The 130,047-nt window shown below is 42.2% G+C and overlaps 3 protein-coding genes across 7 annotated transcripts; 1 reads left to right on the top strand and 2 right to left on the bottom strand.

Moving 5' to 3' along the window:
* The first annotated feature begins 49,202 nt into the window (after window positions 1-49,202).
* Window positions 49,203-52,300, top strand: f9a (coagulation factor IXa). The gene is made up of 8 exons (XM_034544262.1): window positions 49,203-49,266; window positions 49,398-49,585; window positions 49,670-49,694; window positions 49,927-50,040; window positions 50,444-50,578; window positions 50,673-50,986; window positions 51,118-51,235; window positions 51,708-52,300. Exons 1-8 carry the CDS (start codon window positions 49,203-49,205, stop codon window positions 52,298-52,300), a joined length of 1,551 nt encoding a protein of 516 aa, XP_034400153.1.
* A 207-nt stretch (window positions 52,301-52,507) lies between these two features.
* On the bottom strand, window positions 52,508-74,729 carry mcf2a (MCF.2 cell line derived transforming sequence a). The gene is made up of 30 exons (XM_034543907.1): window positions 74,538-74,729; window positions 70,040-70,108; window positions 69,821-69,935; window positions 69,289-69,379; window positions 67,862-67,981; window positions 67,310-67,426; window positions 66,828-66,977; window positions 66,586-66,701; window positions 66,391-66,505; window positions 66,118-66,237; window positions 65,780-65,971; window positions 65,483-65,674; window positions 64,692-64,863; window positions 63,411-63,487; window positions 62,824-62,909; window positions 62,618-62,684; window positions 62,325-62,440; window positions 61,638-61,707; window positions 61,442-61,534; window positions 61,149-61,241; window positions 60,465-60,590; window positions 60,150-60,371; window positions 58,673-58,765; window positions 58,231-58,309; window positions 57,089-57,152; window positions 55,874-55,974; window positions 55,350-55,465; window positions 54,729-54,841; window positions 54,416-54,519; window positions 52,508-54,319 (listed from the first exon to the last, which is right to left on the bottom strand). The coding sequence occupies exons 1-30, from the start codon at window positions 74,650-74,652 to the stop codon at window positions 54,279-54,281; spliced, it is 3,345 nt and encodes a 1,114-aa protein (XP_034399798.1). The 5' UTR covers window positions 74,653-74,729; the 3' UTR covers window positions 52,508-54,278.
* A 1,334-nt stretch (window positions 74,730-76,063) lies between these two features.
* atp11c (ATPase phospholipid transporting 11C) lies at window positions 76,064-114,543 on the bottom strand. 5 transcript variants are annotated; one of them, XR_004610018.1, is made up of 31 exons: window positions 113,947-114,496; window positions 101,500-101,619; window positions 99,997-100,086; window positions 95,382-95,462; window positions 93,628-93,735; window positions 92,676-92,804; window positions 92,121-92,209; window positions 91,573-91,623; window positions 91,108-91,172; window positions 90,935-91,016; window positions 90,703-90,853; window positions 89,883-90,080; window positions 89,057-89,227; window positions 87,794-87,993; window positions 87,553-87,624; window positions 87,380-87,453; window positions 87,145-87,248; window positions 86,795-86,976; window positions 85,674-85,940; window positions 85,367-85,544; window positions 85,164-85,266; window positions 84,783-84,928; window positions 84,452-84,511; window positions 83,737-83,864; window positions 82,991-83,126; window positions 82,844-82,909; window positions 82,593-82,696; window positions 82,308-82,458; window positions 79,999-80,107; window positions 78,818-79,601; window positions 76,064-78,542 (listed from the first exon to the last, which is right to left on the bottom strand). XR_004610018.1 is itself a non-coding variant. In XM_034542829.1 (31 exons), exons 1-29 carry the CDS (start codon window positions 113,971-113,973, stop codon window positions 80,003-80,005), a joined length of 3,438 nt encoding a protein of 1,145 aa, XP_034398720.1. In that variant the 5' UTR covers window positions 113,974-114,515; the 3' UTR covers window positions 76,064-78,542; window positions 78,818-78,849; window positions 79,999-80,002. The 5 variants fall into 5 exon arrangements, 4 of the variants coding, with proteins under 4 accessions (XP_034398720.1, XP_034398721.1, XP_034398722.1 ...); XM_034542829.1 differs by having other exon boundaries at window positions 78,818-78,849; window positions 113,947-114,515; XM_034542830.1 differs by having other exon boundaries at window positions 78,818-78,849; window positions 79,999-80,104.
* Window positions 114,544-130,047: the final 15,504 nt, after the last annotated feature.

Below are 130,047 nucleotides of genomic sequence, written 5' to 3'. Positions count from 1 at the left end.
TCTGCACTGTGTTTTCTCACAGTGTCTTATTCACAAAAATAAGATCAAGAAGCACACATTTCTCTCCTGTTGTGTCTCAAACACAAACCAAAACACATACAGGAAATACAAAAGCAAGTCCACATGTATTAGAGGCGCATTGGTCCAATTTAATATTGTTTTAAATAGGATAGGATAGGATTGTTTTAAATAGGAATTCAAAGTTACTGAACACTGTGGACACACGACAAATGTACAGAAAAGCTGTGATGAAAAGTACTAATTTGAATTTAAGGGGACAGTGATTGAAAACAACATTATCATAATAATATGCAGTCTGCCTCACGAGAATGTAAAGTGAAGGTTTATGTACATTATTTAAATTGAGTTTTATGAATTAATCCTGAAACAATTTGACTGTACTGCTCTATCGGTTAATGATCAGACGTGTAGATGCAATGTTACCAGCAGTAAACTACAGAGAATTTCTGCTCGGTATTCATAAACCCTGGAAATAAAAAGCCCAAACACCTGGTTGTTGGTTGTAGGTTTGCTTTCATTCATAAAACCCCTTTACACACATGAACATTTAGTGTATTTCATTTAAGTTTGAACGGTTCTCCATTTGAGTATAGTAGTATGCCAAGTAGATCTTGATTAAAGTAAAGTTACAGCAGAATAATAACAGCAGAATAAAATTATGATTTAAAGCACTTCATTGTAAGAATATCATACATAACCCAACATAAGCTCTGCCTTAACAAAACAGTGGCAATATCTGGATTTGACAAGAATTTGAACCTTGAACTGACAATATAAATAAATAGCTGTCCCAAGAGTAATTGTATTCTGGTTTCGCAGAGCCGCGGATATATCAACTTGAGAAAGATGGTTGTTCACAAAGATGTCAAGTAAGCCTTTACGAAAGATGATTGAAAGTTAACTCCCTACCCCAGATAGACAAACTGAACTGAACTGTCATTGATCTTATGAGTGTTTCATACAAAAACTGACACGAATGAAAAACACGGATGGCTGTTCAGACCTCCATACATATATGTATATATATATATATACACACACATGCCTTTTGTCCTTCGGTGCCTCCTTCAGGCTCCTGGTGACCTGCTGCACTGACAGAAGTTTCTGAATGCGGCCCCTCGCCATGAAAACCACAGCACTACTAACACTTTAATGTTCCTTTGGAATGACTGGAGAGGAGGTCTAAGTTTCCTTCCAGGAATATGAGCCCATTATCTGCCCTTGAGGCCCAGAGGTGCTGCTACTGTACTTGATCGAGGAGAAATTGAACAAAACTGAGCAAATCTCCCCTTTTTATAATACCTGTAAACTGCACACAGTTCATACCGTGCAGTCTATACCTGCACAGCTGCTGTGACATTTCCTCCCTGGGGATGAATAACATATCCATCTAGAAAATATTGTTGATGAGTAGAAAAAAGTAAAATATACAAAACTAATTTTAAAGCAGTGTTATTCTGACTACGTCCCGGTTGCTTGAGCAGTTTATTTTCCTCCCCAAACAAACTACACAAATACAGAAGGCTTTGTTTCATCTGCACAACACAGGTGTTAAAGTGCACTGAGACAAATCCACAGGTTAGTTGGCAAAGGGTCAAACTTCAAACTGCTAACTGGGACAAACATTAATGCACTCCGCACTTGTTTTCTATCTTTCATCCTTTCAATCCTATCTACTCACGTTTAAGTATCTCTCACTGAGCTGAGGTAGAAAATGTGTGTTTGAGAGATGAGGAGGAGAGACTCTCTAGGACTTCAGCCAATGTCCAATTCCAGCCGGCGTTCATTAATGAGCGCGCTAACTGCCGGCTCGCCCTGGTTAATAAAAATGAGTGACAGTGAGGCTAAGGTGACGATCAGAGGAGTGGTGTGCACCATCTTTTACAGCACGTCTCCTTCATCCCTGCCCCAGCCTTGATGAAGAGCACATATTGAGATTGAAGGATGCATGATGATCTCACTCTCAGACTAGCCACTCAGAGTGAGCTGTCACCCGGGTTCATAATAGTTTGTGATCTACCGGCACCTGTGTTGCCACATTGGACCTTCACCACACTGTAATAGATGTCTTTGCCCCTCTGACGGGAATAAATCTCTCATGGTGAAGAGAAATTCATACAAATAGAAGGAGGGGAGGAGATGTGTCTTGATTCGGTTAGTTGCTCATCTGTTTTAGTTCAGGTCGTATGGCAATAGTGTGGTAGCACGTCTCGCCATGGCCATGCTGTGCTTATGTTTAAGTGTGAGAACAGAAGAGCAGGCTTAATGTGACCAAACGTCATCAGGCTCATAACCTGCCTCGTGTTCAGATGGGGTTCAAGGACGTGTGTATTCAACTGAAGCACCGTCAGGCCCAGAGTACTACTGCATTTACTCAAGTCGTGGCTTACATCCATCAGGAAGGGGGCATACATTCATCATGACTCGACACATAATACACTCACTGAATCGGAATTAAGCACAGAAACGGGTCTGAAGCCTGAGGTTTGCGTTTCGAAAATAGCCTGGCCTTAATGTGGTTTTACAATGAGCAGAATCTAGCACAATGTCTTCTGGGATGCCTTTGGTACAGTGTGGCTCCGTCTCAAGGAAGAATAGTTTTATTTTGGTTGTAAGTCACCTTGTAGGCAGCAGAGCAAAGTGAGTTGATTTGAACTTGTTTTCTTTGAAACTCAGAATATGCTTGCATTTTTATTCTTTCATCCCTCTGAGGTGGATGTTTGTTTATCTCTCTGTTTCTCTCTCTCTCTTTTTCTTCGTTGAATTGCAGTTTTTGTTATAAACAAAGGCTCTATATTGTGACAAATATTGTAGCCTTTTGTAATCAACACAATAAACGCTGGAGAACCAGAGTGACGATGATTCAAACAAAGGTGAAACTGAACATTAGTTAGGTCTCGCCGTATCCATGGCTACATGGCTACATCCACACCAGGTCCAGTCATCCTCCATAACTCACCTCACCTTCGATGGTCAGGTCATACCCCTCTCCTCCACAGTCACTAATCTGGGAGTTAGGTGTGATCCTCACCTGACCTTTAATGACCATATAAAACACCTGTGCAAAACCTCCTTTTATCATCTCAAAAACATCTCCAAACTCCGCCCCACTTTAACCCTGTCAGATGCAGAGAAGCTCGTCCACGCATTCATCTCTAGACTGGACTACTGTAATTCACTCTTCACTAGGATCACTGGCAAGAACATCCAGAAACTACAATACATTCAAAACAGCGCTGCCAGGATCCTGATGAGTCCGGAAATATAAGCACATAACACCCGTTCTCCACTAACTCCACTGGCTCCCTGTCTCAACCCGGATTGACTACAAAGTCCTACTCCTCACCCATAAATGCATAAATGGACATGCACCTCCCTACCTACAAGAACTCATTACTCCCCAAACCTCTACCCGCACCCTCAGATCTACAAACAGCTCGCTCCTCCGGGTCCCCAACACCAAGCTCCGCACCATGGGCGACCGGGCATTTTGCTCAGCAGCGCCGCGCTTATGGAACAGTCTCCCTGACCACCTGAGGGCAACAAAGACACTAGACTCTTTTAAGACTGGCCTAAAAACCTTTTTATTCAGGAAGGCGTTTTTGAGTTGAGTTTATGACTTGTCAACTATTCCTTTTTTATTTTTTATTATTGTTAGTTTTAACTATGTACTGGCTCTGTGGCACTCTGAGATTCTTGGATGAAGAGTGCCTTTCAAATATAATGCATTATTATTATTATTACATCTTAGTCATGACTTTATTAAACCTTCATAACGACCACAAGTACCATTAAAGCGGCAAACATTTTAAATAACGTATATATTTTTGGCCATTCCGTACTTGGAGACAAATTCCATTAATATAAAGAGGGTGCGATTCAAAAAGAGCGCAGGAAAACAATTTCCACGAAGTTACTCAAATGCAATATAATATGGTCATGGCCCTCTAGCTCTGTGGCCATGACTGCATTGTATTGCATTTGCAATAGCAATCCATTTACACAGTAATAAAGAAACTAAGAAGGAACCCTAAGAGGAAAGTTTGTCATCTAATTATATTTATTTATCTGGAAAGAAAACCCCTGTGTGGTGTTGTTATGTGCAGCTTGGAACACAGGACCCGAGAGACAAGGACTTCAAAATAAGACAGGAAACACGAAACAACACTACAGATCCTGACATAACCCCCCCCTCAAGGGGCGGATTCCAGACGACCCAACACAGTCCCCCAGGGTGGGTGGAGGGGAGCCGGAGGCGGGACCAAAAGCAAGGCAGAAGAAGTCCGGGGGACGGGCCGGAGGACGACCTCCAGGCGGACGGAAGGGCTCTGGGGGACGGGCTGAAGGACGGCCACCAGGCGGACGGAAGGGCTCCGGGGGACGGACAGGAGGATGGCCACCAGGCACATAGACCTGCTCCGGGGGACGGGCAGAAGGACGGTCACCAGACGGACTGACCTGCTCCGGAGGACGGGCAGGAGGACGGCCACCAGGAGGACTGACCTGCTCCGGGGGACGGGCAGAAGGGCGACCACCAGGCGGACGGAAGGGCTCTGGGGGACGGGCAGAAGGACGGTCACCAGACGGACAGACGGACTCCGGAAAACCGGGCTCAGGGGAACCGGGCTCTGGAGCCGTAGGTCGTGTCAAAGGAAGCGGCCAGGGTGGCGACCGAACACAGGGAGCCTGAGTCGGCCGGGGCGGCGACGTGACCCGGGGAACTGGGGTCTGCCGGGGCGGCGACGTGACCCGGGGAATCGGGGTCTGCCGGGGCGGCGACAGGACAAGGGGAGCCGGGGACGGCCGGGGCGGCGACGGGACACGAGGAGCCGGGGTCGGCCGGGGCGCCGACGGGACACGAGGAGCTGGGATCGGCCGAGGCGCCGACGGGACACGAGGAGCTGGGGTCGGCCGAGGCGCCGACGGGACACGAGGAGCTGGGGTCGGCCGGGGCGCCGACGGGACACAGGGAGCTGGGGTCGGCCGGGGCGCCGACAGGACACGGGGAGCTGGAGTCGGCCGGGGCGCCGACAGGACACGAGGAGCTGGGATCGGGCGGGGCGCCGACGGGACACGAGGAGCTGGGGTCGGCCGGGGCGCCGACGGGACACGAGGAGCTGGGATCGGCCGGGGCGCCGACAGGACACGAGGAGCGGGGGTCGGCCGGGGCGCCGACAGGACACGGGGAGCTGGAGTCGGCCGGGGCGCCGACAGGACACGAGGAGCTGGGATCGGCCGGGGCGCCGACGGGACACGAGGAGCTGGGGTCGGCCGGGGCGCCGACAGGACACGGGGAGCTGGAGTCGGCCGGGGCGCCGACGGGACACGAGGAGCTGGGATCGGCCGGGGCGCCGATGGGACACGAGGAGCTGGGGTCGGCCGGGGCGCCGACAGGACACGGGGAGCTGGAGTCGGCCGGGGCGCCGACAGGACACGAGGAGCTGGGGTCGGCCGGGGCGCCGACAGGACACGGGGAGCTGGAGTCGGCCGGGGCGCCGACAGGACACGAGGAGCTGGGATCGGCTGAGGCGCCGACGGGACACGGGGAGCTGGAGTCGGCCGGGGCGACGACGGGACAGCATCGGCAGGAACCGGCGGGGACTGCGGCCGAAGCAGGACCCTGTCTAACGCCTGGAGGGACTCCATCATGTCCCGGAAAGCGTCCTGGGACAAGACAAAGGAAGCAAGGGCCGGCCGGAAGTCCAATAGGTCCCAGGAGGTTGGGGTTGGCCGGAACACGGAGGCGGCAACAGGAACAGGCGAGGGCTGCAGCACGGAGGCGACTGCGGGAACCGGAGTAGTCTGCGGCACAGAGGCGGCAGCCGGAACCCTCCACCGACGCGGTCCGGAGGTTTGTGCCCCCCACTCCGGGGCTGGGCCTGGGTGACCTCTGCCCCTGGGGCTACGAGGCCCCCCATAAGCCAAACGGGTCCCGTTGAAGGGGTCTGGTGCCGAGACCCTATGGGGGTTGTAGTTCCCCTTCTGGAGGCTACGAGGGCCCCCATAGGCCAAGCGGGTCCCTTCGAAGGGGTTTGGTGCCGAGACCCTATGGGGGTTGTAGTTCCCTTTCTGGAGGCTACGAGGGCCCCCATAGGCCAAGCGGGTCCCTTCGAAGGGGTTGTAGGCTGGGTCCATTCTTGGTCGGTTCGTTCTGTTATGTGCAGCTTGGAACACAGGACCCGAGAGACAAGGACTTCAAAATAAGACAGGAAACACGAAACAACACTACAGATCCTGACAGGTGTAGTATCATCCTCCTCTCATCTCCCACCCAACTTGCATCATGACCACACACACACACAAGGGGAGACCCAATTAATTCAAAAGTGTCACTAGCTTAAATCTATGAGCTGGCTCATATGGGGTCAACCCAGACAGGCTTTAAAATCGTTAAATCAATTCCAAAACTAACATTGAGCCCATGGGGTGAAGCAAGGGTTGAGGTGAAGTGATGTATGCTTTTGAAACCAGTGTGATTGGATGCAATTTCTAGAACATGAGTTATATTCAGACGCATGGAGATGACCCTTGAGGCACCTGCAGACTGTATAATGAGGGGAAATTGTGGGAATAACACACAGAACCATATTGAGTAGACCACCTCTACTCTGGCAGACTGTCAGTACAGTGGTTGGTGTGTGTGTGTGATGCTCTTGCAGAAGAGGGGGAGAGCAAGTGTATTACAACTGCATGCCAATACAGCTTGTCTGCAGAGATAGATGTGGTGAAAGTGTTGGCGAAGGCCCAATGATCCTTTAAAAAAAAGCATTGTTCCAGCAAGTGGCCTTGCAAAGAGCCCATTTTACCTCATTCTTACAGCTTGCACCGCCTCAGGCTTAATAGTTCATGCACACAGTCATGCGACTCCCACTTGATGCGTCAGAGATATACTGTGCGTAGTAAGCCATGTGTTCATGGGCATGTTTGTGTGTTGCGGTAGGGTAGAAATGTGTAATGTCACTCTGGTGTTGAAAGTACAATCCGGGTGAAACGATTCTTAATCAAAAGGAAACGTATCACGGAATTGGGTTCCTGTTTAATCTGTGCTTTCAAAAAGTGAGTCTAGAGGGCAACTTTCAGTTCTGAAATGATGAGAGTGGGTTAAAAATAGAGCACACGTAGTCTGTTAAGCACTCAAAATGGCATTATAATTACTATAGCACATCTAAAATCAATTGTCAGTTAAAATCCTCCAAAGGCTAAGTCCTCTCACGCTGTACAAGAACTGAACAAAAAGTGATGTTTTCACTGGATTCCAACCTTTTTGGCCTGTGAGCTGTTAAAATGCAGCAGTGTCTACGTTAAACACCTGGTTTCCTTTGAATAACCCAAGGCTTTCAGAGGTTAAACTACCGTACAAGCAAAGATTAAAGAACTAAAGAAAAAAATAAACTGATTGAAGCAGAACAAGTTTTTTTTCTTCTTCACTATCCGATCAATATTCTTACAACCCATCAGATTTATATTGCGACCCGACTGAGGGATCCCAAATCTATCCCTTTAGGACAGTCAAAGTGTCATTGTAGAAATTGTATACCTCGCTGTTTTATAATCAAATATAAGATGCTGCACTTCTTTCACTCACATGATGCAATGACATTAGAAAATGCACCTCCTTTAATCTTTAAGTCACATTTAAGAGACAGAACCAAAAGATGTGCTTGTTTCACCTTTTCACCCTGAAAACTATTTTACGCACCCAATAGATTTGTTATGGAGGTTCAAATCCCTGGAATGCATCTGTTAGCTTGAAAATAAGCCAAGTTGAGAAAAATCGATGTCGACAGCCTCACTCGCTCTTTTTGCTTCTCTGCCATGCACACGCATTTATATTTCCACTGTTTTTCTAACCTTTTTACTATTCAAATGCTTCAATATGCTGCTTTGGATGGCAGAGTGACAGCAGATAAAGTACAACACACATTAGTTTGCAAACTCATGAACATAAACAGTGAAAATCACAACTCATTTCTGGCATATTATACAGTCAAACATTATGCTTGGACACACACTTTTTACTCCGAAGCAGAGTGTGTTCATGCCGGCTGCTGCAGGAGAATTAAATATTGTCTCACTCTTCTCTAAAAACCGTCCAGAAATTCTGTAATGTACTGTTCCTCTTGCTGATAATACATCATACAAAAAGAAAAATATAGCTTCCCCATAGAATATTGTCAGTCACACAACCTGATGATGGATGTCGTGTCAAGAGACGGGGATCAAACACACACACTCCTCCGCAGGCGGATTAATGCTAAGGATCCCTTTCACGGCAATTACTGGGTGACAAGAGCAAATAGGATTGTAAAGTATCATAACATCATATGCCGATTGTTAGGCTTTTGAGTTTAGACTGAAACATTGTGGGAGGAGGTTCAAGTTTAATAGGATCAACAAAGCCTGAGCATAAGTAATACCAAGTAGCTTATGATATATGTCATACCCATATGTATATATAAAAGTGTTCTGTTCAGGTCGACTGCGCTCGCTGTCAAATGTCACACCAACAGATTGAGAGGATGGAAGGACGCGTCACCCGTCGGTCTCGCTATGGTTTCCCAGCAGCTGACATTGTGTTTTATGAGGTGCGGTTCATCTCCAGTCAAGGATTTTAATAGGAAACATCTGTCTTCTTTAATGCATAAGACGATTAGCACAATGTCGACTGCCTCCCCCACAGGAAACTACGCGCACCAGTGCTCAGTCCATTGGTGTCTTTCACAGTGTGCCTTCAGTTAAGTTCCAAATAAGTCACATGACCTGACTCACGCACATCTGTTAACATACTGTGGACAAATATACACAGTAGACGCAGTATGCTTATACAGTATATTACCTCACACATTACAATACTCTTAACTATTACGTCTTTATTTTACCAACAGGTATCAAGTTTACCAAAACACTGACGCAGTGACAGCGGATATAATAATCAGTATACTTTTAAACTGTATCTGTGGAAAGTAATGAAGTACTCATCACAGGCCTATAAGACCGAAAGTTTGCTTTTTAAAAGATGCTCTGTTTTATAGAAGGTGCAATTAGAGTGTCTCTGTTCTGTATTTGGCTCCAAGCAGCACATTTGTTGCATAGAGTGATGCAAACACTGAGTCACTGAGGGATATGGTATTAGACTATACACACTTGAAATATGTTGATCTAATTATTGAATCAAACCATCCATTATGAATGTATACCAATAAATAGGCTCACAGCCTATGACTCTAGTCAACACCGGGAGAGCAGCATTATTGACCTTTTACAGTTTCCATTAAAACGGCACTGCAGAAATGTATAAACCGCTTTTAAAGTTATCAAAAGTTACAAACGTGTCCTTCATTGACCCAGTGGCCATACATTCTCAACACAGAAAAATAAAACTGAAAAATGTTCTCCGGCAACAGGCCGCTTCCGTCTAGCGAGTTGCGTAACAGGAGGCAATCTCAGAGTGAGACCTGCAGCTCAGAGCAAGAGAGGCGGAGAGGCCGAGCTGCTGGATCAGGAAGCCAGTATATCTGTCCACTGCCATCTGAACACTGAGGTTCTAATCAGAAACCAATCCGTTGACTATTTACTAGTGACAAGCATCAGGTACTGTCAAATCAACAATTTTAACCCACTGATAATAAATAGCATTATATGATAGGACAAATGGAGCTATAGCGCAACTGCAGACAGGAAGACCAGACCCCTCAGCCCGCCATGTATTCCTCACATGTCTGCCAATCATTCCTCACGCATGCTCATTCATTGTTTACTTGTCGTCATTGTTCTGCGCCGTCAATCATGACACCAGCTGCACAGATCAGCTGATCCCCTCTATCCAATAAGCACACGGAAACAATGACACGGCTAGCCAATCATCTTGCTGCTGTCTCATTTAAACACGACTGTCTCCCTACCTTCAGTTCTTTCATGCTGCTGTTACGCACCCCTCCACCTCCCCATCTCCGCCCAGTCTCCACGGATCCATCAGCCTCATCAACTCATCATTCCATCAGCTCATCAGCCACCACCAGCTCTGGACTCCACGGGGGGATGTATCTCGTTGCTGATCGGGGCAGTCGGCCCTCAATTGCAAATCTCCCCGCAGAGTCCAAGCGCCAAAGACTCTGAGACTTCATCATTTCATATCATCTGTTAACAATAAACATGCATCCTTTCTTTATCTAACTGATCTCTCCCTGATTGAAGTATATTTAGAAGGGAATAGTGACCGTCCTCAACCTTCTGCTCTGTCACAACACTCAGTGCACTTCCTGGTGTCTCAATGCACGGCTGTCCACGTCCATCCGTTGCTATGCGTTGATGCGGGGTCGACGGTTCCTGGCTCAAAACTTGAACTATCTACCTGCATCCCTCTTTCTCAATTTCCTCTACATGCAGGTCTCTGTCTCGTCTGACAAAACACTCTTGGACTCAAACCACACGGACGTGAAGAACAATGGAGTAATGATTGCGAGCACCATTTGATCATATCACCATTAAACCATCACAAGTTGCGACAAGACTCTTTATTTATTACTCTACCCAATAAACCTCCGAGATCCAAGCGTCTCTGCTGAATGAGCACAGTCCTTGGCAGAGCAGACGTGGACCCAGCCTCTTCCTCTGCCCTCGACCAGCCAGATCAGATCCCAGATGGGTAGCGAAACCACACACACTTCTTATCAATGCACATATACAGCTTTTCCTGTTAGTTGAGGAGGATAGGTAGCAGAGGGAGAGGTGCGGAGAAGGAAATAGGAGGAGTGAAGTTATGTGGACAGTTTTGAAGAGCAGGAGAACGAGGTGGAGCGGAGAAAAGGAGAGTGACCTTAAAACGGCTTTAGTTTGAGTCTCAGCACTGCAGAGTTTTTATAATCTGTAATGTTTTACAGGAAAGAGGGAAATGGTTGCCATGATGCCACCTATATCAGATTTGTGAACACGTTTTAAAACCATCAGATTATTTTACTTTGGATTCGTAAAAGTTCCCTTGACATTAAGATGAATATTATTATTTGTAATTGATTCCAAACACTATTTTGTGTTGGTTTCATTTCAAAATGGACCATTGAGACCTGAAGTCATCATAATTGTGGTCACCACTTAATTCATTATGAAATATGTTGTAAATCTTTTGCACATTTCTATAAATAGCAATTTTACTGTCTTGTCTAAGCCTTGTGGAAACGTTTAACTTGATGTACTTAATACTTGAGTTGTAAGAAAAAGATTGTAATGTTCCTTTGCTGCCAGATGAAGATGAATTCCAATGAAAAATACAATCCCTGATGAACAACTAATAACCACCAATAAAACAATTGATAACACTATAGTGATGAGGCTAAATGGTTTCCAGAAGGTTTTAAGTGTTCCCACAGCCCTCATAATGACTTCATCTGTAAAAGTTGATTTGTTCCCGTTTGTGTCTCACTGATGGGCTGTGAAGGTGAAACTAAATTAGGTGAAAATTGCCAGAAGAGAAGAACAAAAAGCCTAAAATGAGAAACAAAGCGAGATGATTCAATAACAACTCCTTACATTACTGCATAAGTGAATAACATATAAACTACACTATCAGAGAAAAGGATTACGCTGGTATTATGGCTCACCCTTCTGCTATTAAACAAGTGAAGAACACACTGTCAACTCCAATTGACCCAAGAGTCCCAACTAGGCTGTGATGCAGCATTACATAAAGGATTCAAATCCAGGCATTCAGAGAGAGGAGATTTGGGAACAGCTAACACCAACACTATCTGAATCATCAGAAATATGGGATTAGTGTTTGATGGCTCAGTTTCCTGATGATGCATTTTAAAAGGGACAACATCCAAACACGCACACACCCCTTAGTTGTTTTGCTGGGAAAACATCCAGGCTCTTGTTATGCTTTGTGTTGGGTACCACAGCCAGAGAGGAGTTGAGCTGGAACAAACAGCGTTATTCCAGAACAGTAGTCTTTGTTGGAGAAGGTGGTCCCTCTGACCGTAAGTGACAGGACGGCTCACCAATCAGACACACATTTTCTTGTTCCATTCTCATGTGCTTCTTGCATATGCAGTAATTGTTTTTCTATTCCTATTTTAATTCCACCACTCGTACCGCGTATTTCTCCAAACTCTTCATACTGTAAATGTAAATGTTAATCATACATTTTACAATATTGCATTTACTGTAACATGGGACATTTGTTGATTTTAAGCAAGGACTTGAAAACAACCCAGAAATGCAGTTAATCTGATCCAGAAAGCTGTATTAATAGATTCATGCTGTACTTTGGAAAGTTTGCCTGAACTAGAAATCGAGATTAGGGATTTTAATTTTTGCAGATTTATGGAAAGACCCTGTCTGCAGCAGTGGCCAAGTTATACAGCTAACATGGGTTAAATGTGTCGTAGATGTCCCTCCTTCTAATAGAACAAACCAAAGTACAGTAGGTGCATCACTGGCATCGTGGCCCACTGTTTAGAATATGAATTTAACAATATTTTTCAAGTCTTGTGGTCTGAGCTCGAGGGGGATCCTATTCACTCGCAGCTGTTCCCTAGCCTGAACATTTCCTTGTACATCAGCCAAGTCATCGCACCTGTTAACCTATCATGTGCTCAGCACACTCCGAAGACCACGCACACACATACTCACATGGGGGACCAGAGGAAAGCGGGTTCACTCGCACAATGAATGAAGGCAGTCATCAGTCATGCCAGGAGTTGTGCAACAGTGACTCTGTCTGTTGTCGTCTGTTGATCTGCTGACACGTTCTGCTACACACAGAAGCTTCTTTATGGTTGCTGTGTTTGGTTTGGACTCTCTGAGGAGATCGATAGTTAGACACACAATGTTCTGCTGCTTGACCGTTCTGTGTTGAAACGTCAGGGAGCCAGTTGGATTTTTTGCCTTTTTTAATGTTTTTCTCAGTGGTGGTTTCTATCAATCTCTCTTTTTTTGTGTTTGTGCATGAATGAATGCCCAATAGAAAAAGTTATAAAGAAGGTCACATTTTGTCACCCTGTCCAAATACTACACACCCTCTGATGACGGTCTGCCAGCACTGTGAAAACAACAGCCTGCTCTGTGTGCTCCGTCACTGTGAAGAAATCAAACCACAGTTGTAGCACGTACCGCCACCGTCACAGCGAGACAGCAATGACTACAATATCCGCCGCGCTGCTTAAGGGGAGGTCTCCGATCATCTTGCTTTTCATGTTTCTCAGAACAGACTCACACAGATGTGCGTGTGTGTGTGCACGTGCACGGCCAATATGCTAGCATAACAAACATCACAGTGCACACGACAATGTGTGTAGGCTGGCTTGTCTGGGGAGTCCATCTGCACAAGGAGCCCCAGTGTGTGTATGTGTGTGTGTGTGTGTGTGTAAATACACTTATACAGTGTATATAAAGGCCATGACCTGTGGCTTTAAATCATCACTTCTAAACATCAACCATGATGTTTAGCTGGATTACATGTTGAAGGGACTGACCCCATTTGTGATATTGGAGTAGCAGAGATTTATGAAAACCCACTAAAAAAACTACAGTATATGGTACGCTATTCGTAATGCTGCCTTTACTTCCTCATGCTGGCTACTCACGTGTCTATACACTGTAAGCACAAATAATATCAAATGTTGTTGCGGAGATGTAATTCTAAACAAACTCAATGATTTGATGTTTGATACATTGCACCCATTTGATGATATTATTTGTTTTTAGACTCCTAAAGAAACATAGATTACCAAAGGTATAGTCTCCCTGTTTCTGTCTTCAGAGATTTAGCCTGTGTTACAAGTCTCTTTAACTGCCTGTTAACCCTGTTTTCTTCAAACTGAACACTCGCGGTTAGGATGCAAACCATAATGTTATCATTTTGATTTTGCAGAGAAAAAAACAACATTAAGCACAAACTGAGTTCCTTGTGGGATATACAGTATTTAATTTGTTTAGAGGCACACATATTTGCCTGTCTGTGTAAGGCTTGTGGATAGTCGTCTCTGGGTAACGTGTCTGTGTGTGTTTCAGCTGTCTCACCCCATGAGGCCCTGTGCGACATCTAGGCTGCGCTGGTCTTATTTAAAGTGGCACCCTCCCCATCTTAACACTAACTCACTCCAGCAAACGATGTCCAAATACATGTGGAGACAAGACTGTACGACATCCAGCTTCAAGGCACGGATCTCACTTCTTCACTTATTTCTCGGCTCTAGATGTAAATTGATTACTTGCCACCGTAGAATTCATGTAGAACAACAGGCGAATAAATTCAATAACGACAAAGCAGAAAAAATAGAGCTTCATGAATTCACGCAGACGGTGGAGCAAATACAAATGGGCCGGGCATTAGTTGATTCTACCGAAAAAAGGAAGGGAGGGTATCTCCGCAGAAGCTTCTGGCACCACCCGTAATAGAAAACAAATTAAAACTTGACATCCCAGAGCGATGCAACAAAAAGAGTTCATTCTGTGTGGAACTTGAAGGATTTAAAAATGATACTTGGTGAAGAGTTCTCCCCCCTCTCACTTTAATCCTGAGTGAGCGTTTGTACAAGTATCATATTTGGTCATGATATAAATGGCATTTATAAATAGGACGAGGGGTACCATCTGTGCGAATTAGCAGTGGATAAGGGGGTTATCATGTTAAGCCCTGCAGATGGTGACCAATCAAAAGCACAAGTGCTGTAAGTGGCCACTCGTTTTTTTTTTAGCATGATACCCTGTGATTTTAAGGACAATTCACATGTAAGAGCCCCCATGAAGGACCAAGAGGCTTCTGTGTGCACGCATCTATAAGTCCAGGTGTGTTTCCACTGGCGTGTGAGTGAGTGTACGTGTAAAAGAGAGGACGAGAGAAACAGTGTGTGTGTGTGTGTGTGTGTGTACGTGCGAGAGAGAGAGAGAGAGTGTATGAAGAATCGAGTCGAGCCGCAGGCTGGGTTTACTATCTGGTGTTTACAGAGCGCCTGATCAAAGGGATTACAATTACACAGGAACTGCTTAAGCCAGCAACTTTACTCAGCGTTATCAAGCCACCCATGCTTGCCATGCACTGACACCCGACAACACTGACACAACAAGTGGTAAATGGAAATCTACACCCCGCCTGGTATTTACAAGCACTTGCGGTAGCAACAGGTGACTAACCACTGGTAGTTTGTTATTGACATTTCTCCAGGGATTACTGGCATCCAGACATTTCCAACAATAGGCAATTTAAACGGTGTCTGAAAAGAGCATTATGTTTCAGTCTGCATGGAGTCTCTGAAGTTTCCTGTAACTCTTCAACCTTTAGGCCCGAGTAGTATTCCATATGACGAAGCCCGTCAGTAAGTTACACACTGGATGTATAATAATGATGCAAGAGTATAATAATGATGCAAGAGATTGACAGGAATAGATTCGATTGAACAGTCAACCCCCTGATTGAAAGACGGACCTGCTAACCACTGACCCACAGTCGCCCCGACACCGCTCTCATGCAATCACTTTCTTTACGTTCTTTCATTCACCTTGATGTGCAGCTTCCAACGAGGTGAGGAGAAGGTTTGCAGTGCAAATGGCTTTAACCTACTTATTAACATCACTACCAACAATCTCTTCTGGCAGAGGAAAGGAGGAAGCACAGGCTCAATCGGATCAATCACAGTTCTTGCAATCTCCAGTCGCAATAGTCTTCATGTATAGTTTTTTAGGAGGCGCACATCACGTGAAGCGTAGCTCTGGCAGCTCTGTGCATACTGTTACCCCTTAAGTCACAACAAAAAATCCAACTTCAGTACATCTGGGTTAAAGCGAACTATGAAAAATATGTTTAAATGAAAGTTTCACGGTGCACTTTGATTTCTAAAAATATGTAATCGTTCTTTGGCAGCATTGTCTTGGCTCTATGCCTCATTGATTGGCTGATGTACTTAAGCAGCCCCCTTTTGAAATTGAGTCATGCTAATTGCCAAAATGTACCAATACAATGAAAAAACATCAAACAACATTTTGACAAGGTTTTCAACTAACAAGTAAGTCAAGCGTGACACTTCTGATCTGGATCTGGATGAGGAGCATGTGCTCAAAGCTTTGCTCACACCACTGGAGAGGAGCTGGCATAAACTACATGAGTGGGGTTTCAGGTTGTCCCAGCAACTATCTTTACCACAACACAACTTAATCCTCAACACCGGGAAAGAGAGCGGCCAAACTATGTATTAATGTGAGATGAAGGAAAGGGGATAGTTGTTGATGATCCTTATGTGAAATGTTTCTGTAACCGAAAACCACTTGTTAGCCTGCCGCACTATTCCAGAACAGTCTACACTGCGAGGCCCGGGGAGCAGCTGGTGAAACACACAGAAATACTCCATCTCAAGTTTAGCTGCACTTAAATGTTTAGTGTGACAACTTTCATTGCAGTCATGTATTCACTCATTGATTGATTGCAGATGGACGAATGAATGAATAGCTGAAATACTTATCCAGCACCTGGATGCGTGATTATTGTGTGTCTTCCCTCATTAATGGTGCCACAGCTTTTTGGGGTGTTTGTGTTTATGTGAACAGCCAACACTGACATCCAGGAGCCAAGGCCACAAAACACTTCACAGTGTTGCAGATAATTACCATGACAACGTCCACGGCTTCAGGAGAAATCAGACAGAATGGCTGGCGTAGAAAAATGCCGCACTGTTACAGAAATGTATCAAATGAGGCAGTGTTTCTCATGGGATATGGGCAATTAGTGTGGTTGATACCTGTTTAATGAGGAACAATTGTAACAATTAGGCATTAATGGCTACATCACACTCATCTGCCCTGATGCCTACGTTGAGTAAATTGTGAGTGGGCTTCACCTCCTGATTCGTGTCGGAGTCGATTCTCTTCAAAACAAGCAGCGGGGAATCAGTATGCGCGTCAGGATCCGTATGCCATCAACATGAGAAACGTGTGTATGTCGTCGTCTATACATGTTACGCTAACGTGTAACTGTTGTTCCTGGCGAAACACATCGCAGGCGTCACTTCGGCGATCACTCCTGAAAATAGAGACGCGTTGGTCCGTTTCTCCTCTGCAGTAGAAATCCTTGTCAACTACATCATGCCCTGTTAAATATTTGATGGCACATATATGCAGCAAATGGTTATTTACAGTAAGCAAAGCTGGCTCTGGCTCAATCACTGCAGCGTGATTTTTGTTCTGTATGTTATTTGCCGAAAGTGTATTACTGCCGTTCATAAAAAATACCGATAAGCATTCAAAGGCCTACCAGTTAATGCTTAAACTAACAATATTGAAAAGATCGTACTGCTTCTATGTTCTTTTTTTAGAAACAGATGAGAAGTACTGCCCAGTCTTAATCGCTGTATTATAAATGGATGGCACTGATCTTATGTATCTTTTGGTGGAGATAATGAGCTTTCCCTCGGTCCGTTTGTACGAACGGTGCTGCCCTTTTGTTTTAACACAAAACCAATTGGCACGCTGGGAACAAATGTCGCGATGAAAATGGCACCGAGAGAGCATCTTGATACAGCATCTATTTCCTGTTATTATGGTTGCATTGCCACAGGGCCAGATGTCCTATTCAACTGAGATGAAGAGATACTAAGAATGAACCCAATATCCTTCGTGCTTCATAACATTACAGCATGCGAGCGCATAAAGGAGTGCAGCGTTTGAAATCATGCAGCGTGGCTCACATCACATGTGATGATCAAGAGCAGCAGCTCTTTTCTTCAATCGCAGCCAGCATTTCAACTCATCCATGACGCATTATGCTGATCAGTGAACGCAAATCATCTCCTTGACCATCGTGATCAGGATATGCGTCTTTTTTTGTCGAGGTTCCAAGAGCAACCTCCATGTTCTTACAGACCTTGTATTTTATATAGATACAGATAGACGTATACAAATACCCATGTTTTCACGGGCCGAGTCGTAGCCTACTCCTCGCCCGGAGTAAACTAAAACTAAGTATAAGATGACACATTAGAAACCTCAAAGATCAAATTTGCCTTGTGTAGACTTGAGTTGTTTGAGACAGGAAGTCCTTATCACTGTAGGCACATACTGTTTCATCATTGCATTGTAATGATGGTTGCGGCCCACCGATCTCCGAAATGACGTTTTAGATTTAAAAATAAAAATCAATAAAAACATTTACGCTAGCTGACTGATATAATTAAATAGAAGTGAAAGAAAGGCCAGGCATTCACATCACAGCTGTTTGCTGGCAATCTGGGGTCATGGATCCATTAAATTGTCTTGTTGGAGGTTGTTGTTTTTTTTCCTGCCACTCCTTATGTTGATGCTTTACATCACAGGCCTTAATAATGTCAGAGCAGTAGACCTTAGCCAGCAAACATGAACAAACCACTGGCTACATACAGTATATGGAGGAGCTGCCACGAGTACACATCATGCTCAGATACTTACACCCGGTGCTCTCGCCACAGTCTATCAGGTTTAAATCTAATGCAGACTGGACTAGCCTTTGTCCTTCATGTGCCCTTACCTTACACTCTATTATGGCTTGAGGCCTTAAAACCCAGAGGGATTGTAGTTCAGGACATAAAGCACCTCTAGTCCAGCGCAATTCCCTGAACTGAACTTTTCCAGCGTGTCAAAAAGCCATTAGGGTCAAGTGGCTAATTCTACACAGTGAGCTTTTTGTGCGTTTTTCATTCTGTCTAGTTTACAGTGTCAGTCACCGGGTTTTTTTACGAAAGGTAAAGAAGGGGAAATGTTGTGAAAAATGGGTTGTTACTATGTATTACGACATAACATGTACCACAAAGCAGGGTAAGCTTAGCAGCAAGGTTTAATAATGTACGGTAGGAAAACTAATCAACAAAGGGAGCAGCAGTGGTTTTCTATGACCTTTGCTGCTGCTGGCCTGTAGTTTCACTATCCACAGGGGATTGTGGGTGAAAGCAGCTAGAGATGATGGGAGTTGTCTGTCAGGATAGCACCATTCTGAAAATGAAGAGGAAGAGACAGATATAGACAAAGAGAAAGATGAGGAGACCTGTAGGAGGAGTGAGAGACTAATAGGCCGAGATTGCTGTCTAATAGTAAACACAGTCATCCAGGTAATACAAATTACCCTAAAGTTACACCATATGACTCTAAAAGTATCATCCCTCAATCTGCTCTACCAATAACAAATTCAGATTTGAAGAGCCTGTTGTTCAAAAAGATTCAAAGAGGTCACATCTTTTACATACAAATGACCTTTGGCTGTAAAGAGGGCTAAGTATAGGGCTATGCAACCGCAACGACCAGATTCCTTTCCTGATCAGTCGTAGATTTGCGCTTCTTTATCTCTCCACCTGTCACACCCGGCACCTCAGGGGTCACCCTAAAGAATAAAAAGCACCATAACCACGAGATAAGGAAAGCAATCAACTGGGAGCAATCAACACCACATCCCTCCATCCATCATCATCCTCCTCATCCTCGGCATGCCTTCTCTGTGTCCTGCCCCCTGACCTGTGCCATAAACAGGTGAAATGACACCCTGTGAAAATGGCACTCTCGGGCTGAGTGCATGATGACCGCTAAGCGACCAATTCATTATTTAAATAAACCTGGTTCTGCAAAACAACAACTGACCACAACCTTGGGTTTGACAACTAAAATGGATGGTGCACTTTGACTGTTTGCTGAGCTGATGAGATTGCTGCAATTAGGCTTCTGACCTTGGGAAAGTGTTAATGTATAGAGACAAGAATAGACATAGTGTACGTGGTACTGATGATCAAACTGTGAAAATCAAAGCTCTATGCATATATTTCTTATTCAAGTTTTTACAATTTGTAATAACTAAATCCCCCTGAACTGCAGTTATTGTCCCACTACTAGACCAGGGTCAAATGTTGACTGCTATGTATTGTAATTGTGTTTGATAGGGTGCCTGACGAAGCTAGAAACTAACCTAATGTGAATTGAAGCTCCACCAGAGGGCTGTTTAAAAAAATATAAAAATATTTATTTTAATTAATTGTGACTATTTTCCACTTCTTTCATTTTTTTATTCTATAAATGCAGTCCTCATCTGAATCACTATATGAAAGTATGACACAGTAGGTATTTTTCACTGTATACAGCCAACATTGGAAAGAGATGTGCAAGTTAGCTCTGAACACCAGGGAATAGATTCCCTAACAGAGGCAACAAGGGCTGCAATAAAAACAAGTCAATTACTTCCCCCGAACCCTTGAAATGTCTTGTCCTCCTGCGAACAACATATATGTTTTCACTTTGTTAAACAAAGAACAGAAGACTAAAACAATACATGGCAATATATTTGAGGGGATTCTTTGTTTTATATAATATTCAAATGTGACTTTCCAGAAATAGCTTATTGTAGGCTCAATCCAGCTTTGTGCTCAATCATGAATAATTTGTTCAACATTTCATAGGTGAGAATGAGCTCATCCACATACTCCTACAGTGCTGCATCTGAGGGAAACAACAATAATGCTAGAAAATAACACACCATATATAGTCATATACGTCCACAACCGCACACGACATCAAACACGAGCGCTCGTTCTCCTGCAGGTGTTACATCACATAGGCTGGAGACACAGAGAGAGGGGGCCGCTCCATGCCGATCCCCCACTTTTAGATACGCATGCTGTGTGTTACCATACTTAGAATATACATCGGCTAGCCTAGAGCCTACATTATGACCTAGATGAGAGAAAGGGGGGCAGCGAGGAGACTTAAACACTTTTCTCTGTCTGCTGTCTCAGTGGAAGTGTAAGGCCCTCCTTCTCCGACACACTTTACTTCACACACATTAATCCTCCCTCCCCTGCCACCAGTACTGCGACCACCTCACCAGCCACACTAGGCTCAGGCAGATAGCATGCTCTTTAAAGTAAATTGCCCAACACTTGAGCCTGCAAAAGTCAGGGCTTCATGGGAAATTGCCTGCTCCATCCACGCCGTTATAAAATGGGCCGACCGGTGCATGTTTCTGGGTCGAGAGGATGGGAATTGTCATGTCATGTAAAGAGCACAGTCCGCTGGAATAACTTTGCAAGGTTGAATTGACCGGTTTGAGCATCAGTGGACTGAGGTACGGGGCTAGTCTGATCTGGTCTAATCTAGGCCAGGGTTGTACTGGGTCTGTTTGTTGACTGTCCCCTGCTCAGCCCTGCCAGTCTGTACCCAGAGGGCCTGTTATTTTAGGAGCTCAGCTGAGAAGCGATGACAACATCATAGACTGCTTAAGCTGCTTACATTTCCTCAAGCACTCCCTTTGCACCCTGGGATGGACACCCTTGTGTCGTATACGGCCACTGATGGTCTACCATGCACTGCCATGTTTACAGGCACTATGTTGCATGTGCACACGCAAAGTATTCAAATCCACACAGACACACACATGATTGGAAAACCGTCATGGGGAGGTTTGTCTCAGGGAAGCAGGTGACGATACCTGATGAATGTGTGTGGATCAAGTAGAGAGCAAAACATCAAAGTCAATGACGCTTGAAGATGAGAGAATCCCAGAAGGCATTAGAGAGGGTGAGATGGGGGTAACACAAAAGTGAGTTCACATGCGTGTGTGTGTGTGTGTGGGAGGTTACAGGTAATAGACAGTCTCTGATGAATAGAGGCTCTTTTCTACATGGCAGCGAGCAGATGTCGAGTGTTTGAATAAAGTGACGATCTGATCAAATGGCTTTCTGTGTTTCTCATGTAAAATTGTTACTGCACATGAATTTCACTTCAGTCCTCCATCACTCGCAGTATCTCTCTGCTCTCATGCAACCAGCCCCAGATACAAACAGCATAGACGGGCCACAGTAAAACGTCTGGCCCAAGTTACACGCTCGTTGACCAGCAGAGCGACATACATTTTTTACACATGAATTCTAAATGTCGGTGAGGAAGGAAAAGAACGGGTCGAGCGGCGTGTTATTCTCAGTCAAATTTAAAGAGAGGAAGTCGAAGTGGAAGTAGACGTGGAGAAAGATTGAATCCCTTTCTAAAAAAAGGGAGTGTGTTGATGGAAGTACGTTGGATTTGGTGAAAAAGAAGTTAGTGGTGTCAGCAGAAAAGGAGAGCTTCTGACCAAAGAGTTGTCAGTGTAGAAGTGGGATTGCTACTGAAGCACTTCTTTGGACACGGTACCATAAGTGATGACTATTTCTCTGTGAAAAGACCATCACTGGAACACACTAGAATAAGGCAACAGCCCCTGAAGGTAGCTCCTTATTCTGCACTTGCAGTAGTTCCGCACGGCTAGGTAGCTAAGTGGTATGCTATGTAACACCCAGTCAACCGGTTAAATAAAAATGTTCTCCTCCTTTCTTTCTTTCTTTCTTCTTTCTTTTTTACTTGCCTGGCTACACCAGGGTAACATTTGAGCAGGGTCAGACAGTGAGATCAGTCACAGGTTATCTGGGCCGACAGTCATCAGCATTCAGACTGCTGCTGGCTCGGACAGCATCTTACAGCAGAGCACGCTGGGAAATGGGAGAGAGACGGAGAGAAGCGGGAGGAGAGCGAGAGAGGCTGAGAGTGACCCTGCAGCTAGAGGAGTCACATGAAGTCACCTTGCAAGGCTTCATGCACAAACCCCTGTTGTGCACACCCTGCGCAGTACATACATACATTAGCTGTCGCAATGCTCACAAATGAAGATGATCCAACAGCTGTGTCCAGTGAGTTGGAGCTTGTCACATGTGACCCCCAAAAAACCCTACGTGGCTTTTGCTTTATCCATTTACACACAGTTTACTGACTTCAAAGAACAAGTCACTTTGAGTATTTGAGTATAATATTTGAATATGCAATCTCAGAAATCAGGGAATATTCACGCTACAACACATGAATGCATCTACATGCTAATGTCCATTTATATACTCGCCAACTCTCGTGCATACAGTACACACGCACGCAACATCTTCAAATTCTATGGTCATGGATTCAATCACACATGCACACACTCACTCTTTGTTGTTCTGGACAAGCTAAAAGTACCTAAATTGCATTTTGTGGTTTGGATGACACGGAGGTGCACAGGGCCCCTCAAACAACCCCCCCCCCCCCCCCACCCCCCCCCCCCCCCCCCCACCCCCCCACCCAGACATAGCCGATGGGAAGGCCATTCCCTGACGTGACCGCTCCCTCTGAGGGCTCGCTTTCACACAGACCGGGGAAAGGGTTTAAACACGGATCCTTCAAACCTTCACTTTTCACTTACCACTGCTATAAGAGCACATCTGGTCAGCAGGGATGAGCTACCTATGAACTGACTCTCCCTTATTTTTTCACTCCTTTTATTTCTAACATCCATATATATGGTAAACAATGATTGCAAGTACTCAATTATCAAGTTCTATACTGTAAAAACGGACAGAGGAAGGTAAATAGCTGAGATTCTACACAAAGAAAAGAACTTTTCATGACAATTCAAACCACTTAATATGGTTCATAGATGCTGGTGTAAGAATTGTTCTTCAAAGCGTTGATAGATTTGAGTATCAAACTCTGACTCCTAGACGTTACAGTTAAGTTCAATCCATAATAGCTGTGAAACAGTAAAAACATTAAATATGGCTTCATACAGTTTGGCCCATCACAAAGAACTGCACCATAATCCACTCTTCCTTTGTCCATCTGTGTGCTCAGTACGTTCCAGCTATTGTTTTGCCAAAAATATGAGTAAATACTGCTTTAGTGTCACTTTATTGGCCTCCTCAAGCCCACAAGTATTTCGCCATATCTTTGCAGCATATGCAATTTAACATTTAATTCAAGCAGGCCATAGTTACTGTTCTTATAGAAGTCAACTTTTTAAAGGCTTGTTTTATTCTCAATCATATATAACAAGAGTATTAGTTAGTAACAAGATAGATCTTGAGTGGAGTATTAGCATTTTACATCTTAATTGTATAATTCCAATGAATAAGACTAGAATGTGTGACAGCGGAACTTCATTTCTCCTTAAACTTCGGTGTCTGTGTTGTCTATAACTTCCACAGGCACCTTCAGAGCAGCCACACAACTGCCTGCTAACAAGCCCAAACTGGCTTTTCTTTCATTTTACTGCTTTCATCAGCCGTTCAGTCAGCAGCCAGGCTGCCGTGACACAAGTGATCATTAGTAAGCAGCAGTGGGCAAGCGGAGATCGCTTTGCAAAGACAAACAACTTAATTAGTGCCGGCACGGCTTTAATAAATCCAGCTCAAAATAGTTTGGAATAGCGGGTGAGAAGCATAACATCACCGGCACTATAATTATGTCTGGGCATGATTTGGATTTCACATTTTAAGGGTAGAGCTCAATTATTGTGGTGGAGGTTTACTGAATGAAGTCTTCACTGTTTTTACATTTTTCTCTTGGATGTGATGTAAACACGCCCACGAATGATGCAAATGTTTATATTGAAATACATGGGATTTTCCCAGACCTTTACATTGTAAAAGACTAAGAAGGTGTATGCACCTGCAACGACAAACCCATATCCTCTGCTGAGTTTTTGGTGTGTGCGTGTGTGTGTGTGCGTGTGTACTTGTCAGTAGTTTTTTGCCCCTAACTATATTGTTAGGAGCAAAAAAAAGAAAAGTGCAGTGCTTCCTCTACAATTGCAGATTTCTATCCGTCTCAAAATCTGCTACAAAGGAGAGCAAACAGAGATGATTGAAGAAAAATACTTTAACTTGCACCCTTACACACCTGCACACGAATATACAGTATATACCCGCCTGGGTTTTCAGTATTATTCAGAGCAGAATGAGCAGAGCTGGAGCGGCCGTCATCCAATCTATTATGAGCTGGGGATATATTAACTGTTTCTCATCAGTCCACTTTTAGATAACTAGGGCCAGATTTACACAGAGTAAATTCACACTGCATCATTCATTCAATTTGCACACACAATCTGCTGGTGATTAGAGCCTAAAAAGGTAGTGGCTAATTCTGCAATCAGACTGCCTTCTAACTTTACCTGAGAACAGCAAACTCTGAATGTAAGTGATAAAGCAGTGATGCTTCATGAAGATACAAATTAAGATTACACAGTTCAGCTGCATATGAGAAACAAACATGTGGGCGTTTATTACTCTTCAACTTGTAGTGAACTAAAAGCAATAAGAGCAAGTTATTTATAAGCGTCGAAGACAGAGATTTTCAAAACTTGAAAGGGGACGCAAAGGAGACATGGGGCAAAGATGGTGCATGAAAGGGACAGGTGCAAGGGGTTCTAAAAACAACAGGAAGTTATAGTTTGCCCCGCTGGCTTTGGCCGGGCAGCAATACAGTCAGCAGTTATAGACTGTCGTGGCTTTGACAGCTCGTGGAGGCAATTAAGGTACTTTAAAACCCTAAGCGTCTGCTACACTCGTCTCTGAAGTTCATTGCGGACACAGGATTCATAAATCCGCTTAGAAATTATAGGAAAAAAAGATGGCTCCTAATAACTGCAGAACTTGCCTGAGAATCAGCACATTTATAAGTTTTCTTCTGCCTCAAAGTAATCCAATGACGGTTGTCTGTGTAGATGGGTACATTGCAAAAAGGAACAAGCTAATTCTGCATAGGGCTGGGCGATATGGAGATTATCAAATATTCACATATTTTTGACAAAATACCTCAATATTGATATTGCAACGATGTTACAACATTGATGCTTCACATAACATTTACAAAATTAGATTTTTTTATAAATAACCATCAGTAACGTGTATATAATGACTAAGTGGGTGAAGGCAAATAATAGAGCGAGAGAAATAAAAGCTACAACAGTCTGGTGAGTTCAGAAAAGCACTTATACCACATAACGTTATTACTATATTCTAGCCTCATGTCGATATTTTGTTCAGCCCTTATTCTGCCAAAATATTTCAACAAATGTAGGAATTAAAAAACATACTACTTTTCAGTAACATTTATTTTAAAGTAAGTTTCATAGGCTTACATTTGCTTGTAGAGTAATGTGGTGTTGTTAAGTTAAATGACACAACCTGCTGAGTCAGTAGCCTGTCGCTTTAGATTCCAACATGGGTCAGGTCACTTTCAGCAGCAAGGTTAGTGGTTATTGCAGAGTAGGCAGCTCGATTAGCCTGCTGGGTAGAAGGAACTCAGATACTTCCAAAAGTGTGTGTGTGTGTGTGTGTGTGTGTGTGTGTGTGTGTGTGTGTGTGTGTGTGTGTGTGTGTGTGTGTGTGTGTGTGTGTGTGTGTGTGTGTGTGTGTGTGTGTGTGTGTGTGTGTGTGTGTGTGTGTGCATGCTGCATGGGTGGGTGGGTATTGCTGTGCTGCTATGGCCAAGACAGGATAGAGACCCAGAGCCAAATACAAGAGACTGGTGGAGCAACTCGCGATGAGACTGAGCAGCCATCTGTCCCCTGAGAGCTTTACAGTGTTGAGTGCTGACCCACCCACACAAACTATACACACATATAGAAGTGTGTGTGTGTGTATGTGTGTGTGTGTGTGTGTGTGTGTGTGTGTGTGACACATCTAGTTGATGGAGCCTGTGCGTTTGTAGAGTAGTATGTTGTTACCATTAAGCTTCAACACTTCCTGAATCTCCAGAATTGGTCGCTGCTCAAGTTAGTCAAACAAATCATCCCTCAAAATGTATAAAACAATGATCGGGTGAATTTGACAAATCATAAATTATATCATCATATTTATTTCTTTGAAGGAAAATTGAATTCAACAATTGTTGGCAATCTACGACTAAAGTAGAGCCTCTGTTCTGTTGATGCATACAGACATTTTCATCTGCACCAGAAACATGATTGTCAGGAAATGAGTAGATAAGGATGGAGTTTGTTATGGAAAGCTCTCGAACCATCAGTGTTTCAAATAAAATACACAATAAATAAAGTTCAATGACCGGGCAAACAAAAATAGCACTTTTAATCTAATCTAATTTTTTTCTCGTTCTTTTTTTTTCCGAAGGAGCCATGCCAGTATTCTTTTAACAGGTTTAGTGAGCACTGTGTGAGCACTGCCTCCACACAGTGTTAACAACACATTCTGTTCATCCCACCAAATACAGCTTCTGATGAGACACAGTTCACACAATACGTAAAAATCATCCCATAAAACTGGTGGAGCAGCATGGAAATGTAGAAGTAATGATGTTTGCTGGGTTGCTTTGTTTTAGAAGGCTGAGCATCTTTTTTTGTGGATGTGCGTGTTTTCACTGGCGATATGAGCATGAAGGCATGTACTATAATCTTGTGGAAACGCGTGAGTGCATGCAAGTGTGTACAGTTTACATTTTATAAATTATTCATTCTCCTCCAGTGTGAATGTCACTGTTAAGATTTAAGTGCCGGTAAGATTACACCATATTATTTTTATTTTTGTGTCAGTCGACTAATTGATCGCGGGACTGATTTGTTCCTTTTGTACCAAACACACACACACACAGTCAGGAGGAGACACACCGACTGTATAAAGATCCATACGTGCAGCACAGCACACAGACAGAAATATGGGCTGTAAACAAACACCAGATGCCTTCAATTCCGATCTACAGAGTACAGCCAAGTACAAAGACAGCACTGCAGAATCCTGAGAACGCACTGGCAGGCCACAGAGAAAACACATGCACACACACACACACGCGGCATCTTGTGAAAACAAGAGCCATCTCAGACTCTGCTGGTTGGGGGTTGCAGTATATTTCCTTCACCGTCACACATCTTCTGAAGGTTGCTGAAGGATTCAAATTGTTGTGTTGTTGTGTGAGGCCGAGAGAACAACTTGAAACATGAACGACAGGGACACTGCACAACGTTTAAAAAGAATCCAAGGATTGGCAGCTCTTTATTTAGACCTGGTGTCCTGAACGCATCTGCTCATTTGAAATGACAAAGACTACTTGGTGAAGAGTGGCATTGAATCAACCTGGAATCAGAAATTAAACTGCAACGGTTACTGAAGAAGGGTTTTCGTCAAGAAATCACAAGAAATCGATTTAACATCGTCCCTGTCTAAATGTTCCACGGTAACCTTTAAGCAAAGCTGAGGCGTTTTGTCATTATGTCGTGTAACCTTTTCATCTCGCCTACAGCCCTGTTCATCTTCTTTATGGTAGCCAGCGCTGCTGTTATGGATTACTGTTAGATCACTGACTGCCATCTCTCCCTCACTGCCTCTCTGTGTCCCTTTGCCTCTCTCTCTCTCTCTCTCTCCCTCTGTACTGCAGTGTAGGCAGAGACTTGTCTCCTCTAATTACTTTGACAATGATGTGATCATTCACCACAGAGAATCTCTAAAGACATCTGACAAAACAAAAAGAAGTTTGTCGGGTGGGAAACTGAAATCTCACTCCAGTCTAGCTGAAGGTCTGCTGGTGAAGTTTTTGTGGAGCTACAGCACTGAAAGTGCTGAAATTCTCAGTCTTGTATTTTATAATATAATTGCTTTGTATCAATCTGAAATATAAAGAATGAATATTAACGTTTTTTTTTGTTTTGGTTGGCAGAAATACCAATTTCATGCTGACGGAAACATCAATGGAGCATTTAGCTCCTTGAGGAAAAAATATTTTCTCATTTTTAATAAACTTTTGATTTACCGTACATTGCCACTGCTTCCATTGCTGTTGGTTTCTCCACACAAACATCATGGAAACAATAGCCTAAATATTGATGGTGTCCACAAAAACAGTCCACCGTTGATATTTAAAGGTGCTTGGTAAACAAGTACTAATACAATAATAGAATCAATTGACAGAAAACAACTATGTGACGATGTGCTGTCCTCATACACACCAACAAGCTCAAGACACCAAATCACATGTTCACAACACGCCTCCAACCCCTCTCCCGACAGCACCCAGTGGACTGCCCATTGACAGTTGCCTTCCCACCCTTTATTTTTTTAATCAGGTGTGTCTCTCCACACGGACGTTCTCTCTCGGGCTCTGTGTGTGTGTGTGTGTGTGTGTGTGTGTGTGTGTGTGTTTGTTAGGAAGGCACCTTGGTATCCACCCCCCCATGACTGACGACTCCCGTGCTTATTGGGGCTTTGTTGCCGTGGCAGCGTCTCATTATGCAAATGATATCTCCCTGAGGAGAAGGAGGCAGGCGCAGCCGCCGTGATGTTCACTGCTCCAGACTGTAAAATTGGCTTCAGGAACCAGTGAAGGATCGTTAATATAATTAGCAGTCGTCTCAACAATGTATTTATTCCCTATTCTTTCTCACTTCCTCGAAACAGAAGGCCCCTCCTTTTTAACACTTGCGTCATCATTTTCACACACTGAGTATTAAAATATTACTCAAATCAACACTCAAACACGTATAAAGGCACACAACCACATTTAAGTTAAGAGGTTGCTATTTAATACTTCATATCCTGTGATTTTTGCCAACCGCCATTTTTATCTGAACTTCTTTTATCCTCTTCTCCCTGTTGAATATTTTTGCTCCGAATGTATTAACCTTCCATCCTCTGTCCTCCCCAATGCTGAATGAATGAGCTTTCTCTGAGGAGTGGCTTTCTGCTACATATCGGCTTTCATGCTCCAGCTCAAGAGAAGCCAACGCTAAGTGCCTTGGTCATTCCAGACATTAAACATGGCCCAAAGATGTGAATCTATACACTAAGCATATATATATATATATATATATATATATATATATATATATATATATATATATATATATATATATATATACTGTCATGTCTATCGCCATTGGAGATGTTATCCACACCTATGTTCAGTTCGTGCTGACCCCTCTTCCTGTACGCGCTCTTGTTTCCTGTATCCTCGGCCTTCCCTCTAGAGACTGTGTCCATGCCTTCATTCTAATGAAAGAGCTATTTTGAGTAAGTGACCTCGAGATCAATATGGTCATTAGTATTAACCTCCAGAGTGCACACATCGTGGTGGAGGTAAGAGGGGGTCAGTCAAGACCTTTATTCATGAGAAACAGCTCAAATTGCTTCTAACTACATCTTCTCATCCACCCAAGTCACCGGGTGGTTACACAGCAACACTGTACCTTATCTCCTATACAGATTATTTTCATGTAACTATTTTGAATTAGCAACAACATGTTTGGGAAAACTTCAAATATTCACTGCAAGGGTTTTTCTGTTGGATATTTCTGCATCGTTTGCATGTTCGGAATGTTGATTTTGGCAATTAAAACCACTTGTTTAAGGTTGGAAAATTAAAATACTAAAACATCATGATGTGTTGCTCACCACAAAAATGTATAATACAGAATAGTTTCATATGAATATGATTTACAGGTGGGGCTGCAATTATACAACTGCTGTCTACAATTGCCAAAATGCATGTATCCAGAAGAGCTGATAATGAGTCCTAGCCATTCCAGTTAATGGAGAATATATCTGACAACTGAATAGCTCTGCATCACAGCTTTCCTTGAACAGTTTCCATAATAAATATCTTCTACGTCAACAAAATACAAAAATTCAAATCCAGTTTTCAGCCAACATCAGCATTTTAGAGATACAGTGCACAATGTCGTTAAGATAAATGCAAAACGATTAAACACGATCCTGCTCTGCGCCCTCCTCACTGTCAGTGTGGATATCATGAGCTGAAACTGCTGGCTGCATTTTTAAAACTTGGCATGCCCAGAGTGCCATCGGTTACAAGCTACGGATCAGGGTTCATAAAGCCCCCAGCCTCTTAAGAAATACCTGCATCAGGTCAGCTCAGGACTTCCTCCTCGCGTTCCACGCTCATAGCAAGTGAGACCTGCCGAGGTGGAACGCTGATGCGAGCTGATGTGAGGCCCTGTTTCTAACTTGCTTGTGAAATGAGCTGCAGGATTCGGAAAGAGCAAGACGCGGGTAATCCTATTAACTATTCTCTGCATGTGTGCAGAGGAGATGGTGGTTTGCAGTTCTGGTGTCTTCCTGGTGAATCGTCGCTACAGAGACTCCAGCCTTGCTCAAAGGTTAAGAGACTGACGATCACTAATCTGCATTTCGGCCAAACCAGAGGCAATCATTCGTTCTCACCATCAGCAGCGGCCTGCTGGCCAGTGAGGCGGTCTCCCAGTCCTGCTCGGTTCCAGCCTGCAGCTCCTGCTTATTACCACCAGTTACCTCCCTCGCATTAATCCACTTTATAGTTTACCAACTTTAATAAGTCCTTGTCCAGAGCAATTATTAATCCTTAGCCAGACTTCAAAATATAGAATCCAACAGACCACAAGACCTTTGTCCACTACATGATTTTGAGACCCTGACTTCACAAGTATTTATGCTCTGACCCCCTCTCTTCAGTCTTTAAGTCACCGCTATGGGGCTACTGTCCCACCAGGCCCTTTTCAGGTTGTTTTGGTTGAACTTGTGGCTTCTGCAGTGACCTTGGAATACTATGAATGCTTCTTCTCTGTTGTGGTGTCCATGGAAAACGTACACTATAAATCTGGGGTTTTTTTCTATGTTTTTGCTAAACATTTGTATTCTAATAGTAAGCGAACATTATCAAATGTTCTTGAAGGACTGGCATCACAAGACATTTGTGGTGTTCAGCTTGGGTAGAAATGCATGCACGTACTGTACACACTCTGAGAGTGAGCTCAGGGTGGTGTGAAGGCTTACAGACAAATGAGTCAGTGCTGCCACATGCTCAGTTGGACAGATGAGCTCTTTCCTTCATCTCAGATGAGCTAAAAGCATTTGATCTGTGGTGAGTCCATTAGCACTCAGAGTTGGATTGTCACACGCCTGGCAAAGGTATTATATGTGGACGAATTGATTCAGTTTGCTGTTTGTCATCTCCTCGATATGATGAGTGTAAGAGAGGAATAGACAATTACATTCAAGTGTGCTCTCATTCAGAGCAGCAGTGGAAACTAGACCAGCTAACAATACTTAAAGACCATTTTCTGCTGATGTCATCTTTGTCCAATTTGGCAGATAATCCTTTGAAAAAAACGGCCATGTCCTCTGATTCTCTCTCCCCGCACCAGATGAAGACTGCTAACCTCAACATGGCTTTTAGGAATTTGCAAATTTAGGAAAGAGTTAGTCGGTCCTTTTGTGACATGGTTTTGAATATGCAACGAAAAACAGTGATCCCACTCCTAAATATTTCAGTGTTCTGGCCCTGTGGAGAGCGATAACTTAACGTTATCAGGGCAGACACACACAACCACAATTGTGGGGGATTATCTTCAGATGGGATTAACTACTGTAGCATGGAGTGCATTTCCGAAAGTAAAATAGTAGTTAATACCACACCTATTTTTCAGAGTACAGAGTGCACCATTATTTAGATAAAAGAATGCAAGTGTAGAAATGCTAATTGTGAGCAGTGGGCCACAGAAAAATCTGAAGCCTGGAGAAAGAAAATGATTTTCTTACGGTGCCATGTCTTTATCTGGCTGCAATAAAACACTGAAAATGTCACATTCATTGTATGAAAGTTATCGTTGAAAGAATGCACATTGCATACAATAATTTGTTTTTGTTTTTTAAGTTTTGTCCATCAGTTTTTTTATTTCATGAATTTTGGCAAGGCATTGTTGTCCCTCACAGCTACCGTGTCACGAAAACGCACTTGAAAACACATTTTTAGATATGAAGTTACATTACTTGTCTTTCTTTCTGTGTTAAAAGAGCAGTGAGATTCAGCGGAGAGCCAGATGTTTTAACATTCATGGCCATTTTGTGAACAAGGATTAAAACCCTTCAGTCCCTCTGAGTGACAATATTTAGAGAGGAAGCCAGATGACATGAGCAACGTAATGTCTATTAAAAGGAGTATTATCACATCAAGAAATGACAAGAATAAAAGAGAAAAAGCAGAGACCCAACGACATGTTAACCGCTGGTCCTGTGGCCTGGCAAATTAAAACCAGAGGCTGGCATGTCCCAGCAGGCACTGAGAGGACGGCTCACAAAGCCATTCACCTCAGCAGACATGCAGCTCTGTGGATTACGAGCAGCAAGCTGACTAACGTACCAGAACAGTCAGGTATTTAGAGATTTTAAGGGCAGAACACTTCTGGCCGTGATGACGTAAGACAGAGAGCGCGATTCCATTTCAAAGTCAAGGGAATTGAATAGGATGCAAAATGTGCTTTGCCCGGACGTTTTAGCAGACGTGTCTCACCGCTAATGGAACGGTAAGTGACCTCCTCAAACTTTGACACAACCAACGCCAATGATGTGGCTGACATACTGAGGAGAACTCCACTTTCTTTTCAAGGAAACAAATTGTACAAAATCCCAGAAAACACAACACACCGAGAACCAGAAACCAATGCAGCCGTCACAGTCAGAAAGCTAAACTGACATGAGGAATTGAAGAGAAGGGCTCTCATTCCCGAACAGCAATCAGCGGCCCAGTCAGCGATGTAGAGTGGCAGATCTCTGACGCGAGGCGGACCCGTTTCCTCTGGGCAATGTCGCCGGATCTGCGTCAGTATCAGGGAAGCATCTGACATGCAACAACTCCACCACCCTGAGACCACAAATACTTCCAAAAGAACATGTCCTCACAAATTCAAATGACTTTCAAATAAGTCCTTCCACTTTTTCTTGATTGGAACTTTTTGAACTATTTATTTTGGATTTGCATGCTTTTTATAAAATCTACACCTAAAGAGAAAGAGCACATGCCATTGTTTTAGTTGTGCTCCCATAGCTTTTGCATTGGTAAAATCGGGATACAACATTGTTATATGATGCAAGTGACCATCCAAAAAGTTCACTGTTTAGAATGTACAGTCACTAAGAAGGATATAAATGAAAAAAGCCTGAACTGAATTTTGTAATAGTATCTTAGAGAAAAAAACAATTTAAGCTGACCCTGTCAAATAGCTGAAAATCCCATGAGCTTGCTGGGTTCAATATTTATTTAGAACCATTTTCCAAATCCTGGGATTATAATTTGAGGACCCCCCCCCCACATTAGCAGATGAGCTCACACACACACACACACCAATGTGACTGACCTGTCAAGGTATGCACTGTAGGATGCATATACTTACAATTCAATACACAAATATAGAAAGAAATGTCACACCAGTAACTTCTGCTTAACTCAAATTCCAGCACATTACTTGTGCGTGTGCTCTTTCTGCCACTGCAGATATCTATCAAATATTCAGAGTGAGATGACAACTAAAGCGGACGGTGCAGATATTGACACCATATGAAAGAAAGGATGTCATAATTAAACAAAGCAAGTTCACCCTGGCCACCGCACACTATTCAAAGAGGCTTCTCTGAGATCCAAACACCAGATCGAAAAACTTTAATGACACTATAGAGGGCGCGTGGTTTTGCAGATAAGATTAGAGCAGGTGTCAGTGTCGTGGAGGATTGAGCTGCCTGCATTGTGATTAATGAAGCAGCTCTGAACTCCTCTATTGATTCAGTTCTGTGGCTGGCCTCGCGCTGAATTAATCTTCCTGCTAATATGCAAGACTTATGCCTCTCGCTTGGCTCAGACCTGCAATTTGAGGCGGTCGTGAATCCACTGGTTGACACGCGCACCCAAGGGTGGAGTGTATCAGCGCACGGCACCGTGATGAAGTGGAGGGGAGGGACAGAAGTGCAGTCAAAGTTCTTTGTCCGCATGAATGTGATATGTATGAACTATCTGCAAGAAATTGATCCAGGAAAAGTCATCATAAAACCACATATGTCGGCTCTCCTCAACTGAACATGCAAGATGTGATGGCGACTATTGGATGAGATTATATTAATGGCACAAGGAAAAGCAGAGTGGAAAGGTCTGCATAATAAATGCACAGTGCATCAGTGCAGCGCTGTTGTTAAACAAGAGTGTGTCTGGCTGAGTTTTCAGGCTTTGGAAATTGCACAGCTGAGAGTTTGTACGTCACACTTTGACACATCACTTTGTCTGCACAGCTTAGCTTCACAAGGACACGGGGCAACTAACACAACATGATTCACTGGTGTTGATATTGGAGCTCCGCTACACACCCCACCCTGTCTCTCTCTATGTCTCTGCATATACTTTGTTTCTCACATGTACTGCTACAGGATGAACTGTGACCTTTCTGACTGAAGATTACATGACTGCCACGAAGCTGAATAGTTGTAGTGGCACATTGTTTTCTTATATGATTACAACTGGGAACACCAGAGAAAAAATATATGAATTCACTATATAATGTTATTTGGGTAGCATAACTCTTTTTTTTATTTATTTTTTTTCATCTATTAAATTTCTATTCAGCTTGTCCCAATGAACTCGTATCAATACATTATTGTGTCAAATAACCTTTCGGGGTTTCTAAACCTTCACTCAATTTCCAAGATCTGCTATATGGATTATGTTGAATCGGTATTCAGCTCTAGTTGGGTGTACATGTTCAGAGAGCTGGATATGGGTTGAAACTTATAGCTTTGTGTCAAAGTAGTAATATAATAATGATTATATACATTCATATGTCAATTTAGCAGTCTGGTCAAATTAGCAGAGATCACTGAGATACTCCAAAATCATGCGGTTGATGAGACGAAATGCCGACTTTCACTTGAGTTCTGAATAAGGAGGGCAGTCAGAAGCTTCCACTAACAGCTTGCAGAAAAAAGGCGGTAGAGATGGCAGGTGGTTCCGGCTTTAATGGACTGTTTCCCTAAAATAATTTGTGTGGCAGGTGGTTGCCAACGTTGGCAGGGTCGGTACTGAGCCCCCCTCCCCACCCCGATGAAATTTCCTGCTCTTGTGCCATTCAAGGCTCTGATGGAGGACAGCTGGCACCAAGTGACCCTCTCAATGATGCAGATAATGAACTGCAGTTCTGTTGTTTTTGGCTTTGGCTTTCTGCTGTGTAAAAATAAAACTAGAGCACACTTTGATGAGCCTTCTCGGTTAAGGTGAAGGATGTTTTTTCTTCTTTTTTTTGATCTCATTTGAGAGTTTTGGAGATGGTGCTGCACGAGGTTTTAAGTGAGTCAGCAATTCCAATGTGCCATTGATTTCCAGTGGGAGATGAGAGCAAAAGGTGCCGTGGAGGTTAATCTTAAATTCAATTCTTTTGAGCATATTTTGCCCACTGTATTGTCAGCTCATGCTATCTCCATCCTGTAACTGGTGTTTGGTTTGTTTTAATTGTATCTTTATTTTTGTTACATGCATTTTGTCGGGGCAAAAAGCATGAATCACAAACAAAGAGAACAGATCCAGCTATTTGTGCCGCAGTCCCACGGCAGGTCAATATTTGTATAAATGTTCAGGATTGAAGAGATGAAATAATTGTTGTCATCTCAAAAATGTTGAAGTTTGATGGAGGGGTTTTCTTCATTTGATTACCTTTCATCATTAACATAAAAAGGAGATATTCATCAAAGTAGGGCTCATTATGTAAATTATGATATATAGCTGAAAAGGTGTTTTATTCAGGTCTTGTGTTTTTGTCAAGGCTGTCAGTTGATACCTATTTCAAGTTGGTGCAGTCTCTTTAGTATAGCAGCTGTGTAAATATTCTTATCACAATAGTTCATCATAATAATTGGCCTCTGAGCTGCTACTGCTGGAGGATAATAACTCACATGGTTCAATAACTGACAATAGCATGAGGAGAGTTTCTGCATGCAGGTTCTGTTCAGTGGGTTACTTCAGTGCCACCATTACGATATGTATTTATAGTAACATAACCTGTCACATCATCACTTGAAGCAGTGCTGCCAAAATAAGCCAATTAGACTTATTGATTTGCTGTGAGCACCTTAAACAGAGCAGCAACCTGACAACGAGGGGATCCAATTGAATTGTAAATGAACAGGAAGGGTTCGACGGGCAAGCGAAGTGCAGAGCAGGTTGTTATTGTGTCACACTGGTGTTTATTCATAGAACGTAGACATATATTTAGCTTATAGAAATTATATAAAGACAAAGGACTCCAGTCTGATTGTTGCAATCAGATCTGGAAACACATTTGTTGACGTAATAAAACTACGTCATTGTTAACCACCATGTGATTAATTCATTTTATTTTTGTATTTTTTTGTCATTTAGAAAACTGAGCACCACGACTCTGATGCTCTAATGTGTGTGCCGGTGCGTAAAGGAGATGGAGCGGGTGACTCCCACCGCCAGGTTTCTCTGGCAACCCTGTCTCCGGCCCGTGTCCATGGCAATGGCTAGGCAGTTTACCTCTTTACTGACTGAGAGGTGAAGGAGCTGCTGATTATGCTCACGCGATAGGTCTTAAACTCGGACTGCGAGACCGAAAAGGCATGCGCGCTCCACGAGTGTGCGCTCGTGACGACAATGCGCGCATCAGGATGCGGATGAGGGGCGAGCGAGAAACACAAAGGGACATTTCCACAGAGGGCCAGTGACACAAAGGGATATCAGTGTCAGCGCTATAGCCTAATGTTTACTTTTGATGCCATACCATCATTCTTATTCTCCACCTCGTGTGACACTGGCGTATTGGGTCTTCCCTTTGCATAATTGTCTCGGTCGATCCCCCAAGTCAATGCAAGTGAAGCATGTGATCTCAAACCAACACGCCGTGCGGCTCGTGGGCCTGTGGCAGCGACTGCTCGGATCTCAGACAGCAACGTGCACCGTGCTGGATATGGCTCACCATCCAGTGGCTGCTCTTGCTTTCAGTCTGAGCACAGCGTGCGGTTTGTGTGCGGGAGGAATGGGTGCACGGTCGCGTGAAAACCTGTGATTTAGGGGCAGAGCAGGCTGTGCACGGGGCTCGCCTCTTACCCTTGGAAGCATCCTTGTCTTCTTTAGGCTTCGCCACTTTTCCGCTCATAGATCCCAGTTTGGATGTGTAATTCCCGATTTAGACAAGAATCGAAATCCTTTTAGTTGCCGTCTGTCCTCAGTGAAATCCTCACCACAGGTTCCAGGTGCTGAGATAAGGGTTCTGCGAGGAGAGAAATAGTCATCAGAAATGTTCCTTTCGTGACACAATAACGGCAGCGATGGCGTTAAAGCGCTCAGGCTATAGACCGAGACAATGGACCGTGGGGTCCACTCGAGAAGCAAGGTGCTGTTGGGAGATGGCAATTGGATATCAGTGTTAACAGCCAACTATTGGTGGTCTCTAAACACAGGGGCATGACAGAAGAGCCCAGATGTTTCATTTTTAAAATAAACACAAAGAACAGCCTGCTGACTGTGTGCATCTCTACACACAAGCCTCCCCGTGGTGGCTTTAACCTACCTTATCTCCTCCACGTTTTCTGCTACATCAATGCACATTGATGAAAGGAAATGCTCCCACCACGAATCCAATTATGTTGCATGCAAAAATCACGACCGGCTGTACTGTGACAAAGGAGAAGAGCAAAAAGACGAGAAATGAGGCGCAGGTTGTTGTTGTTGTTGTTTTTTGGTTGTTGTTTTTTTCTTCTTCTTCCCAGAGCTCTTCAATCAACGTTGAAAAGAAAGAAGAAGAAAAAAGAAAATCGAGGTCAAAACACCGTCCTATGTGAAAGCAAGCCTCGGGGGGAGATGTGTCAGCCAGTGTATCTTGAGCGACCAGGTCTTCTTGTCTGGCTCTTCCACTGATGATGAGCTGCTCCTCGAAACGCTCGGAAGGCAGAATCAACAGGATTCCTGCCGTCACAGCGCCAATTCACACCGTGGACATTTGCTTCTTTGACTTCAGTTGCGCGGCTGAGGTGAAAAAACGAGCGCCGTTCGCGTGCGTGCGTGCGGTTGGTGTGTGCGTGCGAGCTGCGTTGTGGACGCGGCGAGGAATTAAAGCAGGAGGTTGTGCCGCACGGTGCACACCATCTTGCTGTTGCTCTCAATCAGTTGCCTTCGCAGAGCGATGCGTCATCTCATTCACACACAGCGTGCGCATTTAGCTCGTATGATCGTCTTTCACCGCATGTGACATGCGCGAGATGTCGTTTGCGACGAACCGCTCGCTGGAGGTTAAAAAGTGCAAAAAACTGAGGCTGAGGCTTAATTAATTTTGTGGTTTCTTAGATGTGTTAGAGAAAGGAAATATTCCAGTAAAATATTCTCTCATCAGGGCCTGTCTGTGACAATCATGTGCTGTGCAGTACGTTTTTAAGGTATGTTGTAATACTATGAGCATAAACAAGATAACTTAAATCACTCCATTCAAAATGTAGTGAAAATCACAGCTTGGTTCAGTTTGGGTATATGGAACTGCACACTCGAAGGTGCTGTAAGTTTAAGACTGCAATGTCCACCTTCACAAAAGTGTCTTCATCTTATAAACATAATAGTGTATTTTGTCTCTAAAACCTATTACAATTGTTAGAAACACTATATAGGACAATGACATAATTAGCTTGTTTTCAAAGTAAATCGACCTCTTTGATGAGACCACAGCACAGACCAATCTATACTTGTTGCCACCTGGCAGATCCTCCTTCAGAAATTAGTTATCTTCTTTTGTCACCAGTTCACCTTTTTAAATGGTTATTTCACCAAACTTACAAAAATCACATTTCCTTTCTTTTCTTTCTCTTGTGGTGTCTTTCCCTGCAAAAAAATGTGGGTTTTATTTGCGCAGGTTTTGGGATAACTGCCCCTAAAGATCAGTGTTGTCACTGTGCACAGTTCTTTTATTGGAACTACTTCCCAACAAAGAAAATATTCAATATTTTGAAAACTAATTATGAAAGCTATTTCCAGCAAGTCAACAATATGCATTTAATATTGAGTTCTTACCTTTTAAAACCTGTAAAGATTAAGCATAAAAGTGTAACCTCATCCTTCACTTGAACTCACGTTAAAATATTCAGTTCCAAATGGTGAGTGAGCAAAGCTTCAAGTCAAAAATCCAAATTGTTTTCAAGCCTCCGAATCCACTTCCAGGCTCTATGATAAAATAATAATTATAATTCTGAGGATAAATCGTATATCAGCTATCAATCAGAAGTCCTGGTCCAATCCCAGTCAGATGTTTGCAGGTCCTATGCCACATCTCTTGACCCTGCAGGTCTGTTATCACTCAGTGGCAGCAGAGGAAGAAGACCTGCAGGTTGAGGGTCACAAGATCTATATAGATGCTATTTTTAGAGGAAACAGGACTCTTCCTGAGATCACGTGGCCTGTTTGGCCTGTTTAACAAGTGGTTCAGCCTTACATGGTCAAATCATTGAGGTTTTAAAAAGTTCAGTCATATTATTTCTTTCTCTTTAGTCATGAAGACAAATTGAACTCAAATGGAGCTAATTGTAATGCCACCAGGCTTCCAGTGTTTGCCATCTATTTGCATTGTTGCATTTGGGACTGCTTTCTGTGTACTGTAAGCAGGCTACATTATTAACATTGTGCACTGAATGCATAAAACAATCTAGTGTAATCTTAATTTTAAATTGAACAACCTTCAAGCACACACAGACTTCAAAGTTCACAGCATGGTATATGATATTTTACAATACTCTATGTACATTTAATTTGTTTTATCCCTAGTCAGGTATCTTTGCATTATAGTTATTTATTAATATAGCCTGTAACAGATGACATCTTCATCCCTTGACTGATTGAGAATTATTCCCGATAGAGTTTGTACTTGTCCTTCTAGTTATTGCCATAATCCTGTTATGGAGACAGCTGAGTCCTTGTCCATGTGCCTCTTTATTGTTATTAAATCATAATTTAATACCCAAGAACAAGCTCACTGCTTTCAGTCCCCTCCGTTTATAGTTTCACGACTCATGGTTATTATTTATGATAGGGCTGAAACATTATTATTATTATTATACATGCATTAAATGAGTGACTCAGGAACATTTTCATTCTTATTAAAATCTCTGTTCATCATAATATGCAAGTTGTTGCTGGATTGAGTATACAATGACATTTATATGGCATACTATAAAGTCTACAGTATACATAGTTTGATTATTTACCGTGATATTTTAAGAAATGAAATATTGATACCATGTTAATAATACACATATGATGATATTGTCTGATTAAACCACCTTTTATGCCCCATGGCGCCTAATTGGGCGCCGATTTACACATCATAGTTACAATAAACATGAGCCAATATATTGATGTTATACATCAAATTAAAAAAGAGAACTTGGGCTACAAGCCATTTCCACACAACTCAAACCCCAACTGAAAGAATTGTGAAAATATCATAATCATCATTTTGTCAGGAGTCAGCCCACTCAGCACGTTTCCGGAACTAGAAACCCGTAGCTCGGTGCTATCAGAAAAAGCCAGATAGCAAAAAGAAAGAGGACTCCACACAGATTGTAAATGTCTTTTCAAAATCCTTCTGCACCAAAGCATCTCTGAGATATGAGCAAAGGAACACAGCAACATGAATCGATTTAGCGCTTACACAAATGTTGCTTATTTTTGGGGAACAAAATAATTTTTCTTCTAATCAACAAAGACTGCTATATTTGGATGTATTTAACACCATAAGTATAAGTATACTTATGTATTTAACACCATAAGTAATATAAAAGTGAAATATATGGTTTGGTACATGAGAAAAATTAAAATTGCCCAAATGCCCATTCACATTTTAATCTGTACTAAATTCTCTCTAACTTTGTTCTGCTTTACTTTTTCAAAGTCAAACTTTGCATAGAGGCTGGTCACATATTGTGCTGTGATCTCTGATGTGCTTTTCTGTTTCTGTGCATCTTTCCAAGAGATAATCATCCTGAAAGTGCTTTTTTTTCTAGGCGAACCTGGAAATTCAACTTTTGCTGTCTTTCATCTTTATTTACTCTTAACCAGTAACATGTATACTAATATGTACTCATCTGAACAGAAGCCCACATGTGTTGCCTTTATTATAACACCAACATTATTCAAATAGCCTTTGTGGTTGCAGAGCTACACCCTTTTTAGTTTGGGTATGATATTTCGAGCAGAAACCTAGAAAATAGCTTGGAGCTTAAAAGGTTAAATCCCTCTTTTTGTACACCTATGGTAGAGACTCTCTCTCCTCCCGACACTCGTATTGTGAGTGTAATGCTTCCTTTTCTCTCATTTATAAAATTAAATAATACTTTTGGCCATGATAATGGTGTAGTGAAGTGTTTGGATTGAGACTGACACTGACTGGGTTTATATCCTCATAAAGCTCCAGAAGGTGCTGGTGGCTTCTTCCCTCTCACCAGCAGGGCATGAACGCATGTTGGGAATGAGGTAGACGGAGCGAGGGTTAGAGAGTGTGCACGTGCCAGTAGGTTGTCCCCGGCTCGTGACCCCCTTTGACCTTTCCAGCAGGACAGCAGTTCAGTGTTACATTCACCCACAGCCGGTTTAAAGCAAAGCCCTGCAGCCCAAACAAACCCCTGACTCACAGTCTGTCACCTCTGATGTCACATCACAGGCCGTCTCCACCAACGCATAGCCCTGAATCACTTCTGTTCGTCTGCTGATTGCAGGATTTATGCTAGAAAATGCACCGTCACCTTATGAAACATGTATTTAAACATTCTTATGAGAGACATGTCACTGTAAGATATGTTTTTCCTACTTTGGGTTGCGTATTCATGTAACTTCCACAAAGGTTTCACTATGTTTGCATGAACGTTTTGAAGCATGGAGATTTAGATTGACTATTGACTCAGCGATACACTTCAGTTATTAGTGTGTATGCATGCACAGCATTTTGATTGGTAATGCGTGTTTGGAAGATTTTTCTTTGGAACTAAAAAAACTGTTCTCAGCATTCCTAAAACTTATTCATGACACAAATGCTCATGTGCTTACCGCACATCCTGAACTGCAGCATGTCAGTGTCCATTGTCCAGTGGAGGAAGTGTATAGCTCAGGTTATTTGTCATGTTACTAACAATCACTCAGGGCAGCACAATGTCATTTGGTAAAAAGAGTGCATGTTTCAGATGCTGCATGCGGTTTCCTCCAATACTTGTAAAATATGTAATTCAAACAGATTAGTTATTTTTTCTAGGGGTGTGTCAGTCAAGCCCTTACTTTTATAGATAAGTGATTGGCTGTCATAACATATTTCTCCAATTCCCATGACAAATTAGTATTATTGGCAAAGAGAATGAACGGAGTAATGTTAGAAACATTGAAAGCTTGAATAAATGACTGAATACATAATTTTGCAAAAAATGATCTTGTTTTGATTTGCAACAGATTGTATAAATGTTCATGTTATTGTTTCCATTGATATTACCATGTACTATACACATTTCTTTAATCAGATTCTATTTTTAAGGAAACTATGTACATTGAGCTGAAAGTGTATTTTTTCCTTCATTGCATTCAGTCAAAATCAATTTCCAATTGCATGGACAGCAGCCCATCTGCACACTGAGCTGACTTATAAATCAGTCGCATGGGTTGACAGACTAACACCGGACCAATAGCGAAGGAGCTGCTTGATTTGTCACTTAGCTGGACTGAAAATCACCCACGGTGATATTTGTGGAGGAGCCCGTATGGATGCTGTGAGGAATTGATCCTCAGAATCATTCTTTGGGGCCGGCGGGGAGGTGTTAGAGGGTGATTAATGCTCCAATATTCTACAGCAGGTGTTAGCCTGATTCAAGCTCTGAGTGTGGCTGATAAGGTAATCAGGCTGGGCCTGTTCAGCGTGCTGATGACACATGTGGATACAAGCTGGAGGTCGAGGAGTGTTTGTAGAATATGTGTCCGTATGTTGTGTAATGTGGGTGTGATTTATCACAAACAATCTTAAAATGGGCTAAAAGTGACATGAATCACTACGACTTGTGAGAAGCATATCAATTGTGGATTAACTAAGTAAATCGTGGATTTACTATAAACTACATATAAACTATGTATATATATATATATATATATAATTAGGACTTGGCACGTTAACGCGTTATTAATGCGTTAACGCAGCAATCCATTAACGCCGATAATAATTTCATCATGCGTTAACTGCATTTTTTTTTTTTGCATTGGGATGAGCTTAATGCTGCTGCACACTTTGTCCTAGAACATGAAGAAATGCACTTTTAAAATGGACATTTTCATATATCTCTACCAGACGGCGTAGTTAATAAAAGCAAAGCTATTTGTAACCACTGTAAACTGGAGTTATCTTATCATCGGAGGACTACGCGCATTAAGTACTACGAGCATGAAGTACTACGAGCATGAAGTACGTCTTAAAGGCGTCCCGCAGCATTGAAACAACCAGTGGAGCGAAACTTCGTCAGACTACTGCGGCGTGCGGGAGAACTGTTGATAAACCAACGCAGGAACAATGAACACATGCCTCGGCCAAGTGGAGAGCTGCGGACTGCAGACTGATTCCTGCAGAGGAAGAGGTCGGTCTGTGGAGCGTCCTCATGCTGCGATCACACCAACGTGTGGTGTGAACGCAGCATAGGAAACACAACGAAAGACGTCGCGTATGAGCCTCAAGACGCTCCGTCGATTTGTATGAAACGGAGCGAACTACAAAGATGGCGGCGGGGTTAATGTAATTGCTTAATTTTTTAATTTTGTTGTTGTTGTAATGTTCTGATAACATTACTTTTAAATAAAAGCGTGCAATGCACTAGTTTTGAATTCATTCTTGAATTTTGCGCATAATGCGATCAATCGCAGTTAATCACAGAAAAACATGCGATTAATCGATTTTAAAAAACATGCGATTAATCGATGCAAGCATAGATGATTGAAAATGAAGACCATACAAGTGTTTGTGTATTACATAAAACACTATACTTGCACCAGTTCATTTATCTCGGAGCATAAATGAGCTCAGGGCATTGACCTCAGTTCCACAGGTCAAAATAGGGTCAGTAAGTTATTTAAAAGCTAAAGAGGTCAGGGTCGAAAGGTGTACAGGACGTCTTATTTCTGTCACGTCTTTCTATGACGCACCACATAATTGACTTGGTCGCTCCTCAGATTGCATTTTTATACCTCTCATGTCACAGAGCCAGCGTATAGATTAGCTGTGGGAGAGATGCTCTACATGTGTTTGGTGATAAAGTCTTCATCAGTCCATTAGCAGAATCAGTAGCTTCTTTTAAATCACTTCTTAAAACCCATTTTTATAGAACTGCTTTTAAGTGATATCGTCCTTTTATGCAGTTTCCCCTATTTTAGTTTGTCTGTTCTGCTTTATTTTGTATTTGTAATTTTCTATTCCTCTATTGTGTTCATTGCCTCATGTATTTTCTGAAATGTTTACTTGTATTGATGTTATGATTTTACCTTGCTTATATGTAGAGCACTTTGTAAACTCTGTTTTTAAAGGTGCTATATAAATAAATGTATTATTATTATTATTATTATTATTATTATTATTATTATTAGCAGTTAAGTTATTAGCAGCTGAGGCCTGTTTCACTATATGTAGTGCAAATCTCTGTCAAATGTAGAGAAAAGTCATTTTTTGACATTCAGCAGAAAAACGGTGAGCTTTGCAGCCACTTTTTGACTAGAAGGGATGGGAGCTCCACTTTTCATTAACGGTGGCTGAACATCCCCGAGCCGCCAGCGTCTGTCAGCTCGGCTGCATCACGGCTCACAGAACCAACTCATAATAGTCCTGTGTTTCTGGGTCACTATTGTCGGGCTGAAGCATGGCTAATTGAAGGTTTCTTCCCTTTTTTCCCTGTGTTATTTTTGGGGAGTTTTTCCTGATCCGATGTGAGGTCCTGGGACAGGGATGTCGTATAAAGCCCTCTGAGGCAAATTTGTAATTTGTGATATTGGGCTATACATAAAAAACTGAATTGAAATTGAATTTAAGTGGACTCATGTAAAGCCAGGCACTAGATCATTTATTGTACCTCAACGTGTGGTTATAAGAAAACTAAAACCCATATGATTTACACATTTTGCTAAACCTATGAACTATTTTAGACCAACCAATGTAAGGGTCACTGACCCACTTACTGGTTTAATAAGTTTAAAATAGAATCGCACCAGGACTGAAAAACTCTATTGGAGTACTATGATTTTATTGATCAATCCAGTTATTTCCCTTTGCACTCGAGTAAAGGATTTGTGGACGTGTTTCATATCATACAGGAATGTCAGCAATGCATCATGGGTTAATAACCTTTCTTTTTTACACTTTCCTGGCAGGATTTCATCTGAAATGCCTCCAACAGCCTTTTGGACTGTGACTGATGTTGTGAGGCCGTACATCCAAACACTCCTTCTCCGTCTTCTGCGAAATATCAAACCAATTGTGAAGATGTTAAACATCAGGTTTTCAAATTACTAATGCTAATTTTGCTAATTAACGGAGCGAGACTCTCAAATATCACATTAATGTCAATGACTTTATGTGGAGTAGGCGGCGGTGGAGCGCTGCTTTGAGGCCCGCAGTGCTTCTTTCCACAGCTCGCATCATAGGAGCTCCCTGTGGATATTACTGTACAAGACTGAACTGTAATGAGTACGCCCAGTGGAACAAGTGGGTTCAGTCTGTGAGTTTGGTTATTACAGTTCTCTTTCATCTTTATAGTTATTATCTGTCATTTGATCATAAAAATGTATATGACAAAACAAAAATGTGATTAGAGAAAGATTATAATTTATTGTACAATGACACTTTCTATGACAGAAAGAAGTCATGGTATTATATTCTTTTACAAAAACTAATCATATCGTATGAAAAATGCATTCAAAATAGTCAGAATCATTTATTGGCCAAGTACGTTGCACATATGAGGAATTTTACTTGGTGAAAGGTGCATAACAATAAAAATATAATAAAATTAAAAAATATAATAAAAACAATAAATGTAAAACACCAGTAAAAATAACGTATTATACTACTACAATAAGCAAAAGTATTCTATTCTATTTTTTAGAAAATGTATATGTATATATATATATATATATATATATATATATATATATATATATATATATATATATATGCTATATATACTATTAATTGTCATAAATGCAATTTGTCATTTTAATAGAATACAAATTTCATGAAAAGTCTTATTACAATTTATCACAAAAGTTTAAAAAAAAACTCATAGTACATGTGTAATACACATTAAAATGTCAAACATAATATCATTTAGATGTGAAAGTAGTCAAAACAAATAATAGTATAGCATACGATATCACAAAACAGTCACTCTGGGAGTAAACCTGACTGAGTCTTCCACTTGAAAATAATAGGTTGAGTTTTTTGGTAATGCAGTTATCCTCATGTATCTCTGCAAAACAGTACGGTCTAGACCTGCTCTCTATGAAAAATGTCTCGGGAAAACTTGCGTTGCGATATGAAAAAAAAAAACGTGTTTATCTGATCGATTGAGCCTTTAAATATTCCAAGTTGAGTATGAATAAATCAACTGTATGGTTGTCATCCTCAAGCTGCCCTTTTTGACCTCTATAACTACAGAAGAAGTTTTAATCCACATCAAAACATAGGCCCTCTGCAAATGGCACTGAATCCCTGGTGAGAGACCGAAGACTGGGTTTCCTGCAGCCCGGGACACACTGCACGGTAATAATCAATAGCGCTGAGCAAGCATCAAGACGTTTCATCCTCTGCAAGGCCCCGACTCGATCTCCCAATGTAGTGACTAATGTAATTGGAGCTGACATATACTCCCCAGCTGTGCGGTGCTGCCAAAGAAAAAGAGAAGACAGAGATGTCTCCATAAATCAATGGTCAGTCCCAGACAATTGTACTTCCTTCTATCCAGTCATGCACCCACACCATCCATCTAAAGTCATCACCTCAGGGATAATAGCGAAAACAATAGCTGCTAATTTTTCCTGTGCGTACTACGGGTCTATGAGGCTGAGAGACGAAGGCGTGCCGTTCTCCACAAGGCTCAGCAACAGACTTACATTTAGGAATATGACTCAACGAGGCCAGTGCAGAGTGTACATACAGAAATGTGTTGGATGATAGTTGGGACTACTTTATTCTGACACTCATCCAAGCTGGAAACGATTGAGAAGCTCTGGTATTGAGCAGACAGTGTTAATTACTCAAGTTAATTAATTATTCAGCCTGTGAACGATTCAATGAAATATGAATGCCTCCGGTCAATAGTTGCAAACCCTCGAGAAGACTTTGGACTCCCTCTGGGGGGGTTTCATAGCCAGGTGTGGGTTGCATCTCATACGTCAGACCGCTAAAGTTAAATCTTGAGTTGGTACGCTGATTCAGCACATGCTTCTCATCATTCGTGACCACTACATCATCATCTTGTGTATTGATTGACCACTGACCAAATATTTCCATTAATATTTCCTTCCTTTTGCACATGCCCTAATGTGTCCTGGGAGTCACACTTTTGTTTGAGTGCATTCATTTTGTGCATTAGTATAGTTCAATTAGGGTCAAATGTAAAATGCATACCGGTACATCAATTATTAAAAAGATCTTGAATGAACTGTGTCTTGCCTCACACAGTATACACACACGTCTGTGGCGTTATGTAGTTTTATTCTTTAAACATGTTGGTATCTTTTCCTCAGCCCTCTTGGTCACGTGGTGTCTGTGCTGCTCTGATACATAACGGGCTACGTGATGTATCACTGCCCTGCTGCTTATGTTGAACGACTGAGGAGTGTGTTCGCCATCTTGTGGTCAAAGGTTTAACGTGCATATTATCTGGGCAGAGGAAAGGGTTAGAGAAGATGGATTTTATGAAACTTAGATTAACTTCTAATGTTGATTTAGGTTTATGGAATTCCACAAAATGCAAGCAAGATATTTGCACTGTATGACAGTGTTCACACGGGGGGGACAGCTGTGAAGATGAAGAATAGATGCATGTAATTAAAAAACAAAACCATGTAAATTATAAAGTGGGGATTTAAAGAAAAAAAAGGGGAAATCAAGAAATATTTAATTATGTGCAGTGCCTTGTTTTCTCAATGAGTTGACATTTCTTTCTCTTTAAAGTTGTGAAAAAACAATATCGTAATAAAATTAAAATTAAACCATAAAGATGGCGACAAAATGTGTTTATTTGGGTCTATTTTAAATCACATTTGTTTATTATAATGCTTTGTAAAGCTTCAAGTTGTAACTAAATAGAAATAATTCATGTGTTTTGGGCAACTCATGGTGAAAACAGACAGACGTTAAGTATCCTCGTTGGGGATGTTCGGTGAGACAGGTCTGGTTAACTGGGTTAATGGTCTCTTCTGGTATCCCCAATGTGTGTTTGTTTACATACAAACAAAAAAGTGCATCAGTCCTTGTGGATGTTGACACACTGGTGTTTTCAGACAGGATGTGCAAACAGAGCTCTGCACTTTGGAGCCAATGTCCCGTGTATGTTTGTGTCAGGATACCAGAGCTGTTGGGAATGGCACGAGCATCTTTATCTTACTTATGTTTGCTGCTTTTGAACTTTCAGCTGGGCTATGGAGGTATTTTTATGTTTCTAACTGTATTCATACAGAAGACAATATCTCTGCACTGTACATATTTGTTGTGATGGTGAATTATAAGAACACCGTTTCTTAAACACTAGCTACGTTTTCCTTTTGGCTCCATCTAGCCCCAGCTCCCGCCTCGGGCCCAGTGTTCCTGTCCGGCCGGGCAGCCGACAGCGTCCTGAAGAGACACAAACGCTACAACAGCGGCGTGTTTGAGGAGCTGCTGGAAGGCAACTTGGAGAGAGAGTGTCTGGAGGAGGCATGTGTCCTGGAAGAGGCCCGGGAGTACTTTGAAGATGATCAAAAGACAGTGGGTATTTATTTATTCATTTTGTATTCACATATTTTGTTTTTTACTGTCCGTACTCACCGGAGACTTTTCCCTTTATTTTAGATGGAGTTCTGGGTGGGATACATAGGTGAGCAAGTCTTTAATGGAAAATGTCACAGTGGCGACTGTTTGTTGCTCACTCAGCGCTTCTATTGTACCCGCTTCATCTTCTCGTAATGCGGAACTGTGTAACCTTAGGTAAAAAAGTAGAAAGAGAAACCTGTTAACATAAGAGAATGTCAGAGTAAACATTTCTTTAGTATTGTAAAAAATGAGGTAATTCGATGATTGACTGCTGAGGTCTGTGTGGATTTCTTTAGACGGCGATCAATGTAAATCCAGCCCATGTCTGAACCAAGGGACATGCAAGGACCACCTCGGATTCTACACCTGCAACTGTACGTCTGGCTTCACTGGCCGTAGCTGTGAGATCGGTACGTTCTGTGGCTCGATTTTAAAATGTGATCAAAAGAAATTAGATTGTATGTTACGTGATCCAGTGTTTCTAAGAATATCAGATGGGATCAGATCTTAGTCTCAAAGGATAAACAGATTTGTTTTCCCTTCTTCCGTTTCTAATTTAAATCAATGGCTTGAAGCATCAGTCTAGTTTCAGGTCCCACAATTAGATTGTTTGTATTTTTGGATGTTCTGAAAGCAGCAGTGAAAGTGCCCTCACTGTGAGTAGACTGCATTTACCTGAATCACCCCTTCATTTGACAGTGTGACGGGTGCTCTTAAAGGATAGATTCACATTTCAAAGTCATAAAACTGTTATTTTCACGTCATCATTCCTGGGTTTGAACTAAATATTTGGGTTTTTTTTTTACTCCTCAGTTATAACAAAAAGGTGTGATGTGAACAATGGGGACTGTATGCACTTCTGTGAATCGATGGCAACCGTTGGAGCAAAATGCTCCTGTGCGAGAGGATACGTGCTGCTGCAGGACGGCCTTAACTGTGAACCAGAAAGTAATAATACATATACAGAATTAATTATCTGCTAAAAATCACAATAATGACTCTTAAATTCCACAATGTGACTTCTCCTTTCTCACATCACCAGCTGAATTTCCATGTGGCAGAACTGCCCTGAAAGAGGGAAGTGCAGTGTCCACAAGGTCTCTGTTGGGCCGTGGGAATTCAATCCTGCAGAACACTTTACTGACCAGTATCAACACTACAACATCCCCTCACTCAACCCCAGCCAGCACACCGGTGCCTTTTCCTGCTACAAATTACTCTGTAGAAAACCAATCTCGAAAGAAATTGCCCTGGTGGGTCCTCCGTGATGCCGAGGTCCCAACTGAGGAGCCGGCGAGGCCTTTTAAACGCATTGTAGGTGGTGAGGTGGTGACCCCAGGAGAGATCCCATGGCAGGTATTGTATGGAAGTACAAGTATTTGATGCATGTAAGGCTTTGTTATAATACAAGAGGGAGACGAACAGCAGCTGCAGTTTTTTCACTTTCTTGTCGCTATTCATGTCTTTTATCCCCCTTTTTCACTCAGGTAGCCTTGATGGAGCGGCACAGTGGTGGGTTATTTTGTGGCGGCTCCATTCTCAGCGAACGGTGGGTTGTCACTGCTGCTCATTGCCTGGGAGCAGATTCCTTCTTCATCAGAGTAGGTGAGATCCACTGCCACCAACGACACTATAGTTTCCCCTCAGCTAAGACCAGATGGAGCTATATGTAAAGCAGGGCTTGAACAAATAGGAGATACATTGATTTGTCATCTATTTTGATAACTGATTAATAGTTTGAGGCAAGCACAACAATACCTGATTCTAGCTTCTGAGTTGAGGATTTGCTGTTTGTCCTATTTGATAGTAAAGTGATCTTTGGGTTTTGGTCCGTCAAAACAAGCAATTTCAAGAAGTCATCTTGTTTTGCACTTTATAGACAAACTGATTCATCAAATGTATAGTTATTGCATGCAGCCCTAGTGTAATTTGTAATCCTTAAATTCATTTGGAATTTCATGCATTTTATTATACTTTATAAATTATTTTGCCATCTGCCTTGAGACATCGACTGCATCTGCTTTATTTTAGAGTAAACCTATAAAGGCATTCCGTTATGTCTAATTTCTCCACGCAGGGGAGCATGACATCAAAATAAACGAGGGCACAGAGCAGGACTATGACGTGTTGGAGCAACACGTGCACCCTCGCTACAGTGCCAGTGAGAGCTCGCACAACCACGACATCGCCTTGCTCTACCTCAAAAGCCCCATCCTCTTCTCCACTCAAGTCCGACCCGTGTGCATCGGGCCCATGGCTTTCATTGAGGCACTAGTGAAGGAGTCTTCCCCGGCCACGGTCAGCGGCTGGGGCAGAACACGCTACCTCGGATCCCCAGCTGAGACTTTGCAGAAAGTCACGGTTCCCTTCACAGATCGGACGGAGTGCAAGCGGAGCAGCAGTACCAGGATCACTCCAGTCATGTTCTGTGCAGGATACTATGACGAGGCCAAAGATTCCTGTCAGGGGGACAGTGGCGGTCCTCACACAAACAGTATTCATGACACGTGGTTCCTCACAGGCATTGTGAGCTGGGGGGAAGAATGTGCAAAGCAAGGGAAGTATGGCGTGTACACCCGGCTGTCCCTTTATTATCGCTGGATAAACCATGTGATGGGATTAACTAAACAGAGGCTGGCATTGGATGTTGAAGACCCTGACCCTGAATAATTAACTTGAAGAAGAAAATATATATAAGTATGTTTAAAAAGTTGTATAGATACTCTCATGATGTGATATGTCTTTCTATACCGTATGAAATTAAAATCATGTCATACCTGCAATGCACTGACTGTGTACAATTACATCAAAGCACATCACTCCCATCTGCTGGTAAATAAATGTTCTACAAGGAGTGTATTGAGTGACAGAAACAGAGAAAGTCGGCATGATTTTATTATATAAGTTAGCTTCCATTAAAACAGAAATAAACGTGCATGAAAAAGCACAGTCTTAGTTTTCAGTCAAACATATCACCTTATGAAATAGGTATTGAACTATTTCAATTATCAAAACAATTATTGCAATGAATAATCTATATTTCTTTACAGAACTGAAGCTGTATAAATCAAGCCAGTTGAGAGCAGTGACTGTCTAACAGTACAAACCTGCTCAGTTGCCATGCATTTTCATCTTAAAGAAACATTCAGCAACAAGCTCCGGTTACTTGGCTCATCAGCATAAATATTATTTCAAGCAGGTTTGTTTTGTTTTGTTTTTCCAACCTGGAAAATCTGTGCAAAATCTGCAGCATTTTGGATTAAAGTGACAAAGAAACCATCTTCTTTGTCAAATAAGCTAAAAATAAATAAATTGTTTTTTTGATGTGCAGCCTAGCTTAGCTCCTTTTAAATATATGGAAATATAATTTCCTTCGGAGCTGCAGAGATACCTCACAATATGAAGGAACAACATGACAGTAAGATAAATAAATTAACAACATAGGAAATGTGTAGTGCGAAGCAGCCCATGCTGCTTTTTAGACTCATTTCCATTTCAAACAGTGAATCAAAGGCAGCCTTCTGACTGGGTCTCGATTTGATGTGGTAAACTCGTATAAGTCTGCAATCAATATTTAATTAAGCGTTCAACACAGAGGGTCTATTTCATGTTGGTTGTATGATCCCTTTTAATGGGCAACCCGAGATTAACTGAGCTGTAATGGTAAGGAGAAAACCATCTGCCTCTGTGATAGAGGGACCCAGCATAATCTCCCTCTCTCCCTCTGCTTCTTCTACTCTGCCATCAATCTCCATCCTGTCTGCTTGTGTCCTACGTCACTATCGTCACTATGACGTAGTCAACTGCTGCCTGCATGCTGTCGTAGCAGCATGAGTAAGAGACAATGCACAACAACTGAGGTAAAGCAGCCAGACAAGCACACATTCAGGAGGTCTCTCCTGTCCGTCCACCATTTTAAAGTGCCTTTTGAATATGTGTGAGGTCAGGTTAAAGCGATAACAGAGTATACAAGAGACTCTAAAAGAGCAGGAATAAAAAAGGCATTATGGCACGGCACATTTTGGCATTCTAACTCCTAGACTGTACTGAAGAGTGGTGCCTTAAGGAAACATTTCATTTAAGAAAAATACAATGAAGTAATTCAATGGACAAATGTCAACCAACTACACAAAGATGAAACACTAAGGTACAACAAATGTTAAAAATGATGTATATGTACAAAAGTCTCTGCTTTAAGAAATGTTTCAGGCAAATCCTGGGCTCCCATCCATCCAGCACACCGAGATACTTGAATACTTTTTGGAATGAGGAAGCGTCCACAGGTTGGGAAGTGACAAACTGCTCCAGATGGATTCGCCTCACCAATCAGAAAAGGGGAAGACCAATCAGGATCCAGGATTCAGATTTTGATTGTCTAATAAACCATTCCTGAGCCTTTGCAATGGTGCTATATCGCACCGTCAGTATCTCAAAACACCGGCCCAGTAGATTGTCAATCATAAGCTGGAAGAAAATTCAGTTCTGTAGATTCCCACATGTTTCTCTTCAAGGATTGATCTGTGCTGGATAAAACAGACGTTACCGGGGAGTGAGGAGTGGGTGGCTGATCGGCTCTGGCTCAACTTGTTCCTTCTGTCTCTTCGTCATTCACCGGTAAATGTCAAATTCACATTCTGTGCTTTCTTCTCTACGGGGAGCTGAGCTTTCTTGCCTTCAGGTTCCACGGGTCTACAAAAAAATATATAATCGACGTAAAATTATTTGAAAAAAAGAGTCTGGCTCAGTATTATATTGTCATCTTGGAAGACCATGTTTTTTCTTTACCCCCAAGTCTGGATGTGTGTCCTTGAATACTGTCGACTAGAATCAGCTGCAGGCTGGAAGCTGCTACGAAGCCCTCCTGTCGCCGGCTCAGGTTTTTTACCAGCCTGAAGGATGACGAAAACCAGGAATGGGGAGAAGAAGAAAGGGATGGAAATTAGATAAATACACTTGTGCTTTTACTTTTTTCAGTATCTAACAAAAGAAAAACATACCTTATGTCGCTACTTTGGCTGAACATTGTATTGTACTCTTTCACAAACCCGCCCTGACGAGTTCCCCTCACATTATGTGTGTTGACAGGCTGAAAACTCACCAGCGTCCCTTGTTGTCCTCCAACTGTAGTTGGATGACGTCTCCACACTTGATGGTGATGCTGTCTGGTCCATTTTGAAGGCAGTCAGCCAAAGCCCTGTATCTACCTGGAGACTAACACAAAAGCAACATTTTCAGGAACAAAGTACGTAAGATTGATTTATATCGTAAAGACAAGTATTCCATAAAAAAAGAATCGTAAACTATTCATGAAAAAGTCACAGTATAGTATGTAAAAATAGTATGCGATTAAAAAGTAATGTATATTATGTTTTAAAAAACTAATTGAAAAGTCAAAGTATAGTATGTAAACAAAAGAAAATATACTCAAAGGAGTCATTGTATAGTATCTAAAAAGTATAGTATGTTACGAAAGCATGGTGCTGTTGTTAATAGCATTAGATATCTTCAACAAGGAATATACTTCTTTGTCCCGCTAATATTGATTAATTGATTTATTTTACATTAATGCATCAATAAATATAATCAAGTAATACTTTTAATGCGTGAAGTGTACTTTTATGCAAGTTCACTTTGAGCGCAGAACTTATTTCTCAACAATGGTATTGCTACTTTTTCTAATGTCGATGATAAGCACTCCTTCTACCCCCGTCGGCCTCACCAGTTGCAGTGAACCCTCCTCCTCCTCCATGTCAGAGGGGTGGAAGGCGTCCCGACCTCCAGACCACTCCTCCAGACCCTCGCAGATGTCTACCGAGTGATGAGCCCCGGGCCAACCTGTGAAACACTCATTACTTAGGGTTGTTACAGGTATGGATGAGTGGATTAATCCAAACACTACACCTTAAAGGAACCATGTAGATACTTAGTCACTATATTGACATTATAAAGACCCCTTTGTCACTTACTGGGAAATTAACAAGAACGTTGAATCAAAAGCTAATCCCAGTAGTTGGACCTTTTTCCCCCAAATTCCTCGATGTACCTGTTTCTTCAGATCAAAGTATACTTGAACTGCTGAGGGGGGAAAAGTCAAAAATATCTACAATATGAAGAAAATCAGCGAGTTCAATACTGTGGAAAAGAAAGTAGGGTTTGCATCAATTATCATCAAATGTTCTGTGATTTAGTTACTAAGTATCTACTTGATTGTTGAATACATTTTTATAGACAAGATGTACTCACTCTTGCGGTTGTGCTGGTGTTTAGGGGAGTGAGGCTGGGGGTCTGGACTGCTCCTCCCCGACTCAGAGTCCTCTGAGCTCACTGATGCCCTCTGCTGTTTGCTGGGGGGAACAACACAAAATAACATGCGTCATCAAATGCTTAATTAATACGGTCAGCAGACACACTCAGGATAGATGTCATCCTCAGCCACACAATCTAGGGTCAGCTCTCACGTCCTCAAACTCATCCATACCGCTATCAATATAGCTGACCCCAGATCAGTGTCAAGGAACAACACTATCCTGTTGTTTCTCACACAGCCATGACCTTTCAGGCACCAGCAAGCCAGCAGCACAGAGCACAGATCAGCCATGTGCAAGCATATCTGCCCCCCGATGCAGTGTTCACACATGAGAAGAGCTGGTCTCGATTGATCAAGATCCACATTTAGAAATTTGGTCACTTAGTAAGAATGCTTCTGGAAAGCAAATCATACAGTAGCTTGATTAGATTTCAAAAACAAGCCCCATCTTTTAATGGTCATGAGGAAATTAAGAATATTCATGGAATGCAAACCCAAATTCTTCTTTTTGTTCGCACCTTTGCATTACATGCAAAATAGCAAATCTGAAATGCAGAAATTATTGTTTTTGGATGCCGTGTTAGAAATGCCATGGAGGAGCTGCAAAGACACGGGGAGGAAGAGAAGATGAAACATGATGGAGGCTATAAAAAGAGTGTGCAGGTGACGATCAGTATGCAAACACAGCAGCCCTGGGTTTTTGGACCCCAAGCCAGGTGGTTCGTGTCAGGCTGAGTTTACCACTGAGCATTAGGGCAGGTCAGTGGCGCTGGGGGCGGTGGCGCGGCCGGGGCCGTTGCCGGGGGCTTCGGGGACGAGGGCTCCGGGAACGTAGACACAGAAACACGTCAGACGACAGCGAAACAAAGTCCAGCCCCGGCAGACAGCCCCTGGGTACCCCTCTGGACGGCCGCATGCCCCTGCAGGGGGGGAGTGGGGATAGGCAACCAGACAGCAGTGGACAGAATGGGGCCTGTGCCCGTTTTCACGCACCACTACACACAAAGCTTCTACCAGCGCAACGCAAAATTATATCGTCACATTCACTCAGTATTGCAGATAGTAGTGCTGTGAATGCACACGTGTGTAACTATAGCCTACAGTCATGCACCTAACACAAAGCTGTAATTACTGTATCTGTGAACACTGACCTCTCAGAGAGTGGTGGAGGAAGCTGCATGTGTCCAACCACTTGGCCTTGTTGATAGGCTTCATCTGTGAAGAGAGAAAGAAGGCAATGTATTTAACTTTCAGTGCAGGTTTTCAGTTGATTTTAAACTCATATTTATTGGAGTTTTTTTTAGCAGAAAAGCCCATTTGGTCAGGTGTTGTAAAATTCCTCACTGAACACTTTGTATAGATGTGTGTGAATAAACGTGAGTGTGTAAGTATTTGTTGCGCTAAAGGAATGGGCATGAATGGAGTATATATGACAATATGTCCAACATCATTTTTCTTGTGATATGAAGATATGGAGGTTGTGAAAACAAATTTCATTCCTGGGACGGTAAAGACAATCTGTCTAAATTTGTCAACAGAATATATTGAAGAGAATCAAAGCACAAACCTCCACTTAGAGCTTTCAAACACATCTCATGTTGTCTAGGTTTGTGTCATGGAAGCTGGTAAGTGGACTTTTGCACGAGGCCCAGTCCCAATGTCCCCCTAAGGCCTTAAACCCTGAACCCTCAGGGACTCACTGACATCACCTAGCAAATGGTGAGTGTGAGAGACTGCCAGGGCTTGAAATAGTGTAAATACGAATGGGACAGCACTTTGCTGCGACATATCACGTTACCATGACGACGTCAAAAAATACAATGTACAATTGTGGGTATTTATTTTATGATTTGAATATCTTCCAGGCTCTTTCCTCACAAGATGGGAGGTCATTTAAAATAATCAATTTACAGCTTCAATGACAAAATGAAATGTTTGATGAATAAATCTGTGTAATATAATCTTTGATTGCATGTGTTTTTATGTTCCATCTTTAATCCTTAATGTAAATGTATTATTCCAGGCTGAACACCCATGTGGGGTCCTCTTTGTTTACCTTTTTTTTACGTCTCTGGCTTCCACTGGTCACCCCGTGTTTAACGTCACATTGCTATGAATTGTGGGTAATTCCCTTGAGGAAAAAAGTCTGCAGAAATGCGGATTTACGGAAAGTGTTTATAAAGGGTTAAATGTCTGCGACGGAGCCCTCTGACAGTGGGACAGCCCTAAAGTGTGGAGATTGGGATTGGGCCTGAGATTCTTTGTCCCACATTAACTTCAGTTGTTCACAGACCTCGAAGCAGCTTCTGCTGGTTAGTCAGGATTCTGCGAAGCTCATTGAGCCAGGCCATCTTCACCTCCACTGTGGGAGCCTGAGAGACAACAGAAACAGGATTTCATTACCAGGAACACACCGATCAATGTAAATTTGAGTTAGATAATGAGCTCATTTTAATGTGTAGACTTTAGGCAGGTGATTACAACTGTCTGTACGTCCATCTAGCTACAATGTTGGAATATTTTGTTACGCCTTTATTTACATTTTATAAAATACGTCTTAAAATATTGATCACAATTTCCCAGAGGCTGATCAATAGCCCTAAACCCCAAAAAGACGGAATTAAATGCAAATTAATGCTTTAAACAAAAAAGCTCTAGTTAATAGGGACTCAATCTACACTATAAGTAAGACATGAACACAAAATACTGGCATTAAACTTTTTTCGACTCCTTACCTGAACCACATACACTTCCTCCCTGCCACTGTACCAGATCTCAAACTTTTTCACATCTCCCTTGACGTTCTCTGTGATCCCCACAGCAGTCATCTGCCAAGAGACATACACTGTTTACGCCGACACACACATACACTGCATTAGGATGAGCAGCACAAACAGCACATCATACATCAGACTTACATCATGTAACACATCTGTCCTGTCAGAACACAAACACTCACACAAACACACACCTCCGCTGTGTGACTGCTTCCTCCTCACAGCCTCAATAATAAATCAAGAGCAGCAGCTGTTGGTGAAAACACCTGCTGCGACACCCTCCACACATCAACACATACAACAAAAGACGTCTTATAGGAATATCCCAGGTTCCCGGGCCAGCTGGGCTAAAAGTTAACACAGACACCGACATGAACTAGGTGTCTCCAGCAGATAATTCTCTTCATTGCGTAGTGTTAAAACCTCATTATAGAGCATGATAGTAACATCAACATGAGTGATCGTATGTGATGAACTTTAACAAATGCAATAAACCGTAATATTAAGTTATTAGTGTTATCGTAACATTGGTATTTTTAACTCTACATAAGCCCTGTTACCCAATATGGAACATAGTAAGCAGTACATTTTTATAGTTTTTTTTTCTATCATTAAATCATCATTGTCACAGCTGTAATTTATGAATACACATATATATATATATATATATATATAATATAATATATACACTATATATATATATATATATATATATATATATATATATATATATATATATATATATACACACACTATATACAATGTATATATATTATAATTTATATTCACACCTTTCTGTGTGCAAATGTAATGTTGGTCAATGGAGATCACAGCTTTGTAATTGTTACTGTCTAGAACAGTAGAAGTACAACGTTTTGTATGAAAACAATATGTACATTACTTGAAATACTGTAAAACTATAATGAAATCAAAACAGTAAACAAATCCTTAAAAAAATGCTGTTTGAAAATAAAATCATGGCAAAGCTGAACTGAAAGAAGCCGCAGTCTGAGAATTGTCAGAAAAGTGCACTATAGAACATTTAGCCAAAGTATTATATAATATGCTATGGACACTACATAGTGGATACATTTCACACTTGGAGGCATTCTGATAAAAAGGCAGAAAGGGACTATTGTTTGAAAGGTATGAACTAAAGAGAACATTGAGAATTTTACCTGCAAAAGGTAGACTGGAGAGAATATTCCTCATGATATGCCACAATTTGTCATTTTCTCACACTTGAGACACCACTAGTCACTTGCTGTTGCTCAATATAATGTACATTTCTGTCAACGTACATCGTAGCATGGGGATCTGGAATAACTGATCCCTGATCCACTGAATGCATCTGTTTAATGTGACATTTTAATACATTCATAACATATTCCAAACAGTGTGCCGGGGTCTTCCTCTCACACGCACACAGACCAACCTTCAGACAGTGCTTGAAGCTGTACGAGGGGGTCTTGTCGCAGCCGTCTCCGTGCTCCTCCCTCCGTTTGCAGAAAAGCAGCGCTCTCTCGTACAAGAAGAGGTGCCTCTGCATCGGCTTGAATCGAGCCAGCTCCTTCATGCGCGTGGGGCCTTTCTTATGGCTGATCCACACACTGAAAGAACCCTGCATCAACACACGGCCCAGCTCGCAAATGTCCCCCTGCGTAGTGGAGAGATGACTTTATGTGTGAGCCTCTGCTGGAAATATATTCTCTGTTAAAACGTTGTTTAGATGACACGGATTGGAGTTTACCTCATATCCTGTGATGGCTATTTGATGCATGGAGTCATTGACTGATTTGAGAAGGTCCAGCATTGCCGTTAGTGCCCCCTGCAGTTCTGAAGACCCTTTGCTATCTGTGCTGTATTTGAGAAGTTCCTGAACACACAGACACAAAAACAGTGTAGGAAAATACATGCGGGACACAAATACATGCAAATCACAAATAAACACAGTAGCTATATGGCGCACTCTGGTGGCATAGAAACACATGTCAGGTAAAGTCAAAGGGGGAATCTGAATAAGAACTATCAAACACGTGAATGCAGTTTGGGAAAGCTCCCTGAATGTGGATTTCTTTGGGGGATTTGGATGTTAATGACATTTAAGGCACATGTCATGAAAAGTATAGCATGAAATAGCTTGACTCATGTAATGTAGGGGAGTTCAATTACATTACATTACATTTATTTTGTATATCCCAAATGTAAAATTTGCCTTAGAGGGCTTTACAATCTGTACACATACAACATCCTGTCCCGGGACCTCACATCGGATCAGGAACAACAGAGAGCAACAGAGGAGCGTCCCTCTCCCAGGATGGACAGAAGTACAACAGGTGTCATGTGTACAGAATGAACAACATAACAGAGTTACAACACATTCAATGCAATGTCCGTGTGTATGTTTGTGATATGACACCACCCTCCGTCTAACCTTAAGCAGCAGCTGGTACTTGGTGAGGCGTTGCACTGGTTTCAAAAGGTAGGAATCCAGGGCCAGTTTGTGCTCCAGCTTTTTCTGACACTCCTTCAGGAAGGCAAATGTAATGTTGGTCAATGCAGATCACAGCTTTGTAATTGTAACTGTCTAGAACAGTAGAAGTACAACTTTTTGTATGAAAACAATATTTACATTACTTGAAATATTGTAAAACTATCATGAAATCAAAACAGTAAACAAATACTTAAAAAAATGCTGTTTGAAAATAAAATCATGGCAAAGCTGACCTGAAAGAAGCCGCAGTCTGAGAATTGTTTCCACAGTGCATCAGAGCGTGGCTTATTCTGACAGTAGCATTCATACATTTGGAAACTCTCTTTCTACGGAGACAGGAAAGAGAAATTTGTTCTACAAATGTGGCAAGAAATGATGTAAAAAGTATCAAAATGTAAAGAAGCTACACAACAACATTTATCATCTCACCCACTCCAGAAAACAGGCTCCCACACTTTCAGGAGCCTCCAGGCATCCCTCCAGATCCTGAAGGAAAACCCTGCATTCCCAGAAAGGTCAAAGGTCGAGAATTAAATGTCAAACACCGTAAACCATACAGGGTTAATACAATAACTGTGTCTTGGCACCTCAGCAGGGCCAGTCTCATTTGACTAATCCTTTCCAGTGTTTAGCAAGTATGCAAAGCCTTTTCTGTTTGTTTCTATGTTTGAATCTACTTTATTTGCGACAAATTCATGCAATAACTTTATTTACCAATGCCTTCTGATTTTATGTTCATTCCCTTTCCCAAAGAGATACACTGTGTGTATCCTTGAACTCTTACAAACGTGTCACATGCATTTCCTTCCTCATAAACACTTGTTTTTTACATCCGTTTACAATTATTTACTAGCTCAGTCTTCTTTTTCCCTGCCTTTGATGGCACATTGCTGCATGTATTAGAGTGTTACCGCCACCTGTGGGTCAGTGGGATATTGTGACACCATTAATAAAAGTGTATTGCAAAGTGTAGTTCCTCAAAGTCAACACACTCTAAATGTTAAACAACACACCAATGGACCACCAAATCAATATATCGCTAACTGTCCGTGTACATTGGAACCACATTTGTCTTCTTACAATAATGTGTTTTGAATTGTTTACATATTTACTTACCTGCTGTGAAAATTATAGATCTCAGGCATGTTTCCAAAGAGGACGTCCCTCTTGCTGCGCAGGATCGAGGGCAGAGGCCCCGGCAGAGCTGGATTGTCCATCTCAGCTCTGTATCCCTGCAATAATTAATCATAGCAACACAAGGAAGGCAATATACGGTGAATGCATCTTTCATTCTACCGGGAGTTATTTAATTAACAACAAACATACAGTACACACATGAAAGAATCAACCATACGATGTTTCTATTTGTATGAGCTATTAAAAAGTAGGGGAGACGTGCGTTTTCTCACCAGCAGAACTGACAGCAGCTCCTCCACATAGATCCTCTCGGTCTCTATTAGTTCCCTCATCACATGACTGTGACACAAACACCACACACAGAGAAGTAGACACAGAGGAGAGCCAGGGGGCATTATTAGTGGTGAACAAAGAGAATCCCGAAGTAAACAACATCAAGAGCAGTGCTGAGGTGGGTGGACTGATGCCTCCTCCTCACCGCTTCAAGAGATCTGGGCTGTCCTCTCCGTCCAGACCCGACGGCACGCAGCTCCGGCTCTCCTGGTAGTCGTGCATCACCTCAATCTGAACACAACACGGATGGACAACACTGACTCCTCCATTTGGATTTAGAGAACATTTTATTATACTGAACCAATTGTTGGACCACGGGTGAGAAATGTATGAGATAATAAACCTTTTTGATATCAGATTTTCGCTACACGATTATCGTCGACAAACGTATTCACAATAACGATAGTATTGTGAATACTTTTGTATGTAAAATTATAATAATGCTATCAGTTTAATTCATATTTGTTCGGCAAATTAATTACACTCACAATACAAGTGTAGAGAGAGATAGGGTGACTGGGAGCCATAACTGTATATATAAAATGATATATGAGGCGCTGGATTATTTACACATAATATTATGTTTATTATTAACAACATTTAATTAAACGTGATCAATAGTACATTTCTAAATATTACGGTTATCATCAATACAGGTATATCGCAACACCCCTGAAAGAGATAAACAAGTAAAACAAAGAAATAAAAGCTTTTTTTTAAATATTTCCTTACTTTTCTGGAGTTGGGGCTCTTTCGGGACGCTCTCTTCCCAGGCAGAGAGAGGTCGAACGTGAACTTCAAACCATCACCTGTAAAAGCCAGGACGTCAGCTGTGGCAGCAGCAACTCATCAAAGTATAAAAATGTAATTCACGTACACTATATATTACTATGTGATATGATAAAGCAAAATGATCGCCCTTTGTATGACCTTTTTTGTTTCTCAGTAACTTAAAAAATGAGCGATATTTCCGGTAATCAATGCTAAAAGGTTTCCTACTCTAAAGGTGTGGCCTGGAACCAGCATGTAAAGATCTAAAGCAATGATTGGCACGTCTGTCGGTGTCCCTTTGATCCTCGCAGCTGAATCCTTACATGATAGTCCAAGCTCATCTGAGGAGTGTGAACTTACATGTGCCATGTTACATTAATCAGTGGTACGCATGCACGTACGTGTGTAACTGTACGCATGTACCGGAACCAATCGATCAAAGCTAAACACTTTTCCCTTCATCTCCTCTCTTAAATGGATGCTGTTCCTTGCACCACAGGGGGTCATAATCACTTTCATTCTCTTTCTTGGTACCCTCATTAGTATGGCTTTATATCATGGATAGCAAAACCTTAAAGAAATAAATGGACATATTAAAAGAAGCTTATTTGGATGTACACACAATGGATGGAGAAGCTTTCAATGGATGAAATAGACACATTTAAATAAAGAGCACCCAGAATTAATTGGGTGCAACTGTACTGTATGTGGTTAGCTGTGTGCAACCTCCCTTGAGACCCAAAGGGAGATGAAAGGTTCTTTAATGTATATGAACCACACACGGCTTTATAGCAGCTATCCCGCCGAATAGAGCAGTCAGGTATTTCCCAGCAGACTGATTATACCTTCTACCCCTTGTTCTAGCTTGTTTGTAAAGGTGACCTTCTCACCCCAAAGCCCATGCAGGTACACCTTAGGCTTACTCAGTGGGACCCTGTGATGTGTTAATTTACCCATGGTGCCTAAAAGAAAGATGTAAGGGGGGAGGGATGGTGCAAGACCATAAAGGCTGTGACAAGACCCCATACCGGGCCCTGGGAAACACGGGAGTGTGGGCAGGGAGTTGGTTGATTTGTAGAAAGCTCACTGTATACGCAGCTCACTGACGAGGGGCTGGTTATAATACTGCAACAACAAACATTAACTCTAAAAGTGTGAATGGATGAGCGGACACAATCTCAATTTCAACAATTTCTTCGGAGATATGCTTTTGTGTGTGTGTGTGTGTGTGTGTGTGTGTACCATGTTTGGGGGAGAAGAGCGGGGACTTCGAGCGTGGTGGGATTTCAGCCCTGGGGGCCACCAGTTGGATGGGTCGCACATGTTTATCAGCCAGCTTCCTTAGACACGCCTGACGGCTCTGGATCATCTGCTGCACCGCTGAATGCTTCGCAAACGTTTTACCTATCTGAGCCTAATACAGAGAGAGACAGAGACAGAGAGAGACAGAGAGATAAAAGAAAGAAAGGGACACATAGGTAGAATATTTAGTTGATATGTAATATCCAGAAGCAGTGCTGATAAGAGGAAGTAAAGTAAATGATGGAAACAAGTATAGCATATTTAACACCTTATAAACAGGCTCATATGATCGTTCAAGATCCAACTAGAGTTACCACCACCTCACGGTTTTATGCCTCCGCAATTCAGTGAAGTTGCAGTTTAAATCCATGTCCAAAATGTCATCCCTTCATCCTTTTATTCTGTTCGACATTTATGTGAAATAGTACATTAATTATTGAGTCATCAGGTCACAGCTCACAGACGTGAGGTCACAGTGACCTTTGACCATTGAATTCTAATAATTATTTGGATGTTTGAGCCAAATTTTAAGAAATTTCCTTCCAGGCGTGAGATATCGCGTTCACAAGAATAGCACGTAAATATGAACGGACGAACAGCGGGAAAACTGAAAACATAATGCCTCTGACCACGGCATAGAAAGCGTCACCAGTTTTATTTCTCAAGTGCGCAGTCTAAAAATCTAAAAAATAATTAGCAAAGAACATGTTGTTGTTGTTGTGGTCACTGACCTGCAGCTGAGGTGTGATGACAGCTTCGTACTCCATGGCCAGGATGTCAGGTCCTGAGCTCAGCATAGATGGCGCCCCCTCCAGGAACCTCTCAATGTCCCTCAGAGCAGCCTGGGCCCCCTCCTTAGACTGGTACTTTTCTACCAGCTGATTGGCCAGCAGATACGCTCCATCGTCACACCAAGTTTGGGCCTGAAGGTGGAGAACACACGTTTGTGCATGTGTGTGTGTGTGTGTGTGTGTGTGTGTGTGTGTGTGTGTGTGTGTGTGTGTGTGTGTGTGCACATGTCTCACTACCTGTCCAAGACAAAGCAACAGCTGGTGTGTATGCAGAAGACGAGTGTGTTTGGTCTGCAGCGCAGCATTGAGTGTATCACAGAAGTGGCGAAGCTCGTTGCAGCGCTGCATTATAAGAGCAATGGCATAGTGGTGACCCGCTGACAGCTGGTATCCGTGAAGGATGATGATCTGAGCTCGAGACATCACCTCCTGATAGAGCCAGCAAAGATCACAAGAAGGGAGTCCATTAATTTGAACACACTGTGGTCACTGAGGCTTCCAAGTCCTCTGGCACAGACTGTATGTGCAGGTTAAGTGCTATAAAAGTGTCATATGCAGGTATCGGCTCCATTGACCTGTGCATTTGATTCCAGACTGTCCAACCTTTTGAGAGCCTGTTCTGCTTGAGCCAGAGTGTCAACGGATATGGAGAGCTCCCTCTCCTGACCCACTAGATGCTCCAGACACAACTCAATCTAAAATTAAAACACACCATCAGACACACTAAAAACACCAGTTTAAAGACAATGTCTCAACCAAGTGCTCAACATTAAAATATGTTATCCTCTAAGGAGTATGAAACTATGGGTACAAACACACAAAACCGGACAAATATATGAAATCCTTACCTCTTGAAAGCTTTGTTCGTATCTAAGCAACTGCAGGTACTGATGGAGTTTCAGATGATGCTTCTCAAAGAAACCATCGAAGGCTGACTCCATGTCTCTGAGCTGAGCAAGAAGCCTAAAAAACCGAGGGACTTAAAATATAAATATTTTAAGCAATTTGACGAGGAAAATTCTGAATGTGAGACTTAGTTTTACCTCTGTACCGTCTCCCAGTCCAGCCTCACATCCCACTGCGAGTCATCCTCCTTTCCGGAGGTCGCCAAGCTTGCGAGAAGATGACGACCTTCCTTCGACACAGACCTAATTGCATCCTGTCAAACAGAGGAACATTTACATAATAAACTACCAACATTGAGACAAGACATCTTTGCAAAATAAGATTAATATTATTGATGTAATAATAAATGTATCACGTCGGAAAACATTTGAAACCTTGCCTTGAGTTTCCTGTACTTGTCAGTGTGGGACTCGAGGAGATACTCGATGGCTTTCCCCTCGTCACACAGCTCCGTCTCTGCCAGCTCAGTGCCGAAGCCCTGCAACATCTGTGCAATGTCTTTGACTGTGACAGCAAAACTTTCAATAGCCTGTCGTGGAAGCATGAAAACACACAGAAAACACACAGACCAGTGAAATGAGAACAATCTGTGGCTCCATTTCCTTTCAGATAGAAGCAATAAAGACCTATCAGTGTGCATATAAATATAAAGTAGGAAAGGATAAAGGAGGGAGACATTTTGTATTTCATGTTTATATATGCAGAATTTCAAGCAGCAACTTTATCCAACTGATAAAGAAATGATATACATAAAAATATATATTTTGTATATATATTTAAAAAAGAAAACAACAAGATGATAAAGAATGATACTGTTTATGGTGTAGTCCCAGTGTGTTTCAGAATTGCTGTGTAGCTTACTGTTCGTAAAACAATCCAGTCGCTATGACAATAGTCCAAAGTTCCTCCAAACTCTGAAGTAAGCTGGTTCTCGTCAATGTAGCGCAGCAAGTCGGTGACAGAGCTCAGCATCACCACCTAAAGGTGCAGACAAAACCTGAGACCTCATAAGGAACACTTTGCATATTAAGCAAAGTTATGAGAGTGGCGTGTTTAATATCTTCCTTTTATGTATATTGTTACCGAGTGTTTTTGACTTATGGAGGAGGCGTGATTGGTCATTAAAGGGTCATTAAAACCACTTGCATGTACAGAAGGTAAATGCCATGACAAACATTAGATATGTTTACCGTTGATACTTCACGAATTAGAGTAGATCCCCATAACTATTAGAATCATTCTAAGAAAACCTGCTTTATTCTAATATTTGTTTCAGAACTGAAATCAACAGGTGTTCTTGGCTGTGTCCACCACAGAACATTTTGACTCATGGAGATCAGGCTTGTAACAAGAACGAGGTGTACCTTGTTGTGATGTGGAACATGTTTGGTAACTGAGGAGGAGCTGCCTTACTGGCATCTTGAGCATGAAGTCCTCTTGGCTGAAGCGAAAGCCAATATCAGTAACAGTGCGGTGGAAGAAGCTGGTGGGTCGGAGCACCAAGACCAGGTGGAGGTTCCCAGGAAAAGAGGCCTTGAAAAGGGAAGAGAGGTTCACTGTCACAACGGTGATGCTCCATGTGGAGGAGGATTCAGTCTAGGACTATAAGTCCTATACATACTGGCACGGGAAGAGATATGAACAATGAGATATGAGAAGAAGAAAAAAGCTCTCATCCTCCACGTCTAACAGAGGATTACCGTCAGCCTCAGGGAGTCAGTGTTTAGTCCCTTCACCATACGTGTCATATAATGCATCTTATCTTCAGGTCGTTTCCTGCCTTTAGGAATGTCTGCATCTGCACAGGCTGTTTAACAAACATTGTACAGCCAACTGGAGGGTTGGTGATCATTCTAAATAACTACTGTGGCATAGCATATTATTAAAAAATAATAAAGTAAATAAATAATCACCAAAGTTAAAAACATCTTGCAAAAATCATCCCCTGCAGCAGGATGTATATGCAACATCGTCTCTTATTTTGTTGTCATGATGTATCACTAGTGCACGCAGTGCACGTGACGCAACTTGTGACATTCATTTGTCCTAACTAGACCGAGAAGGGTCAACCACTGACGTGTCTTATTTTAACATGAACATTCATTACAAAGTCAAACGCAGGTCGGTTTCGGTTTCACGCACGCGCCACCAGTCGCGTGACTAAGCAGAGGTGCGATGCGCACCGCAGTGCTACAGTCCGCACAGCGGGCTCAGACTCCCAAACTCTTCCCACGGCGAAGGAAACTAATGAGCAGCTCGTTACCGGGCTCCGGCGGATCTTCGGTATGTCCCGCCGGTAAAAGCAATCCGCCATGGTGTTCAATGGAAGCTCCCGTGGAAAAGTCGGTGCCGAGCTCCGGTCTGCAGCTGCCTCCGGCGGCCTGGCCCGCACAGCCGCAGCGCCTCTGTTGCTGCTGCCTCTCGGGCGGAGGGAGGCAGCGCTGACTGCAATGATTCCCTCCCTTCTCATCCTCCCCTCACCTCAGCACCACGCGTCATCTCGCCGTTTTTGCTTACTCATTCATTTGCAGCAATATGCAATTGAGCATTCAGTACAGATTGTTTACGCTTCCCCTTCAAACTACACACCACATGGAACTTGACACCGAGTCGAGAAACCATTACAGTGGGTGCAAAGAATACTTTCTGGTGGGTGCTGTCCAGGTATTGCAGCACCATGGACAGCGACTCATAAACAAAACAGCAGCTTGTGCACAGCCACACACAGCTCACAAGCAAAGATGTATCTTAAACATATAATTTTTAAACGGTCTAGTCAGAATATTGATTAGATACAAGCTGCCTTGATGATGAAATGAAATGTAAAAAATTAAACTCACTGCTATCCTTGCAAGTGCATTTTTGATTGAGGCCCATGTATCCAATCTTCGGTCTAAAATGATGATGAATTTTACTCCGGGTTGCCTCGTTCTGCAAGAAAAATGAGGCAATTGTATACAGCTATAATGTTATTCTGTGTAATCCCTGATGTAAAGCTATCAGACAGGAAAATGAGAAAGGATAACCAGTCAGGACCAGGTGGATGTGTCGCATCATGTAATTTATAGGTGCTTTATAACTACATTAATTGGTTATCATTAAAAATGCTCTGCAACGATATATATTATGTAAACTTTCCCAATATCATGGGAGAGACATAGAGGGCATTAGTAGGACGTGTGACACTATGGAGCAGTGAAGACCAGCTGTGCTCAGAATACAAGCACTGGGCTTTTGGTGCACTGCAGAGAGAGAGAGAGAGAGAGAGAGAGAGAGAGAACGAGAACAAGAGAGAGAACGAGAGATAGAGAAAGAAAGAGAGATAGAGTAAGAGAGAAAGAATCAGACATGAATAGATGAAGAAGGACACACCGAGGGATGAGAGTGAGGTATGTAAAGACTTTGGCTAAAGCCTCCTCTGGAATGTCACTGAAAGCCGAGCACTCTGGGAGGGTGATGATGACGCTGGATTCTTCCCCACGGCCCCCTGAGAAGAAAGATTTAGTCGATCAATTCCTTTTTGAGGCATTAAATACAGGTGGGACACTTTAGTAATGACTTCTATTAAGAAATGACCAAACAAGGCCTCACCTGTCAGATAAGCCACCTGTTTCTCTATGTAGCCTCCCACCTCCTTCAAGCTGACAGGGACAGTAACCTCTGGAAGAAAATACAGAACATATTAAGGCTTGAGGGATGTGGTGTGCACTGGGAAACAAAAGGGTCTCCACTACAAACCGATTCTAATTAATTTTTAAAAATTCATTTGAACGATGTCAGTCATGTCTAAATAAAATAAAGGCATAATTGTGAATCTATCTTTCATAGTCTCTAAAGCACACATTTTTCTTGGCTTTCAAAGAAGACACTTGATGGCCTAAATAACATTTCAAAGGCTTTTCAACAGAGACGACCACACTGAAGCCCGAAGCTTTGGCATGAAAGTGCTTACATTTAAAAGACACTCGCACATATCAGATTTAATCTGTAAATAGAGATTTTTATAGAATTTATAATCCAATTACTCAGTGAGTGGCAAATGTAAATCCTGCATCTGGGGTAAATTAGACAATGACATCATTAAAATGCATTAGCTGATTCACTGTACAGCGTCTGGAGTAATGTTGGTGTCTCATGTTCGGCGCCATTAGAGTTCTTGTCCAATAAAGCGGCCAATGACCAAACAAGGTCTCTTATAGCGCAGTCTCTTATAGCGCAGTCGGTGCAGTTCAAAAGAGACTTTCATCTGCTCTTTGAAAGCCAAGAATCCTTCAGCCAGATGTGTAGAAGACACACTCGCCAACATGTTGGGACTGTTTACATATGCTCACATAACATGTACAGTAGATTTAATGCACAGATACCACCAAATAAATACTTGCATATACATGTAATGCATCTATGCCCGTTGTGGATTATCGTAAGGTAAACTTTAATATGACTTTCCAGCTATATTTAACAGTATTGAGTTGTTGTTTTTTAAACCATGCAAAACCAAATGTTCAGCAGTCAATGCAACAGATCAGTCAATTGGCTCAGAATCAATGTATTCATTATTCATATTTAATAGAGACATTGCAAATGAATTGATGAAGAGAAAAATAAAAACAGTCAATAACAATAAAAAGATGACAGGGCAAAAGTAAGAGAGGGGAGGAGGTGTTGCTTTCCATTCGTAGACTGCAGTAACAGTGTCCGTCAGGTTGTCAGGGAAGCAAGTAATCTCTACTGGTTACTGCTGAATATTTGATGTGCGTCTGTAACAGAGAGGAGCTGAGCCGAGCTGGGCCAGAGCAGGACACAGCTGGACTGTGTATACACAGACCCAGGGTAAAGTTACCGTCACACTGGAATAGTTTTATAACCATCTATAGCCCGTGTCACAAGACCTTCAGGAAGGCGACACAGGTCTTAAACAAATAGAGATCATGTTAATAACATTTTCCATTGGGATAGCTGCAGTATACTGGCATATTATGCTGTGGATTATGTATATTTATATGTTTTTAAATCCTATAAATGTCAATGTAAAAATGTTATAAACAAATTATTAGTGTAGTTCTGAAATCCACTGAAGCACAAGCACACACACTGCGGACCTCGACTGTGTTTGATCCAATGGAGGGAAGCCTGCGCTGCAAACTGCAACGCTGTTAAGAAAACCTGTGGACACACTGTACTCTCCCTTCTGCCTGCTCGATTAATAGCCCATCCCATGATTGAGTTCTTTTAAGTACACTATCAAACAAAGAAATGATTAGCATAAATAACTCACTCATATACACACACACATTTTAAACAGTTAAAGGTAATCAAAATGGTAAACGGGGTGGTTCTCTTTGAGCTTGCGTCACACCTGTCTGCCGGTGTGAATGGATTTGCTTCCAGTCAAACAGATCTGGACTCTGAGCTCCTTTCAGTGTGCATAACAAGCTCATCTCTGTTGGCCAAACAGTGATAACCATCTACACTGATTTTATTACACACAGGTCCTATAAAGTGTATTTGCCCACTTGTATTTTTAGGGTTTATTCTTTCACATTGCATCAAAGGGGATTTTACTAGGCTTTTTAAACCACTACAAAATGAGTTGTCAAAGGGGTGCGTATACATGTTATGGGCACCATAAGACGCCATCAGTGTTCTGTGCAGAAAAACTGAGGTTGGGAGACTACATAATGTTCTATACTGACCAATTGATGGTACAGCCCCACACCTTACTTACAGAGTACAGTAAATGTTAGTGAATCATACGAAGAAGAGGCTGGATTCAAGAGGACAAATACCCAGCATGAAGGTTGTAGTCAGTCGGATTTTGTAGAGAACCAAAAAGCGGAACATGTAATCCTTTGCAGGGAAAGAAATCCCCTCTTACACATACAAACATGTTCATAGTACACAGAGGCCAAGCCTCATACTGCTTTTAGGTCATGAGATATTTTGCTTAACAAAGCTTTCAATGCTAAGGGGATTAAAGTGGTGGGTGGCTGCATTCTGATAGAAGAGGGTAGAAGAAAAGTGTGTAGTCCCCCCGCTGGGATACATGAAAACTAGATTGGTTTGTGGCTGGAGAGGCTTAGATAGAAAACCCTAGACCACAACGTCACATATATTTGCCTTATGATAGTAATATGGGTATTTGGTTGGAAGTGCGTCATTTTTGCAGTGATAATTAACACAAAATGATCAAAATATTTTGGGCGGTGAAGAGAGGAATATCTTTGCTTTTCCAATGCCATGGGCTGCTAGCCTTTAGTGTTTCATTATTTATCCTGATTGATGTGGCTTTCTGTCATATAATAGTACATGTTTGGTGTCTATCATAGTGAATTTTAAATTTAAAAGAGCAAATTATTATAAAGTAAACTCTCAGTGCTCATTCATCCTGAAATTGCGAAGGGTGTAATAAGGTACAATGTATTTAAATGTTATTTATTTACAAGTTAGTTAGTGATGTTTAAGCACTAAAGGATTTCAAGTCTCCGTTTCATTAAAGCCCTGCAGGCTGCTGAATTAAAGGGGATCTAGGGGGAAAGCAGTCAAACTGTCCTCTGAAAAGTACAAGATGAAAGTAACTGAACAGTCAGTTGATGCATAAGCACTGAAAGCTGAAACTTGAAGTTTAAGAAACACAAATAGTTGATCTGCCATTTGAAAAGTAAGCAATACATTTCAGTTAAAGAGTTGGAGCCGGTTGATTGAATGATTGAAGTGTTAATCAGCTATGTTAGCAATGACAGCAAGCAGCACGTTGAAGTAGTTAAAGTGTCGGTTGAAGAGTAAAGGTCAGTGGACGTCTAGCTGACATGCAGCTTAGAGTGTGAACAGAGTGATTGAGTGTAGTTGAAGTGGCAGTGGAAAGAGTTAGTTTTTACTGTGTTATGGCCCATTAGCCTTTGTAGCATTTAATGATTCACATGGCTTTCTATCATATTATATTATCTGACAATTCGAGGTGTAGAAGGGAGAAGGCACTAGGTGAGCTACATCAAAGATAATGTACTACAACCCGTAAAGTAAAATGATGAATGGTTATTGTTTCATACAGCAGTGTGTTCTTTATGCTCACCACGGCATCCTGTGTAAGAAGATCAGGACAAACCCAGAGAGAGCCTCACATTTCAAACAGAGAAAAGGAAAACATTGCGTGGTATAAATACAAACTCAGCATGGCCTCTGTTACCTACAGACCTCAGACCAGTTACACAGGAGACATAAAAGAAGCAAAAGCCCATCAATTAAACAATAACTCAAGGCTGCCAAGATCCCAACGTAATCACATTAGCTTGGAGGAAGCTGCTCCACGGAGCTGTCAATAACATCAGGTGCTATTTCTGTCCATCACTTTGCCTTCATTCTTAAATGTGCAGTCTACACCTTCAGAGTGATGACTGACTAACCAGGAGAGTAATGTGGTTGGAGATGCTTTTCAAAATTACCTGTTTTTTGGATTTTAAAAGTGTTAAAGTTAATCACATTATTGTGTCAACCAGACCATAAACCTTTTTTCTATTTATTTACTAAATTCAGTTCCTGCTTCAGGATAAAAAGTGTGGACAGTTTATCAGCCTCGTAACTCGATACATGACACAATACCCTGAATAGGGAAAGCTTCATTATGCACTTTCTGAAGAGCCGTTATTTTTTTCAGAGTGCGTTAGTTGACATAAGCAGCATGCATTGTTCTTCCATCACCGTCTCACTCTGATCTACAACCCACAATCAACTTACAAATTATCATTAGGAATAAATATCTGTCCTTCTGGGTTTTAAATAATTGACATAATCCACTCAACGGTCCGGTGTTGGGGCAAAACTGCAGTAACTGGCACATCAATGAAAACTGACTAAACTAAAATAGTGCAGTTCTCCAGTTACCTCGTGTAATGGTTGTCAGGATTTACAAATGAACACTGTAAATCTAAATAAATGGATGTCAGTGTGCTACGGTGCTTTTAAGTTTCAGCTGAACATCAATGCCAAATTCAGTGATGGGAAACAGTTTCAGAGCATATTCAGGATTATATTCAAAAGCCTGCTAGTGGCCACCAGAAGTTAAATGAGGACAGAGGGCATCATGTGTACTCACGCTGCAGAGTGCTCTCCAGCTGGGAGCCCGCCTGCAGAAGGCAGCGGTAGCCCTCCATCTCCCCGTTGGACTCTTTCTCCGGCTCTCTCTCCTCCTGCAGTGAGGCTGGGCCCATTCCCTTCTTCTCCGACACAGGATGAGGCTGGGAGAACTGACACCGACAGTGGTCCGGGCCTTACATCCTCTTCAGAGTCCTGTAGCCCTGCAAAGCGTTCCTATGATGGAGGCCGGGAGCTACAGCAGGGAAACGAAGGCCCCGCTGCCTATGCAGGTCCCAAGATCCAGACAGGACAGTTCCCTGAGGCTGCTGCTGGATCGTACTGACCTTGAGCTGCATGAAGGACCTCCACACTGAGCAGCACAGTTACAACAGAAAAGGAGACCCGTCAACATAAGCAGAAAATAGTTTGCTCTTCCTTTGTTGCCCCGACGGTGGGTAATGATCTATTTGCCTCACACACACACACTGCAAGCAGACTGTCCTGCTCTCAACAAAACAAACTAGGCTCCATCTGGCCACTGCTGTCTGCCACTCGATCGCCCCTCCCCTCTCTCTCGCTCTCACTGGGCTTTAGTGCGTCAGCTCTGCACCGGGCAGAGCTCAAGAGTCTGCTCCTGACACACTGCCAACTCCCTCCCAACTTTTCCTCTCACTTCACACTCCCTCATGCTCCTGCAGTTTTCTATGCCTTCAGTGTAATGCTGACTGCACTAAAGAAGGCTGGATTGTTAAGTTGTCTGGCTGCCTTGTTCATGTCCCCACTTTAATCAGCTTTGCTATAATATAGATGCATACACAGCGGAGAATAGATCCATTGTAAAAGAAAATGAAAATCTACCGCACCCTCAGCCAACAAGTTAATACACAATAACTTTCAAACAGAACAAATATGAAAGAGTGTCATTGTGTACATACTGATAGACAGAGCCTCTCAACTCAACTCCTCGCTGCTAAGCCCACAACTACTTTGAATACACGAGTACTCAAACAGTAGAGGGTAACGCAGAGAAAACCAATATATAAACCTCATCTAAAAGGGACTCTGTTATTGAGGTTTTCTTGATGCGAGGCCACACACGAAGCCGTAGGAGAGCAGCAGTACGCCGTCCTGATACGCAGCCACTCAGCTGATCCAGCTTAGAAGCTCAGCCTTCTCATTACTGCACAGCATCTGCTTAGTGTGGTCAAATGCACGCACACACACACACACACACACACGCACGCACGCACACACGCATCCGGCAGAACCTGACGACATAACCGTCAGTGTAACAAAGCACTATAAGACGTTTGTTTAAAACATTCTGCTTTATTTCAGAAAATCTTCAGGTTTTAGACATACTAGTTTCAAAGAGGTACATTCAGCTTGGAGGTTTGGAGTGTTGAGGCTGGAGACCCAAAGGGCTGGAGGTGGCGAGGTGTCCCTGCCGCATTACGCAGGGCTGCTGAGGTGCCTGAAGATGTCCACCCCCAGCCCTCACACACAGGGACAGCGTCCACAACCACAGAGCCTCTCGTGCTTTTGTTTTTTTTTTGGACGTTTTGATTTTATTGCAAAAATGGCTGGAAAAATGTTGCATTAAAAATACAATCCATTCTTTTATACTTTTCATTTAGACAGGCAAAACATTAGATTCCAAGATATTTTTAAGCTCTGAAAATAGCGTCTCTGATGTCGCTTAAAGGTTTTATAATGTTTCTTTTAACAAAGCAGGCAGTCCCGCTCTCCTCTTACATCTGGTTAGCGAAGTCTGGAGGCGACACGTCACAGAGTAAAGAAAAACAGCCCCCTTCATGATCCTGACATCATAACAACAGCTCGTCTTAGTAGAAAATGACGCTGAAAGGTGCGTACATTTTTTCCATTTGTTAAAAACAAATTAACATAACTTAATTCTTTTAATTTTCATTTGGAGGAATGAAAAGCACTGTATCAGATATGTCAGTGGGGTGAAATACAAGGTCAGTACTGGAAATTACTGCACTGGAGTTATTGTTTGAGCGGGGATCAGTGTAGTAATAAACTCTATAAAATCACCACCCTGACAGCTGATTAGTGACAGTTTAAACCAAGAGTTGAGATAACCGGGTAAAAAGGACTGGCACTGGTTCAGAGTTTGACTGGGATACTGGGAGTGTGTTGTCGGGGCTGCCTGTCTTTTCATGTATGACAAAGACTACTAAAAGGGATTGGCACGGGCTCACATCAGGGCTGGAGTAACACACCAAGTTAACTAGCACAAGATTGACCAATCTTCACAATACAACAAAAACAAAAAAAACTTTATGTAATAAAAGTATAACATTTGTGAGTAAAAGTACACTTAACAATAAATATGTCAAATAGACAAATACAGGTTTGTGGAAATAACAGAACACAAGAATATTCAGAAACAGATCGTTTAAAAGTGTTTGAAATCATGGCATGTTTGAATGGAATGTATGAAGCACACAAGAAGTTAAAGGAAGGAGCGAACGGTCCACCCTGTCATCCCGTCAGTCAGCAAATTTGACCAAAAACAGGATGATGAGACAGAGCCCGGAGCCCCGAAGTGGTCTTAGCCATGTCGACTCTGCAGATCTGGAGTTGATTTTCTTTACACTCCAACTTTAGCATGCCTGAGACAAATTATGCAAACTAGATAATGGGTAATGAACATAAATACCTCATTTAGGCGTTAGTGCATGTACGCAATAACGTGTACAACGTGGACTTTTGTGCGTGTGTGTTGTTCTTGTCTATCGGATATGTGCATGTGTGTGTGCCTTAGTGACCATCTAAGCAATGAGGAAACCAGCATCCTAAAATAGTGCAGGAAATGTTGAGGCGAACTACATCAACGAGGCTCAAGTAATCCTGGTTTCATGACACGGGCATTTCTGGATTTTCTCATCCAGCATGCACTTACAGTAACACACACACACACACGCACACTTTTAGGTCACACTAGCGTGGACAGAATCTGATCGCATTACGTTCATCTTTTTGGCTTTGAGCAGATGCTCTTATACATCTCTAAGCTAAGTATACACAGTAGAGCACATATATTAATATTCTCATTTTAAATTGACTTTTAAATTATCTCTGAGGTTGGCAGATTTAGGTCTCGCTTTGAGCAATGTCTTATTGCTTAACATCTCTAATATTCTTCTCAATCTTGCATACATACATGCACACACACACACACACACACACACACACACACTTTGGATAGAGTGGTATATATGGTGTCCATTACCAGTATTCAAAAGAAACGCATATTTATCATTGAAAACAAATAATCATATAATCCTCTATAAACTGCTCTGAAATCACTTTCAGTAACCTTTTGTCTTGAATAATTTAAATTGTGTGTGAGTACTGAAACATATAACCAAATAAAGAATAACTGTTGAAAAGCACAATAATATAAAGTATAATAACCGTTCAAAGTGTAACCATTGGAGAGAATGAGGTCATCATATAAAAACTTTGCAGAACACAGTGATTGAACATTAGTGGAGTGAAGTGTTCTGTTGAGCCTTCTTTCATGCAGGTGAACCATTCTTAGAGTGGATATTATTACAACCACTTGTTAAAACACAGCAGTTGGATAGAGCTACTGACAAGGCAGCCGTGTATGCATTCATTTGTAAGCTAGTATTTGTTTTAAAGAAATAAAAAGAAAGAACTCATGCCTGTCATCCGAGTAGATATTTCAAAATAATGCAGGGCACTGCTCTGCAGGCATGCGTTGGGGGGTTAGGAGCTGTTGGGATTGGGCAGAGAAAGAAGGAGAGACGCAAGCCAAAAGATTGCTAAACTCCTTTTTAACCCTTCCCCCCCCCAGTCAGCCCATCGCTCGGCTTATTTTTTTTCTCCTCTTCATCTTGTTCTTGTTCTTTTCCTCTTTTAAGACCAGGCATGATGGCAGACAGACCTGAATGGTATGGGACACGATCCTTTCTGCCTTTCACTCGCGCTCCTTCAGGTGCTTATAGGATAGTGGTGTGACAGCTGCGGTCTGGAAAAACACAAGCAGACGGATTTTACTTCAATGTTTTCATTGCGTCGACACGAGGAAGAGGACGAGACGCCTTGAAAAACACCCACAATTAGCAATCGAGAGAATTAACTGGGATTAGCCACGTACCACAAAACACCTCAAAACACAAAAAGGAAACCTTTTCCGTCACCAGAGACAAAAAGAAATTAGTAAAGGAAATGCACCCGATCTCATTCAGGGACATTAAAACAGACAGATCACATTTAAGTGGGGGTTGTCTCGCTGTAGTTTACCTGGATGTTGGTAGGAGACCGGCCTCTGACGGCTATTGGGAAAATAGAAATTGAAGTTAAACTGTGAACAATGTTGCAAAAGGCCTGATGCTATTGTCAAGCAACAGATAGTCGTGACCCTGGTCAACAGTGATGGGAAGGTGTGACATAAAGACCTACAAGGGTTGACAAAAAACATGAAAACACAATATCATGGACCCCAAAAGGTGGACATGCCCTTCAGACCTAAAAACTCCTGGCTATTTTCTCATTCTCTTGCAGTGACTTTTATTATTTAATAATAACATGTAAAGTCTAACAGGGCAGAATCTGGCATCTTCCCATCCCCATCTGTCAAAAGCAAAAAAAACAGCCCAGAACTATAATTAAAAAGAACAATTATTTAATTGATTTAATTAGTTTAAAAAAATGTATTGGATAATTAGCAATTCCATATGGAGCTCATATTTTGTCCATATTGTCTTATGTAATAGTTTTCCATATTTACCGTTGACAATCTTTAAAATATTCCTTCATGCGATGTTTCCATTAATTTTGCCACCTCCTTAATGTAAGCAGCACCACTGTCTGAGGTTAAGCAACATCACATCATGCAGTGAGTTAAGCTCAGCACTCACAAATGCATCCATTTCTTTACCAGGAAAGTAAGCAGACGGCTACCACCAACACAGGTTTGTACGTGCACACGGGACGAAGCGACCATGGCCAAACGTCAGCGGTATAAACGGTACATGACTGTCAGACAGGGGAAGCTATAATCACGGACCAGCTCGGTTGTTTCACACTGTCAGACAAAAAATACAAGCAAACTGAAACAAACACCTCACACAGACGTTCCTTGTACAAAAATGAGATGAACTGAAAATAATAACATTGGGAATTGGGATTTTAAAAGCACATGCAGACGGTTATAAAAGCAGGGCTTCCAAAGGGAGGCTGAAAGGAGCATGTTTTTAAGGCACAAGGCTTGAATCGGACATGGAAAAGGTGCATCTCTTCAGCCAGCCAATAGCAGCTCATATAACACAGAAGAACCCACTGGGTCTTGTTGAATGTGGCCTGTATGCCAATATGCCTTTGATTTTCTTGTTAACGCAGTGTTAGTGACCAGAAAAGCTGGAGAGGTAGGCTTGGGGAGCTAGTCTTTGATTGGCTTAAACGACCTGGAGATGGGCTGGTACCTGTTCAAATGACAGTATTGGACTCATCTGTAAAGGTTCTCATGAGCAGGGGCCTGGCTGCAGACCGGGGAGACCGGTGGTCCCCCACGTTCGACTGAACCAGCTTCTTCTAGAAGGGTGAGGCAAGAGACACCAATGACATCACTACGCTGACAAACACAGTTTGCTTTTCTCTCCACCTTGTGTTCTCTCTTGCACACAGACACACACACACACACACACACACACAGGGAACAACATATGCATACACAAAGACTTCAACACTGGACAAGTGGACAATTAAAATTAGCCCAGATGCCCTTTTAGACACCTTCTCCTTGCAATAACAATATTTTCAGAAGCCGTGGCTCTATTTGAACTGCTCCATGTTAATACGAGGACAATACCCTTTCACATTTCTCAAAAGCATGTACGTTATAACACGCAGGCACAGACAAATTACAGTAGCCCGCAGGGTTTGTGCCGAGGGTCCAGGATGAGGTTGTTGACTTGAGCCTCATGCAAGTAAGTTTGGGTGCTTTGACGTGCTGCATTCAACTAACTTGACATGCGGAGGCAGCAGGCATTGGAGCAGCACAGGCAGCTGGGAGGAAACACTGACTGATACCACTGGACAGACGAGAATGGAAGACTGACTGCACGTTTGGACACCCGGTCCTACTCCACACTGCTTGGCCACACACACACACACACAAACACACACACATCAACAATCCTCCTAATTTGATAAACATATATAAACAAATGCACTAAAGTCAAGATGTTCCACGACAGCATTCTTGATGTAATAACTCATTTGAACTGTGTCGGGACTGTAAGAAGTCACAGAAAGCCATCCCGAGTTACTTTAGAGGGTAAGGAAGGAGTCAAACAGTGGGAGAGGAAGGACACAACAGGAAGGAAACAAGTAAGACTGACGAACACAGAAACTATCTGCAGAGATTTAAGTATACGAGCAGACAGAAAGAAAAAAAAGAGACCTCAGTCACTCCACGAGAAGCTGTGAGTGCTAGCGGTCTGCGACAACATGAAGATAGTAGATGTCCCCGAGGAAGGAAGGCGATGTTTCATCTTTAGGGAGGCCAGAGAGGAAGAGAGAAGAAATAGGAGGTGAGACAGAGTAAGAAGAAAGTGTTTAGGTGCAAAAGCGAGGGCACTAGTTAGGAAAACAACGTTAGAAAACAATAAAAATGCTGGAGTACTGTAAATTGTAATAGCTACACTGTACCACATTTAGCAACAACTGTCATTTTAATTTGTAGACTGGCAAAATTCACAGCATGCCATGTCTTGCAGCTATCAATAGAAATATTAAATTAGTACATTGATTGATTCTGCAATTTTAACAATTGAAAGATAGATACAAAAGCAAACATTGTAAAAACAAACACTGTATCCAGTACATACTGTACAAAACTGCTGTAAGCCCTCAAATTGGTGCAAAAAACATTTAGTTTGGTTTATTACTTTTCCCAAATAAAACTTGTCTAGACGCAATTTAAAGTGAGGAATGCACACAAGCAAACAACACATGCCTCCAAACATTTCCAGCTTGGAAAAAAACAATTAGCCCCGTGGGAAGCTAATTGAAACAAATTAGTTCTGGGAAGGTTGTCTTCTCGATAGACTCGGAGGGAAATGGAACTGTCCCTCTTAAATGAAGCCATGCCAAAAACTGCTAAGAACATTAAAACCTGATTTTAAAGATGCAGTGGGAAAAAAATCATAACATAACCCTGTGTTAATAGTTACATTATCTTGTACCATGCCGAATACAGTAAACGTGTAATAAATAAAAAACAAACTTTTCTCTTCCTGTAAAATGTTAAAATATTTTGTGTGTCTCATCTTAAAACTCTGGGTCGTATCCATACTTTTCCTCAATCAAATGTGATATGTCTAGCTAAGCTCACCCATCATACACTTTACCACTAGCCCAAGTGTCATAGTTGCTAGCAGAGTGCCATCATGGATCAAAAAGTTGTGGTCTAATTCTTTCTTTGCTCCATCATCCACAGCCTCCTGATTTAACACAGGCGAGGGAGTTGTTGGTGAAGGCCAATAGTCCTCTACAGTGCAGCTTTGCCCCATTTATACAAAGCCATATACACGTGAGCAATCCAGGAATATGTGAAGGATTTAATTCATATCCCTCTTATAAATATGTTAAAGATGGGCTCCATTAATGATGACCAAAACCAAAGGGAAAATAATGGTAAAACTGTCAAAAAGTGAAATAAATAAATAAATCTGGGAGAGAAAGAGTGAGTGAAGTAGAGTGGAAAGGTGTGTATGTGTCTCAGCTCTACCTGTCGAGGCCCACGAGGCTTGTGGAACACCACAAGCAGGATCTCCGGCAGTAGGCTGAGCAGGATGAGCAAGATGATGACCAGCCAGGCCGACACGGAGCTCAACATGTTGGCAAACACAAAGTACAAACGTTGCTGCTTCAGGAAAGGCCTGCAGGAGAGAGAACACTTTGGTTTACACTGACGGAAAGAGCAATAGATTGAATAGAAAATAAAAAAACAACAACAACAACAGGTCAGCTCGAATGGCTATGTAGGTTATTGTATACCGAGTTGTTTCCTTACCATATTATTCCTCCCCAGAAGAAGCTGAAAAACACGTAGAAAAGCAGGGAGCCCCAAATTACAAAGTGGTTGATCCATGTCCAGTGCCGTGTGTCCAGAGCGAGCTAGAACGGCAGAGAAAAGTCACTAAATGTGCACGTTAAATATCCAACACACTTTGCCAAAGTCAGACAATAGATCAACTCTCCTGTGAAACGGATGTTCTAATGATACACCCTTTTATAAAATAAATGAACGGGGGAGTGGTTTACCTTCAGTGTGACAGTGAAGACAAGGACAGTGAAGACAATTGTTCCATATGACCAGTTGCCAAAAACCTAGATATAAATAAAGGCAAATGAGTAATTGTACTTCGGAGACAATGCTTAAACAAATAACAATATATAGGTGAATCAAACCTGGCCGTTGTCCTGCAGTGCTGGGTTACTGAACAAAAATCTAACACCAAAGAAGAAGAGCAGGCCGTGGAAGACTCCGAGTAGAGTCCAGTAGAGGAACGGTCTCCACCGTAACATGCCATTCTTAGCAATATCTCTAAAGAAATGAAAAAGAAAGATGAACAATTGTAGTCCTAATATGTTTATATGAATTAATGTTATATATATATAAAATTCAGTCTCTTTGCATATAATCTAATTCATCAGTGTGTGAGGAATGTGAACAGCTCTCTCGAAACCAAAACTCATATTATTTTATGTATGATGTAATAAGGTATTTGTTGCTTCATGACATGAATTAAGATGACTTGGAAAATGACTGTTGTGGATTACATACAAGTCATATATCTGGTCAAAAGTGACAACTATATAATTGTACATATAAAGGTACATGCCCAAACAGACATCAGGGCCACCTATTTGTGTCCAAGAATCAGAAATAGCTCTTTTCAAAAAGTACCGGTACTGTGTTCATTAAATTGCAAATTTTGCATTTTGAGAATTTATCTATGGCTTAATACAATAAGTTATAGCTCCATGTTCTTTTATAATGCATCTTAACTTAAACAACAAAATACAGACTATGCATTCAAAACAGTGATACTAGATCAAAAACATGAACTTAATAATGTATATAAATATTGCTCCTCTTTACTTAAAAGGCAGAAATGTAACCACTGCAAGTGAGCAAAGGTTCCCATGTTTACCTGTAGAGGGCAGCGTTGTCCAGCAGAACCTCAATGCAGATGTGCTGCTCCAGGAGACTATAAGCCAGGATGGGCATAGAGGTGAAGCAGATGTTGTACATCGTCAGATAGGCCGCGTCATACAGGGGCTGGGGAGGATGGGAGCAGGAGGTGGGACGGGTTGATGAAGAGGAAGAGGAGGATGGGAAGAGCGGAGGGGGAGGAGAAGGGGGGCGGGGCAACTGGGGGTTAATATCATGGAGAGGACCAAACGCAATCATACTTAACCATACAGTGTGTCATATAAGCAAGCTTATATACATATATTAATGTACTTATGGAAGATTTATGTCAGGGGTCATGTGGCTGAATTTATCAAAGTGCTCCAAATTTCCATTAGGTCATTGAATAGTACCTACATTTCTATACTGTATTATTATGATATTGTGTTTGAAACACACAGGCACACGTACATGCCACCAAGATTACATAATATCCACAAATGATGTACTACAGTGGCAGAACATGACACATGTCTGTATTGCATCATAACAGTGCTGTGTAGTCAGTAAACAACTCAATCAGAGCTCAGACATCCCATGGGGCAGAGGGGAAGGAGCAATCTGAGGAAAGAGTCTGGCATTCAGGAGGACGAGGTGGTGTGGATTCAAGAGATACCACCTCCTTTCATAATCAGAACATCTTTGAACCTCAAAGGGCCTCACGACATACTCACTTGCTGGGAATAGCCACAGAAGAACTGGTACAAAAACTGAGGTAAGATGAAGCAAAGGTTCTGCAGGCAAACAGAAAGAGAGAAGTCTCACACTGAAAGAGGAACATCACATGCAATCATAAGGTCCTGTGTGCTTATAATGTTGGTACAATAAGTCAAAACATTAACCTGAGATGAACCTAGAAGGTTTGTTTGAGTCAAATCTGTCACCAAATAATCCTCAAATCAAGTTAGTGTCGGGGTTTGTTTGGGAAATACAGGATTTGCTAAGACACAAAAAATAAGTTCTTTGGCTGAAGAATAATAGATATGAAGTAAATGTTCCTCTTACCTTGTAAAAGAAATATTGCACCAGGTGTGCAATGCGGACATAGTAGAGATGCCCATGAGCCAACAAAAGTTTTTTGAGGTGCTTGAGTTTGGGGATGGCGTAATCACTGTTCCTCACTGCCTGCCGACCCTCTTTACCCTTAATACCTGGACCACCAACAACAAATATCACACCATCAGGCTCATACTTTCATCATCGCTGTCCAGAAATACAATTAAAACTGAACCGTAGTAGATGCTGATCCTTCCTTTTTCTACAATGAAATTCTCATAATTAATTAATAAAACACCCTGAAAAGTATTACATTATAAATTGGCTCATGTGTTTTAAAAACATATTTATATAACATTTTTTTGGTTTGTTTGTGTTGAAATTCCTTACCAATGCCAACATGAGCTTCTAAAATCATGCTGACGTCATTGGCCCCATCTCCAATGGAAAGAGTGATTGGGCTGCCTTTAGAGTTCTTCACCATCTTGACAATCTAAAGGTGGAGCGAGACAGAGGGAACACTATCTCAAAGACCTGAAACCGAGTGTTCACTGTGAAAACAATCATTAACGTCTTTAATAGATCGTTCTGACCTGTGCTTTTTGTAGAGGAGCCATGCGGCAGCAGAGCACAGATGTGCAGTTTTGACAAATCTGCAGGAACAGGTTCTTGTAGCGACTTGAGTTGGATTCAGAGGAGGAGTTGAGCACCATCGACAGAGTGGCTCCGTCTATGATGAAGCCATAGTCCTGGTTTGCTGAAGACCAGGTCCTACAAACGAGAACAGGGAAATAGATTAAAGTTTGATCATCAGTAAGATTGGTTAAAAGATCACCCTAATACAAGAACAAAGTATGATAACATGACCTCAATACAGGCCATGAAAATCAAAGTACCAACCTGGTGACGCCTGACTTAACCGGCGGTGCATCCTGTACAGCTTTCTTGTGGTATTCAAGCAAGAGCTCATGCAGTCGTTCCTCCCGCCTCCTCCCTCCATCCTCCAGAGTGCGCACAGTAAGCTCCAACAGCTCTGTATTTCTCTGGAACAATCTACAAGCATAGCAGGTGGACTTTGCCGTCTCCATCTTGTCCCCCGTTAGGACCCAAACTTTAATACCTGCACCCTGCAGAGCCTCCATGGTCTCTGCTGCCTCCTCTTGAAGCCTGCGGGATAAGAACAAAAGTAATGAGACAAGGGAAAGACTGGTACACTAACTCGAAGAGCTGACACCAGACAAATGTCACCAGATAAACAAAACCTTGGACATCAGGGTTCATTTCTAGTTCTAGTGCAATGCATTATAGCAAAGGGAGACAGCTTTTTGCCCCAAAAAAACAAACAAAGCTGCTGCATTCACAAATCATTCATAAACGGTTAGCGTTCGGGTAGCACTTTAAATAATAGTTATCTTTTGGTATCCACATCCTTTATCTCTAATAATCTGAGAAGACAATAATTACACTCTAATGTAAATCAATTGACTATTTAATGCATTTCAGATGAAACGCATTTTGGAAGAGTACCCAATTTCAACCACAAGATGGCGATGTGAGCTTACATAAAAAAGTTCAGAATAAAGGGGACTTTTGGCAGGTGAAATTAGATAAGCAAAGTAACACCAGTTAAAACACTAACAGGAAGCTGGTGACATGTGGCAAAAGGCATGAGGAAGAAACATGGTGCTGAAAGGTCACTACTGTAAAGTGTTGAGGTTGCATAAAAAGCAGATAACATTATAAAAAGGAGAAATCTTTTCATTTTAGCAAAACGCCAAAGATGCAATTATAAAACAGTGAGTTAGAACAGGACGTTTATTGCTGGCATCTGCCAACGTTTGCCCTCTCCTGTCAATTTTAGGTGTTTTCTGAGATTAAGGGCACCCTAAAATTCTTGGCACTGATCTTTAATGAGAGAGAGAGGAAGGACAACAGCTGCATGCAAGATAACATAAGACATCCATCAACTGTCAGCAGGTTCATCTGTGAGAGCTGTCTGGTTATGTCGTATGAGCACCCACCGATCTTCTACAGCAGTCGCTCCTATTAGACTCATGCCAGTCTCCACTTGGTTGTAAACAGCCATGAGCTTCTGCTCTCTGTCCTGCAGAGCCAGTCTAGCTTCCATCAAGCCTGCATCTGCCTGGGCGTAATCCTCTGCACTGAGATTTTTGTAGGCCACACACAGTGTCCGGTAGCCCTCCTGAACAGCGAAACACATGGCACCCAGTGTTACAACAAGAAGATAATCATCCGTCTTGACATGACTCTACTATTCCAATAAAACCTGTCGAACCCCAGAATCATACAGTATATACATACACAACAGAATTTATTCGAATTTGAGAGGAAATGTGCTTATGTCACCCACTGTGGCATTACGCTCCACATGCATGCGTATCCTTTCAACCTCCTCCTGTCTGACACGAGGAAATATGGAAGAGTCTGCTCCCTTACAGAAGAGCAATGTATCACCTGGATTAAAAAGAAAAAAGAAACACACACACACATCCATACAGACACACAAACACACAGCATGATGAGGGCTGAGGGCCAACATTAAATCATGGTCAATGCAGTAAACTTAACAGTAATCGCAAGCTCACCTGATTTGGATCTGACTATTACACTCATGCGCCTTCTCACTGGGTCAAAGTTCAACACGTGAAGCAGTTCATACCTTTGAGAGGCACAACATTAAAATAAAAACTGTAGTACAAAATCCTACAGAAAACCACCAATAAAACGAAAACTGTCGTTTGTAAAATTACTGACTTACATTTCAATATCATTGTTCCTGGTGAGAATTTTCATGTTCTTACTTTCCAGACCCAGAAATGTGAAGCCAAACCTGCAGATGGGGACAAATCATCTCAAATGAGTCAGAACCTTTATTGGCTGAATGCATACCACTTACGATTTTCAAAATCCAATCTGTGCTATTGGTATTCAAACCACATGTTTGCTCTTTGAACTCAATGTCAGTTCATCTCATTGAGTCATAACATCCCACCTCTTACCTCATGGCACCCTTGACCAGAGCAACCTCATCAGGTGAAGAGGCAATAAAGCCCCTCTGCTCCCGCAGTGGAGGGAGCACCTCTCCATCCAGCCCGAAGCCATCCACCTGGTCCCTTTGGCCTTGACCCTGCTCTGAAGACTCCTTCACCTGGACCGTGTGGCACAGACACAGGGCCCGCAGAAACAGCTCCTCCTTCTCCTGATAACACAACATGAAAATGGCTTAACACAGCAAAATAAGATGCAGTAAAGTATGTAAAAATGTATGTATGAAATTAAAAAAATGTAGATATGACTTTTTGTACTGTTTTTACTACATTCTTAATGGTCGTTAAATGTCAAAAAACCTTCTTTGATGTTATTTGCAGGAAATAAAACAATAAGACAGTAAGCTAATTAAACACTTATAATATTCATAATGAAGTAATTGAAGTTTCATGTTTATTAAATATTCTAAATTGATTTTGTCTGCAATAAAATCACATCTCTGGGAAAAAGATTTTTTTTGCAATTAACATTTCCACATATTTTAGTTGACTTTATCCAGGCATTTGTTGACTTTTTTACATTTTAATTCCTCAAACCTGTACATTTGTCTTTAATGTGAGATATAAGAATACAGATTTACCTTTTAGGTATTATTTTGTGACCAATTCACAATTCCATAATTACACAACCTGAGAATTGTCACCATAAAACATCCGGTTGTCACTTAATGAATGGATCTCTGTCTTTATACAAAAAGAGAAATATCCTGCTGTTAAAAACATTTCATATGGAATCAAAAGATCACTCTTAGAAACACTTCCTGTTTTAACTACAATTCGACTGTTATTGTATATGTTTATACTTCCCCTTTTGTATGTCCTACGGGTGAATTTTTTTATACAAGCTATTTCAGGTTTCTACCACACCCTAAAATGTACTTTATAGTTCTTTCATGCGATTTCCATGTATGCGTGTAAAACTAAATTAATTTACAGCCACAAATTGAGCCATATACAGCACCTGGAGTTTAGATAAAGCCATGAATTTACAACTATTTGTCTAAATTGAGTTCTTATCAACAGTCTGAAAAGTGTTATCAGCCGCTCATGTCAAGAGCAAACAGCCACTTTGCTCCCCCCCTCCTCGAGGAGTGCTTATGTTGACATGTCAAGGCTGGCCTATGAAGGGTCTTTCTGAGCAGCGAGCTATGTAATGGCCATATGTTGCCGCATGTGTGACTTCTACAACAGATGGAGGGACACCACAACACCCACCCTGCCAGCTTTCTCCTGCACTTTGTTCAAAGGTCCATCTGTGACACAGAATCCGTCCAAATCTGAGCTTGCGTCCCGGTACTTGTACTGGAAGCCGTCGATGCAGCACTCGATGAACTCCATGTTGTTCTGGGTGAGGGTGCCCGTCTTGTCTGTGAAGACGTACTCCACCTGCGGGCAATGTGATAAAAATACATGACAGACTCTTGCAAACCAATAACAATTCAGTTTCCCATTCAACAAGTTCCAACAATAAGATTAGGCAATTACTCCCAGAAAGAATTGCACTGCATTAATCAGTTTAACTAAGCATCCCTTTTAATTGAAGTAATCATCTGGCAAACCAAGTGTGACTGATCTATGGCAGCACTGTTTGAGTTAGGTGCCATAAAAATAAGAGGAATCAGTACAGCACGGTCAATGTAGTGTTATTATTCATATTTTACAGTTGCACTGTACCAATCAGACTGGGGATCACATTATAATGGACTCAACCTCATCTCAGCCTTCAAGTATAAAATGGAAAAATATACATATTTGTGTAACTCTGGTTGTGAACTATAAGCAGGATAACATAGAAGCATTCTTTCATGTTGTAGTGATGAATGTATGAGATTTGAGTGGTTTACCTGCTAAATCATGTCCTTTAAATTTGTAATAATGCGCGTGACTGACAGGGCTGCCGTGTTCCATCTAGGGTTTAGCTCCCCTTGTATATCACACCCAGTTTTAAAATGCTGAGTTTTCATCAATTACTTCCTCAATGATATACATGTCTGCCATTTGAATGTTGTTTCATTAAATTCTGATCATCTGCATGCCTCACCTGTCCCAGCTCCTCATTGAGGTCTGAAGTGTTGACCAATGCTCCCTCCTTGATTTCAGGATCAAAGAAGTCTTTGTCCCATGTGATGAAAAATGATCCCAAAAACTTTTGCATCTCAACTGTCACATACATGGATACCGGAATGATGAAGTTGAAGAGCACCATGAAGGACAGGAAGTCAGTGAACATCTTTAGGTACTGTTGGGAAAACAATGATAACACAGGCAAATATGTAAATGTAAATTAACTTCACTACGTTGTGCATAACATAGATCATTTGCTTCGGTTGCCCTGGATTATCCAAACAACAAGTATGAAGACATGTTGAAAATCACAATGTGTGGAGTTCATCAAGGTCTAGGGAAGAAGGTAATCGGCCAATAAAATGAGGTCTGCAGTGGCCATTTCACAGAGAGTTTTATTAGTGTGGTTCAGAAGAGCTTAGGGCTTGTAAAACACTATAATACAATGAAACTGTATCTACAAGCTCTCACAGGGTAAGTGTTTACCACATTACACAGCCCTTCTAGGTAGAGTAACATTTCCAATACACATTGTACTTGCTTGATTCTTGTTGTTCTGAGTTTGGACTCATGGTTTAATGCACTTATTGTAAGTCGCTTTGGATAAAAGCGTCAGCTAAATGACATGTAATGTAATGTAATGTAATGAATGCTACCAAGACCTATTAGCTATTCTTGTCCCAGTGGTAGTTTGTGCACGTCTTGGTTTGAACTGTTGTGTTGTCTGTCAGACACTTAACTCATCGTTTATTGTTTTGACAACAAGGACAGGCACGTTTGCAAAAACAAGCACTCACCAGATTGGTGTCCTTCTCTCTCTGAGTTTTCTCATTGTACCAAGGCTCATCCTGTCCGGGCTTGCCCTGCCACACATACTTAAGTGTAGTGCACACTAGGGCCTTGCTCACCAATATGCAAAGGTAAACCAGAAGGAAGGCATTGATAGACCTGAAAAAATAAAAGAATTAAATTTAATGAGTACAAAATGTATGTCACATATGTTGTTAACGTCATTTCCTCTAAACTTACTTCTCCACAGCAGAGCGTTTCTGAGACTTGCCCTGGTAGTTGAGAGCCATCTTTGTCTCCATGCCAGTGTAAATTGCAACACCTTGAGAAAGAAAATGAGACGAAGAGGAAAGATTGGCTTTCTAGCCATCTTCACTAAAGTATTGCAATAAAGTCAATATCAATTGACTCACCACAGATTCTCTGAGTGTTCTTTAAAGTTGCCCCTTTCAGCAGGAGGTTTTCTGGGCCCAAAGACCTGCACAATCACATCAGTAGATCAAACAGTTACAGAAGCTGTGCAATCCACACACTCCTCTAGTCTCTAACTGGAAACCTGACAGGGAAGCAGGCCTCCACTCTGAAATATGCAGTGACAATACACAGTGTGACTGCAGTCTGAGTTTACACCAGTTCCAGTGTTCTTGAGAAGGACATTGGCTTTTGTTTGTATGGCCATTACAAAGCAGTCAATGACAAATGCCTGTGGGAGTGCTTTAGAAGCAGTGGCTGAAGCCACGCCAGCCTGTTTTAATTGTAATACTCGTCTGAAATGAAGAATCAATGGAATAATGATTTGTTGGTGATACAAAGCAACTGTGTTTTGATTTTGCTCTCACTTAAAGTGGGCTGAGATTTTTGTGCATGAGTTCTCTCACCTCACTGCCGGCTCCTGGTCATTTTTGTAGATGTGCATACGGCCGACAAACCTGGAACAAAGTTGCATACAGGTTGCTTATAACCATTCAATCTGTGAATACCAAAGTGGATTTGAATTTAAAACATCAAAATCTATGCAGAGTTCATTTACTTTAGAAAACTAAGTACTCAGGTGCAGAGGTTTAGTAGTCAGCTAATGAGTGGTGGTTAGCCAGCAGCATGCTGTCAGTTTTATTGACTATGAATAGCAAGAATTTGGCACCATGGCTTACTCAAACACGATTCTGCTGTCTGGCTAAATGACAATGTTGGCCAAAGGGGGAGGCCAAGGTCCTACAAGAGAATAAGAATTACTGGAGAAGCCAGGCCCACTATCGCCTTTCCTAATATGAAACGCATACCAAGGCTTGCCAAAACCTCTCTATGTGTTAATAGTAGAGTGGTGTAGGACACTTTCAACTGGCATTGAGTGAATCCATTGCTCGACAAACACAAGCAACACATGCTAGTGGTGTAAATATGTTGGGGCCACATGATGAGTTCCTACTTGTAAAGGTCAGGCTGTGGTTGTTCACACTCGATGGTGGCGTTGAGCGTTTCCAGATCCTTCTCTGTGTCTGGCACTGTGTAATGTGTCTGGACAAGTGGAAGAGAGAGAGAGAGCAGTGAGCCTTGACTGACTCAGGTCATGTTATCCCTTTTGGCCTCCCCAACCCTCATATGCAGACGCCACAAGAAAATAGGATGACAGAAATTACCTGAAAACTGTCACTCACACTTGAGCACAACCACATATTTCAGAGGAACTGCACAAGAGAGAAACTTAGACTTTCTTTAAAGCAAGGCTGATAAAAAATAAAGAATCTTCAGTATCTTAGAAAAACAACTAATATCAATACTAAACAATTAATTTAAGATATAGATATGCTCTGCTATACCCACTTTGTATCTATCTCCTAATAAGCGTCACATAGATACAAACATGAAGTATACCTATAGCTAATATAACAATTTTTAAGTGTATTCTTCTAAGTCAACATTTTGAAGAAAATGCTTCCAATATCTAGCCTTAATATGTGGAAAGCAGAGCGGCCCATCTTACTTTATGGTTGGACTCTCCATCCAGACTTGCTGTGGTAACGAAACATGTGTCGTCATCTCGGCTTGACTGTAGCAGTATTAAATCGCAGGGAAAAGTCACATCTTCCTCCACCTCCACAACATCTCCAACCTGATCAAAGAAACACAACCAAACACAAAAGACTTTTCACAGCTTGCTTTCTCCATCTTCTTAGGCCCCAGAACAGTAGGATTTGGCACAGGATGAGTGACAGAAGTTCACAGCTTTACCACTAGCGAGCAGAAGGACTCCAAAATAAACATGCATCGCCGCCACTTTCATTTCAACTTGTTGTGGCTAATTTGTTAGCTCTGGTTTGGTCAGCTAACATCTGACGAAATGTGGCACTTTGGCTTGCTAAATGTTTTTTTAGCTGTTGTCCATTTAGCACTAGGAGGTAGCTTACGTTGAACTTGTGTAAGCTGCTGTGCAGGAAACAGCTGTACAAAGTTTCACACAGAGCAACAATATTTTGGTTTTCACAGCTGGATGTAGATTCTCAGTGGTTTCAGAAGCACTAGCAGGACTAACATAACAAGGGTGGGGGTCTATATATATATATATATATATATATATATATATATATATATATATATATATATATATATATATATATATATATATATATATAGTTAGTACAATATATATATATATATATATATATATATATATATATATATACATATATACATATATACATACGGTTAGTTGTGCAGGTTAGTTCTTTATGGAGCACTAACCTGCACACAACACCCTGGATAAATTAATTAACATCACACCCATATTTGAACATCTAATCAGTGGAGCATGCAGAGCATTTTCTCCCCTGTGCATATATTTCAGACAGACAGTCATGACAAGCTGCCAGCAGCTTTTTACTGGCCATGTCTCTAAGGAAATATTTATTCCAGTGGATGTGGCTGCTGAAAGGTACCTTGATCTTCTCGCTCTCCTTCCGTATCCTCCGGCCTTGCTCTAGCACCGTCACTGGGTACTTATTGACCTCATTGTCAGCCTTGTGCCGCAGCCAGTCCTCGTAGCCCTACACAAACATATCAAAATCAAGATTGAGTTATTTGCTTGATAAAACAAAAAAGTACAAACTTTTGTTTCTGAGCATATACTGTCACACAATAAAGGTTTGACATGACCTCTCACCAAGAGAAGAGGGTAAGAGACAAAGAAATGTATGTGCATACAATACAATATAATCTTTACATTTAGTATTTCATCATAAATGTGAAAAAGAGTGCCTGCAGCAGCAGAGACTGGCCATTTATTCAGCAGTGCATTGGAACAGTATGCCTTGAATCTAATACAGACACGGGTAAAAAAAAATTATATATATTCCTGGGGCTGCAGCAGCATAAGGCACAAAGCCTTGTACTGTAAAGACCCCCTCAAACAAAAGTTTTTAACCATGTTGAATTTGACTATTTTCAAAACGATTGCAGAGATTCATCTGAACAATGGGGGACCAACATTTCAAGGCCCGCAGGAGGTGGGCGACATGATATGCATTGAAACAGACATAATACTATATTACTGATGTATGAGTATTGAGTAGTTAGAGAACACTTCTTCTCTCTCTCTCTCTCTCTCTCTTTACAACCACCGGAAACAAGCAGGAAACAAACCAAACTAAGAAACTGTTTTCTGTCTATCGACCTCCTCCGCACTGACACACCTACACACACACACACACACACACCCTCTGCACAAATCAAATAGTACCGTCCATGATTGAAACATTGTAGTTGATAAACAGTGCAGGTAAAGGGTAAAATGTCAGAATTGCATGCAGGTGACCAATATTGGTTGGTTTGTTAGTACAAGCTTTGAGGAAAAAACAGATACGACTTAGGATTCTTTGAAATAATTATATCAGACTCAAAAGAGTTAGCCTGAACTTGAAGATAGTGATAGAGAGATGGTGCAAAGATGTAGAGGAGAGAGGGAAACCAGAGTGTGTGCCAAGGCAGTGCTCGAGCCAGAAAGCAGAATTACCAGGAAAGATGATGAGAGAGAGAAAGTCTGGTTGAGTGATGCAGAGAAATGATGCCAGGTGGATGAAAGGGGAGAGGGGAGGCATTCCACGGATGGTCAGTTGAACTGTGCACTTCACCTATGCCTGACTAATAGAGTCCCACTTCAAAGTCTGGCTAAAGCCAGCCCAGCGCTATCAGTGAGTCCCATGTATTTACGTAAGGAAACACACCCACTATTGTGCATTTCAAAGCCCCAGAAGTAGACAAACTAAAAAGCCTATGTTAGAACAATACATCTAAAGCTAGGACATGGACGCAACTGAGTTGAAGAAATAGACCCTGCCCTTGATCATTTATATCTCTGGAATAATACGGATTCTCTCTCTCTGTTTGCTCACAGTCCCATAGAGCCCATTTCGTCTGCTCCCGAATCATAATTCACCAGTAGAGCACATTAATACAAAACCCAAGAAAGCATTAGTCACGTACTTTATACAAAAATCACAGCAGGGAGTTATGAAGGCAGGGGGACTCATAATATTATATGGAGAGAGAGAGAGAGAGAGAGAGAGAGAGAGAGAGAGAGAGAGAGAGAGAGAATAATGCACTGAGGAACATTATGAGGAAATGACATTACAATAGAAATCACAATAAAATGTCTCTTATCAACACTTATCAGCATCATTAGGCAGTGTCTTACCTGCTTGATAGCGGTGACTGTAATCACAAAAAATAAGGGTAGGCCGCTGGTGACTGGGCTGGTGGGGGTGTCCACGATCACCTATGGAGGGGAAAAAACAATTTCACTTCAAAGAAATGTAACGTTAACACCTAACAATAAACATATGGCCTTCAAACTGAAAAGATCTGCATTAAATACTAGACAGGAGTACAAAGCATCACTACTGTGTGTGTGTGTGTGTGTGTGTGTGTGTGTGTGTGTGTGTGTGTGTGTGTGTGTGTGTGTGTGTGTGTGTGTGTGTGTGTGTGTGTGTGTGTGTGTGTGTGTGTGTGTGTGTGTGTGTGTGTGTGTGTGTGTGTGTGTGTGGTTATGGTATAGAGGCAGGGGCCGGCCCTCTAAATACAGGGTGTAGCCTGTTTCTGTGAGGCAATTCTACTATTCCCCAAATGTGTTCATCGGTAGGAAACAAATGAGACATTTACATTTTGGAATAGAGCGAGCGAGGTTCTGGACCAAATAACTTTTAATCAAGTGGGCCAGGGGCAAAATGCTTAATCTGCAGGCATGCCAGCACTTCTGTGTCTCTGCCAAAGCAAGAGAGAGGGCCAACTCAAAGCTTTGCTGGATTCACCTTACCTGCACCCAGCTGTGCGTGAGGGGATCGAACAGGAAGGTTCACATTTAATGTTTGTGTGTAATGTGAATAAGTGTGCAGCCAGTCAGGTAATCCCAAATGATCAGTTCATGCGCAGCACCTGACCTCCCATCTTAAGCCCCGTCGCACAAATGGCCTTGTGTATTTGTGTGTTACTTAAAACTATCATAAGATGGATTTACTCATGCATTTCTGATCCTGCAGAATGCAGGCTGGACCCCCCCCCCGAGCCGGGGTGCGTATTCCAGCACCCACAGACACAACACATCCAGCTCGTTGGTATTCTAACCAGGAGCATTACAAGCTGACAGACATCCGTTCAAGGAAGAGCAGGAGATGCGTTTTTAAGCAGTATCTGGTGATTTACTCACCTGTGCGTGGACTAAGAATGGGAGAAGAAAACAAAAAACTGACGCCCGCTCTGTAATCCCGGACAGCCACATTCAGTACCCATACCTACTCATGCCCACACTCACACACAAACATAGGAAGCACAAAGCCAGTGAGCTACTATCCAACCCAAGCTTTACTGTGACAACAATAAACTGGAGGATCAATCAATTACAAAGCAGCGATGGACCATTTGAAGGAGTGCAGATTCAGAGGAGAGTCTGCATTATACATTTGTAGAGGTTGGCGATTTCAGGGAAACAGAAGCAAAAGTAATGATTCTGACGCAGTAGCCTCAGGTGTAGAGAGCCAGAGGTGAGAGTGCTCAACGCTTCAAAAGAACAGTGTGTGTACATGAGGATTGTAAATGGGGCTCTATGTTAACGATTTATTACACCTTGCGCATTGCTATTGGCTGTGTAGCGAGTGGAACATTGATTTCTTCAGCTTGGTTTGCGCCGGTCCTTTTAGCCCTTCACTGTTTGTCATGACCCCTTCCCCAAGTACAAATGTGATGAACATTGGGAAAAAAGGTGATCTTTTTTTTTTTGCCTCCCATGACTGGATTGAAGGTTAGCTGATCACGGAGCACAGAAAGGCACCAGCAGGAAAGACTGAGGACAGCGTGTCCCTCTGATGCAGCAGCCAGATGGCCAAACCTGACTAAGGGTGACCACGGCACAGAAAGCTTCATAATGCCAACTTTCAGCATAAATGTTGCTCGATTTAGATTTATCTTTGGTGCTTTTATGACAATTTTGATGGCAACTGTACAATAGCGGACTATAAAAAGAGATAAATGACAATGTCTTTTTTAGTAACAGTTCATAAACAGTGATTCTAAAAAAAAAAAAGCTTTCTTTCACTAAAATACAGTGTGACATCAGACTTCCTAGCTTCACAGACATAACTGTATCAAGGACCGTCATCAATTTTGGAATAGGGTGAAAACTACTCTTTAATGGGCCAATAGTATCATTGACGAATTAAAAATGCTGCAACAGCAACCTCTTGAGAGAACTAAAACCTTCATAAAACCTTCAACAACTGTACTTTGGCCAAACAACACACAGTTCTCTGCCAGAGCTCGTCTCTTTCCGTTTATCTGCACTGATTGACAACGATCCCCACCACACTTCCAGATGGCCAAATACCTTTCCTCCTCTGCACCAAATGCAAAGCCAAAACATCTCAGCAATAGAAGTGAACTGTGTGCTGCTGCTGATGTGCTGGTGTGATATCAGAGCTGCAGAACGGAGCGGCACAAATCCCTTCATCTGAGCCGGGAGAAGTGTGTCAGAGTGAGCGACGGACAGCAGGTCTCAGAGGTCCCGGGGCAGCACTGTGGGCCCTCGAGTCCTCCTACCCCTTTGCCCTTTTGTTTCCCCTCTCTTTCTCTCTCATCACGGTTTCTCTTACTCTTTCACTGCGCTCTATTCTCACACGATCAAATTCAAGCGAAGACATGCAGGGCTATTTATAGCAGAGTGGTGCTTTTTTATCAGCCTGTGTCTATTTGTGGCACTGAGAAGTACAGAGGGCTTCCTGGCTGCTGACGTCAGCAGTGCAGCGCTGCAGAGAGATGGTTAGAATGAGAGGGAGAAAGGACGCCAGAAAGAACAAATGACAGGGAGAGACCAAAGGCGGCAGGGACAGACTTGGAGGAAGCATGACATTTGGTTGTTGGTAGAGCATTTGCATGAAGGCTCTCAGGGGAAGTGAGAAGGTTTATTTCTATCTATGAGATGCGGGTGCAAAATGAATGCGCACGGAGTCTGTGTACCTGTTTCTCTCTCATCCTCTCTCTGATATAATAGCAGGCTGCATGGGAAAGACTGAGTGGTTGGGCTAAGGAGCCCCTCAAGAGACTCTGGATTAGTGGAGAAACGCCAACCACGCTGCAGCTCGGGTAAACACCATCAGCAAACCCAGGACACCCACTGAGTCATACATCCACACGCACATACATACAAAGTAGTCACCCACAAACAAACACTGCACTGCACACATTACACACTGATAATCCTTGCGTGTTTGAGAGAGGGATGCAAACATGCTTGGTGGTTTACTCCCACATAAGTGTGCTGCATTCACTCACGATAATTTCACACATTAGCGCACAAAAATCCAGAACCTTTAGCTATTAGTTGAGGATCATATGGAGTTAAACCAAACAAACTGGAAAATAAAGGCTGTCAACTGTAAATACCGGGGTGAAAAATAAACTCTGAAATTGATCTGCTTTTGACTTGAATGATGGAATTACTTTGCGACAGCAGATATTTCTCAGTTTAGTACAGTGCTGGACCTCTGGGAGCAGTCACTGTGAGCTCATTCAGTCAGTATGCGACTAGATGGAGCAGATCCCTCCTGAACAGACCCAACGCCAGCACCTGTTTACACTAGAGGGCTGTTTGCCTCCATAGTTTGGGTTACTGCTAATAGGAGAGAGGTTAGTTTCCATCTCCATGGATTGGAAAGAGAGAGAGAGAGAGAGAGAGAGAGAGAGAGAGAGAGAGAGAGATGATAGAAGAGCAAGTGCAGATGCAAGCAACTGATCTTTTTTCCATACACAAACAACAACTGCTAGATCCCAGAGAGGAGAGAGGAGAGGTCACTTAAGAGAAAGGGAATAAGGATGCCAGTCAAAAAATGTCGGTCAGCGCTCCTGGCCAGCTCTCAGTCAGCTACTCATGAGGAGAGGCACAAGCAACACAAGCAACAATGGCAAACCTTGCAATTTGACATAACAAACAAATAAATGAATATAAAAAATTTGGGGAAAGCCCAAAACTATGCTTGATAGAGTGAACGTTACAAAAATGTATTCAACTTTATATTTATCTTTGCACCTTCCCATCTAATTCTAGGGGAATTCAGCATTGACATGTTAGATGAAAATACAATCTACATCCTGGTACTAATAGTCCATTAAACATCCATTAATTAGTTTTACACATCTCACAACACTGGACTAATAGCTAGCTTACAATTTAAGCTGGGTACTTAGATAGACCTTTGTAACAATGTACTTATCAAATTAAAATGTACAAGTCTTGACACAAACTAGTGAGATTAATGTCTGTTTATGCCTCCGCATGAGTGCGTCATTGTATGTAGATCCATTTTAGAATTGTTTTCCCCCCTTGATTCATTAATGCCATTGTTCATACAGTACCATGGAGTTATTTCATTCTTCAAACAATATGTCTTAAAAGGCAACGTAAACAGGAGAGTTGCAGATTGTTAAATGACCTGTGGCCTGCTGGGCACACTTCCCAGTCACACCATACAGTTCACACATCTAGTATCTCTTTCACACCTGCCATGCCCACATGCAAATGGAAACACTTTCTCACACTCCTCACAAACACAACACGCCGTGCAGGTCCAAGGAACACAGGTTGTGAAGCCAAGTATGATGAGACACATTAACCCATTGAGATTGATCATCAGCAGGCTTTAACCTGCTTCAGAGGGTTGTCTGAAAAGGTATCAGACATCCACACAACACACGTCACAGACAGTATTCATAAAATAATTATTTAACATCGATAAACAAACACTGACAAAACGTGGTGTCCTTACCTGCACCAGGAAAATTATAAGAAAGTAGAAATTGGCAATTCTTCTGAACTGTTCAAACAGGTTCTTTGGTAGAAAGTTCCAAACGGTATACTGTGGGAGAAAATAGAAGAAAAAAAGCATGCATGTAGGTCACAGATAAATACAGTTTGTGGATTTCTTTTTGCTGCTCTTTTTTGCATAATTTTTCCATTCAGGCATGGTGTTTTTCAACAGAATTTAGGGAGGTTAACAAAAAGCTTGGCAAGGGGAGAGAGATTAGAGGCATTCGATATTCACAGACTCTTGCATATGTGCATTCTGTCTGAGCTGTGGAGGGGGAGAGGAAAGGCAACTTCAAGAGCCTGGAGTCTCCGTTATTTGTTCTGCTTAGGGAGAAGGCCTTTGGGGACCACAGGTATTCAATTGAATCAGATTAGCGGTTTATCTCCGTAATTTGTCAGGCCTTGAACGCAGAGCCAATGAACTTATCATGTTGGAGACTATTCCGATGCGTTTTGTTCTTTTATAAGTGATCACGACTGCTGATACCATCGGGGCTGAAGCAACACTTTTATCTGCTTAAAACACTTTGAGACGGCTCGACAATACCCTGCTGGCAACTTGGTGCCGGGGTTGAAAAAGACAAGGGCATGCACTTAAAACAGGCACTCGCAGGGAAACAGCATTAAGGCACTGTTTATGAAAGGGAATGTCTGCATGGGGATAGCGTTGAAATGCAGCGGCAGCAGAATGGCCCATCTCATTTCGCCAGACAGAAAAGAGAGTGAAAGTAATGAGAAAAAGGGGGGTGGCAGCAGTGAGGGTGGTGGTGCAGTAGCACAGGAGCAAGAGAGGAGAGGAGGAGACTGGTTGCAAACGCAACCGGATGATGGATAGCAGAGGCATGGAGGAGCATAAAAACACTACAGCCGGGGTAATTAAAGGCTGTTTACCCTGACATACTGGCAGAAGCCAGATGATTGGCCCATCCTCACTGGGGCGCTCTGCACCACTATAAATCCCACTGCCGTCTTACCCTCTCACCGCTTCCCTCTCTCATCACTTTCTTCATATCCATAAGCAAGTCAGCCAGCTCTAGCCTGAGCCTGCTGCTGAGGACCGAGGGGTTAGATTGGGGTGAGGGGGAAGGGGAGTCTGGTCTGTCAGACCCCAGAGGGAAACGACCGAATTGCCCACCCTGCCAGTACATTAATAGCAGCCATGTATTTTACTGCCACACCCAGTGCTCCTCTGACAAACACATAATCGCCTTCCGTTGGGAGCGAAGAGAAGCAGTGGGAGAAGGAATAAAGAAAGGAAGACACAGGCATGCTCGGGACTGTTCAGGAGTTCATTCCACGTGTCAGATAAGAGAAGGCAAATGCTTGAAGGCAGGTGAAACAGAATACACAGAGGAGCTGGGAAACAAACAGCGGTATATTAATTTCTTCCCGTTTAAGGCAAGACTGGGGCGCCCTGGCATACGTACGTGGGTGCATGTGTGTACGTGCGTGCGTGTCCTACCTTGGAAGACACAATCCTGTTATCACAGAACTTGGGTGGGATGAAAGCCTCATTGGTGGAAGATGACCGATGACCAACATAGATAGTCCTGCTGTCTACTCTTCTCTCATCGACGCCAAGCTAGAGGACGAAGCAGTAGAGATAGGAAGAGATTGAGAAAAAGAGAAAGGAAAGTGAAATATGTTAGTAATTCAAGGCACGTCTCTTCATTTGAACAGCGATTAGACATTGAATGAGCCCAGTTAAATCTAACAAAAGCATAAATTGCAAGAAACAAGAATTATTTGAGGGTAAAATGTGACCAACTATCTGCAACATGTCGAGGGAGGGATGGGGAATAAATAAACAACTTGTGTTATGGTGCACTGATATTTAAGGTGCAGCAGAGCCACAATGATCACAAAGAATTTGTTGTGGCCATAAAAAGTTGAGTGAGGCCTAAATTCCACCCACATGTCAAGTATTAAGAGATTAGAATTGCTACAGTGGTGCAGCAAATTAAAAAGACTTGAAAAGCACTCTACTGTTGAGCACAAGCCAATAACTCAGAGAGCAGACAAAGAAAAGTATGACAGGGGTCAACGGGCCAAAATGGTGATTGTGCGAGGACTATAACTTAATTTTTTCCCTCCCAGGTGGTCACTCATCGATGGTAAACGAGTCATAAATGCGGACAGCCAGGAGAAAAATGCTGCGCTCTGATTTATTGTTTGAGCTGCCTTGTCGTGATGCAGATGGCAGGGTGATATGTGCAGCCACACGCATAAGTACACACACGCACACTCGCCAAATGTCTGACAGAGGAAAGACTCAGGAACAGGGTCAGGAGCCAGAGACACGCTGGACATGAGGTGCCCGGGGAAATTCCTCTTCTATAAAAAGGCAGGTAAGGTGAATCACAGACCGCTACCGAAAAGCCAAGTCGCGGTCTTGACTCTACCGAAGCTCGCCTTGCGGAAGTGTCACAAACAACAGGAATAATAAGAGCTAAATAAATTGTCAGGTAGGTATTTTTCCTTTTTGAATATTTTATTTATTGTAAAACCGTACACCCCAGCTCGTTCACTTCGCAAAGACTATTCCCAGCTCTTTCAAGTGTAAAGTATAGAGATCAAGTGATCTCTATGTTTTATGTGTCTGTCGCACATTATCGCTCTGATCAATTAAGCAAAGACAGAGGGTTATACAAATCTATAATATTTCCATAAATACCTCTGAGTTTCCTCAAAAAGGGAAATGATTTTTTTCAGATATCTGTGACACCCGACTGATAATGTCGATAACAACGCTACCTTGGTTAATAAGAGTTCAATCTGCTGATGCTGATACTATATTTTCAAAAGGTTTACACACTTTTTTCCTCTCACTTACACCTACGAAATGAGCAAATACTTCACTTGAATGTGTAGTTATGGAAACAGATAGAGAGAGCACACCTGAACATATTTTTTAAACAAGCTTGTCTGCCCGTAAACAAGCTGGATCCTCTAATGTGCATATATTCAACTTTTCCTCTTGTTCCAGTGCCAACCTGATTTAGTAGTTAAATCAATTATTAAATTAATTGACAAACTGACAAAATGAGCTTGTGCATGTTCCAAACTGCCCATGCTTTTTTTCTCCAATTACATTATTGTAGCATTATAGTTGTGCTCTCAGCTCAAGTACAAGTTGTTTAGCTGTTACTGTGCCTGTAAATGATTAAGGTGATGCAGGCAGGGGATCTGCTTCATTTAATACAAAGGCCAGCAACATGTGGGTTGAGGGGACAGATTACCATGAACATCTGATCCTGGACAAGACCCAGGGAATGTATGAATTATGGCCACCTGGACAGCGAGCTGCCCAAAGTCTGTTGCTGACAAGAGGTGAGATCAAAGAACAACCTCACTTGTAAGCCTAATATATGCATGTGGGTCAAAAAAGAACTGCAGACATAACTCCAGTTTATGCAATAATTTGCTTTTCATTAGCAGTCCAATAACGCAAAATAAAGTTAAAATGCATCGTCTTAATTCCGAAATATTTCCCATTGGCTCTCCAGATCAAACTAGAGAAGAGAACCAAAAGGCTTATATAATGCTCCCTTATGCATGAGCAGACATGTTCACACCTCAGTATGGCTGTCAAATCTACCATCCCCTACCCGCTCGGTACACACTGACACTAATACAGCAGGACCAGACGGACCCGGCTGCCAGAGAATGAAGGGAGAGAGTGGGAGGAAGAAAGAGTGCGAGAGAAAGGAAGTACAACAGAATCCAAGGACACAAGCACATCCCGCTTTTGATTATCAAACAACAACCAGTATACCCTGAAGGAGCAGTAGCCCAGGAACACCGCCATGGACTACTTTGTTCATTTGTTTGAATCAGATGCAGCATTTATGGCACTTATCCTTCATCGGTACTCTGAGAAATGCACCAAACATACTCGCATTCCAGAAATGCAATAGTGAACACTTCATAACATGAGGAGACCATGTTAGTACAAAGGGCTGAGCATGCAAAATATAAAATGCAAGTAAGGAACAATTTACAAAACAAATTAGCCTCGACTCAAAGTACCTGTGAAGGGCTCTGGCTTGTACCTTCAGGGTTACAGGTCAGACAGTCAACAGTATAAGTTGGCTGGCTTCTGCTAGTGCTAATCCATCACCTGTGCCCATCTAGGATTGATTATGCACAAGAGCCAAGCTAATGGACAGTTTCAAGGTCACAGGCCTTTCAGATAAATAAACACTACGGAAACAGTGTTGCAACAACCTACATAAGCTTTGGGCCTCAGTTTATTCTCAAAAAGAAATGTGGGCACCTACACTCACATAATTCATGCTGAAAATTAGATTCTGTATAAAATGAGGAAGTAGACCAAGCCCTGGGGCCCTAAAGATAAGAAAATAACAATTGAACGGCCATTGATTTAGTGGCGAATTCGCTGTAAAATATAATGAGGGTCAGACCACGAGGCCCACTTAATTTCTGAGCAGTTACGTGACCGCAATGCACATCTCAAAAATAGTGAGCTAAATACCAACCAAGAAATGCTAATGCAAGGAAAAATATAACTGATTGCATTATCTATACCTCATTTTCAAAAGGTCAAACAAAGCCATTCACTGCCAATGATGAGCAAGTAAAGGAAAAGTGGCCAAAAGTCAACAGCAAACAGCAAATTCATCCACGATGAAAAAGCATCAGCTACAAAACGTGACTGAAGATCAATAAAGCAAACATCTAATGTTAATTTGAGCAGAGATGTAATAGCGCAGTAAATAGCGCATTAGATAATTGAGTCACTCTGAAACTTTACATTAAATTACACTCTCAATTAAATTATACACAAATCATGAAATGGGCTCCGGAAGGGACTGGGAGAATATAGGACTGCATTTAGCGACTGATGACTCGGGTCTGATGACGCCGTGCCCCATCACACCATCTCACTGTTCAGGGACAATCCCGCTTTGTCACAATCTGCATGCCGTTAGCCGAACAGACACACGGGGTAACGAGAAACATACAAGGCCATGCACACTGTAATACAATCCATCACACGAGTAACTCCCTCACAGTTCAACCATGTGAAACTCTTTCAATCATAATGGTTTAGAACTTTTAAATGAGAGATGTTGATTAAACTCCCTGGTGATGTTCTCTTGTAAGATTTAATTAGTATTCCTATATACACACAAAGTGGACAAACCAGTTTTCTTTCTTTAAACCAGTGTTCTTTCTTTAAAAAATAACATAAAATCACATTTTAATTAAAAAGGTAATATCTTTGCATGACTAATGAATTCAGTTGCACCTTTAATGAAAGTAGGCTGTGTAATGCAAGTTATCCCAGTGCAATCCGCTGTCAAACATAATCTTCATTAACTCAGCTTTGGGCAAGCTAAGCATTGTGGAATTTAAGTCAATGCAATTTAAACCAGGGCTGCAACCAACAATTACTTTCACTATCAATGAATCTGCGGCTTATTTTCTTGACAAAATTGAGTAATCGTTTAGTCTAAGAAATGTCAGGCTTTTTCAGAGCCCACAGTAAAATATTTATGTTGTTTTTGTTTGACCAGCAATCTAAATACAAAACATATATTTAATGTGCATTAATATAAAACATTAAAAAGCTGAATAGTATCTGCAATGCTCACCATATTTTTTTTTTTAAAGAATCAAAAGTAACTCAGATGTAGTGGTGTAAGGAACAGCGGCTGCAGTTAGATTCCTGCTAGGATTACTCACATAATTCATGTCATAAGACACCCACTGTTATCTGAAAGCACTACACCAAAAGCAACATGATTTACTGTTTGTGTTCATGAACAACACCACTCATCTGAAAGGCATCTTTCAGTTGTCCTGGTCCTTGAATTGTATGTTGGTCACATATCATGCACGACCCACAGGTATGCGAGTCACAAGAATAGAACTCCACATCCAGTTTCCTTTTACATAGCCATTCTTTATGGACATGTATTGACATAAATCTGTCAAGGAGCATAGAGTGAGTGGTTCTGGCTCTCACTTGCATCTGTATTTGTCAAGCAGAGCTTAACTGAAGCGTGGTTCCGGCTGCATACACGTGCATCTCCAGACGAGGAGTATTTGTTATCTAGCAAGTGAAACTGACAAGCATCTCTGAACAATTGGCAAATCAAGATGCTTCCACAATGTGTAGAGGGGAAAGGGTTAGTGACAGCAGGTGTGACATCGGCCCAGGGAGCATTATATACCCCGACATAAATAGATATTGAGGTCAAACAAAATCAATCCCTGTAACTTATTCTTACAAAAGTGCTGAAGCAAATCGAAGTACGTTTAAAAGAAGACGGCAGGTGAAAGCTTTCTTGCTCTTGTGGTTTTGTAACTTGGGAACAGGAGAGAAAGCGACACACACATGTTCAGTATGGAATGCAGGAGCTGTGGCATTAAGCTTAAAAAACCACTCTACTTATTAAACACATTTAATGAGGTGTGAGGGAGCTGTGTGTAAGAGAGAGCACTGGAGACCTATGCTTGTACTTCTTTGTCTCTTGCACTAATAACACAGTCCATGTTCTTATTTGACCTTAGTATCCATTTCATGTCATTCTATGCACAAAACTGAACTGCACACAGTCTAATATCTCATTAGGTTGTACGAGTACATGAAAAGAGTGGGCTGAAGAGTGTGCGGGCGGCTCCTTCATCATATTCCACTACTTAACAACATCTGCTTCAGCTGAACCTTATCTATCCTATCAGGTTTTATGATGTCGGTCTCAGCTTTAGTGGATTCATCACAGGTCAACCTTATCTGCCTCTTAATGTGGTGCATATTAGCAGTTTTCCCCTCACCGCATTCAAGAAAAACCATAACAGGGAAAGTCCCAAGATAAGATCTATGACATTGGCAGAAGGCTAGGCCTAAACATCAAATTAGTGTAATGGCTTGAATAAATACCAGAGCAAATGCCTAACTTAAGTTTGGCATTTGCAAGAAATGTTGATGACAACAGTAAAAACAGCCTAACTGCAACATAAAGTTAGTAGAATAGAGTTGAGTGATGAATGTTTGAATGCAAGGGGAAAGATGCACACGTTGAGTCACTGCAGTACTCTGGCACTCGCTTCTCTTTCTTGTCAACCCACTGGTCTGTCCTCTTCCAACATGCTCACTCTGTCTCACTAATTGTAACTCTCTCAGATTTGATTACACATCAAGAAGCTCTGTGCCTCGGTTGCAAAGCATTTAGAGAGGCTACATGAAGATAATAGAGACACATTAACATCAAACCAATAGTGAAAGGTTTGTCATTGCAATGATTTTAAGTTTTCTCCTTTGTTGCATTTCCTAAAATAAAGCTATTTCACATCACATGGGCTAATCTGTCTAATATCAACACAATGGTGCTTTGTTTAATTTAAGTGAACAGATACTTAAGACAATCTCAAATCTTGAATCACAGAAAACCTCCATTTAGTTTAATTCAACCATCTTATGTTCAATACAGTAGGAACATACTGTCTCACAATAATAACAATTCATACCATTATTATACTACATCTTTTGGTTAGAACCAAACTTTTCTTTTTCAACTTTAGTCTGTCCTCTATCCCAACAACTGGGAGCACATCTTCATCAGTACAGCCTAAAATTAGTTTTTTGGTTGCCCATACTTTGAGGCTACCAAGTCAAGGAAAAGCAGAGCCATTACCCCATCGGACAGGTGTTACCTCCATCATGGATCCACCAACACTCAGCCTATGGCATAGTCTACAGAGACCATATATCAGCGGCTACTCGCTCCTCTGTCTACTATTTGCACTCAGTGATGAATAGCCCCACAGAGTAATAACAGTCCAACTTAAACTGAGGGCTGACCCTAAGGAGCTGTTGTGGATAGGCAAAGGCTCATTGTTCTATGAGCATCCCGGCAGCTGTACAAGACACAGAGTGTACTGTACCATGGGCTGGTACTGGCCTACATTACACCGAGTCCCTCGACAATGGGGAGGAGGGGAAACTCATCGAGACCTCGTACTGGGAGCTGCTTCCTCAATCATCTCAAAAAACCACCGACAGATATTGTGTCAACTCATTTTGCAATGCCCACACTTTACAGAAATGTTTACAGGGTACAAATTAACACTGTGTGACTCGATGGGAGCTAGGGCTGGTCGATAATTCAGTGTGATGATTTATCGTCTTTCAATGGAATCATATCATGATGACATCAAATAGATATCATGATACACGATTGCATTGTCTAAATTGATAAGCATGTAATGAAGTCAGTATGTGTGGTTCTCACCAAATCTGAATTGAAAAGAATCTAGCTTCTGGGATTGTCTTCATCTGATCACTATGTTTTTGGGTGCATTAACAGTTAGTATATAGCTAGGAATATTTGTTCAATCTTTAACATTAAAGTGAACACAAACTACACTAATCACTGGTGGGAAACCCGTGGGCACTGTGGACAATCTACCTAGGAAGTGTTTGCCAACAGAGAAGATGAAACAGAAATGTTGTGGAACACAAAAAAACGTCCTGTAGACGGAACAGAAGGAAATGAGCAAGCAAGTCACACATTGCTGACAGAGGTCTGTGTTCATTTGTGTATCTGAGGCACACTGTTCCTCAAAATAGAACCGTACTAAATAGAAGGCTAGAACGCAGCATAAACTTCACAAAACAAGTTCTCAGGAAGCAAGTTATTTTCATACTGGTTATAGTGTTAAAACATATACATACTGAGGCTTTGGTTTCGCTTCAGAGATTATATTGTTACATCGTATGTTACTATGCTAGCTTGAACTTTGTCCCCATAGCTACCATCCTCTTGACAAGTTAGCTCAGTAAGTCCAGGATGACAAAAGTCAATAGGGCTCTTGTGGAAAAAAAAACTCCATGCTTTGCGCTTTAAGACCGGGCAAACTGAGCACATTTTGAGCAGAGGCCTTGTCACACTTTAATCCATAATTAAAGACAATTTAAAAAAGTGTAGCCATAAATGGAGTATGTTTTTCTAGCCAAGTGCACATATGCTCTGTGCTTCAGCCACTTAGAATGAAGGTGCTTGATCCAGCTGCTTTTTCTATGTAGTGCATTGGTTGTAACTTAACTAAACTGCAAAACACAATGGCTTCAATCCGCCCACCATGTCTGGCAGAGAGCCATGCAATACTAACAAAAAGGCATTTACAGTGCATCCAATGCTGCAGACAAGATTTAAAAAATATCTCTCTCAGCTGCAGCCCTACTGATGACATTATCTTTAATAATGTACTGAGCTACACTGGCTGTAATTGCTATTCAATTAATTATCCTTAGACACTGCATCGGAGGGCATGGGTCTGATGACAAGAATCCATGTGGCTCTTTCCCGCTTTCTCCTCAGATGGCAGAGTTGATTTGGGGTCTGGTTTTGTCACCAGAAGTTTTTCTCCCACTGAACTGTGACCACATTAAAAAGACTCATATTTCTCCCTGTGACTGAGCGATACCGCCTGCCTAGCTGGGAGTTTGTCGTGAAAATAATCATTGTAGGCTGTTGCTTAAGCGGGGTGTTCATGCAAGCGTGAGTGGGAGGGTGCACATGATGTCACGCAGCACTCCTCACATGGACTTTGCTGCTCCTTTTGTGCGTCAGGTGACAAAATAAAAAACTGGGACAACACGTCACAAATGCTGGCGTCTCACCTCCTGCCTCCGTGCTCAGACAGTGAGACCAAAAAAAAAAAAAAAAAAAAAAAATCCCCCCACACATCTCAGCATTCTCTTCACATCTCACTGCGAATGCTCTCTGGGTAATGCTAGAGCTGGTGCATGGCACAGACCATTTCCTGGATGAGCCTTTATACATATATGGATGACGAGCATGCATTTGGAGTGCATCTAGCCTGGCGAGGATACGTGGGTCAGGGAAAAGAGGAGTGATGTGAGGAGAATTCAAACTAAATGAAGCAATCTGAATTATTTAGAGGTACAAACTGAGAATTCAACCTAGCTTTTAAAAAGAAGTGGAAAAATGCCACAAAAAGCCATCCATGGTCCCCTTGGATCCAACTTGACCCACCCACTCCAATGTGAACCGCTACAGGAAGCTGAAAAGAGTGTCCATTAGGTGGAGAAAGAGATGGAGAGGTGCAAAGAGGCTACAGGTACACCCCCTGGTTTCACTCGAGTTTCTCACGTCTGAGTCACGAAGGGCTTTCTTGACTCCCTATACTATATTTCATCAGCCCACTACCCCACCGCCGGCCGTTTATTTCTTCACACTGCCACCCTCCCCACACAAAATATATTTATTATCATTCTGTGTGTTGCAGATGAGCTCCCTTGGTTGAGTTTCCATTACTGGGCAGTGTGCATGAGACCAGATGGAGAGGAAGGAAGAGAAAGAAATCAGAGTAAGCAATTCTGTTTGCGAGCCAATTCACAGCGCAAGACTAATGGCGGCAAAACTGAGCACAGCTCTAATCAATACGCATCTCTCCTAATCAAAAAGACCTGATAAATCAATGGTTCTGCGATGCCTTGTATGGGCTGTGGCCTTCAGATGAGACTCATAGCCTAACAGCTCACTAATTCTCTAATATCTTTCCAACGGGTCGCAGCTAGAGTATATACTGACCTGAACGCAATATAAAAAATACAATTTGGAGCATTCTGAAGCAGGGTAAGTGATGCAGCAAAACCAAAATACAGACACGAAAAAAAGCATCATACATGACATTACAAAGTGCTTAAAATGCTGGAAATTAGACTCATTACCTCACCACTTGCAGGTCAGAGGGAACTACTGTATCGTTCAGCAGTAGGTCCAAAAACATCCTCTTATATTGCTGAACAAATCATCAGCTTCCCCTGGGAAGAGCGCTAAAGTCTCTGAGGATAAATTCAATCTTGTGCGTTTACGTTAGCACAAAATTGCCTTAATGTACAAGTGCGTGTGTGGTCTGTGTGCATAGACATCTGCGCTAAGTTGTGTTAGTGTGTGTATGCAGGTTTGTGTGGACAGGTTTGTGTGCATATATCAGGCCTGCCATAGCTCTTAGTTGACCTGAGAAACAGGTTTCCAGAGGCCTGGGGCATTTGACATGCAATACTTCAAAAATACACAACAAGTAGGTAGGGCCTGTTTATAAGGGCATCTAAGATCTGAGACTGGCAGGCGTCAGTGCATTATGCTGCAGCAGGATGGATAGACTGAATAGAGCTGGAGAGGAGGGCAGAAGGGTGAGGGGGAAGCCCTACTGAGAAAGAGCAGGACCAGCCTCTGCTCCCTGAGCAGAGGCATTAATTATTTGAGACTTCACTACACAGCCTTAATACATAACTGTATTTCCCCCTCAAAACTCTCATAGCATGGGAAAAAAAATCTTAAATGTCAGGACATCACTGGAGTGCGTATTAATCTAAACCACAAGGAAAAACTGTAGGCTAGAATCTCTTCCCCAATCCTTTGTTTAAATAGCATGTGGTATGCTACTGAGACAAAATACATTACAATATCTAAGCGCTCTACATAAAGCGTGCCTAAATAACCCCAAGAGGCTGCCGTTGAAATGAAATCCTACAGCTTGTGTAGTGAGAAACAACCTTGAGGTCTTACAAAAAACGTGAATTACAACTTTGGAACAGTCCAGCTAATTTAACAGATTTTAAGTTTTAGCTTGCTTAGCTTGGTCATCATATTAGGGTTTAATTATTATTTTCAATTAATTGTTTTGGAAATCAAGTGTCCGAAAATAGAAGTACAAAGATATTGGGTTAGGGGTTTTTTTAAAGCAGCAAAATGTTGCTTTGAGTGATTGCATATCTAATCGTTTCAGCACTAAATTATATTACTGTATTAACTCAAAGTAATTCCATTTGTTTCACTGTGATTGTCTCATGTCATTTCCAGCTTCAGTGTGCTCCGTTACCGAGCAGAGGATTACTTGCTACAGGACTACAACAGTCAAACGACGAAGCAGAAACTTCACAAGTGTAATTTCAACCAAGCTAGAGAGTAGGAGGAGGCCTTCTGGTTACCATGGTGCAAAAAAAGATGCCGAGGTGCTACCCGGGTGTTTTCATGCGTCGGTGGTGTTCTCCTTGCATTCAAGGCAGGGGCTCCCTCAATGAATACTATCACGTTTCCAGGCGCCACCTCTCGCAGATCATACTGCTGCCTTCAAGGGCTTGAGCGAACATCAAAGGAAACTGTGATTTTGCATTCCTGTCAGAGCATTACAACCTCTGGAGCTTCCCCCCCCCACCCACCCCACTGATGAAAAGCCCAGCCGCACTTGCTCCCACAGCCATCTATACTGATCTTCCAAAGACACACTCAGGGTTTAATGGCACAGTGCATCATAGTGGAAGAGTCAAGTGACACACACTCCTCAGTGTCTTTTGGTAGGAGCAGCCACACTCTCTCTGCTCTCTATCGGTTCACCCTCTTCATGGTGCACTCCCCTTGCCCCCCCATGGGCAAGGGGAGGGTGGTGTGAATCAGGAGGCAGACAGCCAGAGCCTCAGATAACGGCACTGTGTGCATCAATGGCAGTGTGGATGGCTGGCCCGCACAAAATATTATTTACAGCTCACACTGGAGAAAATTACAGCAGCAATCCTCTCCAGAAGGAGGAAAATCAGCTGACCTGGCAACACTTAGAGTGAGGCTAGAAGGAGGGTCAGGCACTATAATTATTAGATTGCTTCCCTTATTCTCTGGCGCTATCTATACTGCTCACAGAGCCCATGGGGGACTCAAATCACTGGCGACAACAGGTTACTGGTACATGGGAGGATGATAAAGAGGCAGTAAAGGCGGTTTAGCATTTATAAACCTGGCCTTGCGGATAGTTACTCCACTTTCAACTAGCCCACTCACGGCTGATTAATGTATGTGTAAAAGGGCAGTGAAACCAATGGATGAACTTTAAAAGGCTAACATTAAATTGACCAATCGTGAAATATGATGGCAAAGCAGTTCACGCTGGCAAAATGCCAAATTTAAAATCCAGTGGCTGAATGCAATGCAACAATATAGCAAAGAGGGACTGTAGTGAAATTAGAAACAGATGTTTGGGGATTTTGTTTTTCTTATACTGTCTGAGCAATGGTCTAAAAGATATTACATCTAAAAAATAAAATAACACTGATGTAGCCGATTTAATGGATGGAATAATTAAAAAAGGCATCACCAAATGTGTTGCAGACCTATGATCCATTAATCGGCTCACGTTAACTCTATCCATAAAGGTCACACAGAGAAAAGGCCTATCTTTGGATGCAGGTCATAGTGCCTTGAAATAGAGTGCATATTTTTTGCATTTGGGACCCCAGAGAAAAGCCGTCAAGGTCTCTGGAGACAGGTAGATAAGACAGAGGCTCAACACAGCTTTGGCTCCTGGGCGGTTTCACATTCTTACAGGTGAGACTCACTGTGCTTTTGACGATACGGTTCTTAGGAAGGTGGATTTACAAGGAAGTACATTTGCATGTAAGACAACAACAACAAGTCTGTGACCGGAAAGCGTAGTTTAATGACTCCTAGCTTCAGCTCACATCAACTCGCATCTGTCGTGACTTCCTGCAAATAACTTACCTAGCAATGAGCTAACTGGCTCAGGGCAATGATGCGAGACCGCCGCCTGGCAGCCGCACGAGCCAGCGGTGGTCTCGTGAAGTAACAGTTTGCCACTACTTCACGCCGCTCCTCGCGCATTTCCGGCCAAAATGAGGGGAAAAGGCGAAAACTGGAAATGCTAGTTTAGCTGAGTAACATTCTTTCACGACATAGTCACTGCAGTGAAAACGCAAGCAGCCGTGTGTGTGTGTGTGTGTGTGTGTGTGTGTGTGTGTGTGTGTGTGTGTGTGTGTGTGCGTGCGTGCGTGAGCGCGAGAGAGAAAGAGAGGTTGTGTGTTGTGTGCGTGCGTGCGCGCGTTGATGCCAGGCACACATACCAAACGGTTCAGTCTTCTCCGTAGCATCTTCTTCCGATTATCTTCTTTGATTTAGCAACACTGGTGAACTCCCCCGATTCAACAGACGCCTCCGAGGCTCTGCTTCAGCTTCTCACGGGAATAACTTTACATGTATGTTAGTTGAGCTGCTAGCCCCTTAGCTATCTACTCTCTACTCTACCGTTAGTTCTAGCTATGTGAACTGTCGCAGCGACGCTACATCGTTTCCATTTTGTTTGATTTCGGTATCCTCTCACCATTCGCATTCTCTCCCCCTGAATATTTTCCGCGTTGCGGTGCAGCCGACTAGTCGCGCTTCCCCTCGCTCGAGGCTGGGGCAGTCCCTGACATTTCTCTCGCTGCCCTGTTGCTGAGACTCGTACAAATCATTTGTGTCGCTCGAGTCCGCCTCCAACGTTGACTCGCAAACTGTCAGACTCACTGGAAAAAAAAAAACTTCTCTCTTCAAATCGCTCTGCACAGGTCGCCTCACCTCCCTGTCAAACAATTTTCACTCCAGCAGCAACCCACAAACGTCCCCACGTTCACAAGCTCCACCCGGCGAAGGTGCGGCGACTTTTGCTCGCACTGTATTATGGGTAATGTGGTCTGAATTTGAACTACAACCTTGTCCTATTCCCGCATGCTCGACAGGAGGAGAACTGGCGGTGTGTGATGGTTGGCGTTGAATAAAAAGCCTCTTATACATTTATTCTGCGGATGGTATTTTTAATAAAGTTACAGAATAATCGATAAAAATGCTTTCGCTGGATATTATACAAATATCTCAGCACAACATTAAGATGCTGCACAAGCAAGCAACATATAGTCATTTATAAATAACATATGTACAGCAACATATTACAATGAATGCAATTGGTAATACACTGCAGCCGGTAGAAATATTACTACGCTCTGATTATTCCCAAATACTAATACTGTCTTCCCTTAAATTAGCAGGTATATCTGGATGGTGTTGTAACAGAACTTTTGGAAAAGTCTCCTACGCATGTGTTAAGTGTCTAGTGTCCGCATGTTATTTGCAGGTCTTGAAGGAGTTGCTCTAATAATGGGTAAATACTGTTTAAGTCTTGAATTTAAATGATTTGTACCTGCGTATGAGGTGTGTTTTGTGCTTGTCAGGTTGAACAGCAACATTGACATCTTTATAGAGAAGTTTTGGAAGCAAAGACATACAAAAAGACATCAAAATATATGTTTATGGCTAATTGAGTTTTGGGACTTAAAAGATTGTCTTGATTTATTAACTAACATCAATTTCCCTTCTGCTCTTGTTTTGTTGGCATTTCAACACCTGAAATTGTTCTGTTGCTCAAAGGTCTCCGGTCTAATACAGCTCTGTGCCAACTCATGTGTACCGTACAAAGTAAATGGTAACGTGAGAAAGATTTTGCCATATGCTCTTTCTGTTTTGGAAATATTCTCTCTTCTGCATTTTGGACAGCAAGTTGGAGTAAAAGCTGTAAGGCAGGTGGTAAAAAAAAAGAGTGTCATGTGTTGTAAGTCTTGTGAAATTAAATGCAAATCTCTTTGACTTAAAGATCTCACTTCTTGCTTCTGGCTTTAAAGATTAGCATGTGGTGGTTGGGAGTAAAACGCATCTGTAACAATGTCTTGACTACGGGTGTCATCAGGTAGAATGTGTAGATGTAGTGAATATTTCTGCAATTGTGACAAAAGTTGAAGCAAATAAGCTGAAATTATGAGGAACAGGAGAGGACAACATCTGAGGTTAACAATGTCTCGACTGGTGTATGCGTCATCAAAGGCCAAACCGGGTCATATTTTTAGGGACTTCTGTGAAAGTCTGGAAAAACTCCACGAGAATTAGGATTTGTGTTATTTTGAGAGTCATACATTATATAATCGCTAAAACCGTGCAGAAAATGATTATGTCTTAACTTTTAGCCTTAAATGCAAAACTTTTAATGTGAAATCAAAATGGTGCTCAGACTACATGTAGGTCACAAACAGAAATCTGACACAGAGGCTGATTTGTATTTGTATGTGTCGCAGCATGAGGGACCCATAGCAGCTATTTGCATGTGGTAGCCGGTTTGCATTTTGCCTGTGACACCCTTCCTGTTGATGAAATGTGGTCAGTTTTGCAAACCTTGACAAGTGGGGTAAGAGAGAAAATGTTTTTAAGGTGCAACTGTGTGCATCTGTGTGCATAACTTTCAGAGAGTGTTCTTGCTATGACGGACACCAAGTCAGCCAATGTCACCATGACTTTGTGTTCCTATTAGTGTCTGTGTGTGAATTAGTGTTCTGGACCAGCTCAGATGTTGTTTAGTTCCTGGGAACAATGGCTGACTTGTTCTTAACTTAGACTTAGACATGTTTGAACTTTTATAAACATAGGACTGTAAAATCCTGTAAAGTTTTAAGAGCTGTCAAAGCCAAAATATTTGAGGGACAATCCTGTTTGCAAAATGTGTTTTCAGTATGTGCCATGACACAGTAACATCACACAAGGAAGTACCCGGCTTGATTAACACTTTCCCAGCTATGGAGCAGAGCAAACACACGTATACATGCTTTGAGTTTGCAATCTGCAGTTACGTGTGTTGTATATCATACGTTATTGCTGTTAAAATACAAAAGGTTGTTCTACAAATGTTTGGTTAATTTCTATGTTATATTATTATAAGCATTCAAAGAGACATTTTAAAAAAAAGATTCTATCAAGAGGAATTCTCTGTCACATCAGCATCAACTTGATAAATGGGATACTATCTCCACCGTGTGGCCAAACGAAGAATTGCTTCATTTTATTTGACTTGAATTTCTTCTGCCTGGTCCTTTGTAGAAAGCCAAACACTGACTGAGCTGCAGTGTAGCTAAGAGGAGACAATCCCTTGCAGGGTAATGTCATGTGTAACATTCTACAGCATTTAGGTGTATACACCATATACAACATGGGCTCATTACAGACGTCATATTCCCTTTAATGTAATATACTTCAAGACAAAACTAGAGAGGTGGGACTACACCAGCTGCGATGCATAATTGGGCCAGGGGAGTAAAGTGGTGGATTATTTTGTAAACTTAAATTTTCAAGGAAATATTGGGACGTCACTGACAAACTGAAGATCTGAGGCAGCAATGTATCCAAATGCTCATAAAAGGCCTCCATTGTCCTCAGCCAGAGGGAGTGGCTTTCATATATGTCAAGCTATAATTGTTAAAGGGACATCGATGAACATGGTAAATATGGAGCTCTTGTTCATGCGGATGAATGACAATAAATCAGTGCATTTGAACGGTAGAAAAAAAAAATAGAACAAGATTCATGATTCAGACAGTAATATTTTTCTGCTGTTTACTTCTTTCAGTACTGCATCCATACCCAAAGTGCATACATTGACCTTGCAACTAGTTGCTGTAATTCAATGAACGTCCACATGGTGGCAGCCCAGTAACATCAATGACGTGTAACCAACTTGTTGCAACGAGAAAGAAACCCGCAGCAGGGCTGCAGAGGTGATTACAGTTTCAAGTAGGACTGTTATGAAAGTTCATAGCAATCAGAAATCTTGGATTTATTTTGAGTGTTGTTGAGGACTAAACTATTATAATATAAGTGCTGTTCAACACTGACATTGAAGTATGTTGCACATGAACACATACTGTGCAACATACTTCTTAACAAAATTGCATTTGGTAGAGTTTTGTGTTTAAATACCTAAGTGAATGCAGAAAACCAGAACAAAGCAAGACATAACAAAAACATTCATGCATATTAAAAATTATAAATAAATAAGCTTAACAAATACATTTACTGTACGTCCTAATGTATTTCAAAGTACAGTAAGCTGTGTGCGGATCATAAAAATAGTAACTTAACTTCATTTCAAAATAAAAGTAAGGAGAGATGAGAATAATACAAATGTTTGGGAGAGAGTATTGTTTGCACTGATGAATAAACACAAATATTTCAGACACTATTAGCAAATATTTGAGGATAACATATGGTTATTTTTTTTTGTATTCTAAAAAGGTTTGTTCACATTTCTAATTTAGATGATTTATTTTTCAGTGAATTAATTATAACGGATGTATTTGATACCCAGAGAGTGCTGCTGGTTCTGTGTTCTGGTCCCTGGTGTACAGTATTTGGTGAATTTAGTGGGCATTCCTTTACTGGTTCTTCCCCTGTGAGTCGCATTCGTAGTTCTGAATTTAAACTGACAGCCCCTGTGGAGGAGTTGGGAGACTTCCCCAGCCATCTGTCTTAGAGCAGCCCCCCTCCCACACCCCCTTCCCTCCCTCCACGCATCCTTCATTCCCACACTGGGCCTTTGTCAGCAGTTCCTGTCCCTGGACTAGGCGTGGCGTGCGCAGAGGCTGGGGCGACCGTGGGTGCTTTCAGAGGCACCTGCAGATGGGACAAAGGGCCAAGGGTGCTGGGGCTGAAGACAGATTGATGCTTTGTGCACTGGGGCTGGAGAGAGCGAGCGAGGGAGAGAGAGCAAAGGAGAGAGAGGGTGGTGGGGGATAGTTAGCTGAGAAGTTTTCAGGGAGAGGATTTTTGGGGGAACACGGGGTTGGGGGGTGAAGGGGGAGGTCTGTCACTCCAGTCTGTGTGAGTCCAAGCTTTGGAGGACCCGGAGAGATTGACAGCTTTTGTGGACTGCATCTCTGCACAATGGTCGTGCTTTAATGGGCGGTAAAGCTAGAGTAGAGCTTTGGGGAAGGTTTGGTGGGGAGGTAGTGGTAGAGGTTGCGATGGTGGCGGTGCGGGGAGGCTGAGGGATGGGGGGGCCAAAGGCTTTACTGCTTTGCTTGGTGGGGACCAATTCATGGGTATTCAGTCCAAAGGCTCGTTATTCACTGAATGCATCCAGTGGAGGAATGCAGCAGCATCAATTAGAATGTGTTAGCAGATAGCAACCCAGGGAAGAAAACCCTTTTTCTCCCTTTTGCTCACAGGACAACACAGTCCCACTATAGGAGGTGTCAGGGCCACAAAGCCTTTTTTGTGGGTCTCTCTCCATTACATTACCAGTGCAATATGTAAGGTGGGGACTCTTTTGATTTAAATTAAGTGGAAAAAACACTAAATCCTATTTTCATTCAGCAGGGATAATGGTGTTATACTCTATAAAGGTCTTTAACTACTTATGTGTGGCTTAAAATCTTCCCCAGCTCTCTTTTCACTCCACCTCAGTGTCTTACTCTCATTGGGGGTATTATATTTATTCAATGGTGGAGGGTCAAAGACAGACGGTTAAACAGAGTTGCTTGTAGCCTTAACTGCCGCATCACTTCTAATTGTGTATCAGTGGGTCAGTGGTTTGTTGTGTTGTGCCCCTGTAAGAAAGGAAGAGCGGATATGAATTTAAACAGTATCTTGTAAAGCATTGTTTGGAGAGGGCTCAGGCCACCACTTCAGACTCAGAGGGCCTTTTAGTAAGAGAGTCGTATTTCTATAACTTTCAAGACAGTGATATAAAAGAGGAGGAAGGAGTCTAAAACACTTTGATGGTGATCACATGTTGGGGTTGAAACACCATTCTATGTTTTGAATGCAGAGAGGCCAGCCGTACATGCGCTTCGAACTAATTAGGCTGCACTTAATTGAATGCTGTTTAAGGTTGCACCCAGCAAACACAGCGTGTATTTGAAAACAATGGAAATAGCATTAATTTCAATCAGCCATGTCCCTTAGTTCATATCACTAAAACGTTCCTACTAAATTTCCAATTCATGCTATTTGTAAGAAATTTTGAAAATCAGGGGGAAAAAAAGTTATTCTGCACCGACCAACTTGAACAGACTGATATTCAAGTTTTCCAGCATGCACTCAGCATCCATTTTGTCTCCAATTTCCTTGCTTTTAACACAAGATGATACAGATGGCATGTGCGCTGAAACAGAATTGGGAATTTTTGTTCTCCTTAGGTTTAATGAGAACTAACTGGCAGGAACCTCTTGTAGAAAGGTGTAGATTTCAATATGAGCAATTATGCTTCATTTGAAGCCAAATGAGCCAAATTTGCATCCTCTGAAAAGGGAACCAGTGTTAAACTGTATGAAAAGTGCAGTAAATTGGGGCAAACATCGCAACGTGCAGAAATGCATCTCCGCTGTAATTGTGTAATTGTAGAAGCGCTCTAAATGCACGGCCCAATTAAACTTGCTTCTTCTGCAAGGCAAAGAATTGGCAGGTTATTATGCAGCAAAGTATCAGCACATTTAAATAGCTGCCTCCCTCATGGGTGGGGATGGAGGGTGGGATCATTTGCAGCAAAATGGAATATCTGATCAAATATGGACAGATGTCTTCATACATGTGGAGCGGCTGTGAATTGGATTGGAAGAGGCAAGATGGATGGATGGCCTCCTCTAAGAGATAGAGCTTCCTGCCCTGAGTACTGAGGGGGCACAAGAGGAAGAGGGTGAGAGAGGGGGAAGGTTAAGCTCTCAGTGGGGGGAGACATTTCCCTGAAACACCAGTTGATGGGTTTCTCCCACAAAGGGTGGAGTGACGCAGTCTGCACTGCTGCAGAACAGCCTGGTCTCTGTCTGGATTAGGCCCTGCAGCACACAAAGGGGAGCTCAAGTAAACGGTTCATGAATGTTGATTAATTGATGCCATTTTTTGCAGTGTGCCATGGAGATTTAGAGGGTACGGGTGCATGAGGATGGCTGTCAGTAAGCAGGGAGAACTGCAGTCTGAGGACGGCAATGTGTTTTTGTGAGTACATTTGTCAGATATGCAAATCTTAAATGGTTGCTGTAGATCACAAACTGACACACGTTTCATTCATAACTTCTGCAGAGATTCCTTAATCTGTCCCACTTCAATAAACAAGACAGCTTTCCAACAAAAAAAGTTCTAGGAGCTCAATTGAGCTGGCACGCTGTGACTCTCTTTGGTCTCTGTGTGCTTTGACTCCCGATGGTGTTGTCAGATGTGCCCAGCTGGCACAGTAAGCAGCTCAGGTGGCAGAGGCAGCGAGGAGGTTCCCACGATGGGGTTTAGGGGTACAGGTGTGCTGGGAGAACGAGGGTGGCCCATGGCAAGGAGGAGCGAAGCACTGGCCCATAGCCCACCTCAATGGAGGGATCCCAGGGGCCAACTCAATAGCCTGGGTTCCACTTGATGGAGAGAGAAAGGAACGTTTCAGCCGCTGCCCAGCAGGAAAGATCTGGTTGTGGGAGACCTCTTTCAGGACTCACTGTTTGTCTGAAGGCTGTCACAGCAGATGAGTACTCAGCAAACAGCGTGAACAAGGATTTGAACCAGAAAACCAACAGAGCCTTGACAATATTGTGATTGGGCCTTGTCTCTTTAGAGGGGGCTGAAAGCCGAATTGAGAGCAGTAACAAGTGCACATTCAGAGCAGGACGGGGATGCCTTTGGGTTGTGTTTTATGGTTTTGTGGCTTATATGTGGTGCATAAAGCAAAATCATGTTAATCTCCCTTTTCTCTTTTCTACAAGCAGAATGGGAGTGAACCTATGGCACTTTAATTGCCTAAAGTCTTAGAAAGTCATTGTTCAGTCTTGTTAAGTCAAACGTGAATGAGACTTTCGGCAGTCCAAACAGAGCACAAGTTAAAGCATTCTTTCAAAATGTAAATATAAGCACCGCAACAAACAATTACACTGAGTTTATTTATGTTATTTCACCTTTTATCGTCTGCTTTGGCCGTTATCAAAGGATCTTATTGATGAGCCTGCTGTGGACGCCATAAAGAAGATACTTTTGATTATTCTGTTCTGCCTTCCAGCCTCTTTCAGTGTCGCTACTGCACCTGTGGTGTCAGGTAAGATTTACATGGCGTCTGTCAGAGACTGCACAGTTATAAACGTACAATAGTTTAGACTGTCTGTATAATATGCAATCTTTTCCACCTACCACACACACATACAGCACGCATGCTTACCCTTATTTACACAACACACACACACACACACACACACACAGTCAAGCCTGTACATTTACAGTGACTCGCACAGACACACAAGCACCTTTGCTTTGTCACCTGGTTTCTGCCCAGAAAAAGAGATTAGAAACAAAACCGACGAACAAGAAGTGAAGGGTGGGGACCTTTGCTAATGTTTTCTCATTTCAAGGATAAATAAGACTTATGTGTGAATAAAATCCACTTTGTTGATTTAGACCGGTGTGTTTTCACACTAAAAGGTCTGATAATATCAATTCATCAACTGCTGACAACAAATAGAACTAGGAGTGGGAATCAGTGAAATCAGATTACACATAAAACAAACCGATTATATGCTTGAGTTTGGTTTCCCCTCTGACTTTGTATACATTTATCGACCTATTTATCCATTTGATGGTGAGTGAGAGGGCCATACAAAGAGCAATGTTGTCTTTTGGAGGAGCTGGGCTAACTTTGAAGGTTTCTGAAGAGAGAGGCTTGTGATGGAATGGGCCGGGAAGGACTGTGACTTCTCCATTGAGAGTGGAGGGGCACGCTGGATTAGCTTGATTTGCCTGTGAATGGGCGCTTTCCATTATTCTTGTTAGGGAGCTGTCACATCGAATTGAGAAAGTGAAAACCTCCTTTTATCAACCTTTTCCAAGTGAAACTGAACGGACAATCAATAACTGAATTCAGGCCCAGGGGGAAAGTCAAGCAGAATGATATGGGGCTGTTAAAAAGGGGGGATTTTTATTTTTTGCTAATGGGAAAAAGCAGATAACTGATGTAATGTTGGCTCCAGATGCTGTTGAGATTAATGGAAAACTGAAGATAAAGAAATGAAGTCATAGTGGTACAAATAAAACTAGTAATAAAATGGTCATTAAAATTGAATTACAAGAATACAACTGATACTTCTAATAATCATAATATGTAATAATAATACTAATTTTAAAAAAATAATTTTTTCTTGGACAAAACAGGTGCTTTAAATTATAAGATTCAAACGATTTTAGTAGTTTTTTAAGTGTAAGAACAATTAAAATAACCAACAGAAAAAAAGCTTTTAAGAAACCCTCAAGAAATACAGCACAAAAACCTTGTAATTTATAAAAACTGAAATTAAAAATAGTTCATACATTATACTTTATACATTATATGTTCATGGTATGATGGTATACTTATTGCTTGGATGTTAACACAAAATGTATTTTCATTTATTTGACTATATATTTATCATATTATGAGTATGATCATTTTTGCAACAAGTTCAAGGCCAAACAAACCGGGAGTGCCTCGCTTTTTATTATAAGAATGACACCATATTGTTTTGGAGTTTCATTATATTGACCTTATTGTGCCATTGTGCTTGTTCTGACACCATGATAATGCCTGAATACAGAGGGAATTATGCTCTGTATAAATAGATCCCATAGTCAAGGATCGCTTCAATTATCCCACTACACATTGACAACATGAACAGAATAAAAACTAAAGCCTTAGTCCAAGCTGGTCTCAAGGCGCTCTTCAAACATTGTTTTGGCTTTTGTTCGAGGGGCAGAGGAACATCAGCAGCATCAATGGTAATAGAGAAAAGAAATACATTCATCTGATACATTAACTGCTCTTATACAATCAAAGCATTCATTGAGAAAAAAGCTAAATAAAAGTAATTCAATTACAATAATAGTTTTTAAACTACATTTGAGCTATTCTTTTAACCTTTGTTCAGTGTGTTTGTATTTTCTCTCCAATATATAATTCACATATTCAAATTATGTTGTATATTCCGTTCTAAATATTTTGTAAAGTGTTTACAGCAATGTTGTATGATATTAAAGTGCACATATTACCATGGCAAAGGGATTCCACACCCAAACCATTAATCAACAAATGTTCTCATATTGCTGCCCCCAATTTTTACGCTGGTTGGAGAAAATGAATCGGATCATTTGGCCTCATCAATCAATTTAGTAATTGATGTCTTAATCGTTATACAGTTAATTGAGCACCTTGATTGTTGCCTGTCATTTTCAAAGTACCAGCCTGCAGCAGTTTTCAGGGAATTAGAACAAACGACGTGAATTTTATTGCTTACTTACTGTAACCACTTTTCCACATATTGAATAAACATTAAGAGCAAAAGGATGTTTTTTAATTTATTTTTTTTCTTGACACGTCTTATAGAATTGCTGTTATTTTAGAAAACGTAACTCAAAAAATAACCGCATAATGATTTTATAGAGTGCTCCTATTCCCGCCAATAAGAGCATGTGAGCTTTTCATCAGCGTAATTGTCATCCATCCATCTTCTGTGCACAGTGAGTTGATAACAGCCTATGAAAAATGACTCATGGCTGTAATGAGTGTCTCACCTCTGAGTGGTAACCACGTTAGCAGCCCTCTGTGGAACAGCAATTCCCCATTTATTCCACTTCACTGTCTTTTCTCCACCTCATATACCCTCTTACCTTCAGATTTTCACGGAAGAAATCCCTCTTTTCTCAATGCAACCAGTCGTGACATTAGTTAAACACTAAAGACCGGGCCACTGCGGCTACAGAGGCCACAGGCTCTCATATAGAAAGACTAGCAGGAGATAGGTGTAGGACAGTTAGGGTGAGGGTGAGAGGGGGGGTGGGGGTGGAAGATTCCTTAATTGAGTTACAGAATACTTTAATTACGACTGTTTCCCACATTCCTGCTCTTGATGCTTCACACACAATATGAGCCAATAAGGGGGGAAAAACACCCAGTTCCAGCCCCGGAGTGCAGCTGCAAGGCAATTATCATCAAGCACCCCTGCATCTGTGTACAAACAATCCCACAGCTGCTGGCATTGATACTGTATATGCAGAGTGAAGCAGAGAAAGCCCAGGTTGGGCCCGGGGCTCCACTATCGCCTCCAAGACCATGACCTATTCCTCCGGTAGGGTATTTGTGACACCTACGAACACTCAATATGTTTACAATTTAAAATGAGCTGTCGTATTATGTTTAGCACAGTGTCGACATGTTTGTATCATATTGCAAAAGACAGAAATCATTAGGCTCCTATGGTACTTGTCTAAATTATCTCTTGCTCTAAATATTCTATTTAAACAAGTGTAATTTGGCACCTCTTTAAGAAACAAGTTATACATATAACCTACGAGAGCTTTAAGCTTTAAAGACCTCTTGCTCTTGTCTTCTCATTTAACACCGTAACATACTTTTCCTCCTTTTTTCCTCCGAAGTATGGGTCTGAAACATATTCTTATGACATATATACTGTATCAGCTTGTTCCAGCTCTTTATTAAAGCTATGTGTTGTTGACACATGGTGAAATATATAACAACCCTAGACTCCAGATGGATATTAAACAGAGATATTCTATATGTTTTGTGCGTTATTGTTCACACATTTCCCCAGAAATTCAGCCTAACATATTTGGTATCTTGGGAAGAACTCAACTTTGAATTTAACATATTATTACGTGGCTTTGAACAATGTTTGGCTGCACCAAATTAGTTTTTAAAGACCGAACCACCTGCAGGTCAACACAGTTCTAATTAGGATAATTACTAATTACTTATTAGGACATTTTTTCACCTGCAAACAAAGTATAATCCATTTAGGTATTGCTAAAATAATTTGTTTGTGTTTGTGTGAGTGGACTTAATGTGTGTGAGTGAGTGAGTGAGTGAGTGAGTGAGTGAGTGAGTGAGTGAGTGAGTGGGCCTATTTGTGAGAACAGCATGACTGAGAGGGCCACTGTGGGATCGAGGGGAGACGGGAGGATGACTTTATGACACTGAGGGGACAGGATCAGCGGCAGAGACACAGAGGGCCTGGGCGGAGGTGGAGGTGGTGTGGGGAGAGAGGCAGCCCTAGCTGTCAGCTCTGAGGGGCTGCTGGAAGACTCAGCAGGAGCCCAGCTTGGGCCCCCGGGATGCCTTGTCACCACGGCGAGGCCCTGGAATGCACCGACGCACAATGAGCTCCCGGGGCTCAGAGGGCACTCCGATTTGATAACCACATTAAAGTCCTAGCAACATCTGTTGGTGTGCAGGAGAAAGGCCTACTGGCAGGCTTTAACCCCCGAAAACTGGGATCATTAACCCTCAGCCCTGTGAGAGAAGGGGGACAACAGCCCTCTATTTGTCAGCCGCCCTGCACACGGCTGCGGGGGCTAATATTTTACCGAAAACAGCGTGAGAAGAGAAGCGGCCCTGGACACCATGGAGAGTGCTCCATCTCATTTTATTCACAAATTAGGAGAATCTTTCAGTTTGTTTCACTTTATGCAACTCACAAAATAACATTTGCATAGCCTCCAAAGTAGAGGCCTCTGAACGTGTCTTTAGTTTATATTGTGCTGATCATTCAACAAGTAAACATTAAAATTAATATTGTTCCTTTTGTGCAGACATTGCAAAACATCTCAGCAAATATCAAATAAATAGAAAGGACGGATGGATGTACATCGTATTGGTGTCGTATGTATAACATTAACAGACACAAAGATGTGTGGATATTATTTTCCCCTCTGATTTGGTAATGTGTAGTTAGAGGCGAGTTGATCGAGGATGGAGAAATAACAGGTGTCCTGTCACAAAGACACGTCTCAGGCTCCAGGATGCTCCGGTGCTTCGTGGGTCAGTGCCAAGCCTCATCCACCTCCACAGGTTTCAAAGCGAAGGCCACCTCTCTGTAATGAATAATTAAGGAAACAAAAGGCCCCCAGGGAGTGAGAGGGTGGGGGAGGAGACGGGAAGCTGTGGAGGGCCTAATGCAACTAGGCCAGATGCAGCGAGAAGAGCTGAGGTTTTTGCCCCTGCGCTTCATAGAAAACATCATCCTAAATGTATTCCCTGGAGATGAGGGTCTGCAGGAGGTGCCCCCAATGCACAGGGTCCTCAAGTGCCTCCACACAAGTAATCCCATTCACTGCAGCTCATTACATGGGCAATTAAGTGCTGGGGTGGAGGAGCGGCGTGGGGTGGGGAGGGCGATGGGGAAGAAGAAGTGTATATGTGAGTGTGTGTTAAAGTGTATAGAGCGGTAACCATCATTTGGTTTTAAGGATCGAAAACCCCCACCAATCCAATTCCCCCTCACCCGGCTTCGCCTTGGCTCGCCGAGCGACCCCCTCCCAGCTCCTTCACCTGGGCTGGGTCTCTGTGGACACCTGCCTCTCCTAATGAAGATCCATGGCTTCATTTCCATTTCTGGAGTCATATCAGAGACTGCCAAGCACAAAACAGGCCTGTTTCCTCTGAGGCCTGGAGAGCCGGATAGAATGACACGGCTAAGTGCTCTGGCAGAGCAGGGCAGCTGCGGAGCCTGAAAATGGGATTTGGTTGGGGGTTCTGAAGTGGGGGGCTCGGATGGAGAGGACCTGATGTTTGGATTGGCCACAATGGCAGCCGTGTGCTACCTCGGCAGCTCCTCGGCACTAATGAGGCTTTCTGCAGAGATGGAGGAGGAGAGGAGAGGGCGTGAGGAGGTGGAGAAGAGGAGAACCGAGGAGGAGTGTACCACTACACACCTACCTCACACACCACTCTCACCTCCTCCGCTGATAACAGCTACGCTAACTCTTGAAGATACACACCAAAGATCCCGTATAACACAATGAGTACACATTCACGACACACAAGCGCAGGTGTTATGATATAACCATCTTTAGGTTGATATTTCCACATAACATTTAACAAAGCGTTATTTACAGCATTATGTGTCCTACTTTGGTCCATATTGGTAACAATGTTGTCCTGTATAGCTGCCATGCACAACTTTTTAAAAACAAGTGAAGGAAACACAAAGTCAAGATTACTTTAAATTTTATTTATTAATTAATGTAATCTAAACCAGCCCGTTAGCTCTCCCCACCTGTCCTGCAGCGAGCGCGTGTGTGTCTTTCAATACAGTGGTCGAGGCCGGGCTTGTTAACATGTTCTAGCTCACTGACTCCTCTCAGCACCCGGGGGTAGGGCCTCAGAGCTGAGCCAGGTGAGGAAGAGGAAGAGGAAGAGAGAAGGAAAACAAACAAGGTGACACCTCAGCCATATCACAGCTGCCTGTTTTCAGTGACACACCTGAAAGAAGTCCCGCCCAGCTACCGAAGCTCATTATATTCAGTGGACAAACCAAAAAAGGTAAGTCATACGGGGGTGCCAGGAAGATACTGTTGACAGTAGGAATAATATTTTGCTTATTTGCAGAAAACAAACAAATAGTCGAGTTTCAAGTTGGAGTAGTAACAAGAAGAGCTCAAGTGAGACAAAACATCCACGAAGCAGGTGAGAGCAACAATAAAGCAATAAAGCAACAATCCAGTCAGTTTTAGAGGGACAAAACCAAAATACTTAAAATGAAGTCTTGTCTTGTGTAGTAACCATGTAAAATAAATAAAAACAGGTCAGAGCATGAGGCATAAAGTTTGTTTGTGTGTGTAGGGGTGGAGCCTGATTGGGAGGGGGCTTAGGTGAGGATTGTGTATGGTGTCACTTTGCGGGCCCCTCTGCACTCACCTGGAACAGAGCACTTCCCCTCCCTGAGTCTTATCAGTTCCCAGAGGAAATACCTGCCGCAGGTAAACACGACCCTTCGACCCCTCGGCCATCCACTCTGCCCCGCTCTCAGCAGACCCTGTCCCTGTCCTGGAGCCTATCTGTCGAAATCTAAGGATTAGTTCTCCCACCAGCCTTAACACCCAGCTTTGAGCCTCACGTCTGCACGGAGCCCCGAGTCTGCATTCAGACCGGGTCTTCTGCAGACCTTGGATCCTGCCCCAACCACCTTAGATGTTGTTCTTCATGCACCAGTGAGGAAACCTTTATCCCCTCCTCCCTCTCCCTCTCCTCCTCCTCCGTCCCCTCATCCCTCTGTCTCAAATGTAATCTTATCTACATATCACCAGGTGTAACCAAATATCCGTCTTATCAACCGAGGTGTCTTCAGCTCTGTTTTGCATTGTCACAGGAGTGATTCATTCAGGTGGAAACTGAATATAAATAATGTGTGTCATATGTCTCAAGAATCGTACGGTATTTGCGATGGAAGTTGCCTTCATTAGAGTATGAGAAATATGATGAATTTTCAAGTGATCACATTAAGGAATGATTGTAATTAAAACTGAGACATGGTCTACTTTTAATGACTTTGGCATGTAATTAATTCTTCTACAGTATCTATAACAGAGTTTATAATAAATGTGGGGGTGGTGATTTATTTTTAATTACTTCCTTAAGAATTTTGAAATAAGAGATTTTCTATTAAATATGACATAGCCAGTGATCATAGTAGAGCAAATGCCACACCCTACTCCTTTTAAAGATGACGTTTATATATGCTCATGAACTCAGGCACCTATGCACACAAGTAAATATACACACACGCATTTACATCCAGTTGTGGTCACTGAAATATTATGCAGTTGAAGATTTTCTGTAAAACTTTCTCTTTCTTATACACAAAAACATAGACACGCAGCAAGTAAAATGTGCAGAATATATCACACCGGAGAGAGGGAGTCTTACTGGTGTGTGTTTGAACTTGTTTTACCAGTCTTGCTGTGGTATTGCTGGGAAAAGGAGGAGGAGGGTGGGAGAGGCACTGCTGATACCCTCGGAAAGGGGACTGTCTCCCAAGGGACAGCTGACCCTGTTAGAAGGAGGCAGAATTCCCACAATCCCCTGTCTGGCTCCAGGACAGAGGCCACAGGGCGCCGGCCCATCATGGCCACCCCTCCCACTCCAGACTCCAAAACCCCCTCCCCGCCACCTCCTCACCGTTACCACCACAGGGTCAGGGTTACTCTCTCACCCCTGGGCCACCTACATCTCCCCATCTCCCCATCTTGCCATCCCCCTGCCCCTCCTCCACTGTCACCTGAGCCACACAGGTAAATGCTTGAGTTTATTTGATGGATGCGGTTTCCCACGGCGACACTGATGTACGCACGGCCAGAAGCCCCTCCTCCCCCTTCCCCCTGGTGGAGTCTGGAGCTGGAGTTGTGATTTTGTGCTGATAACCTCCTTGGCGCACCCCTTCTCGACTGGGGCAAGGGAAACTGGAGAGGACAAGACATCCTGTGTGACGCACCTGCCTCATCAGGCTAAAACAAAGGGCGCTCCATTCTAAAACCGGCACATTAGGACACATCAGAATAATATGTGAATGCAATATGACTGT

The sequence above is a fragment of the Cyclopterus lumpus genome, chromosome 10 (assembly GCF_009769545.1).
Source record: "Cyclopterus lumpus isolate fCycLum1 chromosome 10, fCycLum1.pri, whole genome shotgun sequence".
In the NCBI taxonomy this organism is placed as follows: Eukaryota; Metazoa; Chordata; class Actinopteri; order Perciformes; family Cyclopteridae; genus Cyclopterus; species Cyclopterus lumpus.
This window is presented reverse-complemented; position numbering and strand designations above follow the sequence as displayed.

What these genes read in the sequence shown, in the direction of transcription:
- f9a (XM_034544262.1), top strand. Translation starts at nt 49,203, where the DNA reads ATGGCACGAGCATCTTTATCTTACTTATGTTTGCTGCTTTTGAACTTT. An exon ending in CAGGAGAGATCCCATGGCAG is followed by an intron (nt 50,987 to 51,117) that starts GTATTGTATGGA and finishes TTTTTCACTCAG; the next exon opens with GTAGCCTTGATGGAGCGGCA. An exon ending in TTCCTTCTTCATCAGAGTAG is followed by an intron (nt 51,236 to 51,707) that starts GTGAGATCCACT and finishes TTCTCCACGCAG; the next exon opens with GGGAGCATGACATCAAAATA.
- mcf2a (XM_034543907.1), bottom strand. Translation starts at nt 74,652, where the DNA reads ATGGGCCCAGCCTCACTGCAGGAGGAGAGAGAGCCGGAGAAAGAGTCC. An exon ending in ATGCACTTGCAAGGATAGCA is followed by an intron (nt 67,982 to 69,288) that starts GTGAGTTTAATT and finishes TCCCTTTTCAAG; the next exon opens with GCCTCTTTTCCTGGGAACCT. An exon ending in AGGAAGTGTATGTGGTTCAG is followed by an intron (nt 58,310 to 58,672) that starts GTAAGGAGTCGA and finishes GTTGTCTCTCAG; the next exon opens with GCTCCCACAGTGGAGGTGAA.
- atp11c (XM_034542829.1), bottom strand. Translation starts at nt 113,973, where the DNA reads ATGCTACGGAGAAGACTGAACCGTTTG. An exon ending in CAGTCACCGCTATCAAGCAG is followed by an intron (nt 93,736 to 95,381) that starts GTAAGACACTGC and finishes ATGTTTGTGTAG; the next exon opens with GGCTACGAGGACTGGCTGCG. An exon ending in TGCAGGAGAAAGCTGGCAGG is followed by an intron (nt 87,994 to 89,056) that starts GTGGGTGTTGTG and finishes TTGTGTTATCAG; the next exon opens with GAGAAGGAGGAGCTGTTTCT.